This window comes from Sminthopsis crassicaudata, chromosome 1 (genome assembly GCF_048593235.1).
Source record: "Sminthopsis crassicaudata isolate SCR6 chromosome 1, ASM4859323v1, whole genome shotgun sequence".
NCBI lineage: Eukaryota > Metazoa > Chordata > Mammalia > Dasyuromorphia > Dasyuridae > Sminthopsis > Sminthopsis crassicaudata.
Window position 1 is genome coordinate 299,730,634 of NC_133617.1, and position 135,773 is coordinate 299,866,406.

The 135,773-nt window shown below is 34.4% G+C and overlaps 3 protein-coding genes across 6 annotated transcripts; all 3 read right to left on the minus strand.

The window, feature by feature from the left end:
* Positions 1-8,320: 8,320 nt before the first annotated feature.
* Positions 8,321-27,801, minus strand: LOC141549460 (serpin B4-like). 4 transcript variants are annotated; one of them, XM_074279020.1, is made up of 9 exons: positions 27,696-27,801; positions 25,986-26,195; positions 24,914-25,095; positions 23,990-24,061; positions 23,173-23,307; positions 19,471-19,588; positions 17,084-17,226; positions 10,228-10,383; positions 8,321-8,866 (listed from the first exon to the last, which is right to left on the minus strand). In XM_074279020.1, the coding sequence occupies exons 3-9, from the start codon at positions 25,076-25,078 to the stop codon at positions 8,465-8,467; spliced, it is 1,191 nt and encodes a 396-aa protein (XP_074135121.1). In that variant the 5' UTR covers positions 25,079-25,095; positions 25,986-26,195; positions 27,696-27,801; the 3' UTR covers positions 8,321-8,464. The 4 variants fall into 4 exon arrangements, with proteins under 4 accessions (XP_074135121.1, XP_074135122.1, XP_074135118.1 ...); XM_074279021.1 differs by having other exon boundaries at positions 25,986-26,181; positions 27,696-27,781; XM_074279017.1 differs by lacking the exon at positions 25,986-26,195 and having other exon boundaries at positions 27,696-27,788.
* Positions 27,802-56,539: 28,738 nt separating this feature from the next.
* LOC141549461 (selenide, water dikinase 2-like) lies at positions 56,540-59,419 on the minus strand. Its single transcript, XM_074279023.1, has one exon. It carries the CDS (start codon positions 59,417-59,419, stop codon positions 58,064-58,066), a length of 1,356 nt encoding a protein of 451 aa, XP_074135124.1. The 3' UTR covers positions 56,540-58,063.
* Positions 59,420-62,891: 3,472 nt separating this feature from the next.
* SERPINB12 (serpin family B member 12) lies at positions 62,892-97,368 on the minus strand. The gene is made up of 8 exons (XM_074279024.1): positions 97,320-97,368; positions 77,834-78,008; positions 75,221-75,340; positions 74,301-74,444; positions 72,551-72,668; positions 66,490-66,632; positions 65,773-65,928; positions 62,892-64,178 (listed from the first exon to the last, which is right to left on the minus strand). Exons 2-8 carry the CDS (start codon positions 77,999-78,001, stop codon positions 63,774-63,776), a joined length of 1,254 nt encoding a protein of 417 aa, XP_074135125.1. The 5' UTR covers positions 78,002-78,008; positions 97,320-97,368; the 3' UTR covers positions 62,892-63,773.
* Positions 97,369-135,773: the final 38,405 nt, after the last annotated feature.

Genomic DNA, 135,773 nt, shown 5'->3' on the forward strand with positions numbered 1-135,773 from the left:
GAATAAAATACATAGTTATATTAAGATGCTATGTAACCATTATAAAATAATGACCAATTCCACAAGCTAACATTCATCATCCCATAAAAGATGTCCAATAGTCACATTTTATGTTTCTAGTCCCCTCACCGACCTCATCTCCTTCTTCTAGATACATTCTAACCTGTCAATGGTCTTCCTATAAAATATGTTCATAACTAAACACAAGAATACAGGATAGAGAACAGCACACTCATCTCTCTTTCTGAAACGTTTCTATGAAAACAGCCCACGTTGCCTTGTTCTCTGCATCATATTGTTAACACCTTATAACTGATAGCCCACAAAAACCTTTAGATCTTTCTCACCTAAGCCATCATAACTAAAATAAGAAGACTGAACTCAATTGCTTCTAAGATCCTTTCTCGGTCTGAACCTCTGGCCATGTGGTCTAACCCCTCTTGCCCTCTCCATAACATACATCACTTAATGCAAATTTAAAATCACAATGAATGCATAGTCATTCATTCCTAAGCAGCATCCCTGTAGCATCTGCAAAGTAAATAAAGAATTCTTGTTGAGATTTTTATGTGCACTTAGGATGTCTGCCTGCTCAATTACTTCATTTGATCATGTCTTTCAGACTGGTGCTCAAGAGGTACAGTGATCAGACTAGATTACATTTGGAATATAATGTAGCATTTTCAGTGATCCTGAGGGCTTGCTGCTATAGAAGTTTGTCTTTTTTTGACAACATTGAACTCTCAATGATGCTTTACAGCTATAACACAGCTTTGGAAGAATCATCTTTATCTTCATCTTCATCATTGCCACTACATTTGAGCACCTCCCATGTGCAAATTACTGTACTAAGTATTTTATAATTATTATGCAATTTGATCTTCATAACAACCTTGGGAAGTAGGTGGCTGTTATAATTCCCATTTTACAGTTAAGAAAACTAAGGCAACTGCATGTTAAATGACTTGCCTAAGATCCCAAAGCTAATAAGTGTCTCGAGATCTTCTTGATTCTCACTAAACCATCTAGCTGCTAATTAAGAAGACCCAAAAAGTATTGAAAAAAGTCATAATGGATAAAAGTTGGTGATCACTTATTGCCAAGAATAATGTGCTTGAAAAGTGGCATAAAAGATATCCTTAAGGACACTTAAGCTGGAACAAGATTGTGTGATGATCAGCTAAGATAGACTTAGTTCTTCTCAACAGTTCAGTGAATCCAAGACAATTCCAATAAATTTTGGATGGAAAACACTACCAGCATCCAGAGAGAGAACTATGGAGACTAAATGTGAATCAATACATGCTAGTTTCATCCTTTTTTTCCTTCTTATTTTTTTTCTTGTGATTTTTCTCTTTTGTTCTGATTTTTCTCTCCCCACATGACTCATATGTAAATATGAAAAAAAATGAATGTACATGTATAACATAAAAACATAAAAATAAGTAATAAATAATTTTTAAAAGACATTTTTCTAGGAAATAGAGATGGGCCAGTCAAATACTGAGAACAAGACATAGATAGCAAGAAAACTTTGGGCAACTATATGGAACAATGTTCAGAGCCTGGGCCTGAAGTCAGGAAGAGATGAATTTAAATCTGGTCTCAGGCATTTATTAGCTGTGTAACTCTGGGGAAATCAATTAATCTCTATTTCTTCATCTGACATATGGGGACATACCAGAGAAGGAAATGGCCAGTATCTTTACCAAGAAAACCCCATGGACTACATAAAGTTGGATACAACTGAACAACTGAACAAGTTGAAACACAGCCTGGATTTGAAGATCTTAATCTGGTGCTGTTGAACTAACCTCATTTCATGTTCCTTCCCAATTTTCCCATCAGGCCTCACCCTAATTTGTCATGTACAGGTTGTGCTCCATGCCTTGGCTCATACTGTGGCCCTACCCCAAACCCTCTCCCTTCTTCTCATTGGTTCAAAGACCCAAACCTTACATTGCTATACCCAGCTATGACAATCCACAGGTGTTTTTACTCTGTCTTCTCTAAATTCTTACATCACATATCAGTCTCCCATATAAAACAGCTCTTCATCATATATACATCTTACTGGCCACTGATTGTTTAAATGTGTTTCATTTTCAATTTTAATCAACAAGCATTTAGTAAATGCTAATTAAATAAAGTCAACAGATTAGGCTCTGTGAATGCAGTCAAAAATATTAAACAGTCCCTATTTATATAAGGAACTTATATTCTATTGGAGTATAAATCCAACATGTCATCAGATATGTAAATATCTGTAAATGTGATTATAGCTACTGGGTTGAAACAAAGTTTTCTAAAGAAGGTGGCCCCTGAACTGAGGATTCTTGGGAGAGAAAATGAAGAAGCACAATAGTTTTAAAGCCTGTATGGCATGCCTGTCATGTACCTTTTCACTACTTCTCTTAACCCTAGGCCACTCTCACACTGACAGTCTAGGATTTCAAGAGGACTACCACCTAGGTCCTATGTATGTCAATATACTATGGCTATCCCTATTTTCTCAAGTCCCACCAATGTAACTTTTATTTGTACAAAATCATCTATTTTCAATTGATGGCTCATTAGATTTTAAACATGATCACTTAAGGCTGAAGTGAAAGTAATTACAGTCATAGCTATGGAAATACTCATATAAGATGAATGAAGGAGTAATGACTTTATCCCAATCCACACATAAATTCTATCACCAGTGCATCTGTGGAGAAGAATGAACATATACTTGTAAAAATGTTGCAGAGAGGCACTTAAGTGAGGAAAATCCACTTAGAATAACAGATTTGAAATAGTAAATTTTAGTGTCTTCTTTTTGTCTCAAGAACTACCCATAAAAGTTTCTTGAGGAGAAGAAGGTTCAGTGTTAAATAGATCCTTCTACTGTTAAACTGAGTAGATTACATTGTACTTGACTAATATCTCACTAAGTAGGATATTGCTAAATTATTTGATCCACTGGGTGACGTCTATGAATCTTTACTTCCAAGTTGTTTCAGTCAGATTTATTTCTCAACAGAAAATGTAGTATCCATTACTTTCAGCTACAAACTGAGCCTCCAAAGATTTTATCCAAAAGCTTTTATCTAAGGCTGGCAAAAGTTACCTCATTTGTGCTTACAGGATTCTTCTCCTCTTTTTTAATCTCACAACAACAACTGATAACCAAGCAGCTAAGTCTTTTCTGTCCTCTCTCTCTCTTTTTTTTTTTTTTTCTTTTCAGCAGAAAATCATGGATAGCTTAAAAAAAAACTTCTTTATTCAGCAGCAGGTGGCAGTAAAAAGCACTTCAGGTCCTCACTGTGCAACAAGTTATAGTCTCAGAGTTTAATATCAATAAGTCCTTCCTCTAAAGATCACTCCTTTACCCAAACATAGACAAAGGAATAGAAACAGGAAATTGATTTGTAAGTTTTAGAATTGTGAATGAGCTAATTTGTCTGGAACATTGATGTGTTATAAAATTAATCTAGAAAAGTCAGGTACAGCTATATTGTGTAGGGCTTTAAATAACAAGCTAAGCATTTTGTATTTTAAAGAAGTCACTGATGATGCTTGAACCAAAGGAATAATGTGTTAAGTTCTTTACTTTAGAAAAGATACCTGGGAGCAGTTAGATGGCACAGTAGGTAGAGCATCGGCCCTAGATGAGGAGGACCTGAGTTCAAATCTGATCTCAGTTACCTAGTAAATTATTTAAACCCAATTGCCTCACACACAAAAAGGGATATCTGATAGTTCTATTGAGGCTGCATTAAAGACAGAAGGAGAGGAAGCAAGAAAACCAATGAAACTTTTGCAATAGTTCAGGTAAAAGTTAATAAGGCCTTTAGCTAAAGTAGATAGGTATGGGGGAAAAAAACCTCTATATTGTATTTTTCTTAAATTCCAAACAGCCTATATCCTAATACTCAATAAGTCAACACTCAACAGTTCAACAAGTATTCTAAAGACCTCTGTGTGAAGAAAACCTGACCCAACTCAGGAGAATATACAAAATTTTAATAAGATAAATTACATGATCTCCTAGAGCTCACAATCTAACAGCACACTTTTATTTGGTTTTTCTCCCTAAATCAGACTTGATATTCCACTGGCACATGGAGTTACTTTTGAAGATCATCTGCAAGTGCAAATTAATATTTTCTCTTCAATTTAAAGCTTTATGGAGTTGATTAAGACAGTAGAAGGGTGAATGGCAAGGTCTAGATCTTATATGAGATCTTATAATTAAATGTGGGAGTTGTGAAATTATGATTTATTGCAAGTAAATATTTGATATGTATACTATTTTATATACCTATATATCTTGGGTTACATAATAATTTCTCAGGTTATAAAGGAGTTATGAGTGGAAAAAGTTTAAGAAAACCCACTTCTTAAATTGAACCTAATACTCTCCCCTTTCTAAAGACGAAGGTAGTATAAACAGAAATTATGCCCCAATCCTTGAGTATTGATCTTGTTTTTGTATATTTATTATTGCAATGTTTTATACACATTTACTGTGTGTCATAGGCAGAACTGAACCCAGTTTTTCCTGATTCCAATGCCTGTTCTCCATATACTAAACAAAACTACTTCACAATTCACACATATTAGGTACTTGGAAAAATCCTTTGGGGCATTGGGATTGGGGAAAGGAGTGAATAGTTTTAATGATCTCCACTCTGTGTTAGGTACCGTGTCCTTTTGCCCAATGGTCTGTCATAGGCACAAGGAGTTTCAAAGAAGAAAAATGATGGATGCCCAAGAGCTCTGCCCTAGTCACTTGAACTATAATAAGGGAGTAGGACATATTTCTGGAAGAAAATATTCTGCATAGTAAGTAAGCCATGAACTAAGCTGAGTGAGGATAAGGGCTTCTTCCCCAACTTTTAAGTCCTGTGGTCCTGAGAAACAGGCTTGGGGCTTAGGTCTTGTTGGTTTGGTCTGCCCTTTTCAGTTCAAGCCCATGGTGTTCTTGGAAGAAGAATTGCAGGCCATATGTTGCTGACAGACCAACAGAATATCCCTGAGAAACCAGAGTACCAGAGCCTCATAACTAGGAGAGCTTTGGATTTGGAATTTAGTACTATCATGCTATATAGGAACTGAATCAAGTTGTGAATGAAGTTAACCCTTCTTTCCTTCTTACTAGTTGAAGTAGTGTAAAAACAAATTATGTCCCTGGATATTGAATGGATTTTGCATATCCTTGAAATATCCTTAAAATAAATATTCCTTTGCAAAAACTATGTACACAGACTGAGATAATATAAAGAGGTTTATGTCTTCCAAGTATCTGATGGAAGATGTAAGACTACTGAAAACATAGAAAGAGACAAAGTTGTAAAGAATTCTTGTCTCAAAATAGGTGAGGCAGTGAGTGTATAGAGCACTGGGCTTGGAATCAGAAAGACTTATATTCATGAGTTCAAATCCAACCTCAGACATATGTGACCCTAAGTAAATCACTTTTACCTGCTTACCTCAGTTTCTTCTTCTGTAAAACAAGCTGGAGAAGAGAATGGCAGACCATTCTTGAATCTTTATCAAGAAAACCTCAAATGGGGTCATGCAGACACAACTGAATAACAACAAGGTTTAGGAAATTGTGGAATACTTTAATACTTGATCCAATGCAAGAAAATATAGCGCATACAAGATAGTCAAGCAAACAAGTTTTATTGAGGGTACATATTTACAATTAAGGCAACCAGAAAGAATGGCAGAAATTGGGGCCCTGGATGGAATCAGATCACCAAACCAGTAAAATCTGGTGAGTTTGTATTGCTTTCTTATCTGCATCGAGCAAATTTTTAACATTGGAGAGGGGGGTGGGGGGAATCTGGAACTGGGACTGGTGCTGAGTCATGCAAGTTACAGGATGAGGGGAGGGAGAAAGGAAGATTCCTAAGGAATTGTAACAATAGTTGATATCCAAATTCTCCAGAAAAGAGATTTTTCAATCTTTACTATTGGTCTAACTTTTGACAGATTTAACTCAAGGGATTTGAGCTTTCCTAAAGCATCTTCATTTTAATGGGGTGAAGAGGTTACTAAAGTCCTTAAGGATTTAAAAGCCAAACAAGATTTTCATTTGACCCTGGAGGTAAAAGGAAGTTTATTGAGTCAGAGAGGGGAAGAGGTGACATGATCAGACCTGTGTTGTAGGAGCAAGTAAGTATAGGAGGGGCAGGATTGAGGAGAAACTTGAGTCAGAGAGCACAATCTAAAGCCTAATGCAAATGAGGGTCTGCAGCAGGGTGGTAGTAGTTTCAGAGGAGAGATGAGATTGAAGAACAAGACTTGACAAGACGTATTAGATTGAAAATGGGAAGTGACTGAGAGTAAGGAAAAGAGAATAATACCAAGACATGAACCTGAGTTAACTAGAAAGATTTTAGTATTCTCAGCAACAATAAGGCAGTTCAGAAGAGGGAAAAGGAATGCATCCCAGACTCTTAGATTTCACCTATACCTCCTCAGTTGAGGAATGGCTGGACAAGTGATGGTATATTATCATGATGGAATACTATTGTGCTATAAGCAAAGATAAGCAGGATGATTTCAGAAAAACTTAGGAAGACATATCAACTGATGATGCAAAGTGAAGTGAGCTGAACCAGGAGAAAAGTACACAGTAATAGTGAGATTATTTTTTTTTAATCAACTTTAAAAGACTTAGTAACTCTAATTGAAGAGGTCAGTGGCAGTGCAGAGAGTTGTGGGAATCCCTTTGGTTGATTCAGAGGTCCTTCATAAAGGAATTTATGAACCCAAAAAGCTAGACTTGCAAAAGAAAGTTTGTTATTGACATCTTGCTATGCATGAATAGAAAGACTGAATTCCTTGATGGCAAGGTCCAGACAGAGGGATTATAAAGTTTCTAGTGGAGAAGTGCTGGCAGAGAGAGAGAGAGAGATAATGTTTCTCCCAGAGAAATCCTGACAGAGAGGTAAATAAGGTTTTGTAAGGGAAATAGGTGAGAAAGATAAAGAAGGGGTAACACTGAAAGAGAATATCATTTTAGCAGGCAGAGGGTTGAAGCTGAGCAAGCTACTTTAGGCCTTCTGCAAGGAGTGAACCCCAAGTTGCCTCTTTTTATAATTGAAACCTTGGCTAGAAGTTGGAGGCAGTTCTTGGTGGGAGCTGGGAGCAGTTTGAGCTGGAATCAGAATAAAAAATCTTGGAAGTGAATGAGTGTCCCTGGACTAATCTCCAACTCAGTAGAGTTAGAATCTCCGGCTCCAGCTAAGTAGGAGTGGTCCTGTACTCAACTAGCCCCCACCTAGAAACAAAATGAAATCACTTTATCTTGATTCCCTGGGATGGGTCTCTCAGGGCAGAGCTTAGCACCCCCCCCCCAAAGTCAGAGAAGAGAGAGAAAGAGAAAGAGTTTCAGGGCTCCCCTCATCATAATCATTTTAATGATTAACCATGGTTTCAAAGAATTCATGACAAAAAATGCTATCCATTTCCACATAGAGAATTGATGGGGTCACAGTGCAGATTCATATATTTTCTCTTTCTTTTTTTTCCTGAAAAATGGCTTATACAAAAATATTTTGCATAACTTTATTTGTATAATGGATATAATATTTCTTCTCTTCTTCCTGTCTAGAAGGCCAGTATTGAATAAATCTATAAATAGTAATAGTCTGATTCAAGTATTACTTGAGACCTGCTTTCTATTAAGGCAAGCCATTCAAACTATTGGCTTACCATCTCCTTAACAATAAATTATAAAGACATATTTGATAAATTTAAATTTAGGATAATTTTGATGGATGATGCATGACAGGAACTAGGCATTTTAAGTATACTATTTACCCCTTAACAATGAATCAAAGACATATTGAGGTAAATCTATTAGTATTATAATTTCTACCATTTACTACTCTGCTTCAAGTACTATGGTATTGACAAACATCACAACTATTCTGTTGGTATTGATGAGCATCACAACTATGCTATTTACAAATCCCATGTTGATAAGTACCATGGTATTGATAGTTAAGGTGGATACTGAAATGTCATAGTACAGATTGTGCATTAATCCTAGAAGGGTTATATGATGTCACCTGAAGGTAGCTAATAATATTGTAACACTAGCATAAAAGGCATATAAAACCCTGGCACTCAGATTAATAAATGGAGATTGCAAAGCATATCTTCCACCTGGCTTTAGCTATTCATTCACACTCTTGGTATTCACTAGAGATGGACTCCAACATCCATGGGAGTAAGGAAGTGTAGGAAGGGAGAATTTGGAACCAAAAATAATAATAAAATGTAAAAGAAAATTAAACATTCTAGTTATTTCAACTAGTTCTCATTTGGCATGAATAAATTTAATTCAACAAATATTTATTGGTTAAATGACCATTATATGGTTCTATAGGGATACAAAGGTAGAAGTGGAAAAAGTTTCTGCCCTCAAGAAACTTCTATTTTATTAGTTCTCAACTGCTCTTTATTAAGGGGCAGTAACTCGGCCATAGAAGAGAATAGTATTGCTTTTGTTGTGTCGAATGAGGAAGAGAAATGGGTGGTTACATATAAATTCTTCCTTCCTAGAAGAATTATATCCAACCGCAACACCGGTAGCAGCTGCTGCTTCAGTGCCCTCTTCATTCACCTCCACATAGGACTTATGGATAACTTTGGACACAGCCAAGCCCTTTTGTATTGTCATTCCTGAAAAGTCAGCACTTTGTGTATCAAATATATCTGTCATCCCCATAGATTCCAATATGGGCTTCAGAGAGTAAGACTCTTCTACTCTAAACCGTGGAAGATGCAAAATAACTTCTTTTTGGCCCATATTTTCAGGATTCATCGAATCTAGTAATTTCTCAAAGGTGAGACCTTGTTGCAACTACAAAGGAACAAAAGGAAAAAAGGCATAATTGTAACTGAAGTTTTAAATCAACAGAATTGTAAACGGTGTATGTTGGTGGAGAAAACTGGTTTCAATTCACATTATACATGAAAAAACAGAGATATGAATTAATAATGTAAACAATGCTTTAAAAGTGTTCTTATCCCTGTTCCTCAGAATCAAGAGAGCATTCACCCAGGAAAGAACTCTGGCAGATGACTATGAACCACTACATAGAATTCCCAATCCTTCTATTTTTGTCCACCTGCATTTTTTATTTCCTTCACAGGCTAATTGTATACTATTTCAAAGTCTGATTCTTTTTGTGCAGCAAAATAACTGTTTGGACATGTATACGATATATTATATTTAACTTATACTTTAACATATTTAATATGTATTGACCAACCTGCCATATGGGGGAAGGGGTGGAGGGGAAAAGTTGGAACAAAAGGTTTTGTAATTGTCAGTGCTGAAAAATTACCCATGCATATAGCTTGTAAATAAAAAGCTATTTTAAAAAATGATACACTTCCAAAAAAAAAAAAAATCAAGAGAGCATTATGGGCAGCTGTCCACCTTCTTCCTTTCCCTTCCCTTCCCTCCCCAACCTTGTTCCTCTCCTCCTACAGGATTCTTCTCCACTTTCTCTCCCTCCCTTACTTCACTCCTTTCCATTACCTCTCCCTTCCTCTACCCTTTTCTCCTCACCCTGAGGATCCTGTGTGTGCATACAAGTGCAGAAGGGTGTGTGAGAAAGGGGAAAAATGATTCATCCCAATTGATCAATGCATATGAAAACATGTACAATGGGTGATACCTGGAGATCTCTCACCTCCAGGAGCAGAGAGAAAAAATAAATAAATATATATATAAATAAATAAAAACAAATGTCAGCTTAACTATATAACACTCAGAGGACAAGATATTTGTGGCTAGAAATACTATCTCAGAGAATATTCCAAGCTTGCTCTTGGTAGAAAGCATCTAGTTTCAAAACCCTCAGATTATGTGATACTTATGGCAAAAGACATTGTGTCTACTAGCCTTGCTCTCTGTAAAAACACATGGAATCTCAGAACAATGAGACAAGGGACTTTTGACATGATCCACAGCATTTGATAACATTTCAGTTGACTCAAGTTTGATCTCTGTAAAAGCTAATCTAATTTGAGAAAACTGAAACCTCTCATTTTGGTCATGTTTCATGAGAAATAAGAGTAAACTGAGGTATCAAAAAAGATGTCTTTTACTGTAGTCAATCACAAGAAAGATGATTGTCTATTTGTGGTTTCACAATTGTAAAAGCCATTGCCAAGAAAATGTTTGAATATACTCTAAGCAAAGGACCTCTTTACCTTCTCTAAGCCATCAACATCTGTAGGCAGCAATACAAACATACTTAGATGTTTGTTTGTGTATGGTAGTTCAAGTATCTTCCCTGCAGGTTCCTTAATGTATCCCATATTGAAGAATCCTGTCTTTTTCATCATCTGTACAGATCTGTTTGTATCCTATAATAAAAGAAAACAACACATAATTATCCAATAAATGCTTTATTTTCCCTTAGAATTTAGCCTTTTAAAAATTGAATTACATCAAAAATGTCAGTATATTTTTTAAAAATAAGCTAACAACTTCAGCAAACTGTTCAGTTTTGACCATGGTTGAATAGGATTAACTAATTGATCGTTTTAGTATCAACTTTAGAGTGCAGGCTGCCTTAAGAGCAAATTTCTCCAGAAAGGTTCAGATTAACAATCCAGATTTACATTTTTTAATCCTTTATTGTCAGATATACAAATATAAGCATGAAGCCAAAGGATGTGAGACACACAGTTCTACATTTAAAAGTCTCAAAAATATAAGTTAAATGAAGCAATTAAAGAGTAGTGAGATGCATTTGGGCACTTGAAAAAGTGTCAGGTTGTTATTTCTACTTCTCACAAATGGAATTCTGGAGAAGCTTTGCAAATAGTGTAAACAAAATGGATGGCAATTAATTTCAGCAGATTCATTCAAAATCAACTATTCATTTTAATCTTAAAATAACTCGATATCTTTTCAAGACTAAAATTTTAAAATTACAGAATAAGAATTTTTTTCTCATAGTTGTTCAGTCATGTCTGATTCTTTGCGATACCATTTTGGGTAAAGACACTGGGATACTACCATTTCCTTCTCCAGTTCATTTTACACATAAAGAACTGAAGCAAACAGCCTTAAGTTCCTGACCTAAGGTCACACAACTAGTAAGTGAGATCAGATTTGAATTCATGAAAATAAATCTTCCTGATTCCCAGCCTAGTGCTCTCTCCATTGTGCCACATATCTGTCAATGTTAATAAACCAACATTAATAGAAAAAAGTCATCCCTTAAAATAATCTTTGATTATACTTACTATCCATTTTTTAAATTTCTAACATTTGATTATGCTAATTTGCTATCACTTTTCATTTCTAACATGCATCAAGAGGAATGGCATTAATAAGGGGTAATTTTTTTTTCTTTTAATGGATTATGGGCTATTTTTAAGATCAAGGGATTACCTCTATAATAAAGCCAGAATACGTTTCTCTTTTTCAGCTCCTCTTTATGTATTGTTTTCTCCCATTAGAATGAAAACTCTTTGAAGTTAGGGTATATGTGCAAACATATATTATATACATATATATATGTATATATACATCAATATTTATATAGGCATATACATCTATATGTCTGTACACAGATGTGTAGAAACATAGACATACACTCAGTCTTTAACTTTCATTGGGGCAATATTCTTAGAAAACAGCTGTCAAAAATATGAATGTTGATACATTAAACCTATGGGAAATAGGAGGTTAGGTTCCTGCAACTACCAAAAACTATAATTTTCACCAGGAATTGTTGAAAATATACTTTTCTGCATAAAATTCTTTATAGCAAAACATAATTCTGACAATATGCACTTTTCCTAACCTAGTAACCATGAAATAAAACATAAAACACAGTACACAAGTAAAACAAGCAACATGTTAAACATTTTTCTTGCTAGTAATTATGACCTTTTCTGCTGACATTTTTAATTTTTAAAATTTCAGATATTTGCTTTTTGTAACATGAAATCTACAATATCATAAATACTGTACAACAAATAAAATTCTTAAAACTAAAAAATTTTTAATCTGAATCTTACCTTCTACTGTGTCAAATGGTGGTGCGAGAGAGTTGTACTGCTTATTACATTTCCCTACACCTTTCTACTTTAGCTTCCCTCTGAAAATCAAGGAAATGTTGCTAGGACTCTAATCACTCAGCACTCCAACATAGACAGTTCTGTGTACCAGTTCTTTTTAAATGCTCCAGCAGTCCACAGAGCAGAATCCTTATCAAGAACTCCCAAAGAGAGTGCCCTCCCCCATTCTAGCTAAGCAGCCAGGCCATGCAGCCACAGTTCCTTCCCTCCTTCTTCACTTTCTCTGCCACAGGAGAGTTTCGGTACCAGACTAAAGACGGCAGCCGAGTTTTGTCTCTAGCAACATCCCCATTTGCTTGAAAGATTCCAAGCCTAGTCAGATCTCAATATCATCCCTGACATTCTGACATTCTTTCTGCTGCACATAGCTGAGATTGTACAAAACTATAAATGGGAAAGTGAAAATAAAGTTACTAGTAAAGTCATATGAGTGTTTTAAAATCATGAAAATTGAAAACAGGAATGTTAAAGATTGACTATATATACTGTGTATGAATATGTATACATATATATGCATATGTATGTGTATATATATAAACACACTTAGACCAGTAGGTATATATATATATATATATATATATATATATATATTATATATCTTAGAAATATTATATAATTATAATATATATCTTAGAAAGATATATTTATCTCTTCTTTATTTCTATCTCAACAACATCAGTTTCTCTCCTAAGCATTAGTTCTGCATCACCTATTTTGTATCAAACTTTTCAAAGTTAATGCTCCAAAGATACCTCAACTCAACTAAACTTATTATCTTGATTCAGGGGCCCTCTCTAAACTTCCCTATTTCTGTTAAAAGCACTAGCATCTTTTTGATTTCTCAGATTTGTAACTTCAAAAACTATCCTCAACAATGTTTTCCTTGTATCCAATCAATTGCTAAATCTTGCTACTTTTACCTCTGCAACACCTCTTGTATCTGATCCCTTCTCTCTACTTATGGAACTCAGGTCCTCATCACTTCTTGCCTTTATTATTACAATAGAGTTATAATTATCTCCCTGACTCAGTTCCCTCACCACTCTAGTACATCCTACATACTGGTACCAAAGAAATTTTCTTTACACAAATATTTGACCATGTGTTTTCCCTAGCTATCAATTCTAATGGCTTTCTATTAAAGTTAAAAATCAAAATGTTTATGTTTAATTTTTATAATTCCTTACAATTTGGCCTAACCTATCTTTTCAACCCCCAAATCCTCTTTCCAAGTACATTGGGAATTATTTTTCTTCCTGCACTGTATAATCTAGTCAGTCTGTCTTTCTCTCTCTTCCTTGTAAATAATATTTCCTATTTCCCTGTCTTTGCACTAAGCATGCAATGCACTCCCTCTTTATAGATATCTCATGGAGTTCTCTCTTCCTTTAAGATACAATTCAATTACTATCTTCTGTATCTATTTTCTTTACTGGTTCCGTTTCTTGATTCCCTTCAAATACTAATACCTCCTTGGAACCACTGTGGTTATAAAGGACTCCAGACTCGTGTCTGGACTCTCTTATTACCTGCAGTCTTGCCACTTTGGAGAAATCTCTGACAAGAGGCTCTCCTCTCTTTTTTGGTGAATCTTTCTCAGGACCACAATTTTAGGAAGGACTTTCCCTTCCTCCTCCCCTTTATATATTGTCTTCTCCTATGAGAATGAAAGTTCATTACAGTTAGGACTATCTTGGATGCTCATGTTTAGATAAGCAGCATTTAGCACAATACCTGACTCACAGTAAGTTTTTAATAAATGTGTTATTTTCAATATAACTATCTCTCATACTATCTTTTAACTATGATATATATATTTTTTAATTTATTCATTTTTTATTTATGTTGTTGTAAAAATATTTTGAAGATACCCTGTTTCCCAGAGCTAAGTCCCAGAAAGCAAGCTGTGTTCTGAATTTGGAATAACAATAATCCTTTACACCTTGGAACTATCTCACCCTTTGGCAAAATGTCACTGAGGAATTTAGCTCCCCTTATTTCCCTGAGTCATCTATCCCATGTTCATAATCCCTGTTCCTTGGTACTAACAGGTTTTGCACTCTTTTACCTCCCCAGAACTCTGGTTCTGTAACCCCATAGGGTAGTCATAAACCCTAAAGGTTGACACAATCAAGAACATCTGTATTGTTCTAAAAATGTGAAACATGAAAACTATCTCAAGATCTAAGAATCATTATGTAATAGTCCAATTTTCATATATACAAGTGATCCCAACATCAGCATCATTTACCTCACTCTGAAATTAGTTAAACTGCTGTTTGTGTCCTGACTCTGTCCTGCTCTGTTCAGTTCTGGCTTCTCACAGGTTAAAGGCTAGTTCCAAGTCTGTTGACACTGTATGTGATTACACTTGTACTTTGTTGTCTCCTGTTTTAGAAATATAAGCTCCTTAAGAGAGGAATTCTTTCATTCTTTATACTTTTGTTTGCACTCAATAAATGCTAGTTGATTGATGATAAAATGAAGGAAATAACCTGGAATACGGTGTCTTTCTGGTTATCCTCAAATCACACTACTCTTATACCTATTCAAGGCTTTATTTACTTTCTTTCTATAGGACAACACATGCTTTCTATAAGACAGCTCCTATTCTTGAATTTGCCAAATCCCAGTTGTCCTTAGCCAGAAAAACAATCCATTGTGATTGTTTTCTGGCATCTAGTGGTCCTGAGAGTCTGTCACTTTCCTTTTCTTTAAGATAATGTATATGAAACAAATATGGTGAAAGAATTATTTAGACTCCTGCAAGACCCTAGACTCAACTGACACAGATAAAAATGAATAGAGGAGGTTTGCACTGAATAGCCAAATAAAATGCACCAATCACAGAGGGAAAGCCAGGAACCTGCAGCTAGTTTCAAGAACAGGAAGAAATAGATTCTCCTTCCTGCTGCATCCTAGCATTGGCCTGAAGCTTCTGGAACTTTTTGCAAGGTGGGAAAAGTTTTGAGGGGTTAGGGAGTGGGCGGAGAGACAAGGAATTTGCCCACAAAAAGAAAAACAAAGGGAAAGTATGCCTGGCATAGTAAGAAAGAACTAAATAAGAGGTTAGATTGGTTCTTTGTAGAGATGTGCTACTGGTTAGTTGAGTGAATGTGGGTAATTTGCGTAATTTCTCTTAGTCTCATTTTCTCATCCATAAAATAAAGGGATTAGGATCAATAATCTCTAAAATCCCTTCTTGCTCTAGATCAGTCAACAACAATCAACTAATAAGTATTTATTAAGTACTTACTATATGCCAGATATTGTGCTAATTACTAGAATCAATCATAAATTTAAGAACTCAAGTTAAATATTTATTAAAAACTACTATGTACTGTTCCAAGGCAGTTAGGTGAAGCCATAGTGTACATAGTACTGGGCATGGAGTCAGAAAGACAAGAATTAAAATCTGCAGATGCTTACAAGCTGTATGCAAGACACTTAATCTTGTTTCCCTCAGTTTTCTCACATGTAAACAGAGCTGAAGAAGGAAATGGTAAGCCACTCCAGTATTTCTGCCAAGAAAACCCCAAATGAAGTCACATGACTTGGACAGGACTGAAAAATGACTGAGTAACAATCCTGATTCAGGCCACATCTAGGTTTAGTTTAGTTTCATCCTGACCATTACATTTTAGGACTAATTTTGATTATTTGGAAAGCATAGACCAAGGTGAGCAGCAAGTTACAAGGAAGTATCTTAAGAAGTTTAGCTTGTAGTGAATATTCTCTTAGGTATGAATTGGACTAAATAGTCAATGGGCTAAGTAAATAGTCTCCCAAATCTGTGAATCTATCTTAAAGAAATTTTTTATAGTCATTGAATCATAGATCTAGAAATGGAAAGTACTTCTGATGACTTTTATTTCTAACTCTATTTTGCAGCTGAGAAAACTGGGGAAAAAATAAAGCAGATTACATGACTAAGAATAAGAAATGAGATTTAAACCAAAAGCTACTTTTCTTTCCACTGTATGAAGAATCATCGTCATCACTGTCATCAGAGATGTTTGATTAGTTATGGTAAATGTGATGGTCTCCAAAGTCTCTTTTAACTCTGATAACCTAAGATTGTGTCCTAGATTCCAGGAATGTAACATCATTTCATATTTATTTCAAAATCTTTCTTTCAGGGATCATCCATCTTCTTCTTCATACAGGATATAGTAATACCCTTTGTGCTTGCATGGAATTAAAAAAAATATATATATAGTCTTTATCTTTTCATTATTCTTTCCAAGTAAAATTTCCTTTGACCATATCTTATGCTTTTCTCCTTATCTAGTATACCCTCCTTCATCTGTTATGATTTTTGAAAGCTTATCTGTCTTTAGCATGTAGTGCAAATTCTTCCACCACCACCAAGATTTCCCAACCACTCTAACACACAGTGATTTTCCCCTGCTGTAAACTATGATATTTCTTATCTGGAACCATCATTCAATAATCAACTATGTAGTGTCTTGAGAAATCTCTTCCAGTGCTTCCAAATATTTTATCTGTTAGTATCATCTTTACCTAAAGGAATTGTGCCTTTTAAGGATAATAGCTGTTTTTCATGATTCTTCATGTATTCTTGTGTATTCTTTCTATATTGTCTAGCACATAGTTGATGATTTGTAAATATTTGTTGTTTTGTTACTTGGTTAAAAGCACTTGTGAATGAATATAGTTTTATGATATAAAATAACTTCTTTTTTTCTAGTCTAGTGATATAAAATTACTATTTTTCTAACTTCCTACAGGTAAAACAGCAAATATCATTGAAAAGTTTAAACATATTCCTGTGTTGCCTATTTTTTCTAAACTGCATCTTTTCCTCTTCATTTTTTCTTCTTTGTTGAAAGGAAAGGCTTGCTGATTAAAGAAGGAAAATAAAGGTAGTATAAAAACAAAAGATATCTATTAAAATAAGATTAATAAAAGAAAACAATAAAAAGGAAAACAGAAAGTATCTTTTCAATACCTTGTTTGTCCTGAAATTTGTTTCTTGAGTTTTTTCTTGCTTAAATTTCATGGCCCACTTTCCTTTGAAATAAATGGCATTTGCCAGTACCAGGACAGTAGCTGGGTCAATAGTACCTGCTGAAAATAGCTCCTTGATTTTTCCTTTGACAAAAATAAGAAGACAAAAGAATAAATATAACATTTTCTCTCTCTTTTTTTTTCATTTACAAAAACTGCTCCAAGAAGTTTGCCAACAAAGATTGCAGCATTCTCATGGATGGTAAATGAGATTAATATATAATCTCTAGGATAGACATGGGGTCAGAAAAAAGATTCTTTCATATTTTGAAACCATTCACATTTCCAAAGTCAACTCTTAAAAAGGGATTGATAGATCAATATCCTCTCCCATACCCACACCCACCCTTGAAGTACCAAAGGTCTCATCTCTTTTATTCAATTGAACCAAAATGTCTTCCATGCCTTCAAAGCTACACGAAGCCCATTTAGATGAAGAGGTTTTCAATCCTCATGGAATCTTATGTGCCTACTCAAACATAATAGCTTTCAATAGTGACACCATCCTCCCTACTAAAAAGTTGGACCGACAGGATCATTAGCAGATTAGACAACAAAAATAAACATTTTGTTAAAAAAAAAAACAAAACACTTTGATTAATATTTCTTGGGAGCAGGTCCTCTCTATCTCAATTAGCAAATTGTTACAGGAACTATTTTTAACCTTAGTTAATCCCTTGAGCCAGAGGAGATTAGTTTCCAAGAAGAGAAGGGTTGGAGCAAAGCAAACACAAGAAGTTAGACTTTGAGGAGAAAAAGGATATATCCCAAACACTGTAGAAAGAGCATAAACCTTGGGGCCTAAATTCAAATCCAGCTTCAGATACTAACGAGTTATATGAGTATGGGCAGACATTTAATCCTGTTTACCTCAGTTTTCTCATCTGTAAAATAAACTAGAGAAGGAAATGCCAGACCATTTCAACATCTTTGTCAAGAAAGCCCCATTGGAGTTTTCTTGAATAACAACCAAAAAAAGGTTCTAAACTAGAAAGAGCATATGAGGAAATCCCTATGGTGGAAGAAAAAGACATTTTCTGAAAAAAAAAGTACTAATAATGGAAGAAAACAGGATAGAACCAGAGACTAGCATCTACTTCACACTGTTGTCTAAGGACATCCCTGAATTTAGACCCCACTAAAAGGATTAGACTGATAAAATACCTCTCCTTTATTGATACCCTTTTCTCCTGAGATTATTTGTTCCTTCTCACATCTCAAGTTCAAAGTATAAATCTGTGCCATCAGGATCTAAGTCACATTTAGGAATTCAAGCTTCTAGGGAATTCAATCAAACTACAGCCTGTGTCCCTAATCCCCATAGCTAATTCCACACAAATGGTGCATGTCACATAACACCATTCCACCAACTCCATTTTTTGGAGTTGCTGCTCATTTAGAACCGAAGTAGAGTAAGGAATGCAATTAGCTCCATCCTGGCAGATGGGTTTCAATGCTATAGGACCCTGAGGAGTAGCAGCCTTGATCAGACAAGGGAGTGTATAAGAAGCTGGTTGGAGTGCCCTGGGAAGGGAAAAGGGAGTACTCCAGCCCATTAGAATATGGGGCTCAGTGCCCTTTACCCCATGCTTTCTGCTCTGAACTAGGATCATTTCAAATTCTTTGTTTGATAAACTTTGCTGATGCTCTGGATCCTTCAGAGATTATTTATCCTTGCCAGAGGACAGATGCCATTAAGCAATGGAAAGGTCAAAGTTCCAAGTCATTGCAGAAGATCAGACTATGTAAGAGCTAATATTGCACTTCAACGATCTTTCTTTTAGAAGATAACAGGTTTGTTTTTTCACTGCTGGAGACCCCTATCGGTCTAGGTACACACATTGATAAATATTGATCATTATGGGATTGGAGGAAAGTATCAATAACTATCACCAATGCCTCTGTCTTCTAGAAATGCATCTGTTGAGGAGCAAGAATAGCTAAGGAACAGAGAAAGCATTCTTTGAAATCACAAACAGTTATAGATTGGAGGTAGCAATATTTAAGAGCAAACATAGGAGGTATGTAAACAGAGATATCCTAGATACATCTTAGGTACTGGATGTTTGATAAGTCATTGACCAATTCCTTTCAACAGCAGCCTTTGAGAATTTGTCTACTTAACACACTCATTTCCACATTTAGAAACCAAATGACTTACCTGGATTATCATCAATTAACTAATTGGCAGAATTAAGATAGAACCCAGACTTCTTGGCAATTCCCAGATCACTGATTTTTCTACTAGACAATTGTGCTAAATTTAATGTGCATCTAAATATTACCTTTTAGAAATATCAAGAAAAGTAAAGTTTTTTTCTTATTTACCATTTGTTTGATCTTCAACCCATGAATTAATCTTCCTTCGACTATCTTCTGAAGCATGTAAAAAGTCTACTGTTTCCAGTCCTGCTTGGTAGATATTCTTTACACCCTCTAAATAAGGCTTTGAAACAATAGAGAAATATGAAAATATATATACATGTATTGGCTAAGTACAGGAAATAGAGAATACAAATAGCTAATGCCATGGGGGAAAATGCTATATCTTAAATGTTATGTAATGCAAAATCTAGATATACAATATTTAAATCACTGTACCACTCAACCATCCTAAAACATGGCCCCAGTGGTTATAGACTTGGTGGGAGGGGATGAAGTTATAGTTCATCTAACCCAAATGCATCATTTTGCAGATGAGGAAATTTCTGTAAAGAGAAGTTAAATTTGCCTCAGCTCACATATAAGTGATAGACAGAATTCAAGGCTAGGCCCTTTGACTCCAAATCTAACCCTCTTTTCCTTGCCCCATACTGTCTCAATGGTAATTGATCATGAGTTTCTGTGGTTACTCATAAGGAACACAAGGATCAGTCTATCTGGCATGTTTATCTAGAAACAGTACTAAAAGCAAATTAATAACTATAAAATGTTTACAAGTACCTTTTTTAATTGTAAAAGCTGTAGTTATAAATGTGGATAATTGACCTAGTGACAGATTAGTGAAATGAGAACAGTTGCATTTAAATAAATAATTATAAAAAGCATATACTCCAGCAATGGGAGGGGCAAAAATAAATAATAAAGAAATAACTGAGTGTGGATGGATGTGGAACTGAATAGAAGAGTTATGTTCTGAATAGTCTGCCAGAGAACAGACTATTAAGCAATGCAAAGGTCAAGATTCCAAGTCATTGCAGAGGAGGATCAGACTATGTAAGAGCTAATACTGCACTTCAAAGATCTTTCTTTTAGAAGATAATAGGTTTATCTTTTCACTGCTGGAGACCCCTATTGGCTTACTTACACACATTGATAAATACTCATCATTATGGGATTGGAAGAAAGCATCAATAACTATCTGTAAAAACCATCTGAAGATGGTGACATGGGAGTCCCCTGTGGGGTTCAGAAGGTCTCCTTTAGATTTGAATGGTTTCTTCTAATAATCCTCCCATTGTTGGATATGGCTTCAAGAATTGACATTTCAACACTTAATGGTCACCTAAATTGAACATGGTGATCACATCTCTAGAGATAGGAGGAACTATAAAGATTACCTCATCCAGATCTGTCATTTTAGAAAAAAGAAATGAGTTAAAGTGACTTGATCAAAGTCACAGAGATAGTAAGTGGCAAAGCTAGGAGGTGTCCATAACTCCCAACTTTCTAATCCAGCCTAATTTCTACTATACTTAGGTATCTTGACTTTAGACATCTGGACCATTCTCCTCAAGTGTTCTGCTGGTACAGACCAGGCCCATTCTTGGAACTTTAGAAGTCTCAAGAGAATCTAAGCTTTCCAAGCAACATTTCAGAGCAACTTGAGGCAAATACCTCAAACAAATCAGCAAAAAGCCTGTAGAGATCTAGTTCTTAGTTATAAGAAGAAAATCTCCCATTGATAAATGGTCAAAGGATATGAACAGACAATTTTCAGATGATGAAATTGAAACTATATCCACTCATATGAAAGAGTGTCCCAAATCACTACTGATTAGAAAACTAATGCAAACAAGATTAGAAGGGAAGTAATAAATTGGGAAAACATTTTTACAGTTAAAGATTCTGACAAGATATACAGAGAATTGACTCTAATTTATAAGAAATCAAGCCATTCTCCAATTGATAAATGGGCAAAGGATATGAATAGACAATTTTCAGATGATGAAATTGAAACTATTTCCACTCATATGAAAGAGTGTTCTAAATCACTATTGATCAGAGAAATGCAAATTAAGAAAACTCTGAGATATCATTACACACCTGTCAGATTGGCTAAGATAACAGGAAAATATAATGATGAATGTTGGAGGGGATGAGGGAAAACTGGGACACTGATGCATTGTTGGTGGAGTTGTGAAAGAATCCAGCCATTCTGGAGAGCAATTTGGAACCATGCCCAAAAAGTTATCCAACTGTGCATACTCTTTGATCCAGCAGTGCTACTACTGAGCTTATATCCCAAGGAAATACTAAAGAAGGGAAAGGGACCTACATATGCCAAAATGTTTGTGGCAGCTCTTTTTGTAGTGGCTAGAAACTGGAAAATGAATGGATGTCCATCAATTGGAGAATTGCTGGCTAAATTATGGTATATGAATGTTATGGAATATTATTGCTCTGTAAGAAATGACCAACAGGAGGAATACAGAGAGGTTTGGAGAAACTTGCATGAACTGATGCTGAGTGAAATGAGCAGAACCAGGAGATCACATACACTGTCAACAACAATACTGTATGAAGATGTATTCTGATGGAAGTGGATATCTTCGACAAAGAGAAGATCTAATTCACTTCCAGTTGATCAATGATGGACAGAAACAGCTACACCCAGAGAAGGAACACTGGGAAGTGAATGTAAATTGTTAGCACTACTGTCTTTCTACCCAGGTTACTTATACCTTCAGAATCTAATTCTTACCGTGCAACAAGAAAATTGGATTTACACACTTATATCTAGGTTATACTGTAACACATTTAATATATATGGGATTGCCTGTCATCTAGGGGAGGGAGTAGAGGGAGGGAGGGGAAAATTTGGAAAAATGAATACAAGGGATAATGTTGTAAAAAAAATTACTCATGCATATGGACTGTCAAAAAATTATAATTATAAAATTAATTTTAAAAAAAGAAGAAAACCTCAAAAATGGATGCAATCCAATGGAAATAATCCACCATTATAGTAACTACTTATTTTTGCTCTGGACCTATGACAGATTTCATATTATCACTGCAGTAAAAATCCCTCTCTTATTAAAGATTAAAGACCTGAATTCAAATCCTGCCTTAGCCAGTTAGTTCTTATAACCCTGGGCAAATCACATAATCTTTCCTCATCTGTAAAACAGGAATAATAATTAAACTTATAACACAGAGTTGTGAAAAAGATCAACTAAGTTAATATGTAAAGTGCTTTGCAAACTTGATGCTTTATATGCATTATATATATATTATTATTATCAATAAAGAATATTGAGAAAAATCTGATTAGATAGGAAAAAATTCATTGGTTTATCTACAATATCACCTTTGTCAGAGAGAAGTATGATATATCAAGCCATATTAGCTCATGTAAATTTCTTTTTGTCAGCAATCAAGTTTTTTTGGTTGTTTTTTTTTTTTTTTTGGGGGGGGGGTTTCTGATTCTTTGCTTACAGAACAACTTTGTGATATGTAATTTAGACTCTTGATGGGACAAACTCCACTAAGCAGAGTCCTATGCAAATGACTAATCAAATGATATCATATAAAATATATATGCTCATTGTACGTTACTAAATTGGAAACTGAATTTCTGAACCTGAAAATCTAAGGACTCTGAACCCTGAACAGTGAACCTAAGAAGGTGAAAAGACTCTGAAAACCAGTTTAAAAATGCTAGACATGTGCCGTACGTCTTCATCTACTACTTTTGTGACCTCTATCAGTTGAGTTGATGTAGGTTAGAGAAAATGATGTGTTCTTGAGCACCAAAGTATTCCACATCTAAATTTAAATTATCAGTGATAAAGCCAGAGCACTTACCTCCAGGAACTGAAATGTCTGGCTTCCATAGAGTCTGTTAGCAATGGCCAATGAATAATCATCATTGGGTTTGTTGATTTCTGCCAAGAGGGAATGAAATTGGGAATGGATTTCTTCAGGTGTGCCCCATTCAGCCTTCAGAAAAGAGAAGATTCTTGAGCTGATCCTAGACCAGGAAAAGCACTCTACTATGTATTTTTAATATGTCATGTATGCTTCTTTTTATATCACTGTCAACACCTCCCCTCCCCACCCACCCCACACATGACTCTCCCAACCACTTACGCCCAAAACAAGAAAACTCATTTGCAACAAATAAACAGATGGCACTGTGGATAAAGTGCCTTGTTTGCCTCAGTTTTCTGATCTATAAAATTAGCATTTAAAAAAAAATGACAAACTACTCTAGTATCCAGTATAGGGTCACAAAGAGTCAGGCATGACTAAAAATCACTGAATAATAGCAACTATATCTTTTTCTTTTCACCACTTGCTGAGCCTGTTCCTATATCTTTCACATTTCAAATATAGAATAACCAACTCTGGGCTTGAAGCAAACAGTAAAGAAAGAGAGTTTCTTCCTTGATCATTAAAGGACAGCTTCTTCCCTTTTGAGTCAACAGAAGGATCCTGAACCTAAGGTACTTCTTTATCAGATGCCAGCCTATATCCCTTTTTGGGGAAATCAGCAAATCAGAAGAGCTAGTCTTTGTTTCTTTTTCCTTTTCTAGCACTCACATTTGTGTAATGGGGGTCCATTTGGAGCATGTATTGGTTCAGGGATGGATCATCCAGTCCCTATTGTCATGTAGCTTACCTCTGCTGATGCACCATGACTTTCTTCCACACTTGGCCTGACACCTTTTGTAACTTCATCTAAATGAAGCACCTGAAAAAAAAAATATAAACTATTGTTCTAGAGGGAGGAGGAAAGAAAATATGTGCATATATCAATTATATATTTGGGAAATAATAGTAAATGGATCATGCATGTATAGCTGAAAGAGACCCTAGAGATAAAATCCAATTCTCTCATTTTACAACTGAGGAAACTGAGGCCCAGAGAGATAAGATGACTTTCCCATAATCACACAGAGAGTAAAATGCAGAGTTGGGATTTTAATCCAGTAATTTAAATCCAGCATTATACATATATCCATGTTTTATTTTTAGTTTCTTAGTTTCAGCTGTTAGCACTTCCTAAACAAACAAATACATACATATACATATATGTATATATATATACATATATATATATATATACATATATGTATATGAAATTATGTTATGGGATCAGACCAAGACTTTTAGATTCCTATCAGTTTATATTAGTAACAATGGGTACACTCTGTATACTTTTCAGATTGTAAAAATAAAGTTACATTAAAAAAATTTTTTAAACCCTTCTATCTAATTTGGTGTATACTAAAAAAAAAAAAATGCAAACAAATTTAACTGTAATCTAAACCAAGTGAAATTCAGAATGCACTTCACCTGGGTGATTGAGACATGCCTTAGGAAAATGTAACATGAAAATCTGATTTGTATGCCAGAGCATGCCTATGCAAAAATTAACCTAGAATTAGACCTTATTATAAAATTCCACAAGTCTGTATCTGTCATACAGCCTATAGAATAAACAAATAAACAAAACAAAGCAAAAAAAAAAATCTTCTTTCTGTAACAAAACCACAAAATAGCCATTTGAGGAAATGAAACTAAACAGTTTGCATATATTTACCTTCCGTATTTGACATGCAGTTTTCTCTCTGGCTCCAAATAAGACCATGGCCATAACAACTGAGATACTCAGAGGGGAAATGACCAGATTATCTTCCGCATTTCGTTCCAATTCTCTGAAAAGCTTAAAGGCAAATTTGGTGTTTGCTTCACTGAAACAACTCATTGTCCAACTGCTGAGACCTAAAACAAAACAAGAAACCCCAAACCCTGAATGTCAATCAATCAGACTGAAAGAAAGTAACAGAGAGAGAGAGAGAGAGAGAGAGAGAGAGAGAGAGAGAGAGAGAGAGAGAGAGAGAGAGAGAGAGAGAGAGAGAGAGAGAGAGAGAACACAAGAAGGAGAGAGGAGAAAGAGAGAAAGAGGATGGGAAGGAAGGAAAAGGAAAGAAAAGGAAGGAAGAACTACACCCAGGGAAAGAACTCTGGGAGATGACGATGAACTGCTACAATAGAATTCCCAATCCCTCTATTTTTGTCCACCTGCATTTTTTATTTCCTTCACAGGCTAATTGTACACTATCTCAAAGTCCTATTCTTTTTGTACAGCAAAATAACTGTTTGGACAAGTATACAGATATTGTACTTAATTTATACTTTAACATATTTAACTGTTCAGGTCAACCTGCCATCTGGGGGTGGGGGGGAAGGAGGGGAAAAATTGGAACAAAGAGTTTGGTAATTGTCAATGCTGTAAAATTACCCATGCATATATCTGTTAAATAAAAACTATAATTAAAAAAAAAAGAAATTAATCCATAGAAAATACCAATGAATACTACAAACATATATTTGGGGGTCCTACTCTTGAGATTTTTCTTTGTATTCTCAGTAATTAGTATAATGTTGGCACATAAAAATTGCTTAATTAAAGCTGCTTGAACAACTAAAAAAAAAAGAAAAGGAAGGAAGAAAGGAAGGAACGAAGGAACGAAGGAAGGAATGAAGAAAAAGAAATTCTCACCTTCAATGATTTTGTCATAAGTGATTAAGTACTAGATTTGGAATCAAGAAAACCTTGAATTCCTCTTTTGATATTTGCTAATTGTGTGAACAAGAGCAGGTCACTTTACCTGTCCAAGCTTCAGCTTGTCCATATTAAAAATGAGGATGATAGACATTAATCACAGGGCTGTTATTGCAAGTAAATGAGTTGATATATGTTAGCATTCCTTTGGAGAGCTCACAGGGGTGATGAGTGAAGGCTCTGCTCTGGTGGAGAGGTTGAGATCCCAGCCATCTCTCACAGTGATGAGGAGTGATCAGAGACTGAAATCAGAAGCCTCAGAAATGAAGATTAACTAAGAACCTCATTGAAGCCTCTTTTTCATTCTACCATCATGCAAAGCTATCCAGGGGCAATTCTTGCATAATTCTCCTGTGGACCCTGACTGCCACCCAGTCTTGCTTATCCCTCTAAACTTCAGAACTTTTGTGAATTATAGAGGCAAAATTAAAAAAAAAAAAAAAAAAAAAAAAAAACCAACTCATTTTTAGCATCCTTGGGTGATTTTTATAAATGATTCCAAGCTCCTAAAACAGTATGGAATAGAGTGGGAAGCACTTCGCAAATCTTTAAGTACCACACAAATGTCCACTATTATTAAATTACATTAACAGCCACTGACCACATAACTATAGCACTTTAGAATTTGCCAAGGCTACTACTTCTCAATCACCAGTAAATTGGAAAATGTAAGGATCACTCACTGATTTAAAGCTAAAAGGGATCTTAGGGGTCAACCAATCCTACCCTCATATTTTAAGGATGAATAGACTGAGGCCTGGAGACATTCAATGAACTGGAACAAGTACTCAAACCACCCAGACTAGTGAATTTTATATTCCAGAGCAATTAAATAAATGGTTGATAATCACAAATTTGTTAAGTGTCAAGAGCAGGATTCAATCCTTAGTTGCCTCAATTCAGAGAATTCCATGCTCTCTGAGCAGACTAATCATCATACAAAGGTTAGTAGTTCTACTGTAGGAGCTTTATTTACAAGAATATAACAATACATAATAAGCACATTTAAATATTATCAGTCACCAGCAACAGGAAAAAGAAAAGCAAATGTTCTCAATTAAGAGCATGGGAAAGAAATTTATTCCAAAATTTTGTATGATTTGTATTAGGTGTGCTAACATGCAAGAAGCATAGAACAATAAAATTACTTAGATCCTAGATTCTTGAAAATAATATAGTTTAGTCCTCTTTTTTATTAAAAAAAAAAAAAAAAGAAAGAAAATTGAGGTTCTTAGCAATTAAAAGGACTTAATAAAGATTTTTCAGCTTAATAAGTTAATAGAGATAGAAATAGAACTCAGGTCCTTTGATTCATCATCCAGTACTCATTCCATTATTCCACACTAGCCATGACTCATTCATTATCTTTGTTCTTCCCAGAGCCTAGCACAGTACCTGGCACATGGTAGGCTATTAATAATATTTGTAGATTAATAAATAGCATCTTTTTTCAGAAGGGACAAATTTCTTGGGTCAAAACTGGTTTAGACAACAGAGTTAAAATATATTTTACATGACCTCATCATAACCAATGCTTTCAATATACAATATATGGTAGATCGACTGACATTAATCTTTGCTTCTGTTTTGCCTTTTTTGTTTGCTGAGAAGCTAGTCAACCTTAAAAACTTACATTCTTCTTACATGACTTCTTCCCAAGAAACTATTTACAGTATTCACTTTTGACAGAATTGCATGGCAAGAAAATATCTTAAGAAACCTAGGAACAATAAAATAGGAAAAAGAATGCATTTACCTTCCTTTTTTCAGCTACAAAGTTACCAGTCAGCTGAGTGAATTTGAGACTTCTTTCTGACTGGAGAACATATGTATAAACCTCAGGGTGGCCCCACCCATTCTACAGCTTGCCTGACTAGTGATTCATCTCTGTAGAGGGTGTGTGTGTGTGTGTGTGTGTGTGTGTGTGTGTGTGTTGAATCTATTAGATCTGAAGCTAGAAGAGCAGGGTCTGAAACTTAAATCTGCTAATTACTATTTGCCAAGTCACTTTCTCTCTCTTAGCCTAAGTTTCCACATCTGTAAAATGAGTGGGACTTTCTAGCTCTAAAACAGGTAATCCTTTAAAGCAGGTCACTTCTCCCCAATTTTTCTTTTTTAAAATTGTAAATTTCCACATAGGGTTTGCATAAGATGAGATAAAACTTAAATGCAAAACAAAAAAAATTATCCACTCATGCAGAAAAGACTTTTTTGGGGGGATTAATGGTTAATATTGCTTTACAAAATTACAAGAGGTATCTATAAGTAGAAAGTTATTTTAATTTCTTAGAAAATTGATGCCATTTATCATAAAAATATATTATCATGGGACTGTTTAGGGATATATCTACTTCATGTAGTGAGGTATGCTTTTACTATTTCGAGTCAAGGAGGAAAAAAAAAAAACAGATGCATCTTTATATCAGCAGGACAATCAAAAAGCAGCTGCATAACTTCTTAGGGCCACACAATCCTATTCCTGGCACTGTGCTATGGTTTTCCCTTTACCTGTTTGACTACTCATTCTCCATCTCCTTTGCTGAATCATCATTCAGGCTCTTCCTACTAATTATGGGTAGATCTCAAGATTCTGTCCTGGGCCCGTCTCTCTTTTTTCTCTATACTACTTTTCCTAGTGATCTTGTTAATTCCAGTGGATTCAATTATTGCTCTGCAGGTTATTCTCAGGTCTTTTTATCCAGCCTTAACATCTTTCCTGACCTCCAATTTTGCATTTCCAAGTGCTTATTGATGATCTTAAATTCAATGTCCCTTGAACATCTTAAATTCAACAGGTCCAAAACTGAACTCATCTTCAACTTTCATCCTCAACTTTTCACAGTCCCTCCATATATCTATTGCTAATTCCAGTCTATTCTACCTTTGTAACATTATCTTGGGCAGTACTGTTCTCTCCTTTGACAAAAACCACCATCCCGGAGGCCTTCATCACCTTAACCCAAAATACTTCAATGACTTTCTGCTTGGTCTCCATGACTCAAGTCTCTCCCCACTGCAATTCTCAGTTGCCAAAATGATCTTCCTAAAATATAAGTGTGATGATATCACCCATTTATTTAATAAACTCCAGAGACATCCAGGTTCAAATATAAAATTGTTTGGCTTTTAAAGCACATGATAGCCTGACCCCTTCCTACCTTTCCAGTTTTCTTGAACCTTATTCTTCTCTATATATTCAGCTATCTAAGTTCTTAGATAGCACTGCTCATCATTATCCTAGTCATTTCTTAGACATGCTATGCCATCTCCTGACTCCATGAATTTTTATTGGCTAGCCCCTCAGCCTAGACACTTTATCTTTTCATTTTTACCTCCTGGTTTTACTGGCTTTTTTCAAATCTCAATTCAAATTCCATCTTTTATAAAAAGCTTTTCTTGATCTCCCTTTATGTTAGCACCTTCCCTCTGAGATTATCTTCAACTTATTTTGTTTATATATTGTAAATGCATAGTTATTTTCATATTGTCTCCCCATGAGGATGTGAGTTTCCTGAAAGAAGGGATTATTTTTGCTTTTTTAGTTCTCTAGCACTTAACACAGTAGCAGATATATAATACATATTTAATGAATACTTGTGAACTTGATTTCAGATTCTTGTCCAGTTCCCCAACTAGTCATAATAATGCTTAAGGAACTGAATTATTTCAATGTTGCTATTTTCACAGTAAACAAAATCAGTAAACAAAAGGAATTTACAACTAAATGGAAACATGTTCAAAGATTCTTAGAGAGGGAAATAAGTGAGTCAAAAGGATTGATTTTCTCAGGTTTTCACAGAGAGGAGGAAACATCATTGCACGAGACACTGGTCTTTTCATAGCACATTTATCACCATAAAAAGAATATTTGTAAAACAACCACCCAGAAAAGAATGTAGGATATGCATCAATATTAGGAGGCAGAGAAATATGATGAAGAATTTGCTAAGATCCTTCAAATCAAATTCACATATATTTTAATGACTTCAAGAAAAAGCAGTCATACAAGGGGAAATCTACATCTTTTTCCCAACAGGTCAAGTTTTACGGTCTTCTAAATCAAATTGTCACTTTTCGCAGATGACATGATGGTATACTTAGAGAACCCCAAAGACTCTGCTAAAAAGCTATTAGAAATAATTCAGAATTTTAGCAAAGTCGCAGGATACAAAATAAATCCACATAAATCCTCAGGATTTTTATACATTACCAACAAAATCCAACAGCAAGAGATACAAAGAGAAATTCCATTCAAAATAACAGTCGATAGTATCAAATATTTGGGAATATATCTACCAAAGGAGAGTCAGGAATTATATGAGCAAAATTACAAAACACTTGCCACAAAAATAAAGTCAGATTTAAATAATTGGAAAGACATTCAATGTTCTTGGATAGGCCGAGCGAATATAATAAAGATGACAATACTCCCCAAATTAATCTATTTATTTAGTGCTATACCAATCAGACTCCCAAGAAACTATTTTAATGACCTAGAAAAAATAACAACAAAATTCATATGGAAGAATAAAAGGTCGAGAATTGCAAGGGAACTAATGAAAAAAAAGTCAGAGGAAGGTGGTTTAAGTGTACCTGATTTAAAGCTATATTATAAAGCAACAGTCACCAAAACCATTTGGTATTGGCTAAGAAATAGACTAGTTGATCAATGGCATAGGTTAGGTTCACAGGACAAGATAGTGAATAAAAATAGCAATCTAATCTTTGACAAACCCAAAGATCCCAAATTTTGGGATAAGAATTCATTATTTGACAAAAACTGCTGGGAAAACTGGAAATTAGTATGGCAGAAACTAGGCATGGACCCACATTTAACACCACATACTAAGATTAGATCAAAATGGGTCCAAGATTTAGGCATAAAGAACGAAATCATAAATAAATTGGAGGAACATGGGATGGTTTACCTCTCAGACTTGTGGAGGAGGAAGGAGTTTGTGTCCAAGGGAGAACTAGAGACCATTATTGATCACAAAATAGAACATTTTGATTACACCAAATTAAAAAGTTTCTGCACAAACAAAACTAATGCAAACAAGATTAGAAGGGAAGTAACAAATTGGGAAAAAATTTTTACAGTTAAAGGTTCTGATAAAGGCCTCATCTCCAAAATATACAGAGAATTGACTTTAATTTATAAGAAATCAAGCCCTTCTCCAATTGATAAATGGTCAAAGGATATGAACAGACAATTTTCAGATGATGAAATTAAAACTATTTCCACTCATATGAAAGAGTGTTCCAAATAACTACTGATCAGAGAAATGCAAATTAAGACAACTCTGAGGTATCATTACACACCTGTCAGATTGGCTAAGATGACAGGAACAAATAATGATGAATGTTGGAGGGGCTGTGGGAAAACTGGGACACTGATGCATTGTTGGTGGAGTTGTGAAAGAATCCAACCATTCTGGAGAGCAATCTGGAATTATGCCCAAAAAGTTATCAAAATGTGCATACCCTTTGACCCAGCCATACTACTACTGGGCTTATACCCCAAGGAACTACTAGAGAAGGGAAAGGGTCCTGTATGTGCCAAAATGTTTGTGGCAGCCCTTTTCATAGTGGCTAGAAGCTGGAAGATGAATGGATGTCCATCAATTGGAGAATGGTTGGGTAAACTATGGTATATGAATGTTATGGAATATTATTGTTCTATAAGAAATGACCAACAGGAGAAATACAGAGAGGCTTGGAGAGACTTACATCAACTGATGCTGAGTGAAACGAGCAGAACCAGAAGATCATTATACACTTCAACAATGATACTGTACGAGGATGTATGCTGATGGAAGTGGATTTCTTCAACATAGAGAAGAACTAATCCAATTCCAATTGATTAATGATGGACAGAACCAGCTATATCCAGAAAAGGAACACTGGGAAATGAATGTAAACTGTTATTTTTACCTTCTGAATCCAATTCTTCCTGTGCAACAAAAAATTCGGTTCTACACACATATATTGTATCTAAATTATACTGTAATATATTTAACATATATAAGACTGCTTGCCATCTGGGGGAGGGGGTTGGGGGAGGAAGGGAAAAAATCTGAATAGAAGTAAGTACAAGGGATAATGTTGTAAAAAATTACCCATGCATATGTACTGTCAAAAAATGTTATAAATATAAAAGAAAATAAAAAATTTAAAAAAAAAAAAGTTTTACGGTCTTCTACCTATGCATTGACAGAGACTGAACTAACAGTAATAATTCATAATGACAAGTCTTAATCCAAAATCTATAATCATACTAAGAGTAGCTGGATAGAAATCAAGCTCTCCATGATTTAAAGTAGCGAAGATTTCATTTGGGGGAGGAACCAGTATACTCAGTAGGAAGTTTCCAAAAATTTGTGTGGGGGGTTCTTTATTATTCTTTTTTATATCAATAAAATATTCCTTCTTTTATTTGTGGTCTCCATACACTCCTGCAGATGGGAATTAAGTTTTAGCAATCTGTGAGATATCAGGCAGATATTTTCCCCATGTTACTAGGAAGAGATCACTGTCCAAGGAGTAAGAAAATCCCATAAAATCTACTTACGTCCTATGTATTAGATAAGAATCCCAAATCAAGAGTTAACACATATACTTAAAAAAAAAAAAAAAAAAAAAAAGTTTTAATCAAGCCTCTTTGCTTTTATCTAAGTCATTTTGAATATATTCCTTCCCAATTCCAACCATCCAGTAGAATTTCCTTATAACAAAGAAAATCAGTTAAATAAAATCAAAAGAGAAATAATTCCACACCTATAGTTCCCAACTCTATATGGAAAGGAGAGAATTTTGGTTCTTCATATCTTCCCCAGAGCCAAGATTTATCTTTAGGATTATCCCTTGGCACATAGACAATAAATGTTTATTGATTGATTATTTAGAATTCAATTTACACAATATCTTTTTTAACTAATTTTTTCAATTAACAAGTTTTTTCTTTCCCCCTACTGAAAAAGAAAAAAAAATTCTTGTAGCAAATATGTATAGTCAAAGAAAATAAATTCCCATATTTACTATTTTCAAAATGTTGTTTCAATCTGCATATTTAATCCATTATCATTTTGTCAGGAGGTGAATAACAGTTCATCATTAGTCTTCTCTTATAGCTGGTCACTATCTTGATCAGAATTCTTAAGTATTTTAAAGTTTTTCACTTTTAGAATATTTTTATTATAATATAAAGTGTTTTCTTAGTCTTGCTCATTTCATTTTAAATCAGTTCATACAAATCATTCCAGGATTCTCTGAAACTGTACCTTTCATCATTTCTTATTCCATTATATTCATAAATTACAATTTATTTAGCCATTCACCAACTAATGGGCCATCATGAAAAAAGCAGTTCAAACCTTTTTATATAGAGAGAACATTTTTGTCTTTGATTTCTTCAGGACATAGGCCTAGTAGCAGTATAACTTGAATATAGCTTTTAAAAACTAAATTAGTAAGTTACCTATGAATTTGCATTCAGTTTCTTTAATAGAATCAGTAAGACTTGAGTTCAAATCAGAGACTTACTGGTTGTGTAACTCTGAATTAGTCCATATGGACTACATTTCCAAATGCCTCTAACTAGCAGGATAGCATTAGGTAAGTCACTGAATGACTCTCAAGTTTCAGTTTCCTCACTTGTGAAGTGATTGTTATAAAACTTGCTTTGTCAACCCCACAGATTTGAGGATCAAATGAAGTAACTGTAGAGCCTTGTGAAATACATTGATTATATGACTTGCACTCCTTCCACTAGAGGGCAGAAAGAATCTATTTTTGCTCATCTACTGATTGCTAAACAGTTACCTGAAATCTAGGTTGTGTTCCTCTTTTATTTACTAGTATTTCTCAAAATTTAAATAAGTCAAATGTAAAATGGTATTGATCTGAAACCTAATTTTTTTATTAAATTCTTCTGTCATGTTTGTCCTGACTCCAGATTTCCATGATTTGTGCTTTTAATGTCTCTCTGTAGAAGAAAAAATAATAAGCTATATTCTTATCAAGGAAGCTGAACTCTTCTTTCCCGTTCTTGGCTAAACTGGACATGACTTACAATAAGGAAGAATAAAAAAAAAAAAAAAAAGTTTATGTTTCCTGTGGAACTTTCGACAAATCACTTCATCTTTCTTAATTTCAGTTTCCATTTGTCTAAAACAGAATGTTGAATTAGATCAAAAGTTCTTAACTTTTGTTTTTTCCAAGTTTTCTATTCCATACCCTTCTAGCTTCCTTTTAATGTATCTTTCCCTTTTAGAATGTCAATTCCTTGAGGGTAGATACTGTCTTCCTTTCGATTCAGATTTGTATATCTGACATTTAACACAATGCTAGACACAAATATAGCTCTTTATAAACTAACATTTATTAGTTTACAAATATTTATTAGTTTACTGACTTACTGGCAAAGCAATAGCATCAAAGATGGATTTAAGGGGATCCAAGAACTTTGTAAAGGAAAAATTCTCTTCAATTTTTTTTCATTTACCCTTTTAATAAAACTTAGCATTTTCTTCAATTATGAATTATTTTTAAAAGAGGTCCATAGACTTCACCAGATTTCCAAAGGATTTATGATAATTAAGTCTTCAAGTTAAGAACCCCTGCACTAGATAGATAATATTAAGAATTATTTCTATGAATATGTGATCGCAAAGGTTTTTACACAATTATAGCCTAGTATGGTGTATAGAACTAACACTGTATTTATCAGTTGATCGCTTGAATTTGAATTCCCAGCTTTGCCACTTGCAATGGTGTGCTGAGTTGATTCAGACAACTCAGAGAGCTAAGAGTTAAATTTTCCATCTGAACATTTATACCTCAGGAATCTGTAAAAATCTATACATCTGAACTTGATTTATTATTTTATTGATTTTCTAGGTGTTGGAGAAAATATTAGTAATGTATATTTAAATTTAAAAGTGTGTTATTAGGCATATCCATCCTTTCCCCCAGCCTGCTATAAACATTTACTAATAGAGCCCTACTTAAATGTTATACTCTTAGGCAAATCAGCAAAATACTTCAACCTAAAGGACTTCCTCTGCCACAAAATGAGAGATTTAGCAAGATAATCAATAAGTTCTCTTTTAGCCCTAACCTCTAAGATTTTGAGAGAAGCTACTATTATTGATCACTTATTTAATGGATTTTGGAAAGTAAGAAAAATTCTTTGTCAAAAGTAATAAATTAAATGTTGAACCATCCATACCCCAATCTCGGGCCTTGCTTAGCCTTTGCACATTCTTATGAGATGTCTGGATAGGATTAAAAGTTATAGACTATTATCACGGGAAGATCTTCCTTTCTGTAGATCTAATAATAAAGACTTTATGTGGTACTTTAAGGTTTTACAAAGGATTTTACATCCATTACTGCATTTGAGCCTCTCACTAACAGTATGAGGTATACAGATATATAATATACATTTTAAAATACATTTAAAATTGCTATTAATATGTTATATATAATAAAAATCATATGTTATTATATACATTTTAAAATATATACATTTTAAAGATTAGAAAACTGAAGCACAGAAATATTGCCCAAGATTGATGATTAGTAAGTATCTGAGACTACATTTGAACTCATGTCCCTACTAATTTCAAGCCCAAAGCTCTTTCCACTATGCCATGCAACTAATCAATATTAATACTCATTTTTTTAAAAAATGGATTGTCAACCTTGATTAATCAGCAATCCAAAACTTCTTTTAAGACACTATCCCTCTATAATTTTCTTAAGCACTTTTACAGGGCTTAAAACAAAATGGGAACTCTTCTTGGGTACAATATATAGTAGTGAAGAAAATCTTGTATCCAGTCTATAATTCTTATTTGGGAATCAATCAAGTTGCATACTTCCCAGTGAAGAATCAAGGGAAACATTGCCCTCCCTATAGGATAATATGCACAGGGCATTCAGTGTTCAAAAATTTTTTGCTTCATTTTGGCTCTGTATTCCAGTGGCCCACAGGGAATCAATCTTACTGACCTGACTAGAAAAGTCAAAAACCATTGATTGCTATGGAAAAAAATCTGTTCTGTAAAGCAATTTGGGACCAAAACTTGAGAGACAAAGAAACAAAGGATCCAGATAGGTACTCTAGAGCTATGGCAAGTGATCTCCAGAAGAATGGATTCCACAGAAAACCTTTCAGGTAAGACCAATTTAAATTGTATATCAAAGGAGATGAAAATCAGTAAAAGAAGGAGCCTTTAAGATACAACTAATAGAGTGACAGATCCAGGTTTCATTCTAACTTCTGATACGTGTCAATTGAGTGTCTCTGAACAAGTCACTTAACTTACTTTTAGCATCAGCTTCATGATCCAGCCATTCTGGAGAGCAATTTGGAACTATGGCCAAAGGGCTATCAAACTGTGCATACCCTTTGATCCAGCAGTGTTTCTATTGGGCTTATATCCCAAAGAGATCTTAAAGCAGGAAAAGGGCCCCTACATGTGCAAAAATGTTTGTGACAGCCCTTTTTGTAGTGGCAAGAAACTGGAAACTGAGTGGATGCCCATCAGTTGAAGAATGGCTGAATAAGTTATGGTATATGAATATGAAATATTATTGTTCTATAAGAAATAATCAGCAGGATGATTTCGGAGAGGTCTAGAGAGACCTACATGAATAATGCTAAGTGAAATGAGCAAAACCAGGACATCATTGTACACAACAACAACAAGATTATATGATGATCAATTCTGATGGATATGGCTCTTTTCAACAATGAGATGATTCAGACCAGTTCCAAGCATCTTGTGATGAAGAGATCCATCTACACCCAGAGAGAGGACTGTGAGAACTTAGTGTGGATCACAACATAGCATTTTCACTCTTTTTTGTTGTTGTTCACTTATATTTTGTTTTCTTTCTCATTTTTTTTCCTTTTTGATTTGATTTTTCTTGTGCAGCAAGAAAATTGTATAAATATGTATACATATATTGGATTTAACATATATTTTTACCATATTTAACATATTTTGGATTACTTGCTATCTAGGGAAGGGAGTAGGACGAAGGGGAGAATTGGAACACAAGATTTTACAAGGGTTAATGTTGAAAAATTTTTCTATGCATATCTTTTGAAAATTAAAAATGCTTTAATAAAATAAAATTATTCTGGCACCTGAATGGATAGATTGGGGTGGGTAGCAATTTGAATTGAGGAAACCAATTAAAAGGCTTTTGCAGTGCTCCTTACCATTGATGATGAATTCCTGAACTACATTATGGCTTTATTGATAACATTAATATGAATGTAGAGAATATTGTGAATGTAAAGACAGTAAATTTGGAAGTGGATTGGACACATGGGGTGAGTGAGTATATTAGTCACCTGATACATGCTGAAAACTTGGATAGGTTCTGGGAGAAACATAAAGATGAAACATTCAGTTTAACTTAATAAACACTCCCTAAGCATTAAAAAAAAAAAAAGCATCAGGTTCCTCATATATAAAATAATTACTAGAACACTATCCTAGAGTTTCTATAAGCCTGAAAATAAGCAGTCAATGTTTTTGGGGTTTTTAATGAAATAAAAGAAAAATTTTGAATCAGGAATCAGGAAAACAATATTCTAATTATTTTTTTTTAAATAATAACTATTCAGTAACAATTAGGCAACCTTTATATAGGCACTCAAACATCTTTAAAATTTAAAGCCTCAAATAAGAATAAATTATGAAAATATAACCAGAATGATGATTTTCAAAAAAGTTTTTCCTCAGTTTTTGCTTTCTCAAATTCCCTGTGCTCTTTCACTCTTAAATAGGATTTACTAGCACCAATAAAATGAAACATCTAAGAGATCCCCCCAAATAGCAAGTCTTTTGTTCACTTTATAAATTAATGAGAAAAAATCATATCTCTTTGAAAATAAAGTCCTCCTGAGAAATTCAACTCACCGAATATCTAGGTAACTCAGGTTAAAAGTAGCAGGGGCAAGATTTGAAATGAAGTCTCAAGTCTAGATCCCACATTTATATGGAGGAGGAAGTGGAAACCTCCACTACAATAAATCTTAATCATCTAAACTTTGCTTGAAGACCTCTATTGAGAAAAAACCAACTATCTCTCAAAATAATCCATTCCACTATAGGAGAGCTCTAGTCATCAGGAACTTTTCCCTTTCAAAACCAAGTCTAATCCCTTCTCTATAACTGACAAGTACATGAATTCAGCTATTGTTCCCTGGATCTTTTTGTCTCTAAATTAAATATGTCTATCTCCTTCAACATATAATACTCTGTTGGATGGACTCAAGGCCCTTGTCCAGTCTAATTGTCCTCTCCTGAATGTTCTCCAACTTCTTAATTACCTTCTAAACAATTATGGTACCCAAAGACAAACATAGCATTTCCAATATAAAGTGATGAGAACAGAGCACAGCAGGCCCATTCCCCACAATGCATCCCAAGATCCAATCAGCTTTTTGGACAATTACTTTACATTATTCATATTGAACTTGGGACCTATCACAACTCAAGTATTTTTTAGACAAATTATTGTCCAAGCATACATTCTTGTGTCAAGAACAAAAGAAGTATAACTATGGTGGGGCAGCTAGGTGGCATAGTGGATAGAGCACCAGCCCTGAATTCAGGAGGACCGGAGTTCAAATCTGCTCTCAGACACTTAACACTTCCTAGCTGTGTGACCCTGGGCAAGTCACTTAACCCCAGCCTCAGAAAACAAACAAACAAACAAACAAATAAATAAATGGATAAATAAATAAATGAAAAGAAAGAAACATAACTATGGTAATACTTGTCATAATGTCTGGTCTTTGAAGCTTGATATCCTAATTAATAAAGAATATAAGCATAGATTTGCTATTTAGGGTTTTCATCATTGTAAATGCCAATCTTCCTCAATGAATTGATATTGCATGTTAGAAAATGTATATATGCCAGTGTAGGTATATGTATCAATTGAGGCCTTTATGAACATAATTTGTTTCTTTTATAATCCTACTATTTTATTATATACATTTAAAAACATTTTGTGCTTGTCTCTTTATTGACACAGATCCATGGCATATGACATCTTAAGAACTTCTTTCAATAATGACATAAAACTCTTAATGACTACTCTTTGGGTCTAGCCAATTACCATTTTCAAATTAATTTGATATTACACATCTCTCCATCTTATCAACAAAAAGATGAAACATTTTATCAAATAAGTACACTATAACTACAGCTTTCCTCTCATATGTCAGGTTAGTAACCTTGTCAATGAAAGAAGTAATGTCAATGACTTTTTTCTGTGATTAATCTGAATTAACTTTTCCTTCACTAGAACCCAGAGTACTCATCTTCTTGAGTTCAAATCTAGTCTCAGACACTTACTAAGTGTATGACCCTGGGCAAGTCACTTAATATTTGTTTCAGTTTTCTCATCTGTAAAATAATCTGAAGAAAGAAAATGGCAAACCACTCTTGTATCTTTGCCAAGAAAATACCAAATGAGGTCACAAAAATTCAGATATGATTGAAAAAATGTGTGAACGGAATCAGATTTTAGTTTTCTCATCTCTTAAACAGACCAATTGATACCCAAAATTCTTTCCATCTCTGTCTTTTTTATGATTTTATACTTCTTTGTGTCCCTGTGATTCCTAGCATAGCATTAGACACAAAGTTAATACTCATTAAATGCTTACAAAATGATTTAACCAGCAGTAAAGATTTATTAACCCTATTGTACATATGTAATCCACGTTGAACTTTTGATCAGTTATGCTCACTTGAACTCTCCAGTCAGATAACTATAGTAAAATTGCATAAGAATCATGATAGATAATTAATTAGACCCCTATTTTATTCTAATCAGTACTAAAAAGTTTGATGTGATTCCACAGGGATAGTGAATATAAGTTCTGTATGTTACACCCCAGAGCTATAAACTTCTAGGTATAAAGTTCACTTACCTAACCACAAGAATGCTGATGACCAAAGGCCAGATGCCTTGACATGATATACAAAGTCCCACAACTTATTTTTGTATTTCCAAACCACCCTCTCTTGCCCAACATGAACAGGTGACTATCATATGACTACTTAGTCAGCAGAGATAGACTATGCCTTGCCCATCTTGTGACTACTCATGCTAATGTGTCATTCTTGGCCTTCCTAGAGGGCCAAAATCAAGGTCTATTAACCAATTTTACTTTGCTTCTTCTGGGTGTTTGGGTATATCAAGCCCTATATAAGGACCTGAAGAAAGGAAGCATCTCAGATCATGAGGAAGATCTGAGGTCCACTTTATTAGAGGGAGCCATGGCCCCTTTAGTAAAGTGCTGTTGGCTTATAGTTCTGTCTTGCAGTTTGGATAATTTTGGACCCTACAGAATCTAACTTTTGACCTAATAAACTCAAACTTAATCTTTAATTCTTGGTAAAGGATTAAAAATACCTTTCTTGTTCATTTAAGAAAAATGCCTGTCAGCCTCCTTTAAAAGAAAAACTGAGGGGGGAGGTATATGCTAAACTAGGAACCTAAAAGCCTCAACCATGATGTCTTCCCACTTTGGTTCTGCAGATCTAATTTGGATTAAGAGCCCTAGAATATGTCTATGGTTGGAAATTACTCTGGCAATGATTTGGTCTACTCTTAAACAAAGAAAATAAAAGCATTTAAAGGTACAAAGAGCTTCTCTAGTATTAAGCTGAATTGAAATGAAACAAACAATAGTATATAGAGAATTTAGGGCATAGTTGAGAATTAATTAGGAGATGTAGCTTCTTATTAACACAATATTTTTAATCTCTTAAAGCTGTAATCAAATACATCTTGGTAGTACAATGAATAGTCAAATTGTCAGATTTGAGTTATGAAATTCTGAATTCAAATCCAGCCTCAGAAAATTACAAGCTGAGTGGTCCTTGATAAGTCATTTAAATTCTGCCTTAATCTTATTTTGCAATATCCCTCGATGTATTCCCAACCACCTGGTGACCTCATAATAGAAAATCTCCAAAGAAAAATAAAATATAACAAACTTATGTAAGAATATAGTAAAGTGGATGGGTCTTCACTGTTGTAACAGCTACTTGATATCCTTGGAGTTTTGTTTAAAAAGCCTACTTTCACAATTATAAAAGTATTTGATCACTTTCCCTTGTTTCCTGTCCTTTAACAGGGACTGTGTGTGTGTATGTGCGTGTGTGTGCGTGTGTGTGTGTGTTTGTGTGTGTGTATTTAATAAACCTATCAGTTGCATAGCAAATATTCCCCTTTTCTCTCCTGGCTGGTTCCCCTTTTCTCAATTAATTCTTTTCTTGCATTTGTTTGGATTTTAATAACTCAGAGTGAGTTTAAATAGTGAGTGTCTCTTCTGACTAGACCCTCTAAGGATCTTCCTCTCCCAGAATGATTCATTTTGGAAGTCAATCTAGGCCATTTTTGCTTCATTTCTTACCTAGTCTTTAATCACTGAATGGCTGACTGAGAATTGGAAAAGACATTAGCTTTAAAAAGTCAAGGTTTCCCACTGCATCCATGACCATCTCCAAACTTCCTGATCTGTGGTTTGTTATTGAACTCAGATGACTCTGGAGGAGAAAGTGAGGTTGATGACTTTAATTCTGGCTTACTGAAATCCAATTTGCAAGTCAAATTGCAAGTCAAGACATCACCTTCCAGATGTCTTCAAGAACAAAGAACAAACTAACTATCTCTCCTGTGAAATGTTTATCCATCTGTTCAAAGTTACTGCAGAATGCAGTTGATTAACTGTGCCCTGTAAGTATGCCTAAAAGGTTATAAAAGTCAAATCTGTATTCTAGGAAACTGAGGATGTTATTTCATAAGAACAGTATTCCTTACCTCAGTACAAATTTCAGTTTTTCAATACAATTTCAGATTTTCAATTTGGCTTCCTATCTTTGACCCATAGTCATCATATCCTTACTGACCAGTACATCTGTCCCAAGAGGTATCATTTCTTGTGATCCAGAAAATCCCCTACATCTCCTAAGTTTTTGAGAAGATAAATTGAAATAATGTATATGTAAAGTACTTTGCAAACCTTAAAGTACTGTGTAAATATAGCTATTCTTATTATTATTCTTTGTAGTATTTGATACCATGGTCCACCTTTTCCTTCTGGATCTGTTCTTCTCTCTTGGTTTCTGTGATAGTGTAATGTCAAGTTTTCCCTTCTACATCTGTGATTGCTGCATTTTTGTGTCTCTTGCTGATTCTTCACCCTTTTCTTCTCACTTAAATTTAGGGTTTTGTCCTTTGAGGTTTTCCCCTCCTTTCTATATTCTCAAGGTATATTAGATAGAATGCTGGACCTGGAGTCAAGAAGTTTTAGTTTCAAATCCAGTTTCATGCACTTAGTAGACTGTTCACTTAACCTGTCTGCTTCAGTTTCCCCTTCTGCTAATGGGGATAAAAATAATATCTGCAATCAACAAATGAGATATTATTTGTAAACAACTAACATAGTTCCTAATACTTAGTAGGCATTTAACAACTACTTGGTCCCTTGTCAACAATATACTGTAAAAATTAGCTATTTGATTAAAATGAGAAATCCAGGGAGAAGGGGAAAAGTGGGAGAGAACATTTTAAATGGAAGAAGTCAAATATTTCTATTTATGAAACCTCCCTTATGGATGAGGTTTATAATAACCCTTGCCCATCATAACACCTGGAACCCCTTTGGAATGAGTAATTATACTAGATGATTTCAAGCTATGAAAGGCCTCAAAAGACATTTCTTCCAATTCCTTCATTTTACAAATGAGGAAACTGAAGTAGAGAGGTAAAGTGAATTACCCAAAGTCATAGCAGAAACAGCTTCCATTTTTTTCTGGCTCAAAAATAAATGAGATTTTAAAACACAAGGATATGATATTATTTCATATAGAGGTAAAAAAAAATTGTAGCTTGAAAAGAAAGTTCCTCTGATTTTGGATGGTTATTTATTAAACACTGTGTTCTAGGCATCATGCTAGAACACATAAATAAATTAGATGATGCTTTAGTTTCTAATCTTTAGTATCACAGTATATCTAGGCTTTTTAAATAATCCTTGGATTGTCCTTGTACTTTTCCAAAACATTTGTTTCCTAATACATCTTGCTTTCTACTATCTCTAGGTTACATTGCAAAAGCAATATCTTTATGTAAGATCAAAAGGTGTGGGCCACAAGTTCTGATGACTTTGCACAAATTCATGAATTACACACAGACTCAGCTATATTACATACACTATGGAAACTATTATGCCCTAGATAATTAAGTGATATTATAAAATACCTGAAATTAAAAATGAATAAAGAAATATTAAGTGACCCAACTAAAATCTTTGGAGTAGCTAAATAGTGTAATATGTGAACCACAGACAAAATAAGAATTCTCCAGCAGAGTCACTAGAACCTGTCTTTCAGTCAATAATTACCTTCCTACTATTAACTTCCCTATCCTAAAAAAAATCCTGTTCTCAAGAAAAATTTAAAGTCATTCCTCAATACAAATGACATAAACAAGAATTCTCAAAAAGTACAAACTTTACAACCATATGAAAGAATGTTTCAAATTAATAATAAGATACAAAGTAAAATAACTCTGTAATTTCACCTCATATCCAGCAAGTTGGCCAAAAAAAAAAAAAAAAAAAAAAAAAGACAAACTATGACACTAGTTAATATTGAATGAGTTATGGAAAGATGGATATACACTGTATTAGTGGAATTGTAAATTGGTTTATCCATTCTGGAAAGCAGTTTGGAATTGTGTTAAGAAAGTAAATAAAATATGCCCAAGGCATTAATTTAAAAATCCTATTGCTAAACATATACTTGAAGAAGGTCAATTATAAATATTTATATCAACACTTTTTATAGTAGCTAAGTACTGGAAATAAAGTACATCTTTATCACTTCATATTTATGTTCATATTATGTTCATAATTATGAACATAATAAAATATTATGCGTTCTAAAAAGGAATGAATATGATATCTACAGAGAAACTTGGGAAGACATATGAACTGACACAAGATAAAATAAATAAAACCAAGAAAATAATATTAAATAGAACCCCACCACTAAAATTATTGAAATTTAGTACTGTGACCCCAACTCATCCTTTAATGGATGTATTATATATTGCACATGTTTGGGGACTTTTAAAACATTAATTTGGGGCAGCTAGATGGTACGGTGGATAAAGCTCTGGCCCTGAAGTCAGGAGGATCTGAGTCTAAATCTGGTCTCAAATATTTAAAATTTACTAGTTATGTGATCTGGGAAAATCACTTACCCCAATTCCCTTGCAAAGATAAATAAATAAATATATTGATTATGCTGATTGTTTCTTCTGTTTTATTATTTTTTTTTTTAATAAATATTCTCTGTCCTATGAGATGGCTTTCTAGGAGGAAGAAAGAAAGATGATGGGGAAAACTAATGATATAAAAAACATCAATAAAAACTTATTCATATAAAAGAAATTTAATGACAATAACCAAGTTTGGTGCCAAAGAAGAGATATGAGAAGATACCCTCCACCCCATTGTTACAGAGGTAATTGGCCATGGCCATGGAATACCGCATGTAATGTCAGTTACTTTTTTCAATGTACTGGTTGGCTTTACTGCAGAGGTTCCCCTATTTTCTATTTTACATTATAGGGAATAATCATCTATTAGAAGAAGGGATCATCTCTTTAAAAATTTACATATAAATATCTTTACTTAAGCAATCCTCCAAGTCATCCCTTTCATAAGGCTATAACCTTAGTAGATAGAAATAACAACTATAGCCCAACCCTCATCATTCTTCCACTCTAAGCACTGAATTTTTCCTCTGTCTGGTAAAGTGACCCCCCCCCCATTCCTGCTTGACCACCATCTTATGGTTAGCTCTAGAAATCTGCAGTTTCCCTGGCTTTGAATTTACATAATTATAAATCCTTAGTTTACAAGAATTACAACAAATGAGCCACATTGTTTCAAAGGGAAATTTACTAAGTAACCAAAAAAAATTTAAAAATTCAAAAGTGTAAAGATTTTTAAGTGGACAGGACTTAAAAATCTTTCCCTAAAAACAAACAAACAATAAAAAACAAACAAAAAAAAAACCAAAACCCTATAATCTAGGTACAAATTTGCTGGCATAGTTGACCCATCTTTATTCTTTTTTTGTATGTTTATTTGAAGATACTGATACTCTTTTTTATCTGGTTTCTAAGGATTTCTACATAAGTTGTTTCACCTTAGTATACTTCTCTGTAAAATGAGAGATATTTTCCATTTCAACAAATATCTATATCTATCTATCTACATCGATATGGATATATATATATATATATATATATATTTTTTTTTTTTTTTTGCTGAGGCACTTGAGGTTAAGTGACTTGCCCAGGGTCACACAGCTAGGAAGTGTTAAGTGTCTGAGGTCATATTTGAACTCAAGTCCTCCTGACTTCAGGGCTAGTGTTCTATACCCTGTGCCACCTACCTGACCCTACACATTTTTTTTAAGGTTTTTTTTTCAGTCATTTTTCTGTGTTTCTTTTTCTAACCTGTTGGCTTTTTTCCCAAATTTTACATAATTCTCTTGCATAACTCTCATTTCCTTATTTCTCTTCTATCTCTCTTTTTAAGAACCTTTTTGGATTCTTCCAAGAGGGTCTTTGAGGCTTGAGACCTGTTTATATCACCCACCCACCCCCAACTCCCTTGAGGCTTCATATGTAGTAGGCATTTTGCCATTGCTATTAGCTTCTAGGTTTGTGTACTGATCTTCCCTGTCTCCATAGCAGCTCTCTATGATCAGAGTTTTTTTGTTTGTTTGTTTGTTTTTGCTCATTTTAAAAAGTTGAACTCTGCTCCTAAGGCACAAGGGAGATTGTCCCACACTTTTTCTGCAGGAAAAAAGGAGCCTCTCACTGACTGTGCTGAGTTCGGTTATCCTGCAAGCTTTTACACTGAGTTGAGTGAGCCTGGCCATGTCCCACCTGTTTTGCTGGGAGCCAGGGGCTCACAATTTACTTTCTGAAATTGTATTGAAGATTTCATAGTTGGTCTGCTAATGCACTGCCCTTCTGAATCAGGAGAGAACAGCTGATGCTCCTGTACTTTGGCTAGGAGCCTCCTGCTAGATTTCCCACCTGGCCTCCCTGCACCAGGCTTCCTCTTATTAGGCCTATGCTGGGCCATGTTTCCCCACTCTCCACCCCGCCCAATTGAAACAGACCTTTCCTGAAATCCTTCCACAATATCTTACACTGGAAAATTTTTATACTCCAAATGTTTTTTGAGTTCTGTCACTCCAAAATCTGTTCAGAGACTTGATCTAGTGTTGATTCTGAGGGAAGCTGGGAAGAGCTGATAATGTCTTTTCTACTCTCTACTATCTTAACTCTGCCCAAAATGAGAGGGGGGGTTTTTGGTTTTGTTTTTGTTTTTTTCAATAGACAATCACTGAGGTTTCTTCTGGTTCTAAATCCAATATTCTATGGCCCTATTACTTTCTTGCATTACTCCTAGAAATCCATATTACTATTACTCCTGAAAGACTTGTTCTCAGGCATTTTTATGTCTAGGTCAATATTCCCAAACATCCTGATTAGTCATAAGGTTGATCATATTACCCCCCATTTCCATTTAATTTTATAAATTCCAGTGGCTCTCTATTATCTCCAGGATCAAATACAAAATTCTCTATTTGACTTCTCAAGTCCTTTTTAAACTAGCCCTTTTCCTACCTTTTCAATCTTACTTATACCTCCCATGTACTGTGAGATTCAGAAAGTCTGGCCTCCTTGCTATTACTCAAATGTCTCTCCGTCTTTAGAATTCATACATTTTCACTGACAGGCCTCAATGCCTGGTGTCCCTTTTCTCTTCCATCTCCTTGCTTTCCTACCTTCTCTCAAGTCTCACAAAATCTTATCTTTTGCAAAAAGTCTTTTCTAGTTCCATTTAATGATAACTGAAGTTACCTCCAATGTACCTCATATACATATATACATATTAGTCATATTAAAGTGCTTTCTTGAGCACTTGAGTCAACTAATCTTTTCTTCCTATCTTAAAAGTCTTACTTCCAGTTGGCTCTCCATCCAAGTTTCTCTTTCTAGACATCTCAGATAATTAGAGGTGTCCATTCCCAGAAGAGAAATGAGGGTGACACCCTAGACCTAATGAATGATCACACCTTTCCCACTACTGATTATCAACTTCAATTTGTTTTCTCCAACTTATATTATACTTAGGTGCCTTTTCCCTCCCCAGATGAGTAACTTTCCATGATCCCACAAAGGAGTTGGCATATAGTAATAATAATAAAGATAACATCCTCCCATGGAAAGAGAAGAGTCATTTCTTCTCCCATCTAGAAGGACACAGTACTATTACTGAGTCCAAAATCTTACCTAATATTATCCTTTTTGTTCACATCATTATTTCCAAACCCATATTTAAATTTTATTACATCAATACATCCATTCTAACTTGTCTCAGGTCATCCTTCAATATACATATGTATATATATATATATATATATATATATATATATATATATATATATATATATATATATACACAAAGAGAGAGAGAGAGAGAGAGAGAGAGAGAGAGAGAGAGAGAGAGAGAGAGAGAGAGAGAGGTGAGAGGAATTAGTAAGAGAGATTCCTTCACTATAGATTCCCATGTTCTATTCAATAGTTATGAAAATTTCATTCTAATCTATGTAACTATCTCCATAAGAGCTTGTTATTTCTAGCTAGCCTGACAATGTACCAAAAGCATTCAGAATTCAAAACTCATCCTGAAATGAACTAGATTCCAAGTTGTTGTAATACTTGGTGGTGGTGGTGGTCCTTCAGGTGATGTCTCAATTTACATACGAATTGAATTTAAGTGAGACAGAGTGGACAAAGTTGTCAGCTTCACTATCTTTTCCAGAATCACTGAAATCCATTGATAGAATGAAAGTTGTGATGACTGGTAATGGCTCCGGATGCAATGAATAACCATAATATCTTCAATGTCTGACCAAGTTCTAACTTCAGATTAACTATTTTATTAGGAAAAACATAATAGAGAAGACATGATTAAAAGATAAAAAACATGATAAAACACAATAGAAGACTGGCTTTGGTGTCAAGAAAACACAAGTTCAATTTCTGGTAGATTTTTCTCTTCTAGATTATCAATCAGTAAAATTTGTTAAGCATTTGTTCATTATTTATTTTTTATTTGAGCTCTGTGCTTATGTGTAACAATTCACTCAACCTGTCAGTTTTCCTAGAAACTCTGTGAATGACAGATTTGTATTACTGGAGATAATCTCCCATACCAGATGTAACTCTTTGACTTCATTAAAATTTAGATTTAGATTTAGAGCATGGGGCATTTGAATAAATAATGACATATATTTTGCAATTCTTGATTGTGGGGACAGGATTTGGAGTGTCCATGCAATGAAATACTTAAGAAAGGAAGGCGAATGACCTGGAGGCTGATCAATATATATGTCACTGTCCACTGAATGTCCTGGCTTCCCACTCCATCAAATTCAACTCTCAGAAAGAACACGGCCTAACAGTACCAGATTTTAAATTATACTACAAAGTAGCAATAACTTTTAAAAATCTGGTATTAGAACATTAAAAAAAAAATTCAACTCACTGAAACCATACATTCATTCTACCTCAGCCACAAATAAAAATGATCACAACTTAAATCTCACCATCATCCATAATTCTGCTATTATCCAAAACTCTGAAATTTCTTTCTCTGATCTTATAAACTCCTAGCTTTCCATCCTTCCTCTTGACTTCTTCCTATTTCTATTGGGACCTCCAGTCCCTCTACTCCTTGGTGCTCTCCCCATGCACTACCTTGTTCTCTGGCCTCATTTTCCTCCCTTCAGCATTAATCCTAATTAACCAATTATACACTAATATAAACTTTTCAATTCCTTTCCCATTTGTCCTGTCCTCAGTCATTCCTAGTCAAATATCAAATCTGGGTTACTTCTACAACTTCCCTATCCCTTCTATGCTCCATGAAAAGTTGTATAACCTTATCAAATAATTTTGTCTTAACTGAGTCCTTGCTACTTCATAGTAATTCTTCTATTCTCCCCTGCCATATAGCATGTTCTCAACAATGGCTATATCAAACATTCTCTTCTCTCCTTAAGCCACTTACATTATCTTTTAGCCCTTTCTCTCTCAGCAAGAACTTTTCATGCTTTATCAAGAAGAACCAAGACTATCCATTGTGAATTCCTTCTTCCCTATGTCATACCTCAAAATTCCCTTATTTTATTCTTGATTTTCTTTTCCCTTACTCCATTTACTTTAACCTTTGATCCCATTCACTTTTGCCTCATCTATGAGTTTGTCCCCCAAATCATGCCTTCTATTTTTTATCTTAATTCTCTCTTTATCCATTATCTTATTTCCTGCATAAAAATATATTCAGATCTCCCCTATTAAAATTTTTTTCATTTGATTTTTCATCCTCTCAAGTTGTTTCACTTTTTCAAACTTTCACATACAGTACTTAGAGATAATCAACTTTTATTTATTCCATTTCCTCACTTTGTTAAAATTAATTTTATAATTATAACTTTTTTTGACCATACATATGCATAGGTAATTTTTTACAACATTATCCCTTGAACTCCCTTCTGTTCCAAATTTTCCCCTCCTTCCCTCCACCTCCTCTCCCCTAGAGGCCTGCATTCCTTTACATATTAAATATGTTATAGTATATCCTAGGTAAATATATGTGTGCAGAACCGATTTTTGTTGTTGTTGTTGTTGCTAAGGAAGAAATGGATTCAGAAGGTAAAAATAACCTGGGAAGAAAAACAAAAATGCAAACAGTTTACACTCATTTCTCAGTGTTCCTTCTCTGGGTGTAGCTGATTCTGTCCACCATTGCTCAATTGGATCTGAGTTAGATCTTCTCTTTGTTGAAGATACCCACTTCCATCAAATATATCCTCATACAGTATTGTTGTTGAAGTGTATAATGATCTCCTGGTTCTGCTCATTTCACTCAGCATCATTCATTCATTTTCCAGTTTCTAGCCACTACAAAAAGGGCTGCCACAAACATTTTGGCACATATAGGTCCCTTTCCCTGCTTTAGTATTTCTTTGGGATATAAGCCAAAGGGTATGCACAGTTTGATAATTTTGGGGGCATAATTCCAGATTGCTCTCCAGAATGGTTGGATTCTTTCACAACTCCACCAACAATGCATCAGTGTCCCAGTTTTCCCACAGCCCCTCCAACATTCATCATTATTTTTTCCTGTCATCTTAGCCAATATGACAGGTGTGTAGTAGTTATCTCAGAGTTGTCTTAATTTGCATTTCTCTGATCAATAGTGATTTGGAACACTCTTTCATATGAGAGGAAAAGTTTCAATTTCATTTGAAAATTGTCTGTTCATATCCTTTGACCATTTATCAATTGGAGAACGGCTTGATTTCTCATAGAGTCAATTCTCTGTATATTTTGGAGATGAGACCTTTATCAGAATCCTTAACTGTAAAAATATTTTCCCAATTTGTTAATTCCCTTCCAATCTTGTTTACATTAGTTTTGTTTGTACAAAAGCTTTTTAATTTGATGTTATCAAAATTTTCTGTTTTGTGACCAATACTGATCTCTAGTTCTCCTTTGGTCACAAATTCCTTCCTCTTCCACAAGTCTTAGAGGTAAACTATCCTATGTTCCTCTAATTTATGATCTTGTTCTTTACGCCTAAATCATGGACCCATTTTGATCTTATCTTAGTATGTGGTTTTAAGTGTGGGTCCATGCCTAGTTTCTGCCACACTGATTTCCAGTTTTCCCAGCAGTTTTTGTCAAATAATGAATTCCTATCCCAAAAGTTGGGATCTTTGGGTTTGTCAAACACTAGATTGCTATATTTATTCACTATCTTATCCTGTGAACCTAACCTATTCCACTGATCAACTAGTCTATTTCTTAGCCAATACCAAATGGTTTTGTTTTTCCATGTGAATTTTGTTATTTTTTTTAGGTGATTAGTTTCTTGGGAGTCTGATTGGTATAGTACTAAATAAATAGATTAGTTTAGAGTTAGTCATTAATGCTAGAGCAAAAACCTTATTCATCTTAACCTTGTTAGAGGAAAGTTAAATATGACATAAAGTGAATCTTGTAAAGGAAATTTCAACCTGTCTTAATGCCTTACAACCCTTTCATTCCTATCCAATGCCACATCCTTGCTTTCCTACCTTCTTTCAAGTCTTACAAAATCTCATCTTTTGCAAAAAGTCTTTTCTAGTTCCATTTAATGATAATGTCACCTTTATTATATTCGCTTGGCCTATCCAAAAACACTTAATATTTTTCCAATTATTTAAATCTGACTTTATTTTTGTGGCAAATGTTTTGTAATTTTGCTCATATAATTTCTGACTTTCCTTTCCTCCCAAATATTTTATACTATCGACAGTTATTTTGAATGGAATTTCTCTTTGTATCTCTTGCTGTTGGATTTTGTTGGTAATGTATAAAAATGCTGAGGATTTATGTGGATTTATTTTGTATCCTGCAACTTTGCTAAAGTTATGAATTATTTCTAATAGCTTTTTAGCAGAATCTTTGGGGTTCTCTGAGTATACCATCATATCATCTGCAAAGACATTTCCTCACTTTCTATTCCTCAACCCATTGCCTCCCATTTGGACTATTGTAATAGTATTGTCATAGCTTTCTAATTGACTTTTCCAATCCCTCCTTTCTTCTATTTTCCACAAAGCCTCTAAATTAAAATTTCAAAAGTTTAGCTATGATCATATTTTTGAAAATCTTCCATGCTTCCCAGTTGCCCCTAAAATATTCAATTGGCATTTAAAACTGTCTACAATCTGCCTCTAATTTTTCTGTCCAGATTTATTTCACATTGTTCTTCTTTCCAAGGACTATGTATTAGATAAGAGTTCAGAGTACAGACTAAAACATATTTTGGGTGGGGCTTTTTTGGACATTGCTAAAGCAGAAATGTATTACATGTGACTATAATTTGTAATGGGTTTTGTTTTTTTTGACTTCTCAATGGATAAAGGATAGGGAGGAAGGAGAGAATTGAGAATTTAAAATAATTTTTAAAATACTATCCCCTATAATCATTCCTAATCTATGCCTGTAGGGAGTCCTGAGCTTCATTTAAGATTTAGCTCAGTTTTATCTCCTAAACATATCCTTTCTTAATACTTCCAATTGTTAAGTGCTTTATTTTTCCTGAAATTATCTTATATCTTCAAAATGTATACTACTCCTGGGCAGATTATTTCATTTTTGTCTCCAGGCTCATAGCTCCTTGAAAAAAGTATGTATTTTTTGTCATTTTCAGTTGTGTCTGACGCTTAATGACCCCAAGGCAAACAGGATTAAGTGAATTGTCCACTTAGCTAGCTTCAAACTCAGGAAGATGAATCTTTCTGACTCCAGGCTCCTACCTTGACACCTATATGTTCAACAGCTACTTAATATTTACTAAAATGATAGAACCAAGCCAGAAGACTATGCCTTAATAGGAAAAAACACTACTCTTCTGGAAAAAAAAAAAAAAATGAGCACTAAAGCAAAGTTCAAAGTTCAAAATGAATACTAAGAATAGAAATAGAATGGTCTAGATGTAATATAACTAACCAAGGGAATGGCCACATGGTCTGAAAATGTTAAGAGCACAAAAGGAATTATTTAGAGGTTTAAATCTCTATGTATAGTGAATTTCAATTGTAAAATGACTGAAGACTCTTGGGCCTATACAGATTACATTTCTCTCCTCAGTTTTTTGTATTAGTGCCTGAATTTAGACAACCTCTTGAAAGCATCAAGGTAATCCTGGATCCTGGCTGTGTGACCCTGGGCAAGTCACTTAACCCCAGCCTCAGGGAAAAAAAAAAAAAAAAAAGATAAAAAGGTAATCCTGGGCCCAGAGGACAAGTACTAGGAGTAAATGTAACCAACATGGCAGCCCATTTATGGTAGATCTGAACCTACACAAAGGATTGTTGACTGTGATAGGACTTTATGTATTGCTATAGATTATTAGAGGAATGTAGATCCCTGGGGAAAATATTGAATAGGACTATGGCTACCGCAATGTGTGAGATGACTTATACTATGGAACCCTCCAAGTCAATGGAGAAATATCCAGTTTTGGGGCTGCAGTTAGGGTAATTTTTTTGAAAATGAAAAATTATGAGTAACAGGGTAGGTGGCATTGGATAGGAATGAAAGGGTTGTAAGGCATTAAGACAGGTTGAAATTTCCTTTACAAGATTCACTTTATGTCAAATTTAATCTTCCTCTAATAAGGTTATGATGAATAAGGTTTTTGCTCTGGCATTAATGACTTCATATTACCCTAAATACCTATTCCCCACTAAAACCAGATTTGAAGAGAACTTATTTTGCCGTAGGCCTGAATACCAAAGCTTATTTACTTGTCCTTAGCTACTAAAAGAACTTCTAGAGCAGTAATTTTTGTTTTTTTTTTTTTGCATGCGCCATGAATTCTTCAGAATGTTTCTAAAATGCATGTACTAGGTAAGATTACAATGGAAACTAATTCTAGTGAAAGGGTTATCAAATAGCAAAAATTTTTAAAAGCTTAAAGACTACATGTTTAAGAGACTCAATGAACAAAAAAAGACTACAGAGGGCAGCCTTAGATCACTTGCTGGCAAGAAATCTGATCTGTACAAATGCCCAATGGAATCTTTATACTCTATAGAGATTGAAACAGTAAAGTAGGAACAGCAGAGAAACACATCTCCTAAAGAGCCATACTGTGGAGAAGATGCTAGAACAAGCAAAGCCAAAAGGCGACAAAGTAGAGACATGATGTGAAGCAAACTCAGACCTTGTCTTTTAATGATATTGTCATGTAAACTGTGAGTGTCTGGGAAGGTCAATGCTAAGGGAAGAAAGTAGAAATAAAGTGTGGAAGGTTGTATGGGTTCCTCAGAAGGTGGTGCTCTCCAGATGGAAACTTTTCAATTCTGTAGTGACCCTAAGAGCTTTCAACTTAGGAAGGGCTAAATTTTTAGGACTACAAGTCTGGATGTACATGTTTCTATTGAAAAGTTGAGACTACTGGAAAGGGAAAGTTATGTGGAATATGGGTTCAGGTTTAAATTCTTAGTAGTTTGTGTTTTTTTGTAAGGTTTGATGTCCTCAGTCTTTTGCATAAGGGCTTAAAATCCTCTTACCTTGCAGATATGAAGGCATGAGCTAAATTCTGATGTCCTCAGATGTCTTATGAGGCCACAAGCCAAAATGAGAAATGTTTAGAAAGACTGAGTCTAGTTTGTCTGCAACTAGAGCTTAAAATTCTTGGTGAGTTATGTCTAACATAAGCCTCTATCAACTCCTGTACTTTCTGGGGGGAAGGGAGGGAGGAGAGTGAGAAATATTTGTCCTCCTATTAAGAGTGAAGAATTGCTTTCTAAAACTAAGAACAAAAAGAAACATGATTATAAGTCACTAAGAGACTGAAGAACTTAAAGAGACATAAGGAACAGAACCAGTGAATATTTGTAATTAAGTAACAAATGTAAACAAACTGGGGCCACTTCAGTTGTCCTAATCTTGCTGGACTCAGGTTCTGAAAGAAAGAGTGAGATTGATGACTGAACAGATCTCCCTCATTTAAATCCAATTTACTCGCAAGTCATGGTATAACTTTCCAAATGACATGGTCCATATCAAGAATGAAGGACAAACAGTGAGACAAACATAAGATTTTTTTCAGTAGAAGAGGGAACTATCTTCTTAAAGGAGGAAGGAGTCAGACAGAGGAAGTGAAGTCAATGGCAATAAGCCAGCAATAATAATTTGCTTAATAACAGAAAAAAATAACTAATAGAAAGTAAGTATGTATTAACCTGACACTAACAATAGAATTCAGTCATATTCCTAAGGCATGTATCCTATATATGATGGAGGACCTACTAAGATTTATCAAACTTGATAGCAGTATAGGTGATATTTTCATCTCTGTTGATGATAAAAGGAAAGGACTTTTGAAAGACATAATTAAGAAGATAGTATTTGGAGAAAAGTTTTGTATTTCTGAACTGTGGCTTAAGATATAGATGGTTACTACGAAGGATGGAATGTATCTAAACAAGAGCTAGTTAACCAAAAAAAATCTAAATTATTGATAAAAACATTAAGGCACATAAGGTCAAGCACAAAATACGAGAAACTGTCTAGGAGCCTACTTATTTGCTAGAGATTTGCTTATCTAATTAAAAAAAAAAGTTTCTAAATGAAAAAGTTTTAAAGGAAGAAACTTGTCTTTTTATAACTACCAAACTAGATAATAATATAGTCAAAAAATAAAAAAAGCAAAAGCCCAGCAATCTGACAAAAATTCAAGAAAGGAGCTTACAATAAAACCCATGACTTCAAGTTTCTGTATATAAATGCAGTTTGGATAATAAACAAGATATACTAGAGATCTAAAAATCAAGGAAGTAAATTTGACCTTACAGATATCACTTAAAGAGCTGGGATGGGGTCCACGTCTAGAAATTACTTTGGAAGAACATGTATCTTATATAAAAGAAAAGAATAGCTAATTAAGAGAATTTCTTTTCTGAGAAAAAAACCTAGGAGTCAGAAGGGGAAGCAGGGTGAAAAACCACTTGAGCAAAAATCAGATGAAGGAGTACAATAATATTGTTGTGGCAGTATGCTATGTGAGCAGGAGAAAATAGAGGTCTTTGTAAATAGAATCTTAAAAAAAAAAAACAAAAAAAAAACTCTAGAAAGTAAGAATGATACAGCTGTAATAACAAACTACAATTGCTCAGACATCTACAGCTTTCTCTGCCCAAAGCAGAGCAGCTAATAATTCTTTGGCTTACCTTTATAACTTTATCCTTCAAAAGTAATGGAAGTAACAAAGTGAGCTATATTCTAGAAATGATTCACAGTAACAAAGAGAAATTGGTTAGTAGAAATGGCAACCTGGAAAAGTAACTATTCCATCTTAAAGTTATGAAAAACTATCACACTCTCTGAGATAGGTGATAAACAGATTTCAAAGTTCAGAGAAAGAATAAAATTGTGCAAAGATGTCAGCCCAGGAGGGATACAAAGCTCTCAAAGATGAAATTCTGAAGATATGAAAAGCAATTCTGGGAAGGAAAAGGAGACTTAGTTTAAAACGTCTCATGTAGATGCACAAGTAACTCATTAACCAACTCTAATTTTTAAAAGGTTAGGTAATTGAGGGCAAATAAAAAAGCATTAAGTGGTCCTATAAAAACAGTGTTTTAAAAAAAAAAAAACATTAGATTTCAGAATAAGCTGAGACTAAGTCAGGAATATAAAGACCAAAAAAAAAAAAAAAAAAAAAAAAAAAAAAAAAAAAAGATGTATTTAGCTTATATTGATGAAAAGAGAAGGATAAAAGATGGGATAGTACCACTGCCTAGAATGAATAAAATTACAAAGACAAGCAATAACAACAATAATAAATACATGCACTTTAAGGTTTACAAAAAGTGCTTTACAGGGATTATCTCATTTGATCCACAGCAAAATTACTCAATTCTTTATTTCTCTTCCAAACAGAATAGTCTTTGGACTGGAAAAGACAGACCAAAAGTAGATAACAGGCAATAGAAGCATAAGGATAAGCCAGAATATATTGGGAACTCATGACTGCATAAATTCATGTGACTAGGCCCACATGAACTACTTTCCAGGGTATTTCACTTAAAAAACTTGGAGTATGTGATTGCTAAACCCCTGTCAGTAATATCTGAAATAATAATAGTTGACATTTATCTATCTTTTAAGATCTGCAAAGCACTTTACATGCATCATTTAATTTACACCTCATAACAACCCTGTGAAGTAAAAACAAATCTATTTCGGGGATGGGGAAACAAGTTCAGAGAAATTACATGATTTGTCCATGATCACATAACTGTAGTAAAGGAAGGACTTGAAACCAGATCTCATGTCTAGCATTCTTTCCAAACAGACAGAAGTACCCCCATCTTGGAGAAGGCTAACATACTGACTTTCCACAAAGGGAACTATATAGGCCATAGAGATTAACTTTGATACTTATCAAAATAACAATGTATTAAAAAACAAGACATTCATGAATATCTGGAAAAGGCTGTAGTGCTCATAGGAAACCAGCATGGCATCATCAAGAACAGTTCATACCAAACTATCTGTTTTGCTTTTTGGATAATTTTGCTACACTGATAAGAGGAATGCTACGGATACAGTTTATCTAAATTTAATTTTTTTTCAATTGTTTATTGAGATCTGAAAATTAACTTTTATTAGTTGAGTGACCAGGAATTGACAGTTTGAAATTACACATTTTAGTGACACCAAGGCCTAGGCTCTGAGGTTTTGCTCAGCTTCTTCCAATCCTTAACTGGATTTTATGGGAGAAGCATCATAAATAGAGACAAGGCCAGGCTAGCAGAATGGCTTCAAGTTGTTACTTCCCAATCTCTGGACAAGCTGCTCACTTCTTGGCCAGGGTGGGAAGAGCCAACACTTCAGAAAAAAAAAAAGTCCAATAAATAATTCCAGATAATACCGTCCTATAATTACAGGTTTGAAAGTTTTTGTTGTAGGCTTATTTGTTTATGATTTAAGTTCTTTTCAATGCGTCCTTCACCTTCAATAAATAATCTATAATTTCCCGTGTATGAATATAATCAACCAAGCAATCTTTCTAATCACATAGTTTAAGAAAAAATCCTCAAACTGTTAACAACTTCATCTCGCTGCTGGAAGGGGAAATCAAGTTACACTGCTTCTCTCCTATGGAAGAGAATGCAAACCCATCCAGAGAGTAGAAAACATCTAAAATATAATTTATGACATTGAAACAAGCACAAAAGCAGCTGTTTTCCTTAACTGGCTCATTGATCAGAGTCACCCCAACAGGGCGCCTTTACCATTCAAACAAGTTTCTTTGGAAATTTCCCCTTCCTCAAAATAGTAAGTAGTCCTTTAGAACGATCCATGATTGTGTCCAAAAGTCTTTAAGGTCCAGATGAAAGCTGCTCTGCCGCCTCATGAACTAGACTCGAGGCTAGAATGGGAATTGTTGGGATGGGTGGCCCCGCGTGGGGCGACTTCAATAATCCCGGGCCTGTCGATGATGCGCGCGGTCTGGTTCCCTTTCTCCACGATGCCGATAATCCAGGCCTGGTGGCCCTCGCCGTACTTGGGGGACCTGAGCTCGGCACAGAAGCGAGCCGCGTGCTCCCGGGGCAGACAGATCAGTAAGCCCCCAGAGGTTTCCGAGGATGTTCCCTGGAGAAGGCCAAACCGCCCACTGGCCTTGCTGATGGCGGCCATCTTGGCGATGATTGGAAGGTTATGAATCACAAAGGATACTTGGCTTCTTTGCTGCTTCGCGAGGTTCTGGGCATGTCCCAGGATTCCAAAGCCGGTGACGTCCGTGGCAGCGTGCGCATTGTAAGTGTGCATTAACCCAGCGGCAGTTCTATTCAGCATGGCCATGCTGAACATGGCTTCTTGGTAAGCTAATTCGACATCTTCCCTGGTCACCACCAGGCGGATCTTGTTCCACCGCTCGGGGATGTCCAGCCACTGGTGGGCGTTGACGGCCACCTGAGTTCCCAAAGGCTTGGTCAGCACCAGCACATCCCCGGGGATGGCGCTGTCTGGCATGATGAACTCGTTAGGCTGGCAGACCACAGTGGCGACCCCTCCGATGATGATCCAGGGGTTTATCACCGTCTGCCCCCCGGTCACTGATGTGCCCCCTTCCTCAGCGGCGTCCCTGAAGCCTTTGATCATAAGAGGCATGATTTTCTCTCGTTCGTCCTCATTCATCTTTTGGCTGACACTGAGGAGCATCAGCATGTTATCACATTCCGTAATGCCCATGGCATAAAGGTCGCTCAGCACGTTGGCGCAGGCGATCCGTCCCATCATGTAGGGGTCGTCCACCAGGGGATAAAAGAAGTCCGTGGTCTGCACCAGCGACAGCCCGCCGTGCCTCAGCGGGATCACGCACGAGTCCATCCCTATGCCGAGGATGGGGGAGGCGGAGGGGGCGGCTGCCGCCGCCGGCTGCAGGAAGGGCCCAGCATGCGGCCCGGGCTCCTGGGCGGCCGGCCCCGCAGCCTCCTCCGAGGAGCTGTCCCCAAAGCCCAGGCCTAGGCCCAGGGCTCGCGGGGGCCGCTCCTCCAGCTGCTTCAGTCCCTCCAGGAGCGTGAGCAGCGCCTCCTGGGGGACCTTGCAGCCTCATCCTTTCATGTCCGAGAAGTTTGTCAGGCGCCAGTTCGGGCTCAGCCCCAACGCCTGCGGATCAAAGGGGCGATAGGAGGCCGCAAAGAAGCCGCCGGTCGCTGGGGGGACGGCTCCGTTCCCGACCGTCGCTGCCGCCGCAGCAGCCATAGCGCCTGCTCAGTCCCCCCAGCCCGCCCCAGACTCTCGCGAGGTTACTGATAACTGTCCTTTTACCGAGCGTTCCTTCCGCCTAGTCTGTGACGAGTAGAATGAGGGGAGCGGCTCACGCTGTCGGCGCGCCAGCTCCTGGGCTGCAGCTGAGGGCTTCTGCTGCTTCACTGGAGTGCGAACTCCCTGGCTGTCACCGAGAGCCTCCGTTGCTGCGCTGGAGCGCGAGCTCCCGGGCTGAGGCAGACTGGGTCTCCTGCTGCCGAGGAGTGCGCGAGCTCCGGGGCTGCTGCCGCAGAGCGCGCAAGGAGTGGGAGGAGAGGACGCGGAATGAGCTGAACGGCCCCACGCAGAGCCCAGCTTTAACTGGCTCGGGGCCTGCTTGCAAAGAGGCTGCCGGTGCAGACTCCCTCAGGGGGAGGGACTGTGCTCCCAGGGCCTGCTGCGGTTTTATCAATGACAAAGACACTGCTAATTAGCAGTGTATGATTGGCAGCCTGCTGTAGGGCTCAGGAGTCGCCTCATTCCGAGACAGGATAACTGTGAGGGGTTAAGTGACTTGCACAGGATCACATAAATTTTTTTTAATTAATTTTTTAATTATAATTTCTTGACAGTACATATGCATGGGTAATTTTTTTTACAGCATTATCTCTTATACTCCCTTCTGTTCCGAATTTTCCCCTCCCTCCCTCTACCCCCTCCCCTAGATGACAGGCAATCCCATACATGTTAAATGTGTTTCAGTATATCCTAGATACCATGTATGTGGATCACGCGGATTGTGAAGATAAGATTCAAATCGAGAGCGCCGGGATTCCCAAGCCCAGCCTACCACAGCCCCTTGTCCACACATTAAGCAAAACTTTAACAGTAAAGATCCAAAAAGCTATTAAATGAAGTGGGTCAGTTTAAAAGATGAAATTTAATGGAGCCACGTAAGTGAAAAGTCTTTATGTTTAAAAATTTAAAATTACAGATAAATTACAGATAATGGCAGCTCCCCCCCCCAAAAAAAAAAAAAAAAAAAAAGATCTGAGGCTTTTAGTGGACTACAAGCTCAGTAGGAAGAACGTTTGCATCAGGTCCACGGTAGGTAAAGCACTTTATGTGCTCTGGCCAGACCCCATACCCGGAGTGTTATATTCCGTTCTGACAGCATCTTTTAGGAAGGATATTAATAAACTAGAGAAGATATAGAAGCGAGCAAACTAAGAGCTTGGAATTCATAGCTGTATGAAGTCTGAGGCAGCAAAGCGGCTCAGAGCAGGGAGAAATTTGAATTCATAAGCCAGCCTCGGGCACTTGTACGTGTCAGACCCTGTGCCAGTCACCGAAATACGTCCGCCTCAGTTTCCTAAATTGTAAAAGCATAACACTCATTTCACAGTATTGTTGTAAAATGCTTAGCAAAGTGCTTAGTACACAGCAGGAAGTTTAAAAATGCTCGTTTGCCCTAGTCCTCCTCCCTATTCCATTGTTTGTTGTTGTTCTTTTTTTTTTTTTAATAGTTTTTATTTACCAGATATATGCATGGGTAATTTTACAACATTAACAATCGCCAAACCTTTTGTTCTAATTTTCCCCCTCCTTCCCCCTGCCCCCAAGATGGCAGGTTGACCAATGCATGCTAAATATGCTAAAGTATAAATTATTTTGCTGTACAAGAAAAATCAGAAATAGTGTACAATTAGCCTGTGAAGGAAATAAAAAATGCAGGCGGATAAAAATAGTAGTGGTTCATAGTCCTCTCCCAGAGTTCTTTCTCTGGGTGTAGCAGGTTCAGTTCATTACGGCTCTATTGGAACTGATTTAGTTCATCTCATTGTTGTAGATATCCACGTCTATCAGAATTGATCATCATATAATATTGTTGTCGAAGTATAGTTTATTGTTGTTCTAGAAGAGGATCTTCTACAGCAGGAAGGCAAGGTCATGACTTGCAAATGAATTGGATTTAAGCCCGGCAGCGCTATGCTAAATCGGCAGTCTCACTCTCTCCTCCAGTCCAGAAAAATCCAGAAAACTGGAGATGAGCTGAATGCTGTGGAAGACCTTGACCTTTTTAAACTAAAGTCTTTCCTAGATCTATTTGTCTGAAGCAACAACCATTCAATGATTAAGACTAGGTAAGAACTGAGGCAAAGCATGGTCTCTTTTACCTCATCAAAAAAAAAAAAAAAAAAAAAAAGAGGAGGAGAAAGATCAGTCTGAGAAAGACCCTCAAGGTGTTTGGATGAAATAGAAACTATGGCTATTTACACTAACTCTGAGTCAGCAGAACCCAAAGACCTAGTGTCTACCCCTGCCACCAGTCCTAGGAATTGTAGCTATTTGAGCTAGAGAACAGAAGACTTCTTTGGAGAGATGTGATAATGATCTACATGTATTGTATAGTCTGCTCCTCGAGGAGAGACTCCTTTTTTTTTTTTTTTTTTTTTTTTAATTTTATTTACAAGATATATGCATGGGTAATTTTACAGCACTGACAATTGCAAAATCTTTTATTCTAATTTTTCCCCTCCTTCCCCGCCACTCCCTCCCCCGTGGCAGGTTGACCAATACATGTTAACTATGTTAAAATATAAATTAAATACAATATATGTATACATGTCCAAACCGTTGTTTTACTGTACAAAAAGAATCGGACTTTGAAATAGTGTTTTTTCTTTATATCAGAGGGCAGAAAGACGATATTTTTTCCTATAATGTATAAATGAATATTCTCATTTGAAATCTTTCTTTGAATCTTTGACAATTTAACAACTTTTATTTAAAAGTTTTTTTTTTCAAAACATATGCATAGTTTTTAACATTCACTCTTGCAAACCTTTGTGTTCCAATTTTTTTTCTTTTTTTCTTCCTCCCACCCTCTCCTCTAGATGGCAAGCAATTCGATATGTGTTGAACTCATGCAATTCCTCTATATATACTTCCATAATAATCATGCTGCACATAGCTGTGTGATCTTGGGCAAGTCACTTAACCCCAGCCTCAGGGAAAGAAAATAATAATAATCATGCTGCACAGGGAAAATCAAATCAAAAAGGAAAAAAATGAGAAAGAAAACAAAATGCAAATAAGCAACAAAAGTGAAAATACTATATCGGGATCCACACTCAATGACCATAGTCCTCTCTCTGGGTGTAGATGGCTCTCTCCATCAAAGTAACAATTTTAACAGCTTCTCTGGGACACCATGAATTGAATTCAGTAATTCCACAAACTAGAATTTTTTATACCCTTCTTTTATACCTCAATGTTTGACTCTGGGGAAGTCACTTAATTTATGCCCCAATTTCCTCAGCAGTAAAATGGGGGTCATAATAGCACCTATTTATTTATTATGAAGATTTAATTAGATTAATATTTGTAAAGAACTTATTACAATGCTAAACACATAGTAGGCATTTAATGTTTATTTCATTCCTTTCTACATTAACCATTTAAATAACATAGTCAAAGATTATGTGGATTTTACTTCACATCTTTATTGTTTTGTTCAATAAAAAACAAAATATTTTTTATTACTTAGCAACATGATTTGGACATATTAGTTAGCAAAACATCTTTGTTTATTTTAAAAGAATATTTTTAAATCAATACAGATGATATTAGCAAGGAAGACATCAGAAAGATTAACTAATACCCCTCCCTATAAATATGAGTTTTATTTCTCAGCATTTATAGTGGACAAAAATGATTTTTCTATGATTCAAATTCTGAGAAATGTCATCTTCCTTGTCTCTGAAGAGAATGTATACTTAACATACTCCTGGTTCATTAAGGAGAGGATAAATCTAATTTGATTTTCAACTTTTAGTGTTAATCTAGCTGTATCTAGTTTTGTTTTCCCACTTTAGGGTTTGTCAGGACTGGAGTGCTTTCTGTAGTAGACACTTAAATGGATATTGAATGGTATTGGCACAGTGTCTGACACATTTGACTTAATGGAAAACATTTTTCATTTAACTATAATTCCAAGACTTCTGTTTTTTTCCTAAATTGTTATCTAATAGAACCTGTTCCTTTTCTGAGTACATTCACTTGTTTCATATGTTACACAAACAAAATAAGAAAGAAAATAAACATTTTTCTGAACTTTGTTAATGTGGAAATCCTGGAGTGGGGAGGTCAATGAAGATAAGTGGACCTAGGAGTTGACAGGTGAACTGTCAACAAAGAGATAAATATTATTGGCTATCGTCCTGTGTGAACCCCCAGAAAAGAAATAGCCGGGCATTGGAGCGAATGGGATTGGACAAATTACTGATAAATTCTAATTCTGGTACCTACCACCCATGTTATACCATTTTCTTGCTACCCCATAAAGCAGAGGGAAATAGATCCATTCTCAAGGAGAGTAGACTTTGCCATAGAAAAGGATGGTGTTTGTTTTGTTTTCTCTGATTAAAAATAAAAATGGATGATTGGCATTAAATGTCACATAAGGTGACGCAGACTTTGTAGTGACCACAGCTCCTGTGGCAGCTGCTGCCTGGGTACCATTCTCATTAACTTCTAGAAATGTCTTGTGGACAGCTTTTGACAAATACAGGTTAGGGTTTGAAGACATTCCTCTAAGATCACATTTGCCTTCCTCAAAGACATCTGTGATCCCCATTTTTTGGAGAACAGCACTGAGATCCAAGTTGCTTTCCATGGTGAACTGAGGAAAGGAGATGTCTACCTTTTCATCACACATAATAGTAGGACTGGTCCATTCTGTTATTTTTTCATGAGTCATGTTCTTTTCAAGCTACCAGGACAAAATAAATAAATAACTATTGTTAGCAATGAGAAATTTCTTTCCAAAAACTAGCTCACTATCCATAGCTGCTGAACACTACAAGAGTTTTTCCCCATTTTTTATTTTAAATTCTTCCAGGTTAGTTCCTTACTGATTTAAAAAGCTATCTTAAACTCTTCTGTCCTCAATTGTAAGAGTGGCATACAACCTGATCCTTTAACTATCTCTTTGGAGTTTAATTCTTTGAATAATCTATCCCCAGGATTCCAAGCAGCTCCCTATACTTCATATATCCCAGACAGATGAGTCTGGAGAGTCTAATGCTGAAACTGAAACATACTTCTCTGAGAAAAAACCCTTTCCATACTCTATGTCCACCTTCCCTTGATTTTTACTAGAAAGAGGTAAGATTTGAGAAGGTATAAAATTTCCCTTTGATTATGAAGAGATTTAGTTTGCATAGATCTTTATTCATGTAAGAATTTGTTGGATAGATATTTAAGAATAAATATCTGTATAATTAATTGATGGATCTTTTGCTAAGTGTTTCTGATAGCTGAAGTACAATTGGACTTCAGAAGTAAAGTCATCAAGTATCTTTTCTGAATGTGCAATCCACAGAATCACAATTTTGGTGTAAGAAGGTACCTCTGGTGTTTTGCCACAGTTCTCTTTTAAGGTCCCGACCCAGTTTCCCTAATTGTCCTATTCAGTTACTCTGCCTCAGGTTAAAACCATTCCCTTTTAAGATTAAGATAAAGGTCTTATATCTTAGACATTAGGCTATACTTATTCCCTCTTAATGTTTTATGGGATAAAGTTCTTCATCTATTTTAAACATCATTAGAGTATCAGGACCCTCCCCAGTACCTCCCTCCATTATGTCATCCTAGGTGCCTCCCCCCCCATTTGGCCATCCTCATCCAGGTACCTCCCCCATTATGTCATTGTTCTTGTTATCCCATAAAAGAATGCTGTATCTGATATTCAGGACTGGATTCTTTGAGACAATAGTCTTGTTCAGCCCTGGGACCAACTATGGATCCATTGGTCCCAATAAATCTCTCCATTTAATAAATTCTGTATTAAATACTCTCTAATCTCTGTCTTGCTCAGTTTTTTAGGCATTATACTGGGACCTTCATAACTAATGGCACCCATTGTATGCCCCTGATAAGTGGTTATCCAGCCTCTGCTTCAAGGCCTACAAGAATCATTCCATTCCACTTTTACAATTCTAATTGTTCATTAGTTTTTCTTTATGTTAAGCTAAATTAGTTTCTTTGCAATTCCCACTCATAACTATTGGTTCTTCCCTTTAGAGCCAAGAAGAACAAATTTAATCATTTTTCCACATGACAATCTTTCACATTCTTGAATACATCTACCATGATGTCCCTCCCTGAATCTTTTTTTCTCTAGGGTAAGACCCCCAGTTTCAAGTGCTGTCTCTTATGGCATGGACATAAAACTATTTACTATGTTATTTGCTCCATCTCTGAAACTCCCTTGTTTATTAAAGTCTATATTTAGTTAATTTGTTCACTTAAGATTTTATTGGTTTAGGTAGTTCCCAGCAGAGAAATTAAAAATATTAATTTACCTCTTCCATTCCAGTGAAGTCCTCAGGAAGCAACACAAACATGCTGAGTTTTCCCTTGATATAGTTCATCTCAAGAATCTGAGTCTTTAATTCTTCAATATAACCAATTTTAAATGTATTCTGCTGTCTCATCATCTTCACAGTTTTCTGTTCATTCTGTCAATAAAGGCAAGAAAAGCTATGGGAAAACTACTACCCTTTCTCACAGACATTCAGTCTTGTTCATGGCTGCTTTGGGCAAATAGCGATTGGAACAGAATCTGTGATTTCATTGACTTTGAAAACTTCCAGATAAGGAATTTTTAGAAAGTTACCTGAGGAAGGGGTGTCAACCTCAAATAGAAATGGATTCCTTGACTGCTTGTAGATTTTGAAAGCCACAAATTAACCTTATCTATTTTGCAATTTCCTCTCTCCTTCCCCTCCCCCCAACATTTCCCAATTACATTTAAATCTGTTTTTGGTCTCACTTGTATTCCCTAGATATGAGTTTGCTATCTTTGACCCAGAATACTAAAAAGTTAAATGGCATGGCCAGGGTCACACCACTAGTCTATACAAGAGGTAAAACCTGACTGCTTTTTCCTGATTTTGAGGTAGACTCTTTATCCATCACTCTGTGTTGTATCTATTTAATAATATTCTCAAAAATAATAATATAAAATAATTTTCAAATGACTGCTATCTTTAGTGGAACATGTATTTAAAGGTTACTACCTTGTTTAGCCAAAAAGGTGAATCTTCTGTTTTTTCATGGTCAAAACTTTTTTCCCATTTGGCCTTATAGTAGACAGCATTCACCAGCACCAAGACTGTGGAGTCAGTAATGTTGTCTTTGTCAAAGAGGTCCTTGATTTTACCTGAAGGAAACATCCAAGAACTCAAAGTGTAAGATTTTGTTGTTGTTCAGTTGCTTCAGCAGTGTCCAAGTTTTCTCAATCCCATTTGGGATTTTCTTGACAAAGACATTTCCTTCTCCAGTTTATTTTGCAGATGAGAAAACTGAGGCAAACAGGGTTAAGAGATTTGCCCAAGGTCACATAGCTAGTAAGTGTCTATGGACATATTTGAACTCAGGAAAGTGAATCTTCCTTTAGGGCTGGCTCTCTGTTCATTGTACCACATAGCTGCCCATAGCTGTAGTCAGATCACTGCATTGGCTTTAATTGTTAGGAAGTTTTCCTTCCATCAACATTCTTTGAAGCTTACACCTAATACTTACTTGTTCAGCTTTCTTAGGAGAAATAGAACAAGTGTAATCCCTCTTCCACATGACAGCCCTTCAAATCTATAATAGCATGTCCCTTCAAAGTCTTCTCTAGCTGAAACATCCCCATTTCTTTCAACTAACCCCCCTGTGGCAATTTCTGCAGTCCGTTTAGCATCCTGATGACTGTTTCTGGACATAACTTCTGCAGATGTACAGTTATTACCTTTCTTGTTCTAAACACTATAGCTTTCTTAATGGGGTCTAGGATAGTATTTGCTGGGGTCTAGGCAGGGAAGGGCATTGTTTTCCAGGGTCAAAACTCTTGATTCATACTGATTGCAAATCATCTGAAACAATCCAATTTCTTTCACATAAACTAATTACTCACCATGCCAGCCTCATCCAAAACATATTCTATTTTTTTAATTCAGGCATAGAACATTGCATTTATTCATATTAAGTTTCATTTTATTAGACTGAGCTCAAATTTCTAACCTGTTAAGACATTTTTGAGTCCTGGTTCTTATCTAATATGTTAGCTTCCCCACCTAGTTTTGTGTCAAATTCTTCTATCAATGCTGCAAATTTGATAACCATGCTATCTATTTATCTAGTAAGTGTAAAGGGCAAAAACTTTGGAGAAATATACTTAAGGCTCGGTATGATTGATTTAAACAAGGTGTTAACTCAGTGGAATTGATAAGACAATGGTTATCTAGTTTAGCATGTGAGTTCTCTAGTTAAGTATGATTGATTTAATCTTACCATTAAGAATGGTTCTCTAGTGATATAATGATTGGTTTATACTCAGTATACTGTAATGATGTAATTGTAATAGAGCATACAAACTGGGGACAAACTCAGCTAGAGGCCATTCTGATAGCTCTCCTGGCGTTATCACTTCTCCACTAAAGACCAAGGACTCTGGGCTTGATCCTCCAGAATGCCAGTCTGGACACTATCTTTTAATCACCCTGGTGTGGAAGCTCTAGAAAGCAATGGTACATTTTGTCAACCCAACTTGAGGGCTCTAGAAAGCAGGATATTACATTTGGATGCACTGACTGGCTGATTGGCTGAGACTGCTGACGAAGGGAGCACTGAAGGAGATAATAAAAATTTTGGACTTTATTCCTGACTATTCTTGTGGTGATTATTCTGCTGAAACCAAGGCTGGTCCGGAAACCTCCAGAAAGCTAACCAGAACATTACAAATAAAAATTATGAAAAAATAAATATAACTAATATGATTAATTTAATTAAGATATTATATATGAATATATGCTATATAAATATGAATAATAAATATGTAATATAACTAATAAATTATATGTAATATAATAATAAATATAAATAGAATGATAAAGATTCAAAGATAGGTCCCTGAGCATTAAACTAAATATCCTATTGAAAGCTGACATTTTAATCAACTACTCTTTGGATCTTGACACTCAATAATCTGATTTCACCTAATTGTAATGTTGTCTAATCCACATCTCTCCATTTCATTCACAAGGATGGTAAAAGAGATTTTTTAAAAGTGTATTGCTGAATTTTAGGTCAACTATAATATAGCCCATGACTAACCAGCCTTGTAACTGTCAAAAAAAGAAATGAGATTCATCTGGCATAACTTGTCCTTGAGGAACCTGTTTGAGTTTGTTTTTTGTTCTATGATCACTACTTCTTTTTTCTAAATGCTTATTAACTCTACTCTCTTTTTCAATTATTATTATTTTAGTAGCATTTTATTTTTCCAAATACATGCAAAGATAGTTTTCAACATTCACTTTTGTAAAACCTTGTGTTCCAAATTTTTCTCCCTCTCTCTCTCCCTACCCTTTCTTCAAGACAGTAAGCAATTCTATATAGTTTAAACATGTGCAATTCTTCTAAATATATTTCCAGATTTGTCATGCTATACGTAGGAAAAAAAAAAAAAACATGAAAAAGAAGAAAAAAAATAGCAAATAAACAACAAAAAACAAAGGTAAAAATACTATGCTTTGATTCATATTCAATCTCCATAATTCTCTGAGTGCAGATGGCTCTTTCCATCACAAGTCTTTTGGAATTGCCTTGAATCATTTTTGAAAAGAGCCAAGTCCATCACAGTTGATCATAATCTTGTTGTTACTGTGTACAATGTTCTCTTGGTTCTGCTCACTTCTCGCAACATGAGTTCACATAAGTCTTTCCAGGCTTTTCTGAAATCAGCCTGCTCATCCTTTTTTATAGAACAATTTAATATCCCATTATATTCATAATATCCAACCCAACTAATGGACATCCACTCCACTCAATTTTCAACTAACTCTACTTTTAATAATATAGTAGGTTCTAGAATTTTACCAGGTTTTGAAGTCAAACTTATTGTTTGCTGACCCCACATTTTTCTTCCTTTGGTCTTGCAGCATCTGATTACTGTCATTTTTGATATGTCAAAGATTAGTAACAATAGTCTAGAAATCATGTCTGTAGTTCTTTCAGCATTATCTAAGCCAAATTATTTGAACTCATAAAATATAATATTTCCCCTGAAGCCATGATTACATGGACCATTTAATTGGCTCTCAGAATACTCTCCTTTACATTGCTGTTGACCTTTTTATTTAAAAAAGGCAACACGTTCACATCAAATGAGTACTGTTTTTGGAATTAAATTTTGACTCTACTGCTTGTTATTTGTGAGTCCTCTGTCATATCTCTTAACATTTCTGAGTCTTGGTTTCTTCAGTTCCAAATAAATAGATGGAGTACATGTCCTCTGGAGTCTTTTCGAGGTTTAAATCCCATTATATTATGTATACATCCTGTCTCCCCAGTTGGGTTATAAATTTCCTGGATGCCTTAAACATTCTTGTATCCCACAGAGATTCTAGAGCAGTACTATATAGCAACAGCTAAGTAAATGTCTGTAGATAAATCAAAGGCAACATGCATAAATAACTCCATTCTTAGGAATCCCATCAAGTAGCCTGATGGTCAATGAGAGTGCTTGATAGCATATTGATTCTCTCAGTCCTGGGATACAAATGGGATTAGAAAGCTGTTCAGTCTAGCTTGTGACATCAGTAAGGAACAGACCTGGACTATTCACCTTTTCTCCATGAAATGCCATGGATTCTCAGCTCTGTGCCAAAGGAATTGGTTTTCTGTGTCAGCATTAAGTGAGGAGGTTTAGAAGCATAGAATAGTAGATTTGGAAAGCATAATCATCAATCATGTGGGCACTGAAGCCCACAAGCTTCAGCAACCTCCCCAAGATCATATAACTAGCTGGCAGAACTAGCTAGCACTGGAATTTAGCTCTATAGATCATTTTGATTTCTTTTAGGATCCAAAGACCATGAAGAAGGCAGAATTAAAAGAACAACATTTGTATAATACTAGTAACATCAGAAAGACAGCTTTGAGAGACTTAAGAATTCTGATCAATTCAATGAACAGCCATGATTCCAGGGGACCAATGCATGAAACATGTTATCTACTTCCTGACAGAGAAGTGATGAACTTGGGGTACAGAATTAAACATATATTTTTGGACAGGAACAATGTGACAGTTTTGTTTGACTATAATTATTTATTACAAGGGTCTTGTTTTTCTTCTTTCTTTTCCCTTTTAATTTGTGGAGTTTAAGAGAAAATAAGCATTCAGTGAAAAATAAAGAAAATAAATAGATGCATTAATTCAGATGTAACACCCCACAGTCTTAAGAACAGCCTTAATCTTAACAGAGTGAAGCTTCTTACTCTGCCAATTTAAATATAATCATATTATTAATATATCACAAAGGTCATATCTTATTTCAAAATATAATAATGGAAGAAGTGGAAAGAGTATTGATCTTGGAACAGGAAAACCTGAGTTTGAGAACGATCTTAGATAAATCATTTTAGCACTCTGGGGCACATTTTGCTCATCTATAAAATGAAAGGGTTGGGACCAATTACTTCTAAGATTCCTTCTAACCATGATAATCTGTAACCTGCTTATTAGAGATAACCATAAGAATACATAATTATGAAAGGGGGGATAAGGTTGGAAAAAAGATCAAGAGGTAAGATGTAACTTCATAGGTCCTGGGTCATGGCCCACAAAAATCACAGTAATTAACCCTGAGGAAAATGTGGTTGGTATTCTAGGCTATAGGTGAGCAACCTAGAACCTGTATTTAAAAGTGGCATTTAAATGTGATTGGAGTTGAATGGATACTTTTCAAGGTCTTATCCCTAGAAGATCCTGCCCAGTGACTTCTTAATTTAGACATGTCAAAATTCAAAGCATTTTGATTCCACCCACAAGTGATCTAATCACAGTAAAAAACTGTGCCAAGAAAGGGAGAGGTCCCATTTTTAATGAATAGTTCTGCTGCCTCTTCAAAATCAAACACTGGGTGTTTTTTAAAGGATTATGTGTACTGATGCAGCTTCTTGTTTCAATTCATGAAAACATTCTATTCACACTACATTCAAATCTTTACCTTTCTCTGCTTTCTCATGTATCCCTCTTCACTCAGGACAAAATATAAAATATTGAAAGAAAATATTAGGAAAATTGACCTTTATTGCTTCAGTTTTGTTTTGGCAAACCCATATTTCTGCAGAATTTAAACTCGCCCGAATCATCATCCAATAAGTATGAAGGATATAATTCCTACTCCTTCTCATCCAATGAAGAGTTGGAAAAGGTTGTTTGAGGATACAAGGATGATTATGGTAAATAGGAATGTAATTAGGTATTTGAAGAATCGGTGGATGTATGTATCATATTGAGAATTCTAAGATAGATCATATAACATATAGTGTGATTGGGATGAAGGTAATGGAGAAGTAATCTAGTTTGAAACTCATTGTAAGTGTGGCAGCTGCTTTATACTTAATAGAAATAGAAATTCTGAATTTCTTGCTGGTGTTCTCCTGTGTCATGTGGATGTTTTCCTCACTATACAAATAATGATGTTAAAGAAAAACATCTAGATTCCATTGTCAACCCCTTTAGTACTAGCAAAGCAATTTTTCAAAACTCTCACTGGATGGTTGCCAGTAGTATGATGTAGCAGGTAAAGTATTGATTCTGAACAGAAAAATAACATTTAAATAATAACAGCAAGATCAGAAAGACAGTTTTAAGAGATTTACAAACTCTGAATTCCCAGCAACTTGGTTGGAATCCCAACTCTGACACTTGGTCCATGATCCTATGTAAAACCCTTAACTTATTTTATCAGTCTCACATGTAAAATGAGAATGATGACACCAATAGCCCCAACCTGATAACATGGTTGTGAGGATCAGTGAGATAATTATGGAAAAGGCTTTTTAAACCATGAAATGACATTTAGATGTCAGTTTATATCATCATTACTGTTATTACTATTATTATTTATTTTTGTTTGTAACTTAGCAATCATTTATTCTCACCAGGGTTAATTTATTTCATCTTTAAAATAAAGGGTTTCAACAAGATGGATACTAAGATTCTCTTTTAGATCTAACTCATGATAAACATGCAAATTTAAAACTCTTTAGCTTTCCAACTCATACTGTTGATTCTCACATTCTTACCTTGAGTTTGACATTCAACCCAGAAATTAATTTGTTGTCTGGATTTTTCTGTATCTTTTCGAAAATCCACACTTTCAATGGTTGTATGGTAAAATTCCATCACATTATCTGAATATGCCTATTAGATTAGAGAAGTGGAAGATGTTACAACAAAATTATGTATACTTACCTAGCTCACCAGCTAAGTAATCCAATAGTAGAGGAAAATCAATCTCAGAAAATATCCATAGTCATTGGATATGGTAGAAAATGGGTCTACCCATTGCTACTCATAACCAGTCTGAATCAGACTACCATTTGAGCAATTGCACTGAATTTACATAGTCATGAATTAGGGCAAAATTAGGGAATGATACATTCCTTTCCAAGCCAGTATTCCATGTTCAATATATGGCCTATATACAAACTAGATATTTATAAGTGACATAGACCACATCACCATCATCATCATAGTCAATATTATTATTATTACTATTACTCTGGAAAATCAAAACCTAGTATACAAAATCTCATTTTATTTGTAAGATGGAAGTTTGATTCTGCTCTAAATTAGGAAATATCTTGGAATATTTTTTCCCAACTATATTGCATTATCATATCCTTCCACAAATTTAATTTTGATTCCTAAAGATAAGGATTCAGTTCAACCTTCTCATTTTCCAGAAGAAAAACAAAGGTGAGGGAAGTTAAATGAGTTCACAGAGCTAATAAGTATCAGTGGTAGGATTTGAATCTGGGTCTTCCTAATTCCAATTTTAGTATCATTTCTGATGTATCACTGTTGCTTCTCTTTATGTTTAGAATGTCTCATCATCAGTTGACATAGAGCAAAGGCACCCTGGTGGGTCCCCACCTAGAATCCATCGTTGCTAGGAAAGATAGTTGCTATGGTAAAAGCAAGACTGGGTGTGACAACAGAATGGTAAGTATGGCAAATTGAAATGCTTCTGGTCTAACCGAATACCTTGTTCATCACTGATTCAGAGTTACAACTATACTTTCTCAATCTCAAGTTTTGTCTCTTACACACATACCTTCTCCCTTGTTTAGACTTCTGATATGCTTTTTACCTGGCTTCATCTTCAGATGTGTAGATACATAACATACTACTTTCTCTGGCCTATGAAGTTCTATCACTGGCAACCCCAGCTACTCTCCCCAGCTATTCTATATTATTTCTAAGAACTGTTATCTCTGGTCACTGATCTCTGCTTCCTTTGCTGGTACCCATCTTCACCATGTAGAGAAGATGTATGGTGCCCAGACAGCTTGACCAAAGCCTTTCCCCTTCTTCCACAGTGCAGGAAGGCTTCAGAGTGAACATGTTGGCCATAGAACCACAACTTATGCTAGACAGACCATTAGAAATGGAAGAATAAGCAGAAGAAATACTCAAAGACTAAGTAGAGCATAAATTGGAGCTGTTTCAATGAGACAGCTGAGTTGGTTGTGGACTTTTGCCAAACTATGATTGGACATTTATGTAGCATTTATGCTATCTTTCTCAGAACTAGCAGGAAGAAAAACACGATTCTCAGTAATAAAGCTACAGACAGAAAGCAAGAACAGTAAGGAGCAGTCCAGTGTGTGAGAAAGACAATCATGGTGCAATATTCAGATGGTTACCAGTCATCATCTCTAACATGTTCTTTTGTCCATCCATTGCATTGCTCTCAAGAGGAGCATTATAAAACACTGCCTTAGAAGGGGAAGACTTTCAAAACTTACTTACTAGCTGTGCTCTACTTACAGGACAGATTGGAAATTCCTGCTCTCCATACAGCCTGTTGGCCATACTCAGGGTATAATCACTTTTTATCCTGTCCAGCTTCTTGAGCAGCTTTCCAAAGTAGGAGTCAGAATCTTTATACCCATCACTCAAGGATGTCGTATTCTTGATAAGACATAATGAAATCAGAGGAAGTGTCATTAATCTGTCCCTTGAAGACACACTCTCTTCAGACATCTACTTATCATCATTCAATTAATTTCATTCAAGTATAGTAGCATTTCTATGTAGTTAAAAAATTTTAATGGTACTATAGAATACTTAACAATCAATACTATAAAGGGAGCTCTTTAAATGGCATATTCTTTCATCTTATTGTTTTGTCCTTAGAAGGAACACTAGAAAATTTTGCCAAACTTCATACAACCCCCTTATCTGAATTTCAGGATCATGACAGAAACTTTTTAAACTGACCTACTAAAACAACCTGCGAGATGGCCTCTAGAGAATTTTTTAACTATTATAGCAGCCACATTTATGATAAAGAGCCCTAAAAAATTCTTTGCACTTATTGGGTAAGAATCACTATGGAAGCCTCCTTGAGCCTGCCCTTTCTAAGCCACAGGCTCATATTACTCATAGACCTCTGAGTGGAGTAGTAATTCCCATCTTTCTAGCAATTAGTTATCCTTCATGCAATTTCCAGGGGGAGGGGAGGAATAACCAAATTGAGTAAACCAGGGACTAGCAGCTGAGAGGAATCACAGAGATATTTCCAGCCTTATATGTTTTTTTGTTTGGTTGATTGATGTTTTTTCTTAGATGCACGAGGCTTAATCAGCGGTGTCTTGAGCTTTTATTTTCGAAGAAAACCCAACCAACAAGCCAGATGACAATCTTTATTGAGAAGTGAAATCAGTTTACTATTAGAAGTTAGATACCTGTGTATTTGGAGGTTCTGATGTCTCTTGTTGGTCCCCTTGGTCTTCTTGACTTTTTCCTTTAGAAGAAATTTCAGGTTCTGTGCTTTTGTTTTGTGCAACTTCATTGAAGTGTAGCACCTGAAGAGTGGGAGTGTGGAATTTAAAAACAAACAAACAAAAAAACAAACAAACAAAAAAACAAAACAAGAGCCAGAAGTCTTCATTTCTTAATCCTGACTCTATCCCTTAATAGTCAATGCTTTAGGAAAATCTTTTAACCTCTTGAAGTCTCAGTTCCATCATGTATAAAGTTCCCTACATCTCACATCCCTACTCTCACATGCCATTTTCAGGATTGTTATAAGAATAAGTAGAGATAAAATGAGTGAAGAGATAAAATTTCACATAATCTAAAAGTTGAAAAACACTTCAGAAAATCTACCTTCTCTAATGGCCCTCTAAATATTTGAATACAATCATATCCACTCTTCACTATTAAACCCATTCCTTATCAGGAATGGTTTCCAGTCCTCTCACCAATATCTTCTTCATGATGGATCTTCCACCTCTATTAATACAAGTTATTAAGTGATTTCCCCCAAGGTCATCCACAGTAACTAACAGAAATGTAGCTTGATCCCAGGTTTTAAATTTTTAGAAAAGCTATCCACAGTAGATACTGTCAAACGATAGAGAAAACTAAAAGAAACATGGTTTGAAGCCCTAAAATAGACATGAGAATTATTCTTGTCTCCTATCTGCCGCTTGTGACAATTGTGACAGCCCCTTATTCCCTCCTCTCTCCCCAGGCTTCAGTATCCTTATGTGTCAGATGAGCGCATTGAGCTAGTAGTTTGTTTTCTCAAAACTGTACCAGCTTTTAACATTCTGTAATTCAAAGGCTGCAAGGTAGATGAGGGTTTCCTATGGTGATATTTCGCAGTTAGCAATTATTTAGGACCTTATTAAAGGGCACCATTCTTAGATCAAGGCAGCAGGGTGATGGATAGTGTAGTGGTTAGAATGCTAGCCCTAGAGCCAGGAAGGCCTGACTTCCTCTCCAAGATGATCTCCTATCTGTTTTATATGTGCTTTTGTATTTGCCTATACATGTTCATATTGTCGCTCCCATTCAAATATAAACTCCTGTAAAGGAGGAACTGTATAAATGATTGATAAGTATTTCTTGATTGATCAATCAATTCCATAGTCAAATACTAAATCATGAGAATAAGAAACTGAAGGTGGTGTGGGGTAGTGAATGGAGATCCAGTTAGTGTTTTTTTATCCCATGTGAGTAAAAAATATGATATCTAGAACACAGCGAATGCTTAATAAATGTTCCTTGACTGACTAATTTACAAATCAACTATCCTTAGCAACATTTACATGTAGAATCTCATTTGATCTAATCTATTTGACTCTCTACAAGGCTATTGAGTGATAACTGTGTACATAATCCTAAACTTTTTAGTTATTGCAAAGACCATATGGCATCTTATAACACAGTAAACATAATTATTTACATATATGAATGTGAATATCCTCTTTCCTCATGCCATTCTTCCTTTTCACCTTTCTCCAAATTAAAAAAAAAAAAAAAAAAAGCTCTGTGTATAAGCACTCATTCAGGTACTTACTAGTTGTGAAGTTTCAACTTCCATGAATCTAATTTCCTTATCTATTAAGTGGAGATAATAATACTTATGCACTTTTCTCAAAGGGTTATTGTAAGAATCAAATGAAATGATGGATAAGTATTACCCAAATGAGACATATTATTATTATTATTATTTAATCCTGAAGTGCTGTCTTTAAGGAGGTAACTATAAAGCTGAAGAGACAATATTTAAAAAAAAAAAAAAAAAAAAAACTAGATTAGGAGGTAAGAAACCTAGAGTTGTAGCCTCAGCTTATCTACAAACCATCTGTATGACCTTGTATTTGACTTGTTCACAGGTTTCCTCATCTACAAATGATGAGATTGGCCTAAGCCTTTTCCAATTCCAAAAATCTCTACAAATCTACAAAAATATAAGACAGAAAAATAACATGCAATGGCAAGTAGGATATCATGGTTACCACATGATTAATACAGATCATCACTGATCTTATGGGAAATCAGAGAAAGGATAGATCACCATAGCCTGGCAGGGTTGAAGAAGGAAGGCTTTGTGGAAGAAGTAAAAATACAATTGTATTTAAAGGACTTAGATCAAAGGAGAAGGAAAGGCATTTTAGGCAGAGGCAATATGACTAAAGTACAAAAGGAAGGAATGTGAGATAGTGAGTGCCCAGTGCCTGGGCAAAGTAAAGAACTCAAGTTCTTACACTGGGCCCTTATTCAGACAGGAGAAGAGAAAAGCACTTATTAAATACTTACTATGTATAAGATACTGTACTAAGCACTTTGTAAATATTATCTCATTTGATGCACATAACAACTCTGGGAGATAGGTGCTATTACAGGTAAAGGTTAAGGTCCCACAGCTACCAAGTGCCTGAGACCAAACTGAACTCATCTTCCTGACAATATCCAGTGTTTAATCCACTGCTCCACCTAGCCACTTGGGAATAACTGAGTGCTTACAGTGAGAACAAAGATATGAAAACATGGTAATAAGCACTTACTTCATTGATCTGATCTGCAGTACAGCCTTTAGCCCCTAGGCTGATCATGCCAAAGGCAACTGAAATACTCAGAGGACAGACGAAGATATTTGCCGGTTCATCACCTTTGTTTAGTTCTTGGAAAAGATCTAAGCAAAACTTGGTATTGGCTGTCACGAGGGAGTCCATTTTGAAGCTAAAAGGCAAAAGAAGAAAGAGAAAGAGCAGAAGAGAGGGAGGGAGCAAAGGAAAAAAGGAAGAAAGGAACAAAGGATGAAGGAACAAAAGAATGAAGAAAGAAAGACAGAGAAGAGAGAAAAAAGACAGAAGGAAGAAAAAGGAAGGAAGGAAGAAAAGGAGAAAGAAGGGAAGGAAAAAAGAAAAGAAAAAAGAAAGGAGAGGAGGAAGAAAAAGAAGGAAGAAAAAAGAAAGAGAAAAGAAAAAGAGAGAATTCTTAGATTAAAACATGTCACTCTAAATTCTGCAACATTTGTCATGAGTGCTTATTCATTAAGATTTGAAAATATGAAAAATGAAGTCATAATCCTCCCAGTACCAATCTCCTCTGCCACTGGTACAATGTCTTCAGGAATCTGCTCTATAGGAACTAAAGTAAATTGTTGCTCTTCTCCCAGCTAAATGCCCACTCAAGTCAGCAGCCAAGAAAAGCTTCCTTTTCTATTTCCCCCTCACAATGCAGTACCTGGCTCTTCCATTTCAGTTATCCATTTCAGTTCAATTGTCAAATGTCCATTAAAACCCCACTGCCTACTAAATGCCTAGCCCTTTATCCTGAGGATGCAATTGTAAAAAACATATAATCTAAGGCCAGAAAGAGCATACACTCTAGTAGGGAAATGAGAAATATACATAAATGACAGAATAATATTAGTAAGTGAGAACTATACTGAGTAGTGGTTAAAAAGCCAGGAAGAATTCTGTTCATCTAACACATTGTCCAACTATAATCAAGTCATTTAAGCTCTCTGTCTTCAGGCAAATCTCTGGAAGGATAAAATGTGAAGAAGATGCTTATCTTGCATTTCTCTTGCAAGTTTCTCATCAGAAGCTGCCAGTACTAATGAAATTACTAATTCAATGGGGAAAAAAAAGGGGGGAATGGGAGGATAGGAGATGATCAAATATATGAAAATCAAACAAAATGAAATGGGTGATTCACAGTGGTAGAGATTACTTCTTGCTAGGGAAGTCAGGAAAGATGACACCTGAACTGGACTTCTTTGAAGGAGAAGTCTATCAGTAACCAAAACTGGGAGAGGTAAAGAGATGAGTGAAGGATAGGATTAAATTAGCTTGAACACACAGAGAAGCAGAACAAGACAAGTTTAGGAAATGACAAGCAATCTAGTTTGGCTAAGAAGAGCTATGCTGTGAAATGAGACCAACAAGGCTATTTAAAATGAGATTTAAAAATGAGACTGTAAAATGGAATGGTGTCAATGGGAATTGTCCCAACCCAGAATGGATTCCTCCTTGGAAGGGAGGAAGCTCCCCATCATGTGGAGACTATAATGACTATTTGCTAAAGATATTATAGAGTTGGATTTCTGGTCAGATGTGGTTAAGCTCAAACGATTGCCAGCCTCTCATTGCTCTAATCCAGTGGTCCTCAAACTTTTTAAATAGGGAGCCAATTCACTGTCCCTCAGACTGTTGGAGGGCCGGACTATAGTAAAAGCAAAAACTCACACTCTGTCTCAGCCCCTCAGCCCATTTGCCATAACCCTGCAGGCCGCATAAACATCCTCAGTGGGCCACATCTGGCCCCCAGGCCGTAGTTTGAGAACCCCTGCTATGGAATAGATATTAAAAGTATTGTAGAAATAGAATAAATTGGACTGGATAACTGATTTAGTATAGGCAATGACAATAAAGAAAGTCATTTACACAAGTCATTTAACTTGTCTGTCCCTTACTTTGGTGTAATAGATAGAGCACTGAGCCTAGAATCAGGAAGACCTGATTTCAAATCCATCCTCAGACACTTATTAACTGTGTGACCTTAGTTAACTACTTAATCCTATTTGCCACTTAATCTAGGGCATCTAGATGTCACAATGAATAGAGTCTGGATAATAAGAGAGATGATGATACTACTGATAAAAATGAGGAGGTAAAGAAGTCCATAGTTTCAAATGTTAGTTCTGGACTGGACATATTTGGAGTCCAGTTAGAGGTATCCAGCAAATTGTTGCAAATAAAGCTATAGATTTCAAGGTCTGGGAGTTATATTCATAGAGAAGATAACCAAACCCATACAAAAAGATAACATTGCTGAGAGAAAGTATATAAAGAGAAAAAAGAAGACAGGATACATCTTTGACAGTCACCCAAATTTAACAGGCAGGAGGAGGAAGAGGAACCAAGATTGCATGAATGTCAAGAAAGAGCTATCTATTTATTTTTGTTGTTGTTCATTTATTTCACTTATGTCTGACTCTTCCTAAATTCTTTTGGGGATTTCTTCTCCAGCTCATTTTACAGATGAAGAAACTGAGATAAAGTGTTAAGTGATTTGCACAGTGATACACCTAATAAGGATTTGTTTATTCTCGCCACTCTATATCACCTGAAACTCCTATATCTCTATAACTCCTGATTATATGATTTGAGATTATCCACAATGTATTATTATTATTATTATTATTATTATTATTATTATTTTGCTGAGGTACTTGGAGTTAAGTGACTTGCACAGGGTCACACTGCTAGGAAGTGTCAAAGTGAGATCAAATTTGAACTCAGGTCCTCCTGACTTTAGAGCTGTTACTCTATTCACTGTGCCACCTAGCTATCCCCTCCACAATAAATTATTATGCCTTTCTTGTTGATCTCATTTTATTCATTATATATTTAATCAATCAATTCCATTTCAAAAATGATAGAATATTAGAATTGAAATAGATCTTAAAAAAAAAAAAAAGAAATAGATCTTATAAATCATCTCAGTTCAATTCTACATTTTTCAAGATAAGAGGATACTGAGACCCAAACAAGTTTAGTGCCTCTCCAGAGGAAAGACCCTGCCTTCTCTCCCCATATTCTGTTTATAGGATAAAGTTTCTTAGGTACTTCCAAATTAATCCTTTTGTCTATTAATATAATTTTTCTCATGTCATTTTTTCCTATGGATTTAAAAAACAATCACTTTTTGGCCTTTTGTTATCTTAGTTTAGCAACTCAACTTTTGTGCCTCATTTCCATACTTCCTATTTTTTTGCATTTAGGTTGACATTTTCTCCATTGCAATGGCTTATAATAGTTACTCAATGCACATTTATTCACTTAAAATCCATACATCTTTTAAAATAATGAGAAGAAAATTAGAGACCAGAAAACAGTTTCAAGTCAAATGGATGCCAACCAGCAAAAAAATTAATTAGTGCTAAGGCATGTTCTTATTAATACCACCAAATGTGTATTGGCAATTTTTAAAATAGCATCATACATTATACAGCTTTATGGCTCAATGGTAAGGCACTGTATTTTTTTTTTCTACAGTATTTTGCCTTGTTTATACTTTTCCATGTTGATATCTCATTTCCTAAATAGCTAGTTTGGGTGATTACTTCACTAAATGAATTTTACCTGCTTTGTAAAAAGAAAACAAGCTCAGAATATAATAAGGGTCTCAGAGTATTTCAAACAACATTTCTGGATCAGAGAGATGATTCTCTTTGAAATAGGATAGATTCTCTTCTGGCCCTATGTAATATTCCAAATGAAGCACATAAGACTGTTACAGATGATGGAAAAGAGTAATTATCTTCAAGGATAGCTTGAAGATAAGAAGAGCTAAAAGGTGACAATTGATTATAGAAAAAAAGTTGTGATCTTGAAAGCAAAATGGAAGAATTCAAGTATGAATGCATCCTTCCCTCTTCTCTGTAGCTAGAGGTGAAGTGAATGTTGTCACTGGAGACTTTTTTCTATATGTCTTAGAGCCTTGAGACCTTTTCAAGCACTTGACTGGGGCCAATGGAGGCAGGTAGCATGATTCAGAGGAATCTGAGAATGGCAGGTCAATCCCATCTCTTTCTCTTAAAACTTGTATGACCTTAGGAAAATCTCAACTTCCTTGGACTTTAGTTTCCTTATCTGCAAAATGAAGGTGTTGAAATTAATGGACTTCTAAGGTGCCATCTATCTCTAAGTCTATAATTCTAAGTAACTATATATATGTCCATTTTTATATAACTACTAATGTGCATTTTTTCTTGAGTTCTATATTAAAATCAAATTCTTCCCACATAGAAGTTACTTTGGTAGATTGACATATTGGCTTTTTAAACTAAAATTGTTAAGGTAATGTATCCTTTCATTCTAGGTATTTAATAAATATCTAGGTATTTAATAAATTGGGAGTGAGGGGCAAAGTACCATCAGCTCTGAACATAAAAAGAGGTAGCATTTAGAAAATAAAACTTAGAATTTTGAGGCAAACAAGAATTTCTAAAATTCAAAGGTAAAGTTGGAGTGTGTTCCTGGCATGAAAAACAATCAGTATAAGGGTGGGAGATGGGAGATGTTATATGTGAGAAAGCTATTTGGCCAAATCATAGAGTATGAGAAGTATATCACTGGAAACATAGTTTGGGTCTAGGTTATGAAATGCCTAAGATGCTAGATTTCATGCTAAAGACAATAGGGAGCCAGTAGAGTTTAGTGTGATATATACAAAGTTTGAGAGAAATGGTTTCATTTTATTATCATGGTATTAGATAGTCAATAAAAGGGGTCAATGCATTCTTGAATACCAAAGATCCCTCATGGAACCCAATCAGTGATTATGCCCTAGGAAGAGTAGTTGTTCCTGAAGGTACAAGCTGATTAATAATGGATGAGAAGAATGAATATTACACTGAGAAGTGGACCCACTCTAGTGAGAGATTAGGGAATATGACTTTCATCACTCTCACTCCCAGACCATCCCTAACCTTAGGCAATCTAAACAAAGAACGTACTTCCTCCCAAGCCAGAGCAGAACACAGTGGACTTCTCTATTTGGGTGGAATCTGAACAAGTTTGAGGAGAAAGTCAATCTAGTCTCATTATTAGCAATGCCCTTTAAATTCTAGCTTGGCATAGTAGAGAATAAGGATCTAGACAGAAAAAAACAAAAAACAAAAAAACCCTGAATCTTCTCAATAATTGGTTATTTAATAATTATTTTTCTCATTAGTCAATTAGTCAACAAGTATTCATTGAGCTTATTGAATAGAATATGAGATAGGCAGTCCTACACTTTAGAAAATATTTCAAGACATAATCACCAAACTCAAAAATGCCTGAGTTTTAAATACTAGTTCTCTGAAAGATTAGGAGAAGCAACTCATTTAGAAATTGCATTGTTTCATTGACCCTACCTTGTATATGTGAAGTTTGGGTGAAGGCCCTGATGATTTTCTTTATGTGATGATTAATCCTTTAAAATTTTTTAATCAAGGGGCAGCTAGGTGGCTCAGTGATAGAGCACCAGCCTTGAAGTCAGAAGGACCTGAGTTTAAATTTGGCCTCAGACACTTAATGCATCCTAGCTGTGTGTCCCTGGTCAAGTCACTTAACCCCAATTGCCTTAGCAAAAACATTTAATTGAGATGGAGAAAAAAGAAGAAAACATTCAATTACTTGGTAATTATAGCTTTTATTTTGTTAGAGCAATTACTTCCAAAAATGAGAGCTTTTCATATTTTCATATGTATACACACAGATAACATGGAGGCATTTAGGAATTCAATATATATTCTGTAATGTCTGCATACTCATTGTATTGTCCTTCTCTCAAAAACAATTTAGTATTATTCACTTAGTAACCAGTCTATCACTGAAAGTGGAAGTAAAAAGAAATGAAGACCAAAGCCACAAAAAATAAGAGTTAGTTTCTTTATGAATAATCATTAAATCCTACAAAAGAGAAAACTGACCATGATTGCCAAACCCATCCATGGAATCATAGAATGGCAGATTTGGAAAGAATTTTATATGTTTCAATATTATGATCTTTAAAAAATAGCAACATGCATTATTTAATTTCAAAATTCACTCAGATCCCTGTACCTTTGTTTAACATACTCTGCCTCTGTCATATTTTTCCATTGTTGGCATCACACTTTGTTGGATAAAAAAGAGTTATTCTAATTTTTTTTAGAGTCAAATTAAAAAATGACAATTAGACATGATTTCTTCAGGCCAAAAAAGAAAAAAAATGAAGAAAAATTAAAAATATTTGCTAGATAATTTATGTTTCAAAATAAACTCTATTGAATAAAAAGATGACTGTCTCAAATGATCGAGTGACCCAACTTGACTCAGGTTCACATTATATAACTTGAAATTTGCTTTTGGCTTTTGAGAAGAGGTTGCAGAAGATAAAAGAAAGATCTGCCTAAAAAAGACAATTTATAACCAGAAAATCATTTGGAGAGCCTCATCTTAAATATCACAAGCAAACAAAACAACCAAGAAATCATAAAATTATATGCATTTTTAACTTGATCCTTACAATAATTCTGCAATGTGGATGTTATTACAATGCCATTTTACAGATAAAGAAACTGAGGCTGAGAGACTAAGTCCCTTGTTCTGGTGGCAAAGCTAGTTAGTGTCTGGGGCAAGAACCAAACTCAAACATTGTCAACTCCAAGTCCAGCTCTATGTAGGAGACAATCTAATAATCTACATGATGTGTTCATAAGAAAGGTTCATGGAAAGATCCTAGAGGTCAGAAGTAATTACTAAGTGGAAGATCAGGAAGGTCATCTTAGATGAGATGGCATTTGAGGTAGGCTTGAAATGATGGGTAGGAATTCAATCTGTGGGAGGAGTAGGATTGTAAACATAGGGAATAATATGAACAAAAACTTAAGAGATAAGAAAACGTAGGGACATATCACTGAATAATCCAGGTTAGGAGGTTCATTGATTATCTGGAAGAAAGTTTTATGAGATTAAGTTTTGAAAGATAAGGTGGTGTAGTATTTATGTAAGTCCTTGAATTTCAAGTTGAGTTTGAACACTCTTGATTAAGCAAAAGGAAGCTATTGAAGGGTTTGAAGAGAGAAGTAACAAATTTATACAAAAGGAAGATATTTAGCAGTTTTACAAAGAATGGCATGTTTTTTGGGTGGAGTAAAAGCAGAGAATGGATAAGATCCTTCTGGTCCAATCCAGATAGGTAATAAAGGAATCCTATGTTAGTGGATATGGAAATAGAGAGGAGGAAATTGGGTGTACAATTGTCAGGTCTAAAACACTAAGGGAAGAGCTACGAAAGAATCGAAGAAAACAGCCTCAACTTCAAACAGGGACAAAATGTGTTTTTCAATGACAAACAAAGCAGCATTGTAACAGAGGTGCCTCCTAAACCTCCAAAGCCTGCTCCATCTCTTTCCTTCTGTTTTGGCATGTTGTGCCAATGAGTAATAAATCAGCTTTGTTATTTCTCAATCCTGAAGTACTCAAATCAATTACCTATGCCTGGGTTGGTTAATCCTAAAGACCAGCTTGCTTACTTTGAGAGACTCTCCCAGGGGGATAAATTGGAATAAGGAGACCGTATATCTTTCGTGAGAAGATGTTTCCTGACTGATAATTGTTCCCTTTCCCCGAGGCCAGCAAGCTAAATTGCTAACAGTCATGGCTTCCATTTTTTATTGCTTGGGAAAGGTTAGGTTTTTAATCACAAATAGTTTTTAATTGGAGTTTATAAATCATGAATCATTTGTATAAAACAGTGTATGTTTAGGGCTTTTCTGAATCAATTGAAATCTTAATTTTATATTGCAATAGCATTTTGTCCTTAGGAGCCAATATTTCTTGTCTTAGTTAATATATACGCATTTCATTTGACAGTAGGTTTTTATGTGGGAAGAAAGTTTGGGATTGTCTATCCGTAGGAATCAGCTGGGCCTTGAAAGAAGGGAAGAAATTCCATAGACAAACATGTGGACCAGATCAGTACTGTCAAATTCAGATAGAAACCGAGCCCATTAAGCTGTACATAAAGATCCTTATGGCTCATATGTGACTTAGAAAACCACATTATCTATTTTTTAGTTTATTTTTATTTATTTTGTTGAATATTTCCCAGTTATATTTTAATCTGGTTTGGATCTTACTAGGGAGTATTATGGGTTGCCTGCATCCCATACATTTGACATCTTTGACTAGAGCATTCAAAGCACAGGGGACTCACTTCTGAGCCTCATATTTACTTAGAAGCATAAGATCTCCACAATGGGAATGGAATTCAGAGATTTAATCCAACTTCTTTCCCCATTTTATGGATGAATAAACTGATAATAACCTGTTGTGAATGGTATCTGGCTCCATCAATTTAGAATGCTATGTACTGCAGCTTTCTTGACAGTGGTCTGGTCTATGGGTACCTCCATCTATGTCAGTGATGGCAGAGTGATCTAAAAGTAAGGAAAAAAGGGACCTCATTGTGGCCTTGGTATGGCACAAGTCAATGCAAATTTTTATCCATCATGTCCGGGAAAATATATTCTTGGCTCCTTGGAAATCTAATGCCTAGATGAAATTCGAGTCTATTAACTACTTGCCATCAGTATCATTTAGCATTAGACTAGTGAGTATTTTTTGTTTTTATTGTTTTCAATTATGTCTGATTCTTTGTGACCCTATTGGGGATTTCTTGACAAAGATACTGGAGTAGTTTGCCATTTCCTTCTCCAATTCATTGTACAAATGAGGAAACAAACAGGGATAAGTGACTTGCTCAAGGTCACACAGCTAGTAAGCATATGAAGCCATATTTGAATTCAGGTCCTCCTGATACCATAACTAATGCTCTATCCACCGTACCACCTAGCTGTCCATTGTATTTTTTATTGGAGGCTAAAGAAATCTGATCACAGTGGACACTTGGGTGAAGTAGAGATTGAAAAAATAAAAGAGGCTCCTGCAAAAAGATTGGTCTCCACAATAACTTTCATCCATATACCAAAACTAATTGCCAGGAAAAACTTGTACAACAGTTAAGTGACTCATTTTCAAAAGAAAATGGTCCTGTTAAGAAATAGCTTTGTGGGCTCTGGATATATCGCTTGACTTGACTTGATCTCAATTTATTAATTTGTAAAATTATTGGATTAGATTATCTATCTGATCACTCCCAGCAGGAAAAGTCAACAAGAATAATAATTTATAGACATTTAAGCAATCTAAAGATTTCAAAGTTCTTTATGTAAATTTAATCTATAAGCCTCTCAATAACCTTGTAGAGCAGGTAATACAGGAATTGGTGTGCTTGTTTTTACAGATAAGAAAAGAGGGCTAGTCCATAATCACAAGTAACTTAGTATCAAAAGCAAGATTTAATCCCAAGACTTTGTCATTCCTAGGCTACACCACTCTATGCATTCACTATACCCTGCCTGTCCTATAGCAGTTTTCATCTATGTAGCATCCATGTAGAACTTATTTCAATTCTCATTTCTACAGCACAGATTAGGAACATGGTGTCCCCAAGATTGGAAAATCCAGGTAAAACAATATTTATGCCGCACATTACAGTCTATTAAAAATTCCATTTAGTTCACTAAACGTATTAAGTGCTACTGAGGCAGCACAAACATATGCTTCATTGTGAATAAATGCAAAAGCACTTTTTAAGCACTTACAATGGGCCAGACATTGTGATAAGCAATGGGGATACAAATACAGCCAAGTAAGACACAAGATGATTCCTGCTCGTGTGAAGCTTCATGAAGCTTATATTCTAAAAGAAGACAGTACATAAAGTTGGACCGAAATGGAAGAAATAGAGATAAGACACAAATGACTAGAAGTTATAGTATGACAAATGTATGAGTACAAATGAAATGCTCTAAGAGATTCCAGAAAGGAGAATTTCTGCCCATCTAGGGTTAGGGAAGTGGGAAGTCAGGCTTTGTGAAGCAGGTGTTCCTTGAAGAGAGGGAAGGATTTCCATAAACAGGGATGTGGAGAGCAATCCCTTTCAAGCAGGAAGGCCAACATGTACAAAGATACAAAAATTAGAAAAGGCAAGACAATATGGCCACAATGAGTGGTCAGATTGGACTGGGGCGTGCAATAGATGAAGAGCAGTTTCTGATGAATTCGAGACATTAGCATGGAAGCTTAATTAAATTTAAATTAAAGCATTAATTTAATTTAGTCGACCAAACTTAGCAACAGAGAGTCATTTGAAAAATGTGAATAAGAATGTGGCCCTATCAGACCTATGAAATAGGAAAATTACGCTCTGGCAAGGGTATGATTTTTGTATTTAAAAGGAGGAGAACCTTGAATCAGAAAGATTAGTTAGTATGCTACTACAGTAGGTCAGGTGGGTGGTAATGAAGGCCTGTATTAAGATGATGACAATGGGAGGAGAAATGAAAGGGTGGATGTAGGAGATTTGTGAAGATATAATCCACAGGAACTAGCTACTGATGGAATGTAGAAATTGAGTAAGAGGTCAAGGGCAATCCCAAGGCCTCAAACTGAGTAATTGGGAAGGCGAATGGTGTCCTTAACAGAAATAGGAAAGTTAGGAGGAGGGGTAGGTTTGGAAGGAGAATTCATGTTTAATTCATGATGACAATGGGACATCAAGGTGCAAGTATCAATTTGGCAGTTGGAAATGCCAAATGGAGTTCAGAATAAATCAGGTCTGAAGACATATAGATACAGTCCTTCATCAAAATCATAGGAGAGAATAAATGAGATTGTGTAGAGAGGAGAAATAAGGTACCCAGAACAAAAACCTAAGGAACCCACACTTAATGTACAGGAAGAACTAGAGAAATAAAAAGATAATGGCCTATTAAAGAGCCAGGGGATTAAAAAGCAAAGGGAGAAGAGAGAGAGATTAAGGAGAATAAGGACTTTTTCATTTTTAAGTCACTAGATTTGGTTATAAGAGCCTGATTGTTGGCTTAAGAAAGGGCATTATCAGTAGAGTTTAGAAGATCTCAAGTCACAACAACTCTGTGAGGTAATATAAATATTATTAGTTCCATTTTAGAAATGAGAAAATTGAGGTTCAGAGCAGTTAAATGCCAAAGTTCATATGGCTAGTCATTCCAAGCATTGTTCTCCCTATTTTATGGGTTGAGATTTAAAGATATTACATGACTTGCCTAAGTCATATAGCTAATATACTAGGCGCAAAACTTACACTCAGATACATGTCTTCTAGCCTCAAGTTTACTATGCTACCAGTGATAAATCAGATCAAATAAGATAAAAATTAATAAGAATAAATGTAAAATTCCACACTTGGTTTCATAAAGACCAACTTTACAAATATAGTCTAGCTGTGGCTAGGCAAGAATCCATCTGCAAAAGACCTTTTACAAATTTTCAAAAATTCATATCCAAAGGGGTTTTAGTTGACTATAGACTCAGTTAACAGTGTGATATGACAAACAAAAAACAGCTAATGCTTTCCCAAACTTCATTAAAAATAATATAGTATTCGGAGAAAAGGAAATGATTATTCTGTATTACTCTGTTTCAGTATTCTATGTCTGTAATACAGTAATTGCCCCATGGTAGAAATGATAAAGACAAGTTAGAGCATGTCCAGAAGATGGTAACCATCAAGGTGATTGGGCTAGCTATTTTATAATGTGATGAATTGTTCAAGAAGCTAGGGATGTTACTTAAAGAAGAGTAGACCTAGAGGAGGTATGATTGCTCTCTTCCAGATATTTGAAGGTGACTTGATTAGGTAGCTCTCCAGAGCTCTGATCTAGGAACAATGTGTCAAAGATTCAGAGACACAGGTTTTAGCTAAATATATGGAAAACTTTCCTAACAAAGCTATTCAAACTTGAAATGAGCTGCTCCTACAGAGTTTTCCTATCCCTATCCCCTGTCCTTTTCCAAAAGTCTTTAAATAACAGTTGAATATTGGAGAGCTTTTAGATTTTTATTCAATTTGGAATTGGATTATAAGACATAAAATTCCTTCCAGCACTTAAAATTCATGACTATGATTATTCCCAATAGGTTGCATGCCATTTTCGCCAATCTATGACACACTTATCTATTTGTAAAGCATATATTATTGCCATAAATGTGTGTGTGTGTGTGTGTGTGTGTGTGTGTGTGTGTGTGAGTGTGTGTGTGAGTGTGTGTATGGGTAGGAAAAGGTGAGACAGAACATGATAAAAAATAGCATTTTAAATTATTTTTAGTTTGCTTTTTCATCTGTACTAATCTGAACCACCAGTTCCATGTTCATTTGGTTTCTAATTGGTATCCAATTGTGGGGATAAATAAAAGGACCAGAGATCAGAGCACCATGATACAAATTATTATATGGGGAATTCTTCAAGTATATTTATTTATATAATTTCTGTGTTAAGATATTTTATTATGTTTTTTTCTATTGTATACTGTAATTAAAATATTGTTATTGGTGTCATTACAGGATGAGCTGTATTTACTAAAATAAATTATTATGGAAAATGAAAAATATTTTTTCAAGATGACATTTCAACTAAATAAATGTATAAAAAGTAGGCAATTTGAGAAAAATCCACCATACAAGAAGGTGGTGTATAACTGATTATGATGTACTTAATAAAGAACAACTTGAAAAACTTGTATAGTATTTTAACTCAGTCATCATTAACTTAGATCAGGCTTGAAATAATTTTCTAAAATAATTAGGGCCCCTGAAGTCTATTTATCCCATGTAATTGTCACGGCTCCTTTGAGCAATGATTTAATACCACTCCCTCCATATCTAAATCTTTCTCTCAAATTCCATAGCACTAAGCAAAATATTGGAAACAAACTTTTTAAAAAATAAAAGAAATCTTAAGATGATACCCACAAGACAATCAATGTCATATTAGGATTTCCCTCTGACTATAGCCATACTTCTCACCATGGTATACTGAAAAGTATGCTAGATTTGGAGTCAGAGGGTTGGGATGAATTTGAACAAATTATTTTATCTCGCTAGATCTCAGTTTCCTCCTCTGTAAAATGAGAAGATTGGACTAGATGAGCTTTTAAATCTATTTCATTCTTAAATCTATGATTTTTTGGTCCTGTCTTATTTGTGAAACAGAATTGTTTTCAAATTTATCATATTCCCATAATTCATATTCAATAATATACTTGCATGTAAGCTTAGCATATAGATGCAAAACAAACTGATTTATGATTCACATGATAATAACACTTTCTTCACCAAAGCAACTTTTGATTTTTTCTAATTTTTTACAGTAGTGCTATTCTTTACTTAGGCTCAAATTCTTAGCATTTAAAAAAAAATTGACACTTCTTTGTCTCTCACTACCCACACCTAATCAATTACTGAGCCCTGCCAATTCTTCCAGAACAATAACTCCACCAACTTTCTTTTCCCACTGCAGTCATGTTAGTACCATCTTGAAATAATGGAACTTCCTCCAGTTCCAAATCTCCCTCCTCCAGTCCATCCATCATATCAGACTAATTTTCCTTATTCATGAATCTGATGATGTTCTCCACTATACATAACTCTCCATTGGTTTCCTATTGCACACTAAATAAAATTAAACTGCTTACTTGGCCTGGGATTCAAGGTTGTTCACAATTTGCCACTTCTTTACCTGTCTAATATTATTTCCCATTACTCCCTGATATGTGCATTAAGTTTTAACTAGATTGAATTCCATGAAATTTTCTAGCATTCCATATCTAGAATGATCTCCCTTCATTTCCTCACTAAAATACTACCTATATTCTTAAAGACTCAGCTCAAATGATATCTACTCCATAAAACCATTCATAATCTTTCCCACACCTAAGGGGACAGATTCTGACATACCATAGCTCTTTGTACCTCCCATGCTATCATTTTCTGTACTATATTTTGTTGTATTACTATGTATTTAGTGCAAATTTCTGTATTTTTCATATTCCTCCCTCCCTACTGGATTACATATAAATTCTATGAGAGCAAATGTCATGTCTTAATTATACTTGTATTTTCCCTAGCGCCTATTAATTATAATAATTGTAATTAATATTTACATGGTGCTTTAAAGACTACCATGTATTTTGTGCATAATATCTCATTTGATTTGATGTGTCATCATAGTGCTCTGCATATAATAGGTATCTAATGAATTTCTGATTAATGGATGAGTGAATGAATGAATTTATTACTGCAAAACAAACTCATACTTTTGAAGTTAAAAACTATCCTTCCATGGAATTAAGTTGGTTCATATATTAGCATTTTCTTATGTCAAATCTCAGAGATACTGATGTACAGATATCAGATAACAGGCAAAAATCCCCTCAGCTTTGACTCAAGAAAAACTAGAAATATAAATAACCTTAAATGGATTGACAGCTAAATTTTTATTTTTAAAAAAACTAGGTATTTTTGTAACTTGTTGAAATATAGGAGCAGACTGAGGAACTAGACATGGAGTATGAGTTATCCATTGAACTGGTGCAATTGTACGGATAATCACATTCTTCTGCACTAATCTCTCTGTTACATTGATACTCATTTTGTAGGCAGCGTTTCTATAGTCAGGGCTGACTCTTTATCCATACTGTAACCTTCTCTTAGGTATTTCTGCTGCCAAAGACAATGGTTTCATACCTTTACATTTTCTAAAAATAACCCAGCCACCAATGGTGGCTTCAAACAAAAATTTTTCCCAAACAACAGTTGTTCAGTTTAATTGATTATTTTTTCCCTTCTGAGGATTGACAAGTTGTATTTAGCATCATGTAAATAGAATAATAAGCTGTGTACAGAAGATAAAAAAGCCAGTTAATTCAGTCTTACAATATCGAAAATCTAATATAAAAATGTCCATCAAACTAGGAATGGTACTGAATGGAATGACCAGATACTATTAATAAAAATGTCTTTTAATCCTGTATAGACCCAGCTATAATTAGAGAAAAGTCCATTTAGTAAAGAGCTTCCTAATATTTACAAAACATAGAATGGCAGCATGGTGATGAAGAAAGGAAACCCTACTTTGTTGGTCCCATGGCCCCATTTTTAATAAACATGGCTTTTGTGAAAGGAAAAATGTTAAGTATTAAATAATATCACATTTCCACATGTTAGCAAGTAAAAAAATCCATGAAAGCATTGTGGAAAACTGGGGTAGGGGTGAGGGGTTATCTATGTACCATCATTTTAAGATAATCATTGCTCAGTGCTCTATACATCATAAGCACACTATAACAGGTTATAACTTTTGACACTGTGTACTAAATTAAATGTAGACCTAATAAAATCAGTAGTTGATTAAGACCCTAACTCTGGCCCCAAGAAGTTGGAACTGACAGAAACTTAAGAAAAATAGCATAAAACATTTGAATTGCTCCAAAGAGTGACCCTTCACATTACTTATTTGACAGGTGAGAGCCGTTTAAAGGTTTCTGTGAGGAAGATTACTGGGATTCCAACTTCATTGAGCAAAAGTGGAAGTAGAGGCCCAAAGAGATACAATGACTTACACATCTCCTTTCTAGTCTTGATATATGGTAACATACTTCTCAATAGCTATAACACCTCAAATATATGGCAAAGTATTGCTGTTAAAGAAAACGGATACTCTAGGATTGCCCTAGAAAAAAAATGCATCCAAGTTTTCTATCATCCATGTGTTTGCTTGTTTTAAGACCCACTACCAAATGAAATTCATCTGCACTTCATAGAATTCTCCTTTTTCTTCGAAATTCAAGCACCATCTTCTATGTGAAGCTCTCCTGGTATCATTTCATATATATTTGTATTTTTTCTATATGTACTTCCATACATCTTTGTCTATTGATTAATTGAATACTTATTCCTGGAAAATGAGGATTGTTTTTATCCTTTGTTCTTGTATTCTCAGCACCAAGGACTATATAGTACTTAATTAATACTTGGGAATTGATTGATTGATGAGTAGCTGACATATTTTAGTGTCCTGTACAATGCTTCTGAGGGACATCATTCAAAAGGATTTAAAATTTCAACTCATTCATTCTTTTACAATGTAAATTCAATCAGCTCCTATAAGTATTTCTTTTCTCTGAAGTGAAATAAGAATGTGCAGCATGGTAGAGGGAAAAGATTCTTAGGTCTGGAGGCTCAAGGCTTAGGTTTGAATACTGACTCTGCTGCTACTGACAAACAGTACTTGTCACCTTGAGCTTTCATTTCCTTGTTTGCATGATGAGGAGACTGGACTTTATATGTTCTTCTAGGTTTAACATTTTCTGACTGTGAAATGGAAAAGGATTTAGCTCTAGCAATTTTTTTTTTTAATTCATCAGGTATTTGTGGACAAGGCAACAAAGCGACATTGTCTTTTGGTTTAACCCTTTATCACTAATCATTTGACTAATATTTTAATTTTTTTTTCTCTTCTCAAAAACACAAAATATCAGAACTGAAAGAAACTTTAGCAATTATTGTGTCTAAATACTTTTGAGTTGATCTAGTATGGAGGTTCTTAACTTGTGTGTGTGTGTGTGTGTGTGTGTGTGTGTGTGTGTGTGTGTGTGTGTAAGTGTGTTTGTGTATTGATGAACCCTTCTGACAGTCTAATGAAACCTTTATATCCCTTTTTGGAATAATGTTTTTTAATGATATTGCAAAATAGACTGATTATATTGAAATAGAATTATCAAAATGTTTTTAATGAGTTCATGGGCTACAGATTAAAAACCTGTGATCTAGTCCAACCTTTTTATTGCATACATAAAGAAAATGAGGCTTTGAAAGATGAATTCACTTGCCCAAGATCACTTGGCTAATAAGTGACTGAATCAGTCCTTGAAGCTGGTTCTCCTGAGTTCTTGTCCAAAGTGTTTTCCATTTGGCTTGGCTACTAGCCTTCTTTGTTAACCCAATTACATATTTTTTCTGAATGAAGAGAAGAGGGAGACAGGGTAATAGTGGTTTTGAAATCAGAAGATTCAGACTTTAAAAACACCCTAATATTTATGATTTATATGACATTGGGTAAGTCACTTAATCTCTCTGGACCTGTTTCCTCTTCTATAAAGTAGAGAGGGGGAATTTGAATTAGAAGACCTCTGAATTTTCTTCTAGATTTTTAGTGTAAAGTCATTCAATACGTTTTTATGAAGCATCCGTTATGAACTGGGCATTGTGCTATAGCCCTTGCATTCTAATAGGGAGGGGGGGGAGATAATATGTACACATACAGCTTTCTGTAAGGTAATGAAATAGAAATGTCATTGCCCGCTTAAAGGAATCAGAAAAGTTTTCATATAGAAAGCAGTGCTTAAGGTAAACCAGAATGTCTTAATAGTAGAATTTATGAAAGGAATGATGTATAATGAAACTGAAAAGACAGATGGGAGTCAATTTGTTAATGATTTCAAATGCCAAACAGAAAAGTTTGTAGTTGTTTCCAGAAGTAAGAGAGAGCCATTGGAGTTTATCAAATAGGAACACATAGTGATCAAACCTATATTTTAAGATCTCTTTGGAAAAAGCATTGGCGAAAAGAGAGATTTGAGGCAAGAGATGAATTGTGAAGTTATTTCTGTAGTCCAGGGAAAGAGGTGATGAGAGGGTAACTGTGGCACAAGTGTAGAGAAGAGGTGTGATAAGGGAGGATAAGGAGCCAAAGAAAAAAAATTTTTTTCTGTGACTTTTCTGTTCTATTGTTTGTGTTTTCTAAAATCAATATCATTTGTTGTTACAACTTCTAGAAAATAATTTTCATTTTTAATACTATTTCCAATAAATTAAATAATAGGGATCACCAACTATTTTAAAATCAGTCTTCAATTGTTTTTCTTAAGAACTTCTTACTTACCCAGCAGTGCTACTACTGGGCTTATATCCCAAGGAAATATTAAAGAAGGGAAAGGGGCCTGTATGTGCCAAAATGTTTGTGGCAGCCCTTTTTGTAGTGGATAGAAACTGGAAGATGAATGGATGTCTATCAATTGGAGAATGGTTGGGTAAATTATGGTATATGAAGGCTATGGAATATTATTGCTCTGTAAGAAATGACCAGCAGGATAAATACAGAGAGGCTTGGAGAGACTTACATCAACTGATACTGAGTGAAACGAACAGAACTAGGAGATCATTATACACTTTAACAATGATACTGTATGAGGATGTATGCTGATGGAAGTGGATATCTTCAACATAGAGAAGAGCTAATCCAATTCCAATTGATCAATGATGGACAGAATCAGCTACACCCAGAAAAGGAACACTATTTCCCATTTTTTTGTTTTGTTTTGTTTTGATTTGATTTGTTTTTCTTCCCAGATTATTTTTACCTTCTGAATACAATTCTTCCTTTGCAATAACAACAACAAAATTCGGTTCTGCACATATATATTGTACCTAGGATATACTATAACATATTTAATATGTGTGGGAATGCCTGCCATCTAGGGGAGGGGGTGGAGGGAAGGAGGGGAAAAAATTGGAACAGAAGAGAGTACAAGGGATAATGTTGTAAAAAAAAAAAATAATAATTACCTATGCATATGTACTGTCAAAAAATGTTATAATTATAAAATTAATAAAATAATAAAATAAAATAAAATTTTAAAAAAGAACTTCACAAGTATTTAACTTATCAAGCACATCTTTACCAATATAGATCAATTCAGAGAAATTTCCTACAAATCTACCCTACAAATATCAATTACTCTCTTTTCTGTTTAGTAAGAAGAGTAAACTATGAAAATAACCATTTGTATTCTAAATGTACTTTTCCCCCCAAGCTGAATCATTAATATATCCTCTCCAAACCATGCATGCAGCAAGAATTCATTTGTAGCTATGGTAACCAAGAGTTACCATGGTGATTACTCTGTTGGAGTACTGAATAGAACTAAATAATTTTTTAATAATTGCTATATAACATATGAATCTTTGTCACCACAAAATTTTCTAAATCTTTGAGAATATAAAAAATTCTGTTATGATAGTATGCATTATATATATATATGTATATATATATATATATATATATATATATATATATATATATATATATATATATATACATATATATATATATAATATTCTATACTAATTGTCCAAAACATAGATATCCAAAGTATCTAGGTATTCATTTTCCTTCTTGGGTTATATTGTATTAAAAGATGAAATATCTTTTGTCCATTCTGTTAAGTTTACTAATTTATTCAGCCATCCCCATACATGGTAAAATGGAGAATACATATTGCTTTTTTTCCCCTAAGTTGAAAAACTTAGGGTGTGGGTGTGGGAGGCTAGAAGACAATTCCTGAATACATCAAAATAAAGAACAACACTCTACTTTCATTAAGTTGTCCTATTTTCAAAGGAAAAAAAACTTTCTGCTTCTTTAAAATAATTTAATTTTACTCAGATGATTATACCCTTAATTTAAGCTATAATCCCTTTTAAAAATCCTGTGATTTGGGATAATTTTATCAATTACAAACATTAATTGAAAAAAGAATAGAATTAAACTGTGCAGATGTTTACCTTGTTGTCTTCTAAGTTGAAGTTAACAGCTGGTCAGGTGAGTTTGAATCTGTGCTCAGTCAGTCACTTATTAAATATATGATGTCTTTGCCACTCCCATTTGGTAATGTTCCATTTTGGAACTGTAAGCTAAAATTATCTTTCATTTACTAAGAAAGGAAATTTGCAAAGGCAAAGCTATTTTTGAAATAGTTTTCTCATGGATGCTTGTCTCTTTAAAAATTTTAAAAACACGATAAAACTGAAGGCTATGAACCATCATCCAAAAGAACTATTTGCTGTTTTAGTAGTTGTTAAGATTACAACTAAATTAGATTTAAACTTCATTTTCTTATTATCAAATATGCTTACACTTTAAATTTATTTGGAAAGTTTTAATGGCTAGTTACCAACTACCACTTATTTCCTGCCTTCTAAATTAGCTAGTGAAGGAATTGGCCTGCATTTATCATATACTGATTGTGGAGATTTCACTATGATAGGTACCTTGATATCTTAGTACTCAGTAATAAAAGTGATCATACTTAACACTTAATAATAATAATAATAATAAAGATTACTTTTTTTTTAGCCTACACAGGAAAAACAAAATTAAAAGACACTTTTGGGTTTTTTAATAGTATTTTATTTTTCCAAAAACACATAGTTTTCAACATTTATTTTTGTAAAATTTTGTATTCTAAAATTTTCTTCCTCTCTTCTCTCCCCCCCAAGACAGCAAACATTCTGATACAGGTTAAATATCTGCAATTCTTTTAAAGATTTTTTTTTTTTTTGTCATGTTGTACCAGAAAAATCAGATCAAAAGGGGAGAAAAGCCATGAGAAAGAAAAAAAAAATCAGCAAACAAAAAGGTGAAAATACAATGTTTCAATCCACATTCAGTTTCCATAGTCCTCTCTATGTGATAGACATTTTCCCTCCCAAGTCTATTGGAATTGCCTTGAATCACTGCTTTTTTGTGAAGAGCCAAGTCCATCACAGTTGATCATCACATAATATTGTTGTTACTATGTATACTATTCTCCCAGTTCTGCTCACTTCACGCAACATCAGTTCAATGTAGGTTCTTTTTGAAGGATACTTTTAAATCACTTGTCAACAAATGCATATGACAGTTATTGAATGCTAAGACTGAAGAGTTTAAATATCATCTGAGTCCTTTCATTTTATAGATGAGAAACATGAGGTCTAAACTTCCTAATCTCATTATGTGTCCAACACACTAAGCCGCCTCCTTATTAGTGTAAGACAATCATACTGAGCACTTGCGTGCTGAGGAAATCTATAAAACAAGTAAGGTGTTATTGTGGGAAACACTAGAGAAATTGGCAAACAATTACTTACCTTACACCTCATCATTATTTGAAACCAAGTTTTCTCTCTGGTTTTCTCGTGACTAGATTCTGGCATCATTTTCATAATGACTTGGGATTTCCTGTGATGTATAAAAGGCAAGGAAACATAGCTCTACCTCTCCAGGCTTTGCACCAGTCTGTTCCTGAGACGTAGCCACAGAATCACTATCAAAACATTGTTGCCACTGAAATGAGCCGTTATTCAGTGTTGAAAACTGATTCTCTTTGGTTTTGTGGTTGACATTATTACTATGACTGACTGTGTAAAAATGATTCTTGCTTAGCCTCTAGGTGCATGTGGTGATTCAAAATAATATTTGCATATCTACAATCTGGGCTTGTTTGTTTATTCTTCAAAATAAGCAGGCACAAATTTGACAACAGAGGTGCTAAGTCCAAGAGCTTGCTTTGCCTTTTGTTAAATCAACTCTGATGGTATTGCTGATGAGTTTAAAAATTGATTCAATCCTAAGGTCCCTAGCTTGATGTGCAAGGAGCTTGGTAAAAGACTGAATATTTCTTGTCTTCCAGTGACTTGAAGAGAGATATCTATGTATGATACACAGCACGCATACACATACATATACACACACAGAGTGCTTTGCAAAGACAAGCTTTAAGATTCTATACAAAATGAGTCATAAGAATAACATCTATTCTGTGGCAACTAGGTGACAGAGTAGATAGAATTGTGGAAAGATCTGAATTGAAATACAATTTCAGATCCTGTCTCCTGTCACTTGCTGGCTCTATAATCATGGTAAGTCACTAAACCTCTCTCATAGTTTTCTTATTTGTTAAATGGAACTAATAATGATCTCACAGGATTGTTGTGAGGATCAAAGGAAATTTGATGGATTACTTGCCATTTAGGGGAGGGGTTGGAGCAAGGGGGGGAAATGTTAGAACACAAGGTTTTGCAAAGGTCAATGTTGAAAAATTATCCATGCATATGTTGTGAAAATAAAAAGCTTTAATTAAAAAAAAAAAAAAGGAAATTATGTTATAAACAGGTGGTAGCTAGAGGGGTAGACTTGAAATTAGGAAGACCTGAATTCAAATGCATCTTAGACACTTATTAGCTGTGTGAGTTTAGATAAGAAATTAAATCTCTCAAAGTTTCAATTTACTTCTCTCTAAAATAGGTTTAAAAATAACACCTACTTTCAAAAGTGTTGTAAGAATCAAATGAGTAACATATATAAAATTATTTGTATACCTTAAAGCACTAGAAGATATTTTACAAATCTTAAAGCCCTGAAGAAGGATAAATTATTTTTATGATAAATTTTGTATAGTATCATAAAGTTTGCTTTTACAAAGCACTTTCCTCAGAATTTTGAAAGGCAGATAGTACCAAGACCCAAGTTTGCATAACTTAGTAAGTGTTTTAAGAAAGGTTTCCTGACTGGAATTCTATCCACCAGGGAATTATTGCTTCTTTAAGTTAACTTTTGTTAGTGAGTTGGTCTGAGTCAGGCCATGATAATAAGGTACATTTCAACAAGTGTAGGATTAAGTAACTACTTCCAGGTTTTTTACTTATTCATCAGAAATTATGGGCAAGTCTTATATAACCTTTTAGAAACCTCAGATTTCCTATATATAAAGTAGAGAATTCTACTTTCTACCCTAGGGATTTCCACTCTCTACCCAAGTATATTGTGAGGATTTACTAAATTGTTTGTCATAAAAGCAAAAAAAAAAAAAAAAAAAAAAAAAAGTTATCTGAAGAAAAATTAGCATTTCCATATCAAACATTACTTGATAAAATAATTATTTTTTCATGTGTGTTTATGTTGTAACTCTAAGGAATTTATTTATATTAGGTAACTATATATCTAATGTTTTCTTCTCTAAATTGTAATGTTCTTTGTGAGCAGGTTTCTTGGGGGACTTCTGGAGGCAGCCTTCATTTCAGTTTAGTGTAACCCAAATGCAGCCAGGAGTTAAAGTCCAGATCCTTTATTTTCTCTTTCCAAGTATTGTCTCCTTTCTTGGGCCAGGTTAGCTTTCTTAGAGGCCTATCTCTCTCCTTGGTCCCTAGAGCTCTTGGCGCTAGTCTTTTGCCTCTACCAGTTTCTGGCCTCTAACTCCTTCCAAATGTCTCCAGCCAGCACAAAGGTGGAAGATGGAATGAATCTGTCATCTCAGACTCAACCTGTTTGAGGCTCCTAGCTTATATATGCTCTCTTAAAGGTGTGTATCTTGTAGAACTCTAATAAGTACTAAGTATATTAGTGAGCTAGAGAATTGTTAAGTACCATGCTAAATTAGCTAATTGACTTAGCACCTTGTAAGAATCCTAACATATATATAAATATATATATATGTATATATATATATATATATATATATATATGTAATAAAAATTCTCTTTGAGCTAAGTCTAACAACTGATTTTATCTGAACTTAGATTTTTTTACTACCCCCAACAGATGGAAAGAACCTTAAAGATCACTAATACAGTGGTTCTTAAACTTGTTTTTTGCTCACATCACTATATTCACCTCTATGCAGAATATTAATACTGACTACTAGAGGTAAGGACAGTGTGGAAGAGTTGTGAGAAAGTTGGTACTGTTTCCTATGGGATGCTCATAGAATCAGTCCACCAACACTATAGTTAACCTGCAAAAAAAGAAGTTTTTGGCAATATAATTTCCAGAAATACATGAACTTATCTACAGTGTTCAACATTTCTCCATTTGCTGTAAAGGAACAGCATCATGTGGATCTGTTTCTAGTGTACTCAGAGAATCAATCAGTCAAAGAGCTTTTATTAAGAGCTTATTATGTATCAAGCAGGGCAGCTAGTTGGTATAGTGCCAGGTCTGGAGGATAACCCTTCCCATAGTTTGTGCAGTCATGAAGGAAAGCAGAACTGTGTCTTTTGCTTCCCTCTACTCCATACATATTCTTTTAAAAGGAGTGTTTCCATGATCCTCAATTGTCATGTCAGAACTTATGTATGAAAATGGAATCTTCCATTGTCAGAAATCAATCAATGAATTCAGCAAAATCTCCATCTCAGCTGTAGCTGGGGAACCCTTCTTATCCTTCAAGGCCTCACTTAGGCCTTCTCCATGAAACCTTTTCAGATGAAAGTGATTATTTCCTCTTCAGATATTTCTAGGATACTTTGTTTGAATCTCTCCTTTGACCCTATTACCTTCTATCATGTATGGTGTATATATATATATATATATATATATATATATATATATATATATATATATATATATATATATATATATATATATATATATATATATATATATCTGTGTGTATATATCTCTCTCTATATATATCTATATATCTGTCTATATCTATATATAGATATATAGATATAGACATAAATAGATATAGATATAGATAGATCTTTTCCAAAAAGATTATGCACTCCTAAAAAATAAATATCTTTGTATTACTAGTTCCTAATAGTATGCCTTACATATAGTAGGTGCTTAATGTTTAATCAAATTGAATTCAGAATTATAAATTCTTTACAGAAATGGAATTGATTGAAGGAACACAGAAGTAATGAGCTAATATGAATTCTGAAGAAAAGGGAGTGACGTGTTTTATGCAACCATTTTTGCTTGAATATTTAACACAATATTACATGCTTATCTGGCAAACAACAAATAATTGTTGAATATCTGAATGAGTATTTAATTGTCTGACCTAGATTAAACTGTGCTTAAAAAAAAGAAAGCATTTTCAGAAAAATCTTGGAACCCAGATATAAATCTATTCAAATTCCATGTTGTCTGTCCTTCAGCAGAAAACTCAGAGTGGGGCAAATTTTAACTTATCCTAAAGAAGAAAATCCTAATAATTAAAGCAGTATAAAGACATCATGAATGAGTGAGTTTGCAACTACTTGAAGTATTCAGGTGAAGGATCAATGACCATCTGTGAGGGATGCTCTGGAAGACATTTTTGTTTCAGACAGGAGAACAGCTGAGATGATCTGTGAGATTCTTTCCACCTTTGAGATTCTGTGGTTCTGAAGGTTTGTCTGTAGTTGCACTGTCATTCTTACAATTCCAATAGTGGAACTTCAATAGTTGCTGTGCTATAGCAGTAATGGTATAATGTCTTGAAAGTGTTAATACTCCTGTTTGCTTTTTCTTTTACTAATTTTTCCCTTTTGTTCTTTTCACATTGAAAATATGGAAATGTGTTCAAAATGATTGTACATGTATAACCTATATCAGATTGCTTGCTTTCTTAGGCAATGGGTAGGTAAGTGTGGGGGGGGGGGGATTAGAACTCAAAATCTTACAAAAATGAATGTTGAAGACTATTTTTGTATGTAATTGAAAAAAAATAATATTGAATTTTTTTTAAAGGAGTTAATACTCCATCTTAAAAGTACAACTTATGACCAGTTGTCATAAGTCACTTTTTTATAATGACTTTACTATTGAAAAGGATCTGGCTTACTTAAATTGTACTTTATTTACATAATTTTGTAGCATAACATAACACAATACAATTCCTTGTTCAAATATCATTAAGCATTTTCAATGCAGGCAGTTCTCTGAGTCTATAAGTTGTAGAAAGGTTTTCTTTCATGAAGTTCCGTAAACAGGTTCCCAAATCCCACACTCCCTTCTGCCCTCCACCATACATATAATAATAGTAATCTTGTTGTGAGGGATATAAAGATTTTTTAAAAATCCATCATCAAAGAGCTTACTGGGAAATGCATCATCAATCAATCAGCCAATAAGCAGTTGTTTTTCTTTCACTCAGTGAACAAACATTAATTAAGTATTGATTGTGTCCCACATAATGATACATTGGTGATACAAAGAAAGGCTTACTATAAGAAAATCGCATTCCTTTTTTTTTTTTCATTAAAAATAATATTTTTTCCTAATACTAATCTTTCCCAATCAACTGAACCAAAAATAGGAGTGTATGGGCTATTGAGGGAGGACCAACGCTTCTGGGGAGAGGTGTGGTTGAGACTTTTTCAGGACTGCTCATCCACTTTTGGTATCCACCTTCACCTTACTCTCACCTATGGTTCCAAGAAGATGAAGCATAGGCAGTGGCCACACCCTAGTTGTAAAACCATCAGGATAGATGAGTTAAACCAGGTTGAAGGTCACCAACAGGCTTCAAATCCATCTGTGACCCCAATGGAATGAGCAGATGAGAATACTTTGTTCCAATGGTAGGGAAGGAGTCTGAAGCAAGCACTATGAAGCATCTAGAGTTTGGTGAACATCAAAGAAACCAAGGTTATCCTGGACCATTGAATTTCAATAATTCTGGCAGAGAGAGTGAGTTTGACAACCTTGTACAAATCTACCTCAGTTAAATCCAATTCATGCACAAATCAAGACCTTATGTCATGTTTTGGGTCCTCTTCAAAAATGAAGATCAAACAACAAACAAAAAGAAAGAAGAAAAGAAAGAAGGAAGCAAACAAGCAAGCAAAGAAAGAAGGAAGGAAGCATAAAGAAGGATCCTTTTATCATAGATATAGATATAGATATAGATATAGACATAGATATAGATATAGATATATGGTCAAGCACACCAAATTCCCACATTGATCACACCTAAAATTAAGCTTCTCATTCTGCATATTAAGCCATCATCTTTCTGTCTTCACATGGTCAGTATTGTTTATCAGTCCTCTGGAATCCTATTAAATCATTTCATTGGTCAGAGTTCCTTTTTTTCAGAGTTGTTCATTTTTTACAATATATGCAATATAATTATTTATAGTGATATTTAAAAAATATTCAACATACTTAAAATAGCACAATATTTTAATGATGTTCTATTAACAAGCATTTATCAAGAATCTTGGTGCCAAATTTTTAGCTAAATGTTGGGAAACAAGCACAAAAGTATCACAGTTCATGCCCTTAAGAAGTTTATAAGATAATATTTATAACTCTTAACAACTTTATTACTATAAAAGCAATTAGAAGAAGTATATGTAGACAGAGGGTGTGTATATAAGGTGACTTTGATGGGATGATAAGCAAAAAAAAAAAAAAAAAAAAAAAAAAAAAAACCTAAACAAAGAAAATAAAGGGGTGAGAAAGAAAACTTCCCAGGAAGAAGAAGGTGGAAGGTAAGTAAATGGGGTAAATTATCCTACATAAAAGCATGAAAAATCTATTATAATGAAAGGGAAGATCGGGGTGGGCAAAACTTAAACCTTACTCTCATCAGAACACTCAAAGAAGTAATAACATACACACTCAATTGGATGTAGAAATCTATCTTACTCTATAAGGAAGTAAAAAAAGGATGGGGATAATAAAAGAGGGACAGAGGATACTGATAAAAGGGAGGTTATATTGAGGAAAGCAATGATTAGAGTAAAACTTATGAGGAGAGAGTGTTGGAAGTAAAAGAGAAAGGGGGATAAGCAAGTAAAAAACAGCTTGGAAGGAAATACAGCTTTCATAACTATAAATACTAATGAAATGAACTCACCTATAAAACGGAAGTAGATAACAGAATGGATTAAAATAGAACCCTACAATATATTGTTTACAAGAAACACATTTGAAGCAGGACAGATATTCACAGGGTAAAGATAAGGGGTTAGAATAGAATTTATTATGCTTCAACTGAAGCAAAGAAAGCAGGGTTAACAATCATGATTTCAAATAAAGCAACAGCAGAAATAGATGTAATTAAAAGAGATAACAAAGGAAAATATATTTTGCTAAAATAATACCATAGACAATGAAGTCATATGTATATTAAACATATATGTACCAAATGTTATATCATCCAGTTTTTTGAAGAAGTTGAATGAATTACAAAGAGGAAATAGCTAATAAAACTATACTAGTGGGGGACCTCAACTTTCCTCTCTCAGAACTAGGTTAGTCTAACCAGAAAATAAAGAAGTTAAAGTGAATAAAATTATAGAAAAGTTAGATTTGATAGATCTCCAGAGAAAAATGAATAAGAATTTTGTTCTCAGCATTACCTACACAAAAATTGATCATATAGGGTCAATCAGGATATATATGCAGAAAAGCAGAAATACTAAACATATCCCTTTTAGATCAATATGAAATAAAAATTACATTAAGTAATAGCCAATTGAGAGTTTAATAATCAGAAATTAAATAATCTCACTCAAAAACACAAGTAGGTCAAAGAACAAATCATAGAAACAATTGACAATGTCATTTTTTAAAATGGCAACTGAAGCAACATGTAAAATTTATAGGATGCAACCAAAGCAGTATTCAGGGAAAATTTTGTATTACATAAATAAAATGGTGAAAAATCAGATCAATGAATTGACTACCCAACTTAAAAAAAAAAAATTAAAAATGCCCAATTAAACACCAATTGGAAATCCTGAAAATCAAAGTAGAGATTAATAAAATTTAAAGTAAGAAAAAGTTGAACTAATTAATAAAAACAGAAGTTGATTTTATTTTTAAAAAACACAATAAAATAGATAAGCTATTGGTTCAAATTTGATTTAGAAAAGGAAAGAAGAAAACCAAATTCCTAGTATCAAAAAATTAAAGAAGTAAACGTACCACCAATGAAAAAAAAAAATTTAAAACAATTATTAGAAACTATTTTGCCCAAATATATGCCAATAAATTTGGCAATCTAAATAAAATTGATGAATAGCTACAAAAATGTTATTTGGATTAATAGAAGAAAAATGAAATACTGTAATAACCCAATCTTAGAAAAAAAAATTGAATAAGCCGTCAATGAAATTCTTAAGGAAAAAATACCAGGACCAGAAGAATTCACAATTGAATTAAACCAAACATTTAAAGTACAATTAACCCCCATGCTATATAATTTGTAAACTGCAGATTAAAAAAAGTCTTACAAAATTTCTTTTACTACACAAATATGGTGCTGATAAACAAGAGCCAAATCAGAGAAAGAAAATTACAGAGCGATTTCCCTAATTAATATTGAAGCAAAAATTTTAAAGAAAATACTAACAAAAAGATTACAGCAATATATTACAAGGATCATCCACTGTGGCCGAGGAATTTTTTTAAAAATATGTAACAAATTAGATATAGACCAACATTTCATACCGTAGACAAAGATAAGGTTAAAATGGGTGCATATTTTATACATAAAAGGTAATACTACAAGCAGATTAAGAGAGCATGGAACAGTTTATCTGTCATTTTTATGGATAAGGGAAGAATTTAGAACCCAAGAAAATATAGAGAGCATTACAAAATGTAAAATATATAATTTTTAATATATAAAATTAAAAAGGTTTTGCACAAAATAAATCGAGGCAAAATTATAAGGAAAGCAGAAAATTGGGTGGGGAGGGAATTTGCAACAAGTGTCTCTTATAAAGGCCTAATTTCTCTATAGAGAGAGAATTGAGACAAATTTATAATCATTTCCCAATTGATAAATGGTCAAAGAATATGAAAAGGCAGTTTTCAAACAAAGGAATAAAAGCTATAAGCATATGAGAAAATTCTCTAAATCACTATTGATTAGAGAAATGCAAATTTAAACAACTGAGGCATTCACATCTATCACACTGGCTAATATTACTTAAAAAAGGCAGAATATTGGATGTTGAAGAGGATGTAGGCAAATAATAACACAAATGTATTGTTAGTGGAATTGTGAACTAATCTAATCATTCTGGAAAGCAATTTGGAACTATATTCAAAGAGCTGCAAAACTATACATACCCTTTGATCCAGTAATACTACTGGTTTATGCAAAGGAATCCAAAAAAAGGAAAAAGGACTCATTTGTAAATATTTCTAGCATCTTTTTTTTTTTGATGGCTAAGAATCAGAAATTGAAAGGACATTCATTAATTGGGAAATGATTAAACAAGCTATTTATTACTTATTACTACTAAATTTTATTTGTTATTATTATTACTAAAACAAATGACAGGCAGGATGATTACAGAAAAATTTGGAAAGACTTACATGAACTGATGCATAGTGAAGTGAACAGAACCAGGAGAACCTTGTACATAACAACTGCAAGACTGTATATTTATCAACCATGATAGACTTAGGCCTAATTTCCCAGCAATACAATGATCCAAGGCAATACCAAAGAACTAATAATGAAGCTCACTATCTATCGAGGAAGAACTGATATTATTTTTAATACAGACTGAAGTATGCTATTTTCACTTTTTCTTTTATTTTTTTCCTTTTGTTCAAGTCTTCTTATACAAAATGACTATCATAGAAATGTCACACATGTATAACTTATTTTTGATTGCTTGCCATCTCAGGGAATGAGGAGGGAAAAGAGAGAGGGATAGAATTTGGATCTTAAAACTTTAAATAAAAATGTTTAAAATTTAAGAAAAAAGGAATGAAGTAACAAAAGTATTTTTTAAAGTACTTCCAAAATGAGGTTATTTTGTAAGGAATGCACCTGCAACTATGGGGATTAGAAAAGAATTCTCATAAATGATGGTACATTAGAGCATTTCTTTTCCTATAGCCTTTCCAATATTTGTCTTTTCTCTTTTTTTTCCTTTTAATTCCCTTTGAAGAGGCAGTGGGATAGAATAGAAAAACATATTGCATTTGGAATCAGAGGTATTCATGGTTAATCACTTTTAGTCTTGTCCTACTTTTAATGACCCCATTTGGGATTTTCTCAACAAAAATACTGGACTGATTTGTCATTTCCTTCTCTAAAACATTTTACAAATGAGGAAAGTAAGACAAACAGATGACTTGCTCAGGATTACAGAGCTAGTAAGATCTGAGTTCAAATTTGAATTCAGAAAGATGAGTCTTCCTGCCTTCGGACCCAGGCCTCTATCCATATAGCTACTCCTAGTGTCAGAGGATTGATATTCAAATCCTGCCACTGATTTTTGACTACCTGCAGGACTATAAGTAAATAATTCAATCATCCTTATCTATAAAATGAATCCCTTCCAGTTCTAAATGTATGATCTGACTCTCATATTTTGAGTAGCTTATTTTCATAGAAAAGAAAAAAAAAAAAAAAACTCTAACTCTTGTGACTTACTAGAAAGAGAAATCCATAAACAGACCTGACTTTTTCCATAGGCACAATAGAAGTCTAACTAAAGAGACTTGAAATTGAGGTCACCAGAAATATCTTCCCTAATAATCTTTGAATTACCTCTCTTTATAATTCATATTTGAAACTACTTTAATAAGGGAAAAGTCTTTCCTTCTACAACTAGAAATATGTGTATATCAAGGATCTGTGATTATATCAACCTCATAAACATAAACCCTTCTGAAGCTTAGTAGGTAAATCCTAGAGAGAATCATTTAAGAGAACAAGTGAGTGATTTTAATATGTCTATAAACCTCGGACCAGTCAGAGATGGGGATGATACTCTAGCTGCTTGCAATGAAAAACATAGTTAAATGGATCTAAGATCTCATCAATGTGAAATTCCCTTCCATAATATAGTTCACAATTCATTTATATCTGTCTATCCTGTTTAAGTCTCCTCTATATCCTTCCAAAAGTTCTCATCTTGCTGTCTCCTCACATCACAAGAACACTCTGCTTTTCCATCTATTGTTCCATGATCTCACCAGCTGACAAGCCCATTTTCTCTTTCTATAATAATATCCCATAATATCAATAATATCCCATACTCCTCTTCTTCTGAGTTCCTCATCAGTCTCATGTTGTATCCTGATCACTCATAAACCTTTCCATCATCTTTGGTATAATGCTTACTCTTTGCTCTCTGGAGGCACTGATGTTCCCAATCTCACTGCCATATGACAACACAAGTGGAATATATGTATTGGAAAAAAAGGGGACTGTTATGGGAAGCTTGGGGTCAGTAAAAATAGAAATTAAAAATAATGTTTAAATAATAAAATGTAAAACTTCACAAATTTAAAAGATAACTCAGGCAACTAGGTGTGACTGAATTTACAAAATAGCAGATATCTATTCTTAAGAATGAGTTTTTAGGGCAGCAAATGGTGTAGTGGATAGAGCACCAGTCCTGAAGTCAGCAGGTCTTGAGTTCAAATTCAGCCTCAGACTTACTAGCTGGGTGACCCTGCCCAAGTCACTTAATCCCAATGGCCTCCCCTTCTCAACCACTCCTCCAAAAAAAAGAATTGAGCTTCTTCCTCCCCATAACCAATATGGTAACATAACTACACTGGGAAATAAAAGAAGCACAAAGATACTAATAAATTAGATGATTTCTAAGCTCTCTTTCAACCTAAAATTCTCTAATTCTGTGGGGTTTTTAAGCTATAATTTCACTCAAGCAGAATCAGTTCTCCATTTCAGGAATTTGAACTTTACCTTGAACAAGTCCCTAAGAACTTTCCACCCTTCCATAAATTCATTTCTTTTATCTTCTTTAATGCTCATGTTTCTCTAGCTTAGAGGCCTGGGGAGTTGGGAGTTGCATTGCAAAAAGCTATGAGAAACCACAGTGAAGAGCCAATGATCTTGCCTACTTTAACAACCTAAGAATTGATTTGTTTTCCAACCATGTTTCAACCAAGAGGATATTGTGAGTTTCATTAAATTTCACCTTTACTTAAGATAGAGTCAGAGACATAAAGAACTTGGAAGTTATCTAATTCAACCCCCTCATTTTACAGATGGGGAAAAATCAAGTCTAGAGAAATTTAAGTAACTCAACATAGAGAAGTAATAAGTGGCTGAGTTCATGGATTTGTTTAAATTTGTTTGAAAGGTTCTCTGAATCTTTCCACACTTTCCACTGTATTATACTACTTCCCTCATATCTGGCTTCTCCAAAAAGCATCCCATGAAGCAAAATCAACATTAATTTATGTATTTTTCTACTAAATCAATCCATGTGGAAAAACACCATTTGACCTTAGTTTACTTATGAAGGTGTTAAGTATAGGGCTGGTAAGCAATTCCCTGAATGCTGTCTCATCTTTGTTTTGGTTATGAATCAGAATGAGTATCATACATCTATTTCCAAAGTGCAGAAACTTCCTTCAAAACAAAAGACTATGTAAATTTTGTGACTGTCAATCAGCACACAATAAACTAAGTGACCTCTTAATTAGTTGCAATTATCTCTAATGTCCCCAAAATTAGAGTTATTGCTGCACCTACCTGAATATGCAGTCTCTCAAAATCTGGAAGGAAGGAAGGAAGGAAGGAAGGAAGGAAGGAAGGAAGGAAGGAAGGAAGGAAGGAAGGAAGGAAGGAAGGAAGGAAGGAAGGAAGGAAGGAAGGAGAGTAGGAGGAAATGAAAGAAGAAAAAGGGAGAAAAGGAAGGAAAGGAAGGAAGAAAAGGAGAGAAGGAAAGAAAGAAGGAAGGAAGGACAGAAGAAAGGAAGGAACATTTATAAAGTACCATGCTAAATGCTTTACAGATAATCTCACTTAATTCTCACAAAAAAACCTTGGGAGATTGGTGCTATCAATTATTGTTCCAATTTTTAAAGTGAAGAAACTAAGACAAACAGAAGTTAAGTGACTTGCCCAGGTTCACACACTTAGTAGGGTATATTTCCAGATTTTAACTGGGATCTCCATGACTCTAAACCCAGAACTCTATCAACTGCATTACCATAGTTATGGGCAAATCACATTATCCTTCCTAACATAATTTTTAAAGCTTTTCACATATATTATTGTCATTGTTAACATGGTGCAATCTATTTATTTCTCTTTATACCTAATGAGCCTTTACATAGCCCTTTGAGTGATTTATAACATTAATCCTCTCCATATTAGGGCATTTTAAGATTTGTAGCCAAAAGACTTCAGCAAGAAAATATTGGTGCACAAGGTATGGGGTGTTATATAGAAAACTCCTGCCATCAATTAAAGCATAATGCAAATAAAATCCAGTATCAACCTAGTATGGGCAGAGTAGAATTTGAATGTTTGTCTGAAAGTTCTGAAAATTCATTAAGAAATGAAGTTAAGGTTCTCAGTAGAATAAGCATTCTTGACAATTTAACCAATACAAATTATTGCTGACCACATATGAAGGAGTGGTTACTTGCAAAGTTACATTCAAGCTATACAACTAAACTGCTTCCAGGTGCATTTGTCAGAACACCCAGAAAAATAATGGCTCATCATCCCAAACTTATGGTACTAAATTAGAATGAGCAAGAATGAATGATTTAGTGTGTCCTGACACAAGAATTTTGGAGTAGAAGCAACACATAATAATACTTTGTTTCCTTACCAATTATTGATTTTAGTATTCCTGGGAAGTGAGAAAATTAGTGATGTGTCAAGAACCCACTCTTTTTGTTTTATAAGAAACTATCTGAGAAAACATTTCAGCACTGCTAGGGTACATATGACAAACTAATCTGAAGTTATTGGTATTCAAGAGTGTACATCTTTGACATGGAAGGTCATGATCCATAGACCTGAAACAAGACATATTCTTCTTAGAATAATGTCCAGAATTTAAATAGCAATGTAAGCAAAGTTCTTTAAATCTGTTATCTCATTTTACTTACAACAATCTTGTTACTTTGGTACTATTTTTACAAATGAGGTAACAGGCTGAGAGACATTGAGTGATTCACTCAAATCACACAGATAGCAAGAATCTGAGGAAGGATTTGAAATCAGATCTGATTTGCAAATCCAACACTCTATCTACTGAGCAACCCAGCTACCTAGAAGAAAATCAAAAGATCTGATATCTTCAGTTTTCTATTCTTCATTGATACCTGAATTAATTATAAAGGATCCTTCAACAACTCTCCCTAGGATATATCCATTTTGGGGTAGAATCTGTTCTTTATTTCTTCAGATATTACCTATTTATTTTTATTTCTTTGAAAACTCAGGATTCTTTCTTTTTTTAATCTCAAGATTTTAAAGTCTTCAATAACAATTGCTTGAGGGAAAATATCCACCTACACTGTCTACTATTTAAGAAAGATGGGTGTGGGACTAATTTGTCATTACATTTTTCAAAACCTTACACAGTGGTTTCTATGATTGCTCCATTATTACTTACCTATAGTGTATTGTTAGTCACACTAACATCTATCAAGGAGATGATTGTGCTTTTATGTAACAATCTGAACATACTACATTCAGTCATATTGCCTTGGATATAAAAGGAATAAAATGAAATGTACTTTATATGATTTTTGTAGAAGCCAAAACTTAAATTGTTTGACATGTCACACGATTTCATATTTAATCCTTTTTTTCTAGGAGGTACAGAATCACACAGAATTACATAATTGGGAGGAAGCTTCATACTTGAAAGGTCATAAAGGCATACTTCTAGAGTCACAGGGAATTTCAAATACTATTTAGTCCATACTTTTCATTTTACAGATGAGGAAATTGTCCCCAAATCACTGACCTCTATTCAAGAAATAAAAATACTAAAAATATTCCAATTAATAGTATTACATGGGGATTTATATTTCATGAGTTTAAATCTAAATATCTTCTTCTTAGAGTTTAGTGATATGCTTGGATAAGGAATACACTTATTGGCACTTGTACCTGACAAAGAAGTGGTCAATAAAGCTGAATGACTAGTTTTATAATTTGGTCCCATAATTTAAGAAGCAGAATTTGACCCTAGGTCCTCTTACTCTATCAATCAACAAGCATTTATTAAGGACCAATTTTGTATCATGAATGTACTAGGAAAACAAAGAAAAAGCAAAACAGTATGTGACCTCAAGGAGCTTATACTCTAACTAGAATAAACAATGGCTACATATAGGGATAAATAAAAATCGATACAAGATGATTTTGAGGGAGAGGTGCTAGCTGTTGTCTTATCACTGTATTACAATAATCAAATTCTACATAGTGATCCATGCAAAATAATGGAGGCCTTCCTCCAGTCCTTTCAATATCTTGAAGTATCAGTGTTCCACTCTTGCTGTCTATTTAGTCTCTCTTGCTAACTGAACAGGACCATCATTTTTGCTTGTCGTGCTAAGTATGAATAGAGATGCATGAAATAATAAATAGTGTAAAGTGATCAAAACCAAGAGAACATCACATGTAATAACAGGAATATTGTTTATTATTATTATTAAAGCTTTTTATTTACAAAACATATGCATGAATAATTTTTCAACATTGACCCTTGCAAAATCTTCTGTTCCAACTTTTCCCTTCCTTCCCCCCACTCCCTCTCCTAGTTGGCAGATAGTCCAATATATGTGAAATATGTTAAAGTATATATTAAATATAATATATATGTATACAGTTATCTTGCTGCACAAGAAAAATCAGATCTAGAAAGAAAAAAACCTGAAAAGGAAAACAAAAATGCAAGCAAAGAATAACAGAAAGAGAGGAAATGCTATGTTATGGTCCACACTCATTTCCCATAGTTCTCTCTCTGGGTATAGCTGACTCTCTAAAAAATTGGAACTGGTTTGAATCATCTTGTTGTTGAAGAGAGCCATGTCCATCAGAATTGATCATTGTGTAATTTTGTTATTGGTGTGTATGATGATTTCCTGATTCTGCTCATCTCACTCAGCATCAATTCATGTAAGTTTCTCCAGGTCTCTCTGTATTCATCCTGCTGGTCATTTCTTACAAAACAATAATATTCCATAACATTCATATATTTATTTATTCACAATTTATTCAGCCATTCTCCAATTGATGGACATCCACTCAATTTCCAGTTTCTAGCCACTACATAAAAGGCTGCCACAAACATTCTTGCACATACAGGTCCCTTTCCCTCCTTTAAGATGTCTTTGAAATAAAAGTCCAGCAGTAACACTGCTGGATCAAAGAGTATGCACAGTTTGACAACTTTTTGGGCATAGTTCCAAATTGCTCTTCAGAATGGTTGGATTCGTTCACAATTCCACCAACAATGTATCAGTGTCCCACTTTTCCCACATCCCCTCCAACATTCATCATTAATTTTTCCTATCATCTTAGCCAATCTAAGAGGTGTGTAGTGGTATCTCAGAGTTGTCTTAATTTGCATTTCTCTGTTCAATAGTTATTTGGAGTACCTTTCCATATGAGTAGAAAGAATTTCAATTTCTTCATCTGAAAATTGTCTGTTCATATCCTTTGACCATTTATCAATTGGAGAATGGCTTGATTTCTTATAAATCTGTGTCAATTCTCTATATATTTTGGAAATGAGGCCTTTATCAGAACTTTTCAATGTAAAAAATGTTTTCCCAGTTTATTGCTTCCCTTCCAATCTTGTCTGCATTAGTTTTGTTTGTTCAAAAACTTTTTAATTTAATATAATCAAAATTTTCTATTTTGTGATCAATAATGATCTCTAGTTCTTCTTTGGTCACAAATTCCTTCCTTCTCCACACTGAGAGTTAAACTATCCTATGTTCTTCTAATTTATTTATAATCTCCTTCTTTTTGTCTAAATCATGAACCCATTTTGAACTTATCTTGGTGTATGGTGTTAACTGTGGGTCAATGCCTAATTTCTGCCATACTAGTTTCCAATTTTCCCAGCAGTTTTTGTCAAATAGTGAATTCTTATCCCAAAAGCTGGGGTCTTTGGGTTTGTCAAACACTACATTGCTAGAGTTACTGACTATCTTGTCCAGTGAACCTAATCTAGTCCACTGATTGACTAGTCTATTTTTTAGCCAGTACTAAATGGTTTTGATGACTGCTGCTTTATAATATAGTTTTAGATCTGGTTCAGCTAGACCACCTTCATTTGATATTTTTTTTCATTAGTACCCTTGAAATTCTTGACCTTTTGTTCTTCCAGATGAATTTTGTTGTTATTTTTCTGGGTCAGTAAAATAATTTCTTGGGAGTTTGATTGGTATAGCACTAAATAAATAGATTAGTTTAGATAGTATTGTCATTTCTATTATATTTGCTTGACCTATCCAAGAGCACTTAATATTTTTCCAATTGCTTAAATCTGACTTTATTTTTGTGGAAAATGTTTTGTAGTTTTGTTCATATAGTTCCTAACTTTCCTTTGGCAAATAGATTCCCAAATATTTTATACTATCAACAGTTATTTTAAATGGAATTTCTCTTTGTATCTCTTACAGTTGAATTTTGTTAGTGATGTATAAAAATGCTGATGATTTATTTTGTATCCTGCAACTTTGCTAAACTTGTGGATTATTTATAATAGTTTTTTATTAGATTCTCTGGTATCCTGTAAATATACCATCATATCATTTGCAAAGAGTAATAATTTGGTTTCCTTATTGCCTATTCTAATTAATTAAATTTCTTTTTCATCTCTTATTGCCAAAGCTAGCATTTTTAATACAATATTGAATAGTAATGGGCAACCTTGTTTCACTCCTGATTGGGAATAGTTCCAGTTTATTCCCATTACACATGATGTTTACTGATAGTTTTAGATAGATGCTACTATTTTAAGAAAGAATCCATTTATTCCTATACTCTCTAGTGTTTTTAATAGGAATGGGTTTTGGATTTTATCAAATGCTTTTTCTTTATCTCTTGACATGATCATATGGTTTTTGTTAATTTGGCTATTGATATAGTCAATTATGCTAATAGTTTTCCTAATATTAAACCAGCCTTGCATTCCTAGTATAAATCCTACTTGGTCATGGTGTATTATGCTGAGAATGATTGTCTGTAATCTCTTTGCTAATATTTTATTTAAAATTTTTGCATCAATATTCATTAACAAGATTGGTCTATAACTTTCTTTCTCTGTTTTTGTCCTACCTGGTTTATGTATCAGTACCAGTACCATCAGTACAAGTCTGTGTCATCAAAGAAATTTGGTAGGAGTCCTTCATTCCCTATTTTTTTCAAATAGCTTATATAGTATTATATTTAATTGTTCTTTTAATGTTTGGTAGAATTCACATGTAAATCCATTTGATCCTGGGGATTTTTGCTTAGGGAGTTGATTAATAGCTTGTTCTATTTCTTTTTCTAAAATGGGACTATTTAAGCAATTTACTTCCTCCTCTATTAATTTGGGTAACCTATATTTTTGTAGGTATTCCTCCATTTCACTTAGGTTATCAAATTTATTGGCATAAATGTGGGCAAAGTAACTCCTAATTATTGCTCTAATTTCCTCTTCATTGGTGGAAAGTTCTCCCTTTTCATTTTTAAGATTAACAATTTGATTTTCCTTTTTCCTTTTTCTAATCAAATTTACCAAAGGTTTATCTATTTTGTTGGGTTTTTTTTTTTTTTCATAAAACCAATTCTTAGTTTTATTTATTAATTCAGTAATTGGTTTTTGTTTTTATTTTACTTTCAATTTTATTAATCTCTCCTTTTACTTTTAGAGTTTCAGGTTTAGTATTTGATAGGGGATTTTTAATTTGCTCTTTTTCTAGCTTTTTTAGTTGCAAACCCAATTCACTGATCTTCTCTTTCTCTATTTTATTCAAGAGGTAAATAGCATAATTATAATTTTTTAGAGATGTAAAATTTCCCCTTATTACCTCTTTGGTTTCATCCCATAAATTTTGGTATGTTGTCTCATTCTTGTCATTCTCTTGGATGAAATTATTAACTGTGTCTATGATTTGCTGTTTCACCCATTCATTCTTTAGGATGAGATTATTTAGTTTCTAATTACCTTTTGGTCTATTTTCCTCTGACTTTTTATTGAATGTACTTTCATTGCATAGTGATCTGAAAAGAATTTATTTACTATTTCTGCCTTTCTGCATTTGATTTTGAGGTCTTTATGTCCTAATATATGGTCAATTTTTGTATAGGTTCCATGAACTGCCAAGAAGAAAGTGTACTCCTTTCTGTCTCCATTCAATTTTCTCCAAAGATCTATAATACATAACGTTTCTAGTATTCTATTTACCTCTTTAACTTCTTTCTTATTTTGTGGTTTCATTTATCTAGTTCTTAGAGTGCAAGGTTGATATCTCCCACTATTATAGTTTTGCTATCAATTTTTTCTTGTAGCTCTTTTAACTTTTCCTTTAGGAATTTAGATGCTATACCATTTGGTGCATATATGTTTAGTATTGATATTGCTTTATTATCTATGGTACCCTTTAGCAAGATATAGTTTCCCTCCTTATCTCTTTTAATTAGATCAATTTTTGCTTTTGATTGATCTGAGATCGGGATGGCTACCCTTACTTTTTTTTTTTTTTTTTAACTTCACCTCCACTTTCCTTATACCTTTCCCCTACTATTTCTGTATTCCCTTCTATTCAGCCTACCTTTTCCCTTTTTGGTTTTCTCCTTCCACTTTTCAATAAGGTGAGAGAAGTTTCTCTGTAAACCTATTAAGTCTAATATTTTCTCTTTGAGTCAAACCTAATAAGAGTAAGATTCACACAATGTTCATCCCCCTCCTTTCTTTCCCTCAAATACAATAGGTTTCCTTTGCCTCTTCGTGAGATGTAATTTCCCTCTTTTTACCTTCACTTTTTCCTTTTTCTGGTATAATCCCCTTTTCACCTCTAGTTCTTTTTTATATTATAACAGTAAAATCAAATTACACATGTACTCTCTATGTATGCTCTATCAGAAATACAGTTTTCAAGAGTTCTTTTTACCTTTTTATGCTTCTCTTGAGTCCTATATTTGGAGATCAAATTTTTTGTTTAGCTCTGGTTTATTCATCAGAAATAAATGGAATTCACCTGTTTCATTGAATGCCCATATCTTCTTCCCTAGAAGAAAATGTTCAATTTAGCAGGGTAGTTTGTTCTTGGCTGCATTCCAAGTTCTTTGCCTTTTGGAATGTCAGATTCCAAGCCCTTTGATCCTTTAATGTGGAAGCTTCTAGATCTTGAGTAATCCTTATTGTGGCTCATCAGTATTTGAATTGTTTTTTTTCTGGCTGCTTTTAACATTTTTTCTTGGTACAATAGTTCTGAAATTTAACCACAATAATATTCTTTAGAGTTTTATTTTGGGGTCTCTTTCAGGAGGTGTTCATTGAATTCTTTCAATGGCTATTTTACCTTCTGATTCTATGACATCTGGGTAGTTCTCTTTGATGATTTCCTGAAAAAAAAAATAATTTCTAGGCCGTTTTTTTTGTTGTTTTTTTTCCAACATGGTTTTCAGGGAGTCCAATTGAATCCTCATATTATCTCTCCTAGGTCTATTTTCCAAGTCTATTGTTTTCCCAGTAGGCATTTAACATTTTTTTCTATTTTTCATTTTTTTGATTTTGCTTGACTGATTCTTGATGGATCATAAGTCATTCATTTGCATTTATTCAGTTTTGGTTTTTAATGAATTGTTTTCTTCATTTTCTTCATTTCTCTACTTTTTTTTATTTCTTTTTGTATTTGTCCAATTGAATTTTTAAATGAGTTGTTTTGTTCTATGGAATTTTTTTTCCATTTCACAAATTTTTTTTAAGGGGTTATTTTTTTCCAGTTCACAAGTTGTTTTCCTGGGAGTTCTTTACCTTTTGCAATTCACATATTCTGTTTTTCAGGGAGTTATTTATTTTTTTTTCAATTTATCTTTTAATGAATTATGTGCCTTTTTCAAACCCTCTTTCAAACTTTTCCTTTCCTTTCCCCATTTTTCTTCTAGGTCTCTTTTAAGATCCTTTTAAATTTCTTCTAGGAGAGCCTTGTGTGGTGGGGACTAATTATATCTCCCTTTGGGGCTTCATCTGGAGACAATCTGCTTTTAATCTCCTCAAGGTTTGAAATCTGTTCAATCTGAGGTTGAATTTCATAATTAATGTGAGGGTAGTAGGAGAGCTCAGAAAGAAATGTGTGTCCTCTTTTCCATCTTGGCTCCACCAGGAATATTGTTTTAAGAACAATGTTGAGTGACTGTTATTTTGACTATTGTAATTACAAAGGACCTATGAAGGAAGAGGTTATCTGTATTCAGAGAAAGAACTAAAAAATAGAAGTATGTGTAGAATGATTTTATATATACATATATATGTAATATGTGTGTGTGTATATAGACACACACACATATTTGTGTCTAATGGTAGGGCAGAACAGGAAGAGAAGAGAAAGAAAAAAACAAAGTTACATGACAACTTTATTATACATTTTAAAAGCATAGCAATTTATACAAAATAAGATGTGTTATCTCATGTATAATCATTTTCCTGGTTATTCTGTGTTATGGAAATGCTTGTTTTATTTCTCAAGTTCAGAATGAAAATTTGAAAAAAAAAAAAAAAGAAAAAATATGGATCAAAGCTATACCAATGATTTCACTGGTAGAGGGAACTTCAAAGTTAAGAATAATTTTACTATAAGTTATGCATATTTCACCTCCTCTGTAATTTGCAATCAGAAAACACTGAATAATTAGAGGATTTGTTCTAGATCACAGAGCCAATATGTATCAGAGGCAAGACTTGAACCAAGACCTTCCTCATTTGAAAGCTAGCTCTCTATAATAACATAATAGAGGCCATGCTGTCTCTATTTAAGAAAAAAAATTAAAATTGGTAAAATATCACTGAAGGAAGGAATATGGGAACAAATTGGCAAAAACTGAATTACTTTAATTTTGAAATTAGATAACATTCCTTAACATTGTTTAAATAGGCCATTTGTCTTTTGGTAAATTTTGCTAAATAATGCAAAATGTCCTTATTCTTTGGATAACACAGTTTAGCTCTCTAATATATCTGGCATGGAGTGGGTTGTCCCTGATGTCCAAGTGGTTACACAGAAATAAGTTGGTAGTCAACAACAATCAAGGAGTATTTGTGAAATTTCCATGGGTGCATGGCAGTTCTCAGGCACATGTATTCAAGAATGAAGTTAGTCCTTACCTCCAGGACTGTCAGATGAAACTTATATGTGTTTAACAGAATTATGTGAACATAGAGAAAATAATTAGAGAAACAGTATTGAATCTGAGGGGTGAGAAAAGGGAAGATAAAGAGGACTAACTAGAAAAAGGTTTTAGAAGGAGATAGATCTTAAATTATTTAATAGGAGATCACTGTGGCTTCATTGGAGCACAAAATCCTATTTGTTAATGGTGTTAATTATCCAGTGGAACTTTGAAAAACCTAAAGAGGCTACATAACTCCTGTTCTAGCTCTCTTATAAGAATTGGAGGTAGGGACAGAAAAGCAAAGTAAGGGAAGATCCTGATCTTTAATCCAGCCAGAGGCCAATATTTAAAGGCTTTTTCCGAGATAATCTAAAACTTTCAAATCCATCAGACAGAAAATTATATTTCCAAGTGCATCTTTAGTACTATATGAGGATGAATAGTGAAATTTATATAATTCTCCCTTGAACATTTGATATTCCCAAGTATATAATCCTCCCTTGAACATTTACTATGTGACCCTAGGCAAGTCATCTCTTAGCCTCAGTTTCTTCATATAGAAATAATAATGGTACCTACCATAAGTAATAACAGCACCTACTTTACAGGGTTGTTATGAGTATAAAATAAATTGACATGCAGAACTTTGTAAATGTTAGGGCACCATGTAAATAGTAGCTATTCTTTTTCTTTTATTTTTCTATGGGAGAGAAAGGGAAATGGAAATGAGAAATTATGATTTTTTTTTTTTTTGTAATGACTAGAGTCCTAAATATGGAGGTAGGCACATAAATGCAGAGGTAGAACTAAAAAAACCTGATTGTATATAGGAAGTAAGGGAAGGAGTTGAGAATAATACCAAGTTAACTACTCAGAAGAGAAAGAGAAATATGGAAGAGAAGTAGTTTGGAGGCATTGTAGAGAAGGAAAAAAGGGACTTTGCTTTGAATGTCTTGGTTTTGAGAAACTGAGGGGAAATTCAGATAAAAACGTGCAACAGAAAGTGGGAAATGCAGGACTGTGGTTCAGGAGAGAGATTAGGGTTGGCTGTATACATTTAGAGTTGTATAAAAGTAAAATGCCATATATGCTCATTTTCTCAGGATTCTTTTTCAGGTATAGGTAGGATTAAGAAAAAAAAGTTTAATTCCAGTTAATCCTTCCACATTAAGACTTTCCCCATCATAGTTTCAAAATATTGGCAAAAGAAATTAAATGGGAGTTTGGGAGGAATTTTGCAGAAGCTGCAGATGACATGAAAAGACCAGCAGATAGGACAGAAAAAATTTAGAAACTCAAAAGTGCATAAAACATATGTATAATACTGTATACTATCAAATTATTTTATCTTCTAATATAATAATAATTCAGATTTTTCTCTGATACAAAGGGAGGGACAAAAATTTTATGTGGATTTTCTATATTATGTGAGTACCCCTAACCCTTGAGATGTGAAGAGAATAATTATAGTGATCCATGGGCTCATCAATAATCAAGATCCAGGGTCTAAAAGAATGGTTTCAATGATGCTACTGGCTTTTGACCATGATCTGGATGAGAAAAGTAAACACAAGTTTAAGGCACACACAAATTTTGTTCCATTGAGCTCATTAGATGAAAAGAAGAAAAACTTGATGAACCAATGGGTTTCAACCTGAGATGTGTGTCTGAAATGCCCAAACAAAATAAGTAGTTAAGTGGAACAGTGGACAGGTCACTGGCCCTGGATTCAGGAGAACCTGACTTTAAATCAGACCTCAGACACTAGCTGTGCAAATCTAGGCAAATCACTTAACCCCAATTGCCTCCAAAAGAAAAAAAAATGTAAATAAATTAGTAACTATAGAGCTTAGCAAAGCTGTTATACTAAAGGCATCTAAGCAAGGTGCCCCAGCCCATATTCCCATAGAGTTTCCCTCAACAATCTTGAAATAAGAAAACTAGTGGAAGAGTAAGTATATAAGACTTTGGGAAGAATGACGAAAATATCAGAAGAAAATCAACGTCTAAGAAAAGTTCAGAAAGGTAGCACACACAACTAAATCTGGAGCAAGCCCAGCCATGTCTTTCAGAAAGAATGTTGTTAGTCTTCTTCCTTCATTACTTTTGTAATCAAAGCTATTTTCATTACATTTTTTTCCTAGGGAAATTCATCTCAAGTGAAGCATGCAGAGACTTTTTGTTTACCTATCATTTCTTTGATAGAATAGCCCACATTGACTATATGTCTGGGTATGTATTTGTGTGTGTGTGCAATGTCATATAAGCTTTGCCTTTAAGAATCTCTTATAGCTAGAAAAGACAATTTAAAAGAAACTATTCAGCTATTGAAAAAATGTATATTATTAGATCATCAATGGCAGGTATCAGATGTGCATTCAGTCATTTATGAAATTTGTAAAAAATGATAGATTTTCACTATTCATTAGAGAAATGAAAATTAAGACAACTCTGAGATAACACCACACACCTCTCAGAATGTCTAAGATGACAAGAAAAGTTAATGATGAATATTGGAAGGAATGTGGGAAAACAGGGATGCATTGTAGCTGGAGTTGTAAACTGTCCCAATCATTCTGGAGAGCAATTTGGAACTATGCCCAAAGAGCTCTCAAACTGTGCATACCCTTTGATCCAGCAGTATCTCCACTGGGCCTGCATCCCAAAGAGATCATAAAAAGGAAAAAAGATCCACATGTGCAAAATGCTTGTAGCAACCCTTTTGTAGTAGCAAGGAAATGGAATCTGAATGGATGTCCATCACTAGGGGAATGGTTGAATAAGTTGTGGTATATGAATGTTATGGAATATTATTGTTCTATAAGAAATGACCAATAGGATGAATACAGAGAGGCCTGGGGAGACTTACATGACATGATGTGGAGTGAAGTGAGTAGAACTAGGAGAACATTTTACACAGCAGCAGCAAGATTATACGATTTCTGGTGAAAGTGGCTCTTTTCAATAGTGAGTTGATTCAGACTAGTTCCAATGGTCTTGTGATGGACAGAGCCATCTACACCCAAAGAGAGGACTGAGGGACTGTGTGTAGATCACAACATAATATTTTCACTTTTGTTGTCATTTTCTTTCTCATTTTTTTCTCTTTTTTTGAGCTGTTTTTTTCTTATACAACATGATAATTGTGGAGTTATGTATAGAAGAATTATACATGTTTAACATATTGAATTATTTACCACATTGAGGAGAAGGTAGGAAGGAAGAGAGGCACAAAAATATTTGGAACAAAAGGTTTTACAAGAGTACATGTTGCAAATCATCTATCCAAATATTTTGAAAATAAAAAGCTTTAATAAAAAAGAATGATAGATTTTGAAATACTAAAAAACAGTGTTCTTTCTCAGTGTTTAGAGCCTTAAAAATTTTGTTTTAATAAGCACTTTACTTTGATCTGCTGCTGCTACTTTTTAAAATATTATTTATTTAGAAGCAAACTCCACAAATTCAAGAATATGCTAAGAATATTCTGTGAGGAAATGGAGGTTCTTAAAGTATATATTTTCCTTTTTTCCAGCTTTTTAAAATTTATTTAAAACTAAATTCAAAATAGAAAAGAAAAAAAACCATTGCCATGTGTATTGCAAAACATAATAGATGATTCAAAACATGAAATCATGAATCTATTTCAAGAAAATTTACATTTTGCTCCTATTAATATCATTGAATAATTTTCTTTATTATACTGTGTGAAATAGTTGCTGACTGAGTTTTCTATTCTCATGATCCTGTTCTCATTTAACATAAAGACCTTGTCCACAGATTTAAAAAGAGGCTCCCTGAGATCTCAGGCACACTAGAATTAAAGCTTAGAATTTGAGTCCAATACCCTTGTTTTGCAAATACAAGAAATCTAGAGAGGCAATTATTATTATTATCTAAAACTACTCATACAAAGAGTGCAGATAAGAGTTGAAACTAGGTCTTAAAACTCCAAATCCTATGTTTCTCAATCAACACTAATTTACTTTTATTTTTGATGTGGGTGGATGGGCAGGAATGGGCCTGCAAGAGTCTAAAAGAAGGTGAGCCAAGGATAGCAAATTAGAAGCAACTCAGTTGAACTCTGTTAGGATTCTTACAAGTCACTGGAATTGATAGAGACAATAGTCATCTAATTTAGCATGGTTCAGTATGATTGATCTGATTCCACAAGGAGATGTTATGGGCCAGAACTTGAAACAAGGTACTGAGTGGAATTCAGGAGACAATGGTTAAGTCTAGTTTAGCATTGATTTAATCCTACAACAAATAATGGTTTCCTCATGATATGATGATTGGTGTATACTCAGTGTAGAGCATATAAAGAGGAGGTCTCAGGGCCAGAGAGAAGTCCACTAAAAGCTCATTCGGAGGGAGCTAAAGGCAGAAGCTGGCAGAGACAAAGGACCAGCGGCAGGAGCTCTCAGAATCAAGGAGAGAGATAGGTCTCTAAGAAAGCTAACCAGACCTCAAGGAAAGGGGACAAGACTTGGAAAGAGACAATAAAGGATTTGGACTTTAATCCTGGTTGCATTTGTGATTACACCAAACTGAAACGAAGGCTGCTCCCAGAAGCCCTCCAAGAAACCTGCTCTCAGAAAAAATTATATTTTAGAGAAGAATATTACAGAAATCAAGATTTCCCTCTAAACAACTTTAAAATAGTACCTCAAATCAAATTTTGAAGCAGAGAGCCAACAAAATTGGTCAGAGTGAGACATTTTTCCAGTCTAAGAAAACTTATCAGATCATCAGGGAAAATTAGTGACATGGTGTAAAGGCCTGTCCAGAGCCCACGTATGTGTTGGCAGAAACAGCAAATACAGCAACAGCTTCAGGAGGTCTTGGCTCAGAGATGATGAGGGGGTCAAACAACTGATTAGAAAGAGATTACATGGGACTCTTTGCTTGTACTGGTATAGCTGACACTGAATGATAACTCTATTGTCCTGGGTTCTGGGTTGCTGTTACAAGATGGAGAAGAGTGCTGGGAGTCAACTACGTGGCTGCAGAGTACTAGGTGTGCTTCCTTGGTGAACACCAGAGCACAGACCAGAAAAGCATTTCTCCACATCATAACATCTTGGAAGCACCAAAAACTTAAAGACTCCAAAACTGACTCTGAAAATAATAGCATGAAAAAGCCTGAAGCTTGGAACAGTGCTTTCCTCATTCTCAAGTGAGCAGAACCCAACTACAGTATAAAATTCAAAAAAGAAAGAAGTTGGGGAAACGAGCAATCAACAACCAACAGCAACAACAAAAGGACCATAAAAAAGTGTCAGGGAAGATCTAGAAACAAACAAACAAAAAAGATAATGTGAAAACAGCTGTCTTCCCCCCCCCCAAAAAAAAAAAAGAATCAGAGAAAATTGCTAATTGGAATCTGAGTTCAACAAGAGTTCCTGGAAGAGTTTAAAAAAAAAAAAAAAGACATAAAAGTGGTAGAAAAAATCAGGAAAAGAAATGAGAGTACTGCAAGGAAATTATGAAAAGATAATTAACATCTTGGCAAAAGAGTCACCAAAAAAAAAAAATGCTGAAGAAAATAACACTTTAAAAAATGAATTGGCCTAATGATAAGAGTCATAAAGCTTCACTGAAGCAAATAATTCCTCAAAAATTAGAATTGGGCAAGTGGAAGTTAAAGACTTCTTGAGACAATAAGAAATAATAAAACAAAATCAAAAGAATGAAAAAAAATAGAAGAAAAATGTAAAATATCTCAACAGAAAACAAACAAACAAACAAATGACTTGGAAAGTAGATCAAGGAGAAAAAAATTTAAGAATTATTGGACTACCTGAAAATCATGATGAAAGAAAGAGCCTAGCCATCATATTTCAAGAAATTTTCCAAAAAAAAAAAAAAAAAAAAAAAAAAAGCACTTTTATCTTAAATCTAGAGGGTAAGTTAGAAATTGAAAAACAAAAAAAACAAAAAAAAAACAATCAATCACATCCTGAAAGAGATCCTCAATGAAAACTCCAAGGAATATTACAGCTCTGATGTCAAAAAGAAAATACTGAACACAGACAGAAAGAATAAATTCAAATATTTTGAAGGCATAGTCAAGATCACACAAGATTTAGCAGCTTCCATATTAATGAATCAAAGGGAATATCATATCTTGGAAGGTAAAGGAGCTACCCACTAAAGCTGAGAATAATCATAGGAAATATAGATGAATGAAATAGAGGACTTTCAAGCATTCCTGATGAAAAGACTAGAGCATAACAGAAAATCTGATATTTGAACAAAAAACACAAGAGAAGCATAAAAAAAGTAAACATGAAAAAGTAATCAGGCTATCAAACTGTGCATACCTTTTGATACAGCAGTGTCTCTAATGGGCCTTTATCCCAAAGAGATCATGAAGAATGGAAAAGGACTCACATGGCTGTCCATCAATTGGAGAATGTCTGAATAAGTTATGGTATATGAATGTTATGGAATATTATTGTTCTGTAAGAAACGATCAGCAGGATGATTTCAGAAAGGCCTGGAGAGATTAGTGACACTAAGTAAAGTGAGTAGAACCAAGAGAACATTGTACACAGCAACAAGAAGACTATAAGATGATCAATTTTGATGGACATGACTTTTTCCAACAATGCCAGGCCAGTTCCAATGGTCTTGTGATGAAGAGAACATCTGCACTCAGAGAGTGGGCTGTGAGAACTAAGCATGGATCATAAAAAAAAAATAGTATTTTCATTCTTTTTGATGTTGGTTCTTGCATTGTGTTTTTTCCCATTTTTTTTTCCCTTTTTGATCTGATTTTTCTTGTGCAGTATGATCATTGTGGAAATATATATAGAAGAATTGCACATGTTTAACATATTGGATTACTTGCCATCTAAGGGAGGGAAAAAAATTGGAACACAAGATTTTGCAAGTATGCATGTTGAAAATTATCTGTTCATATTTGAAAATAAAAAGTTTTAATAAAAAGTACATTAAAATACCTTACAACTTCAAAAAAGAATAATCTCAATAAAATTAAACTATTTAAATTCATACATGGGAAAATGATATATGTAATTCCTAAGAAGTTTATCATTATTTAAGGTTACATAGAAAGACATGAATGTGTCAAATATATAGGAATGATCTCTAAGAAAAATGAGGGAATGAGAAAGAGAAAGGCACTGAGAGAAGAGTAAGGGAGAAGTAGATTGGAGGAAAATTTTCTTACACAAAAAAGGCACACAAGGAAGAACTTTTTTTTTTTCCCCCCTGAGGCTGGGGTTAAGTGACTTACCCAGGGTCACACAGCTAGGAAGTGCTAAGTGTCTGAGACCAGATTTGAACTCCAGTCCTCCTGAATTCAGGGCTGGTGCTCTATCCACTGTGCCACCTAGCTGCCCTAAACTTTTTAAATGAAGGGGAAAATGGAGGGAGAGTGGTAGACAATGCTTAAATCTCACTATTATCAAAATTGGTTAAAGAGAGAAGAAATATATACATATATATTGTATGTATATGTATACAATTATGTATAGTTATGCATAAAAAGTTATGTATAAAAACCTAACTTGCCCAATAGGAAATCAGAGAGGAAGAAAATAAGAAAAAAGGGGAGAGAATTTGGCAAGAGGAAAGACTGATTAAGGGAGGCAGTGGTTAGAAAGAAAATAGACTTCTAATGAAAAACAGAATAAAAAAGAGAGAAGAAGAAACAGAAGAAAATGGTAATCATAATTGTGAATGGGGGGGGGGGCAGCTAGGTAGCAGCTAGGTGTTGCATTGGATAGAGCACCAGCCTTGAATTCAGGAGGACCTGAGTTCAAATCTGGTCTCAGACACTTAACATTTCTTAGCTGTGTGACCCTGGGCAAGTCACTTAACCCCAGCCTCAGGGGGGGGGGGGGGAAATTGTGAATCAGAATGAGATGAGCTCAATCATAAATCAGAAGTAGATAACAAAATGAATTAGAAATCAAAATCTAACAATACATTGTTAATATGAGACATACTTGAAACAGAAAAACAGGGAGAATTAAAATAAGAGACTAGAGCAGAACTTAATATATTTCAATGTAAACTTTAAAAAAGGCAGGGATAATAATTATGATCTCAGACTCAACAAAAGCAAAAAAAATGTTTTTTAAAGAGATAATCAGGGAAACTACATTTTGCTGAATTGTACCATAGAACTATACCCAAAGGACTATAAAACTGTACATATTTTTGTTCCAACATACCATTACTTGGTACCCTCATGTACAAAAATATGAGCTCTCTATATGGTGACAAAGAATTGGATTGCCCATCAATTGGGGAATGTATGAACAAACTGTGTTTTATGAATAAAATGGAAGAAATGATGAGCAGGCAGATTTCAGAAAAACCTCAGAAAAAAAAACAGAAAAAAATTCAGAAAGTCAGAAAAAAAACTTACATGAATGGATGCTGAGCAAAGTCAGCAGAACCAGAAGAGCATCGTACACAGTAAAATTAACATTGTGTGATGATGATGAGTTTTGATAGACTTTGTTTTTCTCAGCAAGATAATGACTGAAGACAATTCCAAAAGACTCATAATGGAAAATGATATTCACATCTAAAGAAAGAACTATGGATTCTGAGAGTAGTTAGAAGTATATTATTTTCACTTTTTTTGAGGGGTGGGGATGGGGATCAGGCATTTGTTTCTTGTGATTTTTTTCCTTTTGTTCTTATTCTTTAACAACATGACTAAGGTGGAAATGTGTTTAATATATTTGTGCATGACCTATATCAGATTACTATGTTGAGAAAGGAAGAAGGAGAAAAAAAATAGAAATCAAAATTTTATAAAACCAAATATTGAAAACAAAAAGAAAGTCATTCTTGTAGAGAAGGGGGTTATGTAAACTATAACAAGAGAAACATATCTGTCTTGCCCTGTTTTTGTAAGATCTGTGAACTAAGAATTTTTTATATTTAATATGAATTTTTAAAAAGAAAATAAATTCAAAGGTCCCATAGGCAATGAAATAAAATCTTTTTCTTACAATAAGGTTTTATGATAAAAGCTTCATTTCTCGAATATAAAATGAGTAAAGAACTGAATCAAATTTTAAAAATAAGAGAATTCCCCAACTGATAAATGGTCAAAGGATCTACACAGGCAGTTTTCAGAAAAATAAACCAAAGCTATTTATAGTCACATGGAAATATGCTGTAATGCATATTGATTAGAGAAAGGCAAATTAAAGCAATTCAAAAGTACAACCTCACACTTGTCAGAAATGACAAATGCTGGGGGGGATGAAAGAGAAAATAGGTACACTAATGGACTGTTGGGGGAATGGTGAACTGGTTGAACTATTCTGGAAAACAATTTAAAACTTGGCACCAAGAGCTATAAAACTGTGTATATTTTCTAAAGAGTGGAAAGGGACCTGTATGTGCCAAAATGTTTGTGGCAGCTCTTTTTGTTGTAGCTAGAAACTGGAAGATGAATGGATGTCCATCAATTGGAGAATGGTTGGGTAAATTATGGTATGTGAATGTTATGGAATATTATTGCTCTGTAAGAAATGACCAGCAGGAGGAATACAGAGAGGCTTGGAGAGACTTACAGCAACTGATGCTGAGTGAAATGAACAGAACCAGAAGATTTCTGTACACTTCAATGCTGTATGAGGATGTATTCTGATGGAAGTGGAAATCTTCAACATAAAGAAGATCCAACTCACTTCCAGTTGATCAATGATGGACAGAAATAACTACACCCAGAGAAGGAACACTGGGAAGTGAATATAAATTGTTAGCACTACTGTCTATCTACCCAGGTTACTTATACCTTCGGAATCTAATACTTAATGTGCAACAAGAAAATGGTATTTACACACATATATTGTATCTAGGTTATATTGTAACATATGTAAAATGTATGGGATTACCTGTCATGGGGGGAGGGAGTGGAAGGGGGGGATAATTTGGAAAAATGAATAGAAGAGATATTATTTTTAAAAAATTACTCATGCATATATACTGTGGAAAAAATTCTAAATTAAAAAAAAAAAAAAGAAATAGTATTCAGTAACAGTAGAAAAAAAAAAAACTGTGTATATTCTTTGATCCAGAAATACTACTGCTAGATCTATAGTTCAAAGACATCAAAAGAAAAGGAAAAAGCAATTCTTTTGTGGTGACAAAGATTTGGAAATCAAGTAGATGTTCATCAATTGGAAAATGAATGAACAAGTTGTGACATATGATTGTAATGGACTACTATTGTGCTGTGGCAATGACAAGGGGGGGGCGGGTTCAGAAAAACATAACAAGACCTATATAAAGTGATGTAAGCAAGAAGAACCAGATCATCGTGCATAGTAACAGCAATGTTATAATGATGATCAACTGTGAAAGACTTGGCTTCTCTAAATAACCCAATGAGGCAAGATAATTCCAAAGCACTCATGATGAAAAAATACTATCCATCTCTACAGAGAGAACTGATGAACTCAAAGCAAATTGAAGTATAGTTTTCTTATTTTATTTTTCTTGATTTTTTAAAATAATATGTTTAATATGGAAATGTTTCACACTATTTCACAAATAATTAATATGATATTGTTTACTTTCTCAGTAGGTGGATTAGGGAGAGATTTTGGAACTCAAATTTTTATTTATTTTTATTATTATTATTATCTCTTTGTTGAGGCAATTGGGGTTAAGTGACTTATCCAGGGTCACACAGCTAGGAAGTGTTAAGTGTCTGAGACCACATTTGAACTCAGGTCCTCCTGACTTCAAGGCTGGTGCTTTAACCACTTAGCTGCCCCCAAATTAAAAAATTTTAAAAAGATAAAAGATATTAAAAATAATTTTTAAAAGATTCTAACAGAAGGAATAGATAATCTGAATTGGATTACCAAACAAGAAAATGCCATGGAATCATGTTATCAATACTGAATTCGTATATATTGATAAATATAATACATTATTATATTATTTTACTCAAATGAGGAAGGAAATATCCTTATTCTCTCATGTCAGTGCTCTAGTGATCGATGCTCTTTGCTGATAACTTTTACCATTTGCTGAAACCCTACACTGAATTTCAAAATAGCTGTACAGGTGAAGTTGGAAATGAAGCTGTTAAATGTCTATATGTATGTTTATATTTATTTAAATGTGTATGTATATATATATGTGTGTGTGTGTGTTTAAAGTATATATATACAAACACATATATATATATACATATAAGCATATGGAATTACATATATATACATATATATATATATGGAATATTAACAATAGGGCTTCAAGAGGGAGGAAAAAAGTCACATCTGCTGTGTTGGCACATTTGGCTCTCTCCACCCAGTTTTAGTTATATGTAACAAATTGTCCTGTGCCATTGTCCTGGAGCCAAATCTATTTTTAAAAATAGTTGCTACTTTACTATATAATTCATAATTATATAATACTTAAAATTTGAAAAATCTTTTTTTTCTTATAACAGCCTAGAGAAAAATAGAATACAAATATTAACGTACCCATTTTACAGAAAAAGAAACTAAGATTCAAAAATAGTAGTTTTATTTCTTTGTATTAAAAGGCAGCAAGGAACCTAGTCTCAGGATATTTGAGTGCAAATTTCCATCTCAAACATTTATCGGCTGCATGCTTCCCCAGTCTCAAATGAGCATAATCTTTTTAACTAAGTATCTCAGAGAGTTATTGTGAGAAAAGTTCATTGCAAAGTATAAATATTATTTCTTAGTTTGGTTTTATATGGAATGTCCTGATGTTAGTGTATTTTTAAACTACCAAAGATTACAATGGCTTATAAAAAGCTTAAAACTTCACCAAGACTTTTACAATACCTTGTCTATACAATTAGTAAGCACATCACTTCACCTGAGCCTCAGTTTCTTTATCTGTAAAATGAAGGTAATAATACTTGATATTTGCTCTATTTCACAATATTGTTTTAAAAACAATAAATGACATCTATATAATGCTCAAAATCTTTAAATTACTTTAAATACTTTGGACATAGATAATAAAATATTATAAAAGGTATTTTTATCTTTAGCTTTCCTTAAGATTCATATCTCTGGCTTTCTTCCCTCCTTCAGAAGCTTATACTGACCCAGATTGCATGACTACTTTGCGCTAGTTTCTGTATCTTGGAAGTGATATTTGATTAGCCTAGCAGAACCCATGGGACTCATTTTATTCTTTGAATTACAGAATCAGCATTGTACCATGGAGTGCTGTTGCTCAGTTGTGTCCAACTCCTCATGACCTTGTTTGGGATTTTCTTGGCAAAGATATTGGAGTGGCTTTCAATTTCCTTCTCCAACTCATTTTACAGATGAGGAAATTGAGGCAAACTGGGTTAACTTACCTGCTCTGGGGTATATAGCTAGTATATGTTTGAGGTCAGATAATGTTGACTGAAGCCCCACCATTGGATCTGCTGAGCCATCTAGCTCATGAAAAGGGAACCAAGTCTGAAATTAGGAAACATGGATGTGAATCCTGGTTCTGAAAGAGGTCAGCTACAATTCTATATCGCAACCCATAGATTTAAAGCTGGAAAAGACCAGAGGCTCTCTGGTTAACCCTCTCATTTCACAGATGAGAAAGCATTGTTCCAGAGAAGTTAGTTAAGTGACTTGCTGAAAATCAACATTGAAGTTAACATTATTACGCAAGGTTAAGTGCACAAGTTCCCAGTGGCAAAAATGGGTTTTGAACGAGAGCCCTTTTACTCCAAATCTATTGCTCCTACTACCATGTCTGATAATAGGACTTAGAACTAAAAACAACCTTATTGGTGATAGAATTCAACCTTATTTCTTTACAAGTGAAGAGACCCAGAGAATTCAAAGATTAAATGAGTCATTCAAGGTCATTCTTAAATAAATAGTGGAGGCAAGGTTCAAACCCAAATCTAGTGTTATTTCTGTCATAATATACTGCCTCTTATCACTGTATCTAAAATATCTGCTCATATGATGCTCTACTCCAAATACTCTTTGAAGCAAGCCACCAAGTCATTTTTGGGAGGAGGAAGGGGATCTTCAGTGTCTAGCAGAGGGCATTGCACATAGCAGCAATTGAAATGTTTTTCAGCTGAATTAATTTGAATAAAAATGTATAATGTTAAACTACAAGGTATTTAATAAAAACCATTTCTCATGATATAGTGATATAGACTTGGAAGCAGGAAGATCTGGGTTAAATCATGAGTCTAATACTTATTACCTGTGTGACCACATGCTTTTCTAGGGAAGGGAGTGAGGTGAAGAAGGTGAAAATCTGAATCACAAGTCTATGCAAGGGTCAACAATGAAAAAGTATCCCTGCATATGTTTTGAAAATAACAAACTTAAAAATGAGAGAGAGAGAGACAGAGAGAGAGAGAGAGAGACAGAGAGACAGAGAGACAGAGAGACAGAGAGACAGAGAGACAGAGACAGAGACAGAGAGACAGAGACAGAGACAGAGACAGAGACAGAGAGAGAGAGAGAGAGAGAGAGAGAGAGAGAGAGAGAGAAATGGTAGCTAAAAAGTTAGAGAAGTTTGAATGTAAAAATGACACTGGTTCTGATCATCATTTCTTTGAAAAGATTGTGTGTCTACCATACTTAATTAGACACTAGCTGTGTGACTCAGTAAGTTACTTAATCTTTTTTGCCTCAGTTTCCTCTTCTGTAAAATGAACTGGAGGGAAAAAAAATGATAAACTACTCCAGTATCTTTGCCAAGAAAATCCCAAATTTGGTCACAAAAAGTCAGACACAACTGAAATGACTAAAAAATGCATATGTTTATACATACATATATATATATATATATATATGTGTGTATGTATAGATATGTATACATATTGGTGTGCATTGTGTGTATTAATACATATGTGTGTGTACCTTGTTTAGCAGATTTTGAAAAATAAAGTTCAAGAACATTTTCCTTCTTATTGTTGGTGATGCTAGTTCTGCCTTTCCCATTTAATGGCACAAGAGATTTCTCAGATTATCTCTTTGTAGGCATAGTAATATGAATCCAGAGATTTCCCTTCATTTTATAAGACTCATGGAATAGAAGATTTTGGGGGTTTGATACTCTTTCCTAAAGATGTTGGTAACAATGGCCTTTACTCCACAGAGAAACTAAGGGTCATCTGAAAAAAAGGAGATGGTTTCATCCTATCTCAGCTTATAGTTGTGGGGTACACAAGCAGTTCTGGCATCGATTTTTCAGATTTAATAAATTTTAGACGGTAAAGGAGAGAGTTCTTGAATTGAATGTTTGTAACTATCTCACATGGATATAATAGTCTAAAAGTAACTTGTTTATTTTATGCCATGATAGATTGTTTAATTTTCAAAAAATATCCTTTTGCTGGATTATTAAGGGCAGGTACAATCATTTGAAGTAATCTTTGTAATTTTGTCTGTTTATTACAGATTACATGCTTTTAGGTTAGTCTGCTGTTCAAGAAAGTTCAAGAAACATTTTCTAAACTTTTTCAACATACTTACAAACAAACAAAATCATACAATAGAATATTTTTGAGTTATAGATCTCTCATGGTACTGCTTAATGTTTGATTCCAATATGGCTCCCTACCCAGTGATCCTAAGACTAACAGAAATTCAAAAATATTTTACACACACTAAAAATTCTTCCTTTTTCTACCATGAACCAACAGACAAACTAAGATTGAACTAATAATAGATGGTCTGAAAAAGAAAGTGTGATGAAGATTTTATTTTATTGTCTTCTGAATTTCAGTGTATGCATCTCTTTTTTAGAATCCTTTTTTAATATGAGTATGAAAAGTTGTTCTAGAAACCATTCTCATTCATTTTTAGAAACATACTCCACCACTGTTTCATGTGCTAGAGAATTTTGGATTAGGGAACTCATCTTATGTCTTTAATTGAGGTGTGGTAAACTTCAAAAAAAAAAAAAAGAAAAAAGAAAAAAAAAAAGGTTGTAATTCTATAATTATTGTGCTCTACCTGACCCGAATGGAGCCAGTTCAACCAGTTTAATAAGTATTTTTTCTTAGTGCTAAATTTCACATTGCACCCATTTAAAAAATTTCCTCCCTACCTCAGGAATGAGTAAGAGGCAAAAATATCACCTGTTTTCTTCTGAGGTTTCACTATCTTTATGTTACCTTTATGTACAATTGTACATCTAAGAGATTAAAAAGTAAATTCAAAGAGAAGAAAGAAAGAATGAAAAAGAAAGAGAGAGGAAGGAGAGAAGGAAGGAAGGAAGGAAGGAAGGAAGGAAGGAAGGAAGGAAGGAAGGAAGGAAGGAAGGAAGGAAGGAAGGAAGGAAGGAAGGAAGGAAGGAAGGAAGGAAGGAAGGGAGGGAGGGAGGGAGGGAGGGAGGGAGGGAGGGAGGGAGGGAGGGAGGGAGGGAG

Bases quoted from the DNA above. Each gene is read 5' to 3' on its own strand.
- SERPINB12 (XM_074279024.1), bottom strand. From the start codon at position 78,001: ATGGACTCCCTCGTGACAGCCAATACCAAGTTTTGCTTAGATCTTTTC. The intron at 75,341-77,833 runs GTAAGTGCTTAT...CCCACTCTTCAG, and splicing joins CTGCAGATCAGATCAATGAA to GTGCTACACTTCAATGAAGT. The intron at 64,179-65,772 runs GTAAATTAATAT...TTGTCCTGGTAG, and splicing joins ACTTCACTGGAATGGAAGAG to CTTGAAAAGAACATGACTCA.
- LOC141549460 (XM_074279020.1), bottom strand. From the start codon at position 25,078: ATGAGTTGTTTCAGTGAAGCAAACACCAAATTTGCCTTTAAGCTTTTC. The intron at 24,062-24,913 runs GTAAATATATGC...TTTTTTTTTCAG, and splicing joins CTGCATGTCAAATACGGAAG to GTGCTTCATTTAGATGAAGT. The intron at 23,308-23,989 runs GTAAGCTACATG...TCTTTTCTGAAG, and splicing joins GTCATGGTGCATCAGCAGAG to GCTGAATGGGGCACACCTGA.